The sequence below is a fragment of the Akebia trifoliata genome, chromosome 9, assembly GCF_017979445.1.
Source record: "Akebia trifoliata isolate Shusen 1 chromosome 9, ASM1797944v1, whole genome shotgun sequence".
Taxonomy (NCBI): domain Eukaryota; kingdom Viridiplantae; phylum Streptophyta; class Magnoliopsida; order Ranunculales; family Lardizabalaceae; genus Akebia; species Akebia trifoliata.
The window spans coordinates 19,637,905-19,782,083 of NC_141383.1; the positions used below are offsets into that span (position 1 = coordinate 19,637,905).

At 34.6% G+C, this 144,179-nt stretch overlaps 7 protein-coding genes and 1 pseudogene across 23 annotated transcripts; 4 read left to right on the forward strand and 4 right to left on the reverse strand.

Annotated features, from left to right (window-relative positions):
• The first annotated feature begins 6,523 nt into the window (after positions 1-6,523).
• On the forward strand, positions 6,524-19,523 carry GRF3 (general regulatory factor 3). The gene is made up of 5 exons (XM_086453090.1): positions 6,524-6,685; positions 7,327-7,829; positions 8,283-8,405; positions 19,051-19,167; positions 19,247-19,523. The coding sequence occupies exons 2-5, from the start codon at positions 7,344-7,346 to the stop codon at positions 19,289-19,291; spliced, it is 771 nt and encodes a 256-aa protein (XP_086309216.1). The 5' UTR covers positions 6,524-6,685; positions 7,327-7,343; the 3' UTR covers positions 19,292-19,523.
• Positions 19,524-23,468: 3,945 nt separating this feature from the next.
• LOC147394529 (protein ASPARTIC PROTEASE IN GUARD CELL 1 pseudogene) lies at positions 23,469-25,299 on the reverse strand (annotated as a pseudogene).
• A 22,380-nt stretch (positions 25,300-47,679) lies between these two features.
• On the forward strand, positions 47,680-53,656 carry LOC147394530 (uncharacterized). 17 transcript variants are annotated; one of them, XR_015181648.1, is made up of 10 exons: positions 47,687-48,642; positions 49,259-49,776; positions 50,789-50,832; positions 50,936-50,974; positions 51,709-51,760; positions 52,074-52,156; positions 52,244-52,360; positions 52,773-52,932; positions 53,021-53,190; positions 53,272-53,656. XR_015181648.1 is itself a non-coding variant. In XM_086454465.1 (8 exons), exons 2-5 carry the CDS (start codon positions 50,666-50,668, stop codon positions 52,280-52,282), a joined length of 351 nt encoding a protein of 116 aa, XP_086310591.1. In that variant the 5' UTR covers positions 47,680-48,642; positions 49,259-50,665; the 3' UTR covers positions 52,283-52,360; positions 52,773-52,932; positions 53,021-53,190; positions 53,272-53,656. The 17 variants fall into 17 exon arrangements, 4 of the variants coding, with proteins under 4 accessions (XP_086310591.1, XP_086310592.1, XP_086310593.1 ...); XR_015181646.1 differs by having other exon boundaries at positions 47,682-48,642; positions 49,259-50,832; XR_015181638.1 differs by having other exon boundaries at positions 47,683-48,642; positions 50,936-51,760.
• Positions 53,657-57,643: 3,987 nt separating this feature from the next.
• Positions 57,644-64,106, forward strand: LOC147394531 (GDT1-like protein 5). The gene is made up of 13 exons (XM_086454238.1): positions 57,644-57,818; positions 57,930-57,998; positions 59,826-59,885; positions 59,976-60,023; positions 60,539-60,627; positions 60,760-60,796; positions 60,886-60,933; positions 61,682-61,747; positions 61,837-61,881; positions 61,972-62,033; positions 62,978-63,050; positions 63,170-63,262; positions 63,942-64,106. The coding sequence occupies exons 1-12, from the start codon at positions 57,798-57,800 to the stop codon at positions 63,239-63,241; spliced, it is 690 nt and encodes a 229-aa protein (XP_086310364.1). The 5' UTR covers positions 57,644-57,797; the 3' UTR covers positions 63,242-63,262; positions 63,942-64,106.
• A 3,712-nt stretch (positions 64,107-67,818) lies between these two features.
• LOC147394532 (Ribosomal protein L12/ ATP-dependent Clp protease adaptor protein ClpS family protein) lies at positions 67,819-80,182 on the reverse strand. The gene is made up of 3 exons (XM_086453722.1): positions 80,024-80,182; positions 70,874-71,024; positions 67,819-68,353 (listed from the first exon to the last, which is right to left on the reverse strand). The coding sequence occupies exons 1-3, from the start codon at positions 80,085-80,087 to the stop codon at positions 68,092-68,094; spliced, it is 477 nt and encodes a 158-aa protein (XP_086309848.1). The 5' UTR covers positions 80,088-80,182; the 3' UTR covers positions 67,819-68,091.
• Positions 80,183-86,413: 6,231 nt separating this feature from the next.
• LOC147394533 (DNAse I-like superfamily protein) lies at positions 86,414-103,776 on the forward strand. The gene is given in 14 exon segments (XM_086453085.1): positions 86,414-86,683; positions 87,303-87,466; positions 87,567-87,632; positions 88,515-88,567; positions 88,679-88,760; positions 89,114-89,200; positions 91,822-91,914; positions 92,036-92,068; positions 92,226-92,338; positions 93,179-93,290; positions 93,395-93,480; positions 93,556-93,640; positions 103,337-103,381; positions 103,383-103,776. Coding segments are annotated over 14 exon segments (1,317 nt in total). The 5' UTR covers positions 86,414-86,463; the 3' UTR covers positions 103,461-103,776.
• A 1,803-nt stretch (positions 103,777-105,579) lies between these two features.
• LOC147394534 (Transmembrane amino acid transporter family protein) lies at positions 105,580-113,241 on the reverse strand. The gene is made up of 8 exons (XM_086453087.1): positions 113,084-113,241; positions 112,476-112,615; positions 111,558-111,941; positions 111,017-111,410; positions 108,874-108,979; positions 106,664-106,755; positions 106,486-106,554; positions 105,580-105,795 (listed from the first exon to the last, which is right to left on the reverse strand). The coding sequence occupies exons 1-8, from the start codon at positions 113,111-113,113 to the stop codon at positions 105,697-105,699; spliced, it is 1,314 nt and encodes a 437-aa protein (XP_086309213.1). The 5' UTR covers positions 113,114-113,241; the 3' UTR covers positions 105,580-105,696.
• A 4,218-nt stretch (positions 113,242-117,459) lies between these two features.
• On the reverse strand, positions 117,460-137,280 carry PFT1 (phytochrome and flowering time regulatory protein (PFT1)). Its single transcript, XM_086453084.1, has 15 exons — positions 137,027-137,280; positions 132,249-132,279; positions 130,371-130,434; positions 128,977-129,107; positions 128,685-128,885; positions 127,616-127,681; positions 126,374-126,584; positions 122,902-122,969; positions 121,921-122,763; positions 121,550-121,603; positions 121,359-121,387; positions 119,566-119,634; positions 119,312-119,396; positions 118,072-118,158; positions 117,460-117,980 (listed from the first exon to the last, which is right to left on the reverse strand). The coding sequence occupies exons 1-15, from the start codon at positions 137,122-137,124 to the stop codon at positions 117,702-117,704; spliced, it is 2,316 nt and encodes a 771-aa protein (XP_086309210.1). The 5' UTR covers positions 137,125-137,280; the 3' UTR covers positions 117,460-117,701.
• Between the last annotated feature and the right edge of the window lie 6,899 nt (positions 137,281-144,179).

Here is a 144,179-nt window from a genome sequence, read left to right on the forward strand (position 1 = left end):
GGTAGTTTGGTGAGATCTAACGTTGAGGTTAAAAAAAAAGGTTAAAATCTAATCACATTTGCAGTGTTATGTTCAATTTATTGTCAAGATCAACATTTTTTTTAGTTATTTTAGGAGTTTGATTTGGTATCAGAGTTTAGAATTGTATTGTCCTGCTTCAATTGGCCTGAATATTGTCACTTTTGGTTCTTAAGTGCATGGCAATCTTTTATTTCTTGTGATGATTTTCTTGCTGCATTTTGGCCATTTCTTTGATTTTCACTTTGAGTTTTTGAATTCCGCTCAAAGACTTTCTTCACTCGTCACCCTTTCTATTTTATACATTTTAGTTACATTTGGAGACGCTCCATTGGAGCGGTAACTTCGGTGGGTCAAACCCGAGCCTGGTGGGTTCAACCCGACCTTAGGGAAGGTTTGGGGGAAAAAAATTGGGACAATAACTACAAAATCCTATTTTTTTAAATATGTGCCAAACAGTACCTTTTGAAAAAAATATAGTTTAAAAAGGATATTTAAAGTTAAAATGTCATAATTACCCTTTCAACAATTTTTTAAGTGTAAAGAAAGGTGTTTATTTGAGAATATTTGTGGAACTCTTATGTTTTAAATTAATGATATGTCCGTTGACCATGGTCATCTTTTATAGATCAATGAAAAAAATTCCTTAGTAATCTTGGACCCACAGATGATACCACTGGCTACAACAATGATGAGGACCAGGATCATCTCTTATAGATCATTTTTCATTAACCTATAAGAGATGACCAAGGTCAAGGGGCATGTCATCTATTTTTGAATATAGGGGTACCTCTCAATCAAACTACTTTGAAAAGTTATTAAAAAAAAAAGGGTATTTCAGATATTTTTTATAAATTAAAAAAAAAAAAATCCCTTAATAGACTAATATTTTATTATATGGATTAAGTGGTCCTTATTTTTTATTAGGGGGCTATTCTCTATATATTCTCAATAAAGAGTCCTTCCAAGTCATTGTCCCAAAAACAATTGACCAAACTAAATTGGGTTGGATCCGGCATAGAAATCGGGTTGCCCATACACTATCTTAATATGATTATAATTTAAAAATATTTTTAAATATCTTTATTTATTTCTCATTCACAATTCACATTTCAAACTTTAATTAATCATCATCATTTTTTTTTCTCAGCATTTTCTTATAATTTCATGTATGTTAATTTTGAATTTTGCAATATCTTTTTAGGATAAATAACAGTAAATTATATCATTTTTTACATATAATTTTTCTCTATACAAGTCGTTTATCATTTTACTAATTATCTAATATTAATGAAGAACGAGCCAACCTAACCCAACCTAAGTTTGGTTGGGCTTGGGTTGAGCATATCATGTCCAAGATCAGATTTGGCACAGGCACGGGTTGGTGCTTGTCGAATGTGGATTGATCCCACACCCAACCAAACCGTGCCCGAGTTGCAGCCCTACGTTCCACATGCATGTGTGATACTAGGCATTGAATCAATTTGACATCAACTAGAAATCATGCTTGAACTCTGCACACTTACCTCCTGCTTTGTGGTGCATAATTTATAACTCGGATTTAAAATCTCGTCTGGAGACATTGTCTTGGTTAAGAATTAGGAGAGAAACCGAGACATTTGGAGTCAATCTGAAGCAATCCCGAAACATTAAATGTTTCATTTTGATCTTAGCCAAAACATTCTAAGATATGGTGCAAAACTTTAAACCTTCTAATGATAATGTGAATTTGGCTAGTGTTTCCACACACTTGAAGCATTGTACCATCTTCTCAAAATAGCTCCACATTTCTTAGAATCACATTTTTGGAGAGCGATTGTAAATGGGTTGTCTTTTTTGCTCATATTAATCATATTTTTTATGTTAAAAATTGGATTGATAAATGCTAGAAGAAGTAACAAACATTCAAATTCTCATAAAATGTTCCTTTCTATAACAAAGCCTCATATGAATGACTCTGAAGGATTCTTTATTGAGAACATTTATTGAATGGTCCCCTAATAAAGAATATGGACCATTTAAGTCTCACTTAATAAATTATTAGTCAAATATGAATATTTTGAAGAAGTTTTAAGAAAAATATCTGAAATACCCTTTTAACAACTTTACATAGATTTTTCCATAAAAATATATGGAGTCAAATAAAAAACTTAACCAACTTATTTAGTTATTAATATTTCTGTGAAAAATAAATATTTTATTTATTAAAAATTATTTATAAATTCAAAAAAATTTTATTTGACTCATTTGTATCAACTTGCTAATTTTTTTGTTGAATCAATTCGATGAACATTCAAGTTTGGTTCTGGTTAATAATGGAAAATCTCCGAAGACTCGTTAAAAGACAAAACTAAAAGAATTTAAAAGAAGGAATCAACCAAAAATATTTATTCAATTATCTTTGTATAGACTTGAATATTGTAATAATCATATTTGATACAAGAGTGAGAGTATTTTCAATAGGGATCATGTCAAAGTAATTTTGAGGCAATCCTGACTTTGATATTCTATTACATACAATATCCGAAAAAAGAATAAAATAAATACTAATTTGTAATGATTAGTACTTTTATATCCTCATTCGGATCTATGGGATCTATTTCCATAGAAATCTAATTGGTTGCTGTTGATAAGAAAAGAATTCCACACTAAAGGGTTTCAATTCATATTTTCAATGTTGTATCAGACTACTTGTCTCTTTGTAGTTGGATCTCCAAGTTTTTGGAATGTTCCAAATTCCACTTGAGCATCCAAATCTGGGTCAATACCAGCAAAAACATCTCTGAACAAGGTTCTAGCACCATGCCAAATGTGTCCGAAAAAGAAGAGCAAAGCAAACGAAGCATGCCCAAAAGTGAACCAACCCCTCTGAATGATTGTATCGGAGAATTCTATCATATTCTGTGCAGTGTTATTGTTGTTGATTCTGCAGAGCCCACCCAAAGGTTCAGGCTGGATTGTAGGAAGTGGGCGATACATTTTTGTATTTCTATGAGAAGTTACCATTTTGTGCATTCTCCAACCACCAGATAGATAGATAGATCGATGGAAGTATGGGATTGAACCAAGATCCCTCTATCCTACCTATAGATTGATTCGTCGGTTAACCCTACTAATATCCGCCTCCCTCATATAGAACTTTGAACTAGAGAACCAGGACAATGACTGGCTAGCATTACTCACTGGAGACTCTTTCATCTCGGACCAATCTTTTTTTTTTTTTTTTGTCTTGATTTACGACCACCCTCCTATCCTGAGGGAGTAACATCTAATAGTTTCATTTGCTTTCTCTTTTTAGGGTTATATCAAGAAAAGACACAAGGGAATGTATTATTTGCAATAAGCTAGCAATGATGGATTGCTTTGAATCAACATCCCTATTACTTTACAACTTCATCCTTGCTATAGGTACGAGCTTCTTGGTGTGTACTAAAATAAAGGGGAGTAAATGATGGGAACTAAAAACGATTTAAGGTGGCATTGTCCATGGAGAAACCACCCCAAAGTCAAGTAACTATGGTATCTCCTACTACAAGTATGGCGCTAACTAAGCTTGTAATTATTGTAACTCCCCAAAAGCTCATCTGATCCTATGCAAACTGTATGTACATCTGTTGGCATATTTTGCATAGTATCAAAAATGCCTATTTCGAGTATTACCCACCTGCTAGGGGAGTTTATAAACAAATAAAGATTCTTGATCTCATCTTTCATATTGAGATATATCAAGAGACCTATAAGTTGGTTCGCAATCTCGATATCAACTGCTTGGCCTAAAAAAAGTAATCTTTCTCAATAAAGTCATTAGATTAGGACAAAATTATTTCCTAAGATTCAAGAGGCCTGTAACGATCAACATAAAGAAAAATGAGCTGACTTGATATTTTGGCATTATCATCACAAAGAGGAGCTTCGGGTTTTTTGGTCCTTCGTATATTCAGCGAAGATGGAATCGGGGGACTAAGAAGTTTCAAACTTTCTATTACATATCCGTATATCCGTTGCAACCAGTATTTTGGTGTTTCCGCTTGAGCTGTACGAGATGAAATTCTCATATACAGTTCTCGGGGGGGGGGGGGGAGGGTTTACCTATCTCAATAAAGTATATGATTGGTTCGATCTTGATGTTCATTTACTAATCTTGAGGTGTGACAAATAATGAAGAACTTCAACTTTTCAACAAGGAAACATGTGATGACACCAACCAAACCTTAATTAAAACCTACCTCTAACGTGATTCAAGAAGTGCTATAACAATATCCATGTCCCATGACAACTACCTTGTCCTTGGGTTGGAAAAATAATAACAAAAGAAAAGGGCAGACTTGCCAAGGCCCAAAGTCAAGTCAGCTCAAAATTTGGCTGAGTTGAATTGACTTGGTAGAAATTCGGTTTGACTTGGTATAGAACTAAAAAAGATGATTTATCAAAATACCTTTCAAAAAAGATGATTTATCAAAGTTAATTTTAGTAATAGGCCCTACCAAATTGGCAATATTAAAGATGCCCCCTACAATCTTATGCTCTTTGTCCACAATACCCTCCCTAGACTAAAATTACTAAAATACCATTCAATTTAAAAGAAAAAAAATAGATAAAATAATTTTAAAATTGCTTTAGTTACGATTTTGTTCGGTACATCCGTTGAATTTTTTTTTATCAATTATGATTCTTCACTAAATCAAATCATCATTTAGGGTTTTTGTTAAATATTTCATTCTTATTTACATTTTTATTATCATTGTAACTTCATTAAAATCTGGAAGCGATCATGAAAATTTAAGCATAAATGCTATTATCTTGTGCAATGGATGTGGTATAAGTTTTTAGAAATATATAAATAGAGAAAGAGAGTGGATCAGGTTCAATATGAAAACAAAATTAGTACTACTTCCTCCTATAAATTTAACATTGATTTTATCCCCTCTTATGTTGTACAATTGAAAATTCTATATATTTTTTTTCTTATTTTTTTATTAGAAAATGAAAATTTAGAATTGAATGTATATATTCAAATGCATATAAAAGTTTTTATCACCATCAATTGCAAAAATATTTATTTTTAAGCCCAATTTTACAAAGGTAATTTCAAGACTTTATTGGAGGTACGTTAATGACAAAATGCAAGGAATATCTTAAAATATGATCTTATTCAGTGAAGAAGACAAGCTAATGAGCAAAATCTCGGTGTGATTGGATTGAGAGAAACGAAGAGAAAAAAAAAATTCATTAAGAGAAATCTAATTTCTCTCCACCTTGTTTAGTTTAACAGTAGAAAAAGATATGTTTAAAAGAGTTGTAATTTTAAATGTTATATTATTCATGAACTTTTCTTTTCTCTCCGATTAGGTGAGAAAAAAACGAGAAGAAAAATTGGTCCTTTTTTCTCTCCATTTCTTTCAAATTGTTTTTCTCTCTCCCCACTTAACAATCCAAACAAGAGAAATTAAAAGAAACTTACTTTTATCGTTGGCAGAGTATTTTGGGCATTAAGTAGAATACATATTACATCATTAATTTGTCATTGGTCAACAATGCTGACTTTTAGTCAAGGGAATAAAATGTTAAATTTTATCAATTTTAATTATAAAATTAATGGAATCAGAATTAAAACCATTAATTTTTTTAATCCAAAAACAATCGTGGTTTTCGATTCCAATCGATTTTAACAGATTTGGTTCTCTATAAGTTTGGCTCGAGACCCGATCCGAATCCATTCCAATGAAGGAAAAAAAAAAGACCTAAAAGGTTAGAGCTGTAATTGTTAGTTTCAGTTCCTAACCCAGTTATATGGGTACCCGTTGACACCCCACCTTATAGGATAGTAGGACATTGACACCCTATCTTACAGCCAGGGGTGCACATGGTTCAGATTGGTTCGGATTTTGGCAAAATTGGAACCGAACCAAACATGATCGGTTCTACAAATTTGAAATCGAACCAATCCAATTACCCTATAGAACCGAACCAATCCAATCCAATATTGGTTCGGATTGGTTCAGATCGATTCTCGGTTCTCATATTTATTGAAGATAGATACCTTCTTCCTCAACCCAAGCATTCTATCTCCTCCAATCTTCAAACCTTAAAAACAAGTAGGACTTTTTTTAAACGTGGGCTTTTGGGATAATAAAAAAGTTAAAAGGAAAAAGAAGAAAGAAATAAAAAACCGAAATTTTTATTTTTTAAATAATATATATATATATATATATATATATATATAATTGGTTCGATTTTCGGATTGGTTCGGTTCTATTATATCCTAATTCGGAACCGAACCAAATTAATCGAATTTTTTTTCTTCGATCCGTACCCGAACCGTGTGTGTGTTTAATCCGAACCAATCCAATCCAAAAGCTTCGGATTGGTTCGGATCTCGGATTTACCCAATCCAATGTGCACCCCTACTTACAGGGAACATGGTCATAAGATCCATAATTCAAGGGTGTTATTGTCATATTGTTAGTTTGACGGTCAACGCCAACGTGGCACCTTCATTTGAAGATCCCATTGTAAAGCTCCTTTAGCCTCCAATCATCGTTCACCAGACGATTATTTCAAGGGCTTCGCTGCTCATTGACGCTCTGCTCTGCGTTTTTTCCACTTAGAGAGAGAGAGAGAGAGAGAGAGAGAGAGAGAGATTTGAAGGATCAATTTTGTTCTTGAGGTAGATTTTGCAATTTCTAGTTCTATATTATTGATTTCTGATATTATTAGTGTAGTGTTCTAATTCGATCTCTTTTTTTTCTTAATTTCTGAATCTTTGTTAGTTTACGCTCTTTAATATCTGGATTTTGTTGTATTATATTGTTTATGTTTTAAATTATATTTTGATTTAGATGTGCGATTATGTTCATGAGATCTAACCTTAAATCGGTCTGGATTTGACCTAATTAGGGTTTTACCTTACAGATTTAGGTACTAAAAATGTCTCCGTTCGAATCATTTAGACATGCGATGATGTCCTGTAGGTGATACTGGTCTTGCGGATCTAACCTTAAATCGGTCTGAGTTTGACCTAATTAGGGTTTATCTGACAGATTTAGGTACTAAAAAATGTCTCTGTTCGAATCATTTGACATGCAAAATGTCATGTACATGAGAGTGGTCTTCATGTTACAATCTACTGAGATCTAATATTAAATCAGTCTGAATTTAACCTAATTAGGGTTTATTCTACTGATTTATGAGCTAAAAATTATCGTGAGTCGAATCATTTAGATAACTGAGGATGTCATTTAGGTGATAGTCCACAGATCTAACCTTAAATTGGTCTGAATTTGACCTGATTAGGGTTTTTTCATACAGATTTTTAGGTACTAAAAATGTCTCCGGTCGAATCATCTCGGGATGAAAATGTTTACATGGCCAAATTGGCCGAGCAGGCAGAGCGATATGAAGAAATGGTGGAGTTCATGGAGAAGGTAGCGAAGACAGTGGATGTCGAAGAGCTAACTGTAGAGGAACGGAATCTCCTCTCTGTTGCTTACAAGAATGTGATTGGAGCGAGGAGGGCATCTTGGAGGATCATCTCGTCCATTGAACAGAAGGAAGAGAGCCGAGGGAATGAAGATCATGTGGTGATTATCAAGGAGTATAGGGGAAAGATTGAAGAGGAGCTTAGCAAGATCTGTGATGGCATTCTAGGCCTTCTTGACTCACATCTCATCCCTTCATCCACTGCAGCCGAGTCCAAGGTGTTTTACCTTAAGATGAAAGGTGATTACCATAGGTATCTGGCTGAGTTTAAGACGGGGGCTGACAGGAAGGAAGCTGCCGAGAACACATTGTTGGCTTACAAGTCTGCTCAGGTTCCGTTGTGAACTATTTTCATGCTTATCTTCTGGGTTATTTAGAAATAACCCCTGTTAAATTGGTGACACTAGATTTACCCCCTTGCAAAATGCAAGATTAGGTTTATCCCCACTTGTTCGTAAGTCAACATTGCATTTTCTTGATGATTTAAAGGTGAGATTTTGATCTTTTTTCAGAATGTTCTTCAAAAACTTAAATTACTAAATCAAAATTTGAAAAACGTAAAAAATTCAACATTAAATCATCAAGAAAAAGTAACATTGATTTATGGTTAGGAGAGGGGGGAGGAGGGAGGGGTGGGGGGGGGGTGGTATACCTATGCTTGCATTTTGCAAGGGGGTGAACCTAATATCAGCAATTTAACATGGGGGTATTTTTAAGATACCCTTATCTTTTTACAGATGTTAGTGGCACGACAGTTTCATTGTTGTGTTCCTTTTACTATGTAGGATATCGCGTTGGCTGATTTGGCTCCTACACACCCAATAAGGCTGGGTCTTGCGCTCAACTTTTCGGTGTTCTATTACGAGATCCTAAATTCTCCAGATCGCGCCTGCAGTTTGGCAAAGCAGGTTTGTTTTGTTAAATGGAATTATTTGGATAACTGTTTGCTGGTTCTTCGAATGCTTCTTAATGCTTGTTTATTTGACTTTCACTAGCATCTGGTCCCCTTGGATGATTATGCTTTTAATTTGTGCATTTCAAGCATTAGTTGTTTGTGTTTATTATTATTTTTTAAATAATCAAGTGGGTCAAGACGGGATTGAATGTAGGTGTGTGGTATTATTACTAAGGTTTAGTTCAGTTTTGGTTTTTTCCAAAAAAATGAAATGGGTTTAAATTATTAAATGAATATGGAAATTTACCTTCTTAAGTGTTTATGTACCGATATGTTTCAACATATTTCGCAGAATAGTCTGAAACATACTAAAACATTCAAAAGTTTGTAATGTTTCATTCTGCAAAAAGTTGGAATGTTCTGCCGTTACATTCCAAAGCCACCCATGGGTATTTCTGCTGACCATTGTGTGTAAATGTCTTTTCAAGTTAGGGGAGCTGCTACTTGGTCTTGTATTCCATGGTCAAAATGTAGAGCAGGACAAATGCAAGTACTCCTACACTTCTGTGAGGAGTTAGCTTCCCATAACAAGATTTTATTGAGTTAGGAAATTTATTTTTAATCATAGTTTACGATTCTTTTGTGTTCTAGATTTTCTTTTGGAACATATCAAGAGTTTCCATATGTTCATGTGTGTGATATAAGGAAATGGTCACCTATTTGTTTTGCTTCTTTTTTTTGTGAACTTATATTTACCTGCCTACTTTGGGCGTATATAGTTTGTAACACTCTTTTGAACATTTATAGTTTGATTTTTTTTATTGGTTCATAAACAGTTAGATATTTATACTTCTTTTTTTTTTTCGTGTTAACACATTTTGCATATATATATATAGGGCTGGGTTCAAGAGCCAATAACATTTTTTTATCGGTTAAGAGCCAATAACATAACCAAAGTGTTTTGTCCTACATGGGCTAAAATTTTCCGAATGGGTATTTTTTGTGAGAATGATCTCTATGGTGAGGAGATCATCCTCACAAAAAATCAGCCCATTCTGAAACTTCTAATCCCAATGTACAAGTTGAAGAATCGTGGCCATCAATTTTTGCCTTTAAGTTGTAGATAATTTTTTATGGGGTTAGAAGCTTCGAAATGGGCTGATTTTTATGCGGATGATCTCCTCACCATAGAGATCATCCTCGAAAAAAATTTGCCCATTTCGAAACTTTTAGCCATATAGGACAAAACTTCGGCTCCCAACTGTGTGTGCGTGTATGCATTGCGTGTGTTTAATTTCAAAAGTCACTAAATGAGAACCATCTAAGATACTTGGGACTAGTAAAAAATATGTGCGAGATTTGAGAGCATATATACATCTGTAGAATTAGGGTTTCAAAAGTGAACAACTTTAGCATAGATGAAACAAGTTGGGCCTTAGGATCAGATTGTATTCCGATAGAAGTATGAAAATGGGTAGGAAGTGCTCGCATAGGAAAAACATCGTAGTATATATATATATATATATATATATATATATATATATATATATATATATATATGTGAGATGTTTAGAGTTTTGTACCAATTATCGTAATATTAAATTTATGAGCCACTCTATGAACCTATGGGAAATGGTAATTGAACAATTAAAACAAAATACAAATACATCAAAGAACCAATTTGGTGCCAAGTTGACCAATCGTTGAGGCAATATTTCTATTTAAACAATCTTCACCCTCCCTATTCTTTTACTTTTGTTTTAATATATATATTTCTATTTAGACAAATGATAGGAAAATATAAAGAAAAGAAGAAAAATCTTCATATGGTTTTTATTAATTTAGAGAAAGCTTACAACAAAGTACTAATTTGGTGGGTATTGGGAAAGAAGGGAGGTCCTAATGAATACATTGGCATAATTAAGGACATGTATGCGGGGCTATGACTAGTATGAGGGAAAATGGAGAGCTCCCTAGTTATAATTAGTCAGAAGTTACTTGCTCCCGAATCCAAAGATTGTTTACACAAAGATAGGTATTTAGAACCGAGATGTTTCAAAACGTGACATCGTGATTTTCGAGAAAGATATGACGTGACTAGTGACGTTTTTATGCGAAATGATAGCTTACTAGTTAAGGCACTTATTATCCTTCAATTTGATCACTCACTTGAAAAGATTAATACAAAATTAGGTTGATTTGGTATCTTATATACCTGTCTATCCTCAATGTATTATAACAAGAGACTTGGTCTCGTATGTAGAGGAGCTAGATATGCAATCAAAAAAAATATATTGAATTGGCGCAACGAGCCTCGAGACGTAGTTGGTGATTTTATGATGAATCATGTTATATTCTTTGTTATCTTCTTTCGCATTATTTTTATTTCTTTGTATTTGATTGTTTTTATCCGTTTATATGCCTTTCCTTTGACATTATCAAAATCTTGTCTAATATGTTATTGTATTCACTGAAAAATCCCATTTTGAAGTCTCACAAATTGTCGGATTTAGTTTGAAAACCCATAAGTTTGACCATTATTTGCTAGAAAACAACTTGATGTTCATGAAGCAATGTCCATGGTGAGGAAAATTGCTTTTACACCATGAAAGTGAGGGGTGCACATGATTTGATTTGGTTTGGGTTGGGGGCAAAATTGGAATCGAACGGAACTTGATCGGTTCTAGAAATTCAGAACCAAACCGACTACCCCCTAGAACCAAACCAACCCAAACCAACGTGTTGGATAGCTAAGTTGGTTATGGTGAGTTTTTCGAAGAATCGAACCAAATCGAACCAACCTTAGTTCGGTTTGGTTCAATTCTTCAAAAAACTCACCATAACCAACTCAGCTATCCAACACTACAGCCCTCTAAGTTGTGCTTCAAAAAACTTAGATCCAACAGCCCCCGAAATTGCGAGTTCTAATGGATTACCCATTAATTAAAGGGAAATTTGAAGAATCTAAAGGAAAAAAAAAAGAAATTGCTTACCTCACAACAAAGAAAGTTGCCAAGTAAGACTACAAACTCCCACACGTGCCTATTTTTGTTGGATTCTCCAATGGTTTTAGAAATCCTTTTCATTTTGGACTCTCAAGATGAAGAGAAAATTGTATCAAATCTGGACAACCTAGGCACTTTGGTTTTTATCTTTAAAAGTTTCTAAAAAAGGAAAGAGGAGAAAAGTCTACCGAACTTTCCTTGATGTTTCGCACAACTTTAACCCTCTTGGGAACTCTTTCCATGAGTGGTTCCAAGGTCAAAGAAAAAGAAAACTGAAAAAAAGAAAAAATTATGCGTGGGGAGTCTTTCTAATAGAGAAGATCAAGAGAATTGTTATAAAAGGGGGGGAGTCGTTCATCAAATTGATCATCGAAGGTTCTTAAAAAATTTGAAGTATGCCTCATCCTTTTAATCCATATTTTTCTCCAAAGCAACCACGTCCTTTTCCTCCTCAGTTCTTTGTTTTTATACAGCAGGGGTGCACACGGTTGGAGAGAGAGAGAGAGTACCTCTTCAATTTTTTGACAAGAATCCAATCTCTGGCTCTTTGCTAGTGAAGGGTGATGATGATGATTTGGCTAAGCTAGGGTTTCACACTTTCACTTGAAGAAGATGAAAGAGTTTCTTGCTTTTATTTATTTAAGTTTATTTGTTAAATATATGTATGTATATATTGGTTCTCGGTTTGGTTCAGTTCTAGGATACCCCTAAACCAAGAACTGAACCGAATCAATCGGTTTTTCAATTTAGCAACCCAAAACCAAATCAATGCATTATAAAACTAAAGCAAACCAAACCAAAATGCTTTGGTTTGGTTCGGTTCTTGGTTTGACTCGATCCAATGTGCACCCCCAATGATAGTGGTAGGTAAGTAAGTTCTAGTACTAAAAAAAAAGGTTGCAAGGGTGGAAATGAATAAGAAGATTCTGAAGATGTTGGATCCTTCATTTCAGGGGGAAAAACTTCCACTAATGGTGCCAATTTGTTGGAGAGTTCACCCTGCAAATTAAAATTTTAAACGGATAAGAATAATTGAATATAAAGACAAAGAAATTGAAAGAATGAAAGGAACACAAAATTTTAGAGGGTTTATCGCAAAATCGTTGATTACATCCTCAAGCTTGTTGAACCAATTCACTATATTCCCTTCAATTATATACCTAGTTAACGCTATGTATGAGAATCATTATCTTTTTATCATGTATGAGAATCATTCTCTTTTTATCATATATATTAAGGGTGTTTAGGTAGGTAAAACATCAAATCAACACTCTTTTTATAATATATTAAGGGTATTTAGATAGGTAAAAAATTAAATCGATACGCTTTTACATCATTCTTTTCAAGTAAATGATCAAATAAAAAGGTAATAAATGTATTTTGAGTTTTCATTTTGCCTAGTTATATATCACTAGTCATATCATATCTTTCTCGAAGATCATGATGTTGTATTTGGGTACATCTTGGCCTTAGGCATTCTTGTCTCTGCTTGAACAATCTTTGGACTTGGAAGTGAGTAATGTTCTATTAGAGATCGAATGCATGTGGACTTGAAACGAGTAGTCATCAGATTCAGGAGGTGTTATCTTCGAGTTTGGACCAAAGGTAGACTTGAGACTTGGGATTAGATACTTCAGTTTGGTATTATTTTGGGCGGGTTGAATTGTTCGATATTATGAATCCCAACGACAATAGAGTTGGTTTGGATCTTTTGTTACCGTAATTAGGTCAAGTTACATACTTTTACATATATCAAATTTTTACTTGTTCAATTTAGATTATGAGATTTTTTGTTGCTCTCACAATCTTCATCATAATGATAAAATCATGATTACGATGACAACGACGATGGAAACCATGATGAGGATAATTAATTGATTTTATTGGTTGAGAAGAGAGAGGTATGGGAAGTAAAGTCTAATTAATGATGATAGACGAGCCTGAGTCTAATTATTGAGATGAAATTGTAAAAAAGAATAATAGAATTGTGGGAGAAAAGTGACGAGGGTTGCTTTTAGGGAGTTAGCATAGTTTTGCATGGTTTAGTTGGTTGAAGATGGGAAGTGTTCTCCACCGTTGGATCTTTCCAACACCATCTTACACTGCGAAATATATTTCTTGAGAGGGAGATAATGATATGTTTTATAATATATATGCTGGATTTCGGCACGGGCATCCTCTTTGAGGTTAAGGTGGTAAACATAGAAAAATAATATAGATGGAGAGTTATTATTAAGAAATGGGGTAAAGGAGCACAAACATCCTCTTTGGGATTAAAGGGGTAAAAGAGGGCAGATAGTAAAGTTAGAGGGATATTATTCAAAAAGGGGGTAAAAAATGGAAGATAATAAAATTGGAGGGATATTATTGAAAAAAGGAAGAGGGAGGAGAGGAAAGATAATAAAGTTGAAGGAGTGAAAAGGAAAGGCAATAAAGTAAATAGGGTGACCTCACAAAATTGTAGTTGGATGGGATATTTGTCTTCCACATAACTATAATAAAGTGGATCCTACAATTGTGTTTTATTATATATTATAGATAATAAAACACAACGGTGGGTCCCATTAATGCAATAGTTTTGTAAGGGGATAAATGTCCCACTCAACTACAATTTTGTGGGGTCTATACTACCCTACTTTATTGCTTTTTCTCTTCACCCCTTCTACTTTATTACATTTCTTCTCCTCCCTTTTCAATAATATCCCTCCTAACTATCCCCTTTCATCTTCACTCCTTCAAATTTTACCATCTTTCATCTTTTACTCTCTTTTTCAATAATTCTCTAACTTTATCATCTTTCTTTTGCCCCTTTAACCTCAAAGAGGATGCTCATACTGTAGGCACGGGCAAACTCTAGTGTATTATATAAAACACATCTTTATCCCTCTATAAACATATTTCACGGTCTAAGTTGTTGGGAGGACCCAACAGTGGAGATCACTCTCCTCTAACACAATGAAAACAACTAACTCCCTAGAACCACCCCACCCGTCCATTTTTGAAGCCCAAAACTATTTCAAGAAATAGACACAAGAAAACTGTTGGAGGGAGGAAAGGATCCGCGAAGAGGTATTGCGTATTTTGATGAATTTTTTAAAATAACGTTTCTTTTATTCTTGAGGATTTATTCATTTTTCATTAGATCTGATAGAAAAAGCGTAGAAACGCCAAAGATGATTGCAAATAATGAGACCTATTTGCTAGAGAGCATTAAGGTTCTTCTTTGTGTTATGTTTCATGGGTTTTAAGTCTTTTAACTTTCTAACACATAAGAAAAACATGCGAAAGTGAATGACTCGTGCCGTAGGCATGGGCAAACACTAGCATATATGTATGGTTAATTTTGGTTCTTTATTTTTTGAGAAACATATGGAAATGGTCGACTTGTAGTTTTATACAAAATAATCATTTTGTGATACTTCTTTTCGATTTGCATTTTTTGTGCACTTAGATTTACCTTCGGACTTTGGGGGTATATGGTTTATATGCACTCTTTTGAACATTTGCAATTTGAATTCTTTATTAGTTCATACATATGGTTAGATGTTTAAACTCTTTTGTGTTAACACATTCTATGCATATGCATGTTTGAGTTTGTATTTTTTCTTAGGGTATTCTATTTTTAATTCACACATCAGCTATGAAGTGCCAACTTAACTAAGTGGTAAGACGTCTGGAGTGTTGTCCCCCCCCTTTATACCCAACATCATTTGCTAACCACTAAACCCTATACCTATCAAAATAAAAAATAAAAAAATCACCCCTCAGCTATTGTAAATTGGTTATTTGTATCATCATTGGTTACCACACTAACTTCACAAGCTAGGGTTCGCAGTTTGAATTTGGATTCGTTCGTTAAAAACTTCATGTATAGGAGTATCGCTAGTCATGTTTGGCTTCATCACGATTCTCCATTACTTTGTCTCCCAATGCACATTGTGGAAGACCAAAATGTTCTGTACAAATTTTTAGTTTTACTAATAAATGCTAGAAGTATTATTCAATACCATGTACTTCTCAGTTACTCATAAGAAACATAATCCGTAATTATAAAGACTAACCCAATCAAACAATGTCTTCCAACTCAGATACCATAATCTACTATTGTTGTGACACAAATACCATAACCGAGGAGAGATAATAGGAAGGAATAGGTTGTTTCATGTTTTTAGCATTTTTCTTGTTTTGAGCTGGGAATTTCTTTTATGCATTTGGGGATTCATTTTTACTAGAGAAGGCTTGGTACATGGGTCCACTTGCATGAGTTAATGCCTTTGGTTTTGTAAGTGTTGTGCTACGTGCGGCAATTATGATAAATAGTAAGAAAAGAGAAAAACTAGAAAGAAATAAGAACACACAGATTTAACGTGGTTCGGTGATGTGCCTACATCCACAAGAGCGAGGAGTTGAATTTTCACTATGTGTCAAATTAGGGTTACATCATATGAATTTATAGTAAACCCTCGTCGTACCGCTCCTTTCCGTTCGGTACGTTATGTGTTCCGAGTAGAACGAGGAACGCAATACTCCCCTCTCTCCACTCCGGCATCCGCCTGCTTTCTCTGTATACGTGTTCCACTTAATATGAGCCACATCCTACAACAGTAAGGCAATGTAAAAAATCTTGTTTTGATGCAATGTTTCAGCCAAGATTAAAACCTAAACATTCACTGTTCAACTGAAACATTCCAAAATGGCACAATATTTTGTAGGGACATGTTGGTGATATGTGTTTCTTTTGCTCATTATGTTTGACACGCTAGTAGCTACAAAACGTAAGCCTAATAATATGGACGATGTTTTCATGACCCTTTAGTCCTTGGATACTCAATGACCACACATCTCAACAATGTCATATGGCACTCTCCTATGATTTATTGGTTCAATCCTTGTTGGGTCTACATACCAAAAACCATCCCAATTACTGATTTTGAGCCAATGTTTCTGAGCGTTTTCATCATAGACTTGAAACCCAATGATGAAAAAGCCACATCCTATGGTTAGAAATCACCGATCAGACTGGTTTTTGGTTTGTGTGGATATTGGTATCCATTAGGCTATAGGTAACAGCAACATGGTAAACATTTTCGCAGCATTGAAATGTACTACATATACATGTCAATGTGCTTTGATGTGGGCCTGGATGCACTGCACTATAGTCACGTGAAACAATTTATTATTTGCTCTCTGTTTCCTAGAGTAATTCTACAAGAGTTTCCTAAATAAATAAAACAAAAGAGAAGGCTTCGAAAAAATTTAAAAAACAAGAGAATTAGGAGACAACGGATCAAAACATGCTTTATTCTGTAGATTGTTAAACCTAGAATAGAGTATCTGTTGCATCACAGTTACTTCATATTTTTGGTAATTTCTCTGATTTAAAATTAATGGTTGAAAGAGTTTGAGTGGTGCTTATGAAGTAGATTAGTTTTTGGTTAGTTGTTTTTGAATTTCAGTAGGTCTTACTTGTAGTATAAGTATTGCTTAGAAAATTTGATTTTTTTTTTTTTTTTTTTAAATGGCGTTGATGAGTTAGGACAGAGAAAGTTAGTAGGAGTGGGTTAATTAGTGCTTTTTTTAGAAGGTCCAACTTTGCGAGGGAAGTATATTTGAAAGGGGATATGAACAGTGGTATGAACACTATTTTTATTGAATTTCTCATTTCTAAGTTGGTGAAACAATTTCTATTTTATTTTCTCTTCTAAGTAGCTTGATTAATTATAGAATTGAGATTTCCTATTGCTTAATAATAGCATTGATCTTTTTCTTATTCAACTCTCTTATTGCTGATTGTTGTTTAGCGTATATTTATTAAAGTTAGTTTAGGGTTAATTTCATAATCCTATATTGCATATACAAAATTGTGGAAAAAGTTTTGCTATTTGGCTGATAGCAATGATTGGTAAGGTGGTGGGAGCTTATCAAGGGGAATTTGTGAAGGGAAGGCAGATTTTGAATGAGGTCTTCATAGCTAGCAAAAGCATAGACTCTAATGTGAGAGAAGGTAAGGGGTGGTGTGAAACATTGACATGGAGAAAGCATTCGATCATGTCAAGTGAAGTTTCCTTGCCTTGAACGTAATGATGGGTTGAATGGGCTTGGGTTTGAAGTGGAAACAGTGTAGAATGGGGTTCGTCTCTTCGGCTTCCTTCTCTGTCTGGTTGAATGGGGGATCCAGAATTCTATTTTAGTTCTAAGAGTCTGTGGTAAGGAGATCCTCTCTTCTTTTGCTTGTTAGCATTGTTGCCGAAGCATTTGTTGGCTTATTTGCAAAGTGGAAAGTGTGGGTGTGATTTCGGGGCACTGAGATTGGCACAGTAGGGTTGGTTGCATTTCATCTTTTGTTCAGTATGACACCCTAATCTTTTTGGATGCATATAAAGAAGAGACTATCAACTTAAGGAGGATATTAAGATGCTTAGAAGTGGCTTTTGGGGTACACATCAATTTGGTGTAGTTTGTTGGATTGAACAAGGATGACGGTGCAGTGTTGTGCGACTAGCATTTGTTATGGGCATATGTGGTATTGCCCAAAAATAATACTTTTTAAAATAAAAATAAAAAATTAGGAAAAAATTGCAATTGTTGCAATAGTAGCTCTAGAATTTTTTTTTTCAATTTTGTTAGAATTTATTATATTTGAATATTTAACCAGTTGTAAGCAATGTTTTGAAGTTCCTACGGCGTACTTGAGGCGTTTTGGGTTCTTGAGGCAAAAGGTGTATTGAGGTCTAAGCCTCACTTAATTTTATTATTATTTTTTTTTTAAATCTAAAAAAATATATAACAGTTATAATAAATTTATAAAATAATATAAAAATAAGTAAGCAACCATCAAGCATCAAATAAACATTAAACAATAAAAATGTAGGGAAGTAGCAATGTAATATAGTAGATTAGTAGCAATGTTTCGTCAGTCAAAGTATTAATCATCAAATAAACAATTAGTCTAGGCCTAGGAATGAAGTTTTAGACCCCATGCCTCCAAGTTCCAAGTCGGGTCTTTTCTGTTACTCCCACCTTTATTGCGTTCTTTACTATTTCCTCTAGGTATTTTCATCAACCACCATCATAAATAGGAAGAATAATACAAAAAACAAAATAATCAAACACAAAAACAAGGGAGAAATATGAGATTTTGAAAAAAAAAAAAAAAACTTAAAGAAACTGCACATAAAAACCACATACCTCAAAAACTTAGTAAATATTTGATTTTTTTTTCCTTCTATTTGACCACAATCGTCGTAAGGAAGTCGTGGGAAGCGACAGAATTGAAATCGGATGAGTATTGGAAGCTCTAGGAGGAATCTTGGTATGATGAGGCTGAACTATCTGGACTAAAGTGTGCTCTGTTTGTTGGACCATTGATCCCACAAGATGGGAGTGTAATGATCCGTTGAAACATAGATTATGGTAACCCTTGTACACTGTTAGCTTTCAGCTGATTGATATCCATAAGATTGTGAACCTGTCCACTGGATCAGTCCAATATACTTGTGTGTGGCCTCTAGTCCCACTTTTAGGCAAGGAGCACACAAGTGGATGATTGGTGATCCCTTTTGATCTATAAATAAATACGTTCTCCATCTGATTGTGACTTTGATTGCAGCAGATCTATTTCATACTTGTAACTCTGGAATTTGTATCTTACAGGCATTCGATGAGGCTATTTCTGAGCTGGATACTTTGGGTGAGGAATCATACAAGGATAGCACATTGATCATGCAACTTCTCCGAGACAATTTGACGCTGTGGACCACTGATATTACGGTCAGTCTCCCTCTCTCACTCACTCTAAAAATGGTTTGAAGTCGCTCTCGACTAATCTATTTGATGGGTTTGCTTTCAGGAGGATGCTGGGGATGATGTCAAGGAAGCTCCTAAGGCTGAATAAGGTGTGAAGGGCCACAGTGATAAATCCATCTGTAATGGACCATGTACTTGTTTCTTGACTTTATATTATATTATATTATTAGATGTCTTTTTAGCTTTGTTGTAGGAAGATTTCTTAATGAATTCTGAAAATCTGGGTCGGGTTGAAACATTTGTATGGATTACTGAACCGAAGAATTTGGCTTTGGTAATTGATTATTGTGCTAATTAGATTTATGCTCACATTTATATCATCCATTTTAACTGGTTTCAACTGAAAATTTTAATTGCAGTGATGGCTTTATCAGTTTTCCATCACAACATCCAGTTATCAAGACAGGTCCTTTGATTGTCTTCTTGTGTTGATGCATTATCTGATCTAGAGAATCAATCTTGTCCTTTGTAGTTACAAACTGCCTTCTTTATATATCGTCCTCATCCTCATCGTAGCCTAATAGCAGAATTTTTTGGTAGGTTGTTTTATTTAAGGGGATTTGTTTGGAATTGGAATGGGTAGATTGGAGGTGATGATAAGAGTCGTCAAGGGATTGGGTATGGATTGGATTGGTGATTTGGGGCCTATGTGATAAGAATACGAATGGATCTAATAATACTGATCTCTTACGCATTGAATTGGATCCTTGTTGAGTCGGGTCTTATTGAATTGGATCCAATTACGGTGTAATGATAGTGTGAATTGATTTGATCTATAGATCTAGTCCACTTTGACGTATAAAATTGAGGTCATCTATTAAGAAAGATTGATTGATGGTCCAACTGAATCATATGGGATAAAGTACCTGGGACTTATTAAAAAAAAAAAAAAAATCCCTTTCATGTCTGCCTCAATTTTCTGAAGAATTTAAACTCTCGAAGCCTCCAATACTTTGAAAATTCTATAAACGAAGAAGCAGAAGCATATAAACAAAGCATTTTGTAAAGGGGACGGATCATGGGACATGTAAAAACAATGTAATAATAATAAATAATAAAATTTCAAAATATGGGTTAGAAGTTTCAGATTGAATTGAATTTTTATGAGGATGATTTTTATGATGAGAAGATCATCTTTAAAAAAAAGTCAGTCAAAAATCTGAAACTCCCAACTCCAAAAGTGATTTAGAATGTGGATTGTCGATTTTTTATCAAGAATTTGTAAATCACTTTTGATGGACTTACAAGTTTCAGATTGAGCTGATCTTTTGTGAGGGTGATCTTCTCATCATAGAGATCATCTTCACAAAAAATCTGCTCAATCCAAAACCTCTAACCCATATTTTGAAAAACTATTGTTTTTACATGTCCCCATGATCCGCTCCCTTCTCTAAATTTCTCTATTCCGAAAAACAGCTCATCTGATTACCAAGATTTCTTCACACCAACCACTGCACTGACTCCTGACCCCCAAACCCTTTTTCTGTAAATTTTTCAGTCAGCCAAATTTTTTCTTGATAGCAAACCATGTGGGATAAAGGAATATCTTGGCACTTTTATATTATTCCACAAAATATTGACTGGCTCTCTCTAGAAATAGTATAAAATGCACTTTTGGAGCTGAAAATTCCAGGAGTCGATGGAGTCCAAATAAATTTATCTTTTAAAATTCTTTTTGGAACTCTTTGAGAAGTAACCAAATGTACAATTTTTCTTCCCCGTAACAATGCAGTTACTTGGATAGAAAATATAATAGATGGTTCATCATTTTACACTTCTTTGAGATGAAATCAAAATGTCAAAAAGGTGATTTAGATTTACCACCTGTGAATTCTCAATGCAAAATCGATGGAGTGGTGATTGCATGACAATCCCTTCTTGTTGTACTGCGAGCCCTACTTGGATTATTGGCACAAATAAATCCCGTTTTACGATATTCATTGTCCTCGTAGTTTTGAATTAACAACAAATCCTGGTGCAAATAGGGTCAAGGAAATTTTATCTCTTTTTACTCTTTAACCCATTTGATTGGTTTTCATCTTTTACCCTTTAATCTCAATTTTTTTTATAATACTTTTAAAAACAAAAAAATTTCACTTTTACCCACTTACCTGGAAGAGGATGCCTTTCACCCTCTCTAACTTTAAAATATTTTTTTATATTATAACTCCTTTAATCCATTTTAATATTTTCATCTTTTACTCCATTAACTTCAATTTCTTTTAGAACACCTCATCCAACTTCATTTTTTTTTCATTTGTAACCCCGTTAACCCCAAAGAGGATGCCTGTGCTGGAATTTAGATCTTATAATGCATGAGATGTGATTGTTAGACTCGAGGATCTTTGGAATTTGTTGTCGAAAAATCTCTTCGATTCCCTGTTTTTAAATATCTCTCGCAATCACAATGGGTGTCCTCCCGACAATCTTTGTGAAGTATTGCTCTCAGTCAAGGTTCTATTTAGAATACTGAACTAAATTTCTTGAAGTCTAGAGTGGTTATTGTAATACCCTAGATTTTTATATTTTGAATATATACATTGACCTAGATAAATATCAAAGGTCTGCATTTCACAACAAGTGCAAAAAATCATGGTATTCTAATCCATTTGGATTTTGAATTCACAGGAAAATCGAAAATTGGATAGTATTAGTTTAACAAAATTAAAATTCATTTTATTTGGTAATTCAAATAATAATGAATTTGAATCAAAACTTGAAAAATTATCTAGATTTTTATTTATTAAACACAAAGAAGAGATGGGAGAAAGCGACATAAAGAACTTCTACTTTCCTTCAAATGAAATCAATTTAACTCTGATACCATTGTTGGAATTTAGATCTTGTAACGTGTGAGATGTGGTTGTTAGACTTGAGAATCTCACAAAGATTTCCTAAGAAGAAATAGAGTGAATGACTCTAATGAATCATCTCATATTTGTGAGTATTGGAGGGATTCTAACATTTTCCAAAAGGTATAAACATTGGGGTGCTAATAGTATTAATGGGTGTCAATCTATTAACCGAACCATTGCTTTTCTATGGCCTTGAAATCGAACGGCACAGTTCGTTCGTGTAGGGACCCAATTCATGTCTTTTTCTAAACAAGGCAAGCGTATGGAATTAGTTATAACTACTAGGTAGTTATTCCATGAGTGAGAAGTAACTTAATAAGTTATTTCCAACCAATACTAAACCACTTCTTTATTCTCCTTATGTGGAAACCATCTCACCATTCGGCTCAGTTTGCAACTGCGTTGTAGACGTTTGAGTAAGTTTTAAATCAAACTTCTTCAAGATAAATAACAAAAAACTGTAAGTTCATTATTTTATTTTAATTTATTATTTAATAATAATAATTATCATATCTCTTGTGATATTTCATATGATCTTTTTTCAGAAATGTTTGAAAAATATTCCAATGACTATAATAAAATAGATAAAATGGATGACACTAATTTCTATATTTGGAAATAGAAAATTTATAATATCTTAATTCATGAGAAAACATATTACAAAATCACTGATCCTAAACTGGATGGACCCTAACCTAGAATTAAGAAATGAGGAGAGGATAATAACCTGGCAAGGACTACTCTCTTAATTAGTATGATAGACAATATAATTCCTCTATATGAAGATTATGAAACAACACGATTGGTCTATAGTAATGATACAACTTAAAGTGGTGAGATAATTTCCATACAAAGAGAATAAAAAAGTGATTTAGTATTGATTAGGGATAATTTATCAAGTTAGTCCACGCTTATGAAAGAACTACCGACTAGTTATGACTAAGTCCATAAGTTGCCTTGTCTAGAGAGAGACAAGAATTGGGGACTCAACATAAACACACTATGTTGTTCGATTTCAAAGTCATAGAGAAGCAATAGTTCGATCAATGGGTTGACACCCATTAATGTTATTGGCACCCCAATATTTATACCTCTTGAAAAACATTGGAACTCTTCCAAGACTTATAAATATGGCATAATCCATAAGGATCATTCGTTCTATTTTTTTCTTAAAAAAATCGTGTAAGATTCTCGTGTCTAATGACTACATTTCACGTGTTACAAAATCTAAATTCCAACGGCCCGTGACACTAGCGAACACTAATAATAATATTAATTGAATAATATATACCACGTGGCATACATGCAAGTGGAAACTATATTATATGACTTCCTCCCTAACTTTGGTATTATGTTAATTGGAATTAAGCACTTAGTCGTATATATATATATAACAACAAACAAAACAAATAAAGGCAGAAAACAATCCTCCTCATTCCCTACCAGTAATAACAATAACCCCTACAACTTCAAATAATTTACTATACATGCCACTAAAAGCAATAATGACAACCAACTACCCTTATCCTTACAATTATTAAAGGATCACACACTGGCAACTCACAATAAGTACTCTCACCAAATCTTCTTTACTATAATACCCTTATCGAAGGGTAAAATGGTAAAATCATTTACTCAGCAAGGGTAAACCCAGAAAAAAAAAAAACATACCAATTTTCAACTACTAGCACTTATTGGGAGAGAAACCAACAACCGAATTATCAAGATCGTAACTGACACGTGTCCCTTGCTGCTGTATGTTTCCAATTATCGACAAAGATGATGACGTGGGCGCAAACCCAAAACAATAAGTTCCCACCGAATCAACCGGTACCAAGTAATTCTTCGCTGGTAACGTTAACATTTTCCCGCCAGGGAAATGAAACGCAACGGTTGGAACTTCAACGCTAGACTTGGAAGAGAAATCGTAACACGTGTCAAACAACGATACGCCGTTAGTAGGCGTTAAGTCTTTCGTATCTTTAACGAACGCGTCACGGAGCGAGTTGTACACTTCAGTTGGTAACCGAGTCACAGATGTTCCCGAGTCAACTATAACTCCTCCGTGGCCACTCTCGTCCAGCTTGAACGATGACGGAGGGATAGATACCATTTCTCCACCAACACTTAACCCCGTTAAGTCCACGTAGAAGAACGTTTTGATTCTATTGTTACGGAGTAACGGAGAGGTAATGGCGTTTGTCGGTTCGGCTAATGAGCCGAACTGGAGAGTCGAAGCTGAGTTAGAGTCTCTGTCTACGAGACAATAAGAGAAAGAAGAAGCCTTGATTTGAGATGGGAAGGAGAGTGATCCGCCGCCGAGACCAAGCAAGCCGGCTGAGCCAACAAACAAACCCTCGTTATCATGACCGCAACCAACAGCGATGTTATTAACGGAAGCAGAGTTTCCAAACGTTAGGGTTTCGGTTACGAATTCGCCCATAGTGTAAGATCCGTCACCATAAGAAACCTGATAGAGACAATTTCCGTTACGACACGCTGACATGTCGAGCGATTCGCATTGATTCGTATTGCAAGAGAGAGGAGCGTAAGAAGAAGACGAAGAAGGTTCGAATATCGGATCGGATTGTTGGTAGCAGTCCGAACAGGGTTCGCATTGAACCCATGTAACATCACTACCAGTATCGAGAGCCAAGTAGAGGGGTTTAGGTGGGCTACCGATTCCTACTCGGGAGAAGTACTCACCGCTTCCTTGACTAATTCCCGAGATGATTGGACCTTCTATATCTACAGATTTCGTTTCGAAAACCTCTTGATTTGTGTCAATTGGTTTGAGATCTGATGTTTTAATGCCTTTGATTGCTAGATCTATCTTTATGTTGAGGGATTTGACTCGGATTGAGTCACGTTCGAGTCGGGCTTTGGTTAGAGTTTTGTAGTCTTTGTGTGGAGATTTGTGGAGAGCATCTCGAGAATGTAGTTGCAGAGTAAAGGATGAAGAAGAATAGGAAGAGTTAGAAATTAATGAAGATGAGACGATCTGTTCTTGTTGTTGGAGGGTTTTTGGGTCGAATGCGAGGACGTCTAGGGTTTTCTGAATCGAAGCAGAAATGTCGAGAATCGTTGTCTTGGGTTTATGTAGTATCCTTAGAGAGAGAACAGAAGAGAAGAAAAGAGAAACAAAGATGAAGAAGAAGAGAAAGTTAAGGCGAATCTTCGTTTCCGCCATTGTTGTTGCAGAGAGAGAGAGAGAGAGAGAGAGAGACTATTTGAGCTCACGAGAGTGAGGGTTTTATCATTTATGTAAAAAAGCATTTACGAAGGGTTATAATTTAGGTTTTAAACATACACCCCTATACGTTTTGATGAATATTTGAGACAGCCCTCTGTGTTTAGAAATCGATGATATGCCCCTTGACCTTAGTCTTCATATGTAAACTAGTACTAAATGACATAAATACCCTCATCTTCATCCCATTAATAAAGAAAACCTTGTGGTCTGTTTGATAGGGGCATGAAAATTTGGTGGAAAAATGAATTCCCTTGAAAATTTTAATTCTTAGGCCTTTGATTATGTATTTTTCATGAAATCCAATTTCTTGTCTAAAATGATTTTCCATTGGTGGGAGGGGGAATGAATTCCTATCCAATCCTTTGGGAAAATGATTTCCTCCCCTCAAATGTTATCCTCTCCAACTCAGATGTCTCGAGCCAAGTCACCAATTTGCAAGTTACTTGCAAGTTGAGTTGAAGGAGCGAGAAAATATATGAAATTTATAAATAATTAAAATAAATAAAATATTAATTACTTTTTGGAAAATGCCGAAGTAACATTGAAATTGACATTGTATAAGACATTACTGATGTGGATGTGTCTATAGAACCATATATGTTTTTCATTGATATACGAGTGAGAAGCATATATGGTTTTGTGCACACCACCCCAAACGATGTCAATTTCACTATTACCCTAACTTGGCTCTTATTTTTTTGTTTTTCGAAAAATTATTATGTAAACGTAAATAATTTAGTGGGTAAGGTTTCTAACCTAACATGATTCATTTTCAAGCTATCTTGATTGAGTTGACTTTGTGATTTGCCAAGTTGACTCAATGATTGGGTTCCATAGAATTTTGATGTTGGGTAATTTTGAAAACCAATTGAATGGATCGACTCGCCTGAGTCAACTTGAAGGAGTTCAAAAAATTGATTCAAGTTGACTCGATGAGTTTTAAACTACTCTAAAAGCCAGCACTCTTATTATAGTTCCTAAGGTGCATGTGACTGTGGGATTAGTCTAACCCTTCGATAAGTTTTTTTTTTTTTTTTGAAATTCAAATTTCCACATCAATCATTTTTTTAAGGATTTGAATTCCCTTAAAAATGAGCTTCCTAACAATCAAATAGACGATTAAGTTTTTCCCAAATTCCATCATGTTCAAGCTCTTAAACCTTCGTTGTAAATTTATTTTAATCGATTCGATCTTATCTTCAACCCATTTTTTCAACCTCACCTAAACTCTAGAAAATCTTGAATTTTTAAACCAAAATTTCATTGTTCTTACCTACCCAAAAATCCTATCTTTTCTTGGGATTTGACTGTTTGAATGTTAAATTAGATAGATTTGAAGACTGATTTTGAAATTTTATATAAATAATAATAATAATAATAATAATAATAATAATAATAAAAGATAATTAAAAAAATGGTTTTGACCTCAGGTTGAAGATGAGGATATTTGGGTCAATTGTCATTAGTCCATCTCAAAAGACAGACTTCAACAGACATGTATAATTCATCCGTTCAAAAAAAAAAAAAAAAAACCTATAGGGGTATCTCAAATATTATCCAAAATGTGGAGGGGTTTATCTAAAAAATCCATTCACAAATCACACAGGGTGGTTGGGCGAAATTAAATGTGATGGGCTATGAATCTAACATTACGGTTCAAAACTTTATGAGAAAAGCAGAGAACTTTTTCGGTTACATGTTTCTTTCTTCTACTTTGAACCCAATATTAAGGTTTTAAACCTAATAGAGGAAAGTTTTATGTTACATGTCTTCTTTCTTCTTTAACCAAAATTATCATCTTAATAACTTGTGGTTTCATTCTTTAGGCATGAATTCTTTAGTTTTAATTTGTTTGTTCATATACTTGTTTTAGGGTACAATTGCTAGATTGTTAGAAGAAAATGAGTTCTCAATCATTCTTGGAGATAGTATTACGGGGAGATAACTATCGGCAACCCCCAACAACCCACTTGAGATCCTCTCGAGCAAGAAATTAGAATGCTAATTGCTTGCACCTGAATAATCTATCGTTAATGGTGTGAGCGATAGTCTCACATCACTTAGGTATCATGACTTTGGGCTATATATAAAACTAGGGCAATCCTCATCTTTCAAGCTGGTTTTGTGAGAATGAATTAGGCCCATGGATTTCTACTAATGATGTAACATAATGACGCATACTTGAGAAGCTTGACAAATAGGAAATACCATTGAAGGATTTCGATACATATCTAGGCATGCATTAGACCGCTCTGATTGGGTCAAATCTCATAGGAGAACAATGAATGATTAGTATTCGATTAGAAAGAGTGATTCCAATCAGAAAAAAAAAAAAAAAAAAAAACAAGAGAGACTCAAAGATCCACCACTACTATATAAAGGATCAATCATTTCCAGAAGCAAAGGTACATAATCCTCTATCTCGAATCTCATTATTCGTTTGAAATAGACAACATACAATTGGATTATATTTGTCTTGTGTTTATCCTTTGAACTTCTTTGGGTCGTAGGAGTCTTCAAATTGTCCTAGTGTACAGTTGTGGGACTATCATGATAGAACCGATCAAGTTCTCAGTGTCAATAAGGAATTTATGATCATTCAACAGGTATAAACATCCATGAGAAGTGATCACTTCTCGAGACTACCTAAATTTGTGTAGGTCTAACATGAGATGAAGAGTTGTGAAGTGATTCTATCGTCTAGTCTCATTGTCAATAAGGAATTTTGAAGACCTTAGCAAAACGTTTGTTATCCAAATATTGCTGGAGGAGGCACACCTAAAGTAGTTTATTAGGAACCAAAATTCACTTGTGTGGCTTAAAATGGATATATGTCACCTAGAGATGAACAACTAAACTTAAGAGGTTAGGATGAGACATACCCAAGATCAAATTCATGCAAAGTCCACAAATATTCAGTGCCCATCAAAACTCAATTAACTAAAATAGAAGGGGACTAAGTAAAATCCTTGCAAATCACATAATTTACTACGTGAAATCAATGCCAAGTATAGACAAAAACTTGACCAAAATTCTCAGTGAGAACATTGAAAACATTTCGTACAAAATTAACTCTGTGAAGTTTATAAATAATAATGAGAGAAAGAGAGAGAGAGAGAGAGAGATAAATAAAAGAGTTTTGATAATCTAACTCGAAAAACCATACTCGATTGAAAGAGTTATGTTTTTTGAGTCATTTTATCATTAATCTAAACGAGAAAAAAGAAAAAAAAGAAAAAGAAAAACAGTAAGATAACTTCTTGACTTAAGAAGTTAGGCATTGATGCACAATTTGTATGAATCTCAGCAAAAAAAGACAACAAAGATAAGATTCCCAATATTTCTTGGCCCATATTTAAGGGTCTTAATAGGTTGGGCCAAAGCTTGGCTTTTATTTTTTTCGAATAAGCCAAGCTTCACATGTCTTCTTGTGGCACAATAACACCCCTTCATTTCTCAAAAGAGTCAAGATTGTATGCACCCAGGGTAAAGGATTGAAACCCTCATCCCACACCCCAATACACGTCACATAAGCCATAAGTTAAAGAGTTATCTCCTAAAATATCTCCTTCAAAAATTTCCTTGGATTACGGCTTACGTAGCGGCGTGTATTGGGGTGTGGGAGGAGGGCTTCAATCCTCTACCCTGGGTATATAAGATCCTCACTCTTCTCAAAATGTGAGAAATCCAAATATGAGAATATTTGGCTACGCTTAGGCATTAGGTGCTAGAAGAGATGAAGATCATTAAGCCACAATATTTTTACCACCACCCCCAAGTACTATAGGAAGAATGGGGTTTAGGCAATAGTTATTAAAGTGAGTGGTCTGTGATTCTAAATAATTCCAAACCATATAGATATCTTTAATTTCTTAAATTTTATTTTAAAAAATCCCAAAAATTTGGGTTAAAATCTAGAATAGAGATTTGTTGTTTATAAATTTATATGCTAAGCTGATGAACCAATGACATGACGTCATGTGCATTGAAAAAAAAAATTAAAATAAAGCACTTCTGTCTACTAACTAATCACTCTTACTCATTTAATACACATGGCATCATACCATTGGTTCAGAACTTAGTAGATAAAATTGGAATCGATTCACACATTATTGATGTGGAGGTGCACAGAGATCCATAATGCTTTTCACTTGCATCTTGATGAAAAGCTCATATGGCTCTGTACAGATATCAAAGTTAGTAATGTGTGAATCGATGTCATTTTTAATGTCACTTCAGCATTTCCCTTATTTTTATTTATACAAATTCAATCTCTTTAGTTGTGTTACTTTGTTGTCTAATTGTTTCACTCCACTCGATCTTTGTTATATTCGTATATTGTCATGATTTGACCTTGTTGTCCTCATGCATATTAGGAAACGTATGTCACAACAATGGTAAGTATCACACTTAAGGTGTGTTCCACTTTTGTTTGAATACTCTTTGGACACCAATCAAATAATCTATGGACTTGGGATAGGATAGTATTTTAAATTAGGGATTGAATTGTCTAGTTTTTATGAATTTTGATTGTTCATCATATCCAGCTCTCAATTAAATTGTTTCAAATCCTTTTGATGTTATGATCGAGTCAAGTCTCTTTGTCAAGTTTGACTCTTATATTAAAGTTTCATATATCTTATCAAGAGAGATTCTATTGCCAAACCAACTTTTACTAATAGCACATCAATTCACATGATATCATCAAAGAATTAGTACACATCTAGGTGTGCTCTTAGTAAAAGATGGTGTAGTAATAGAAGTTCTCTATATTATGATGACTCTTCTTGGAATTTCAAATGTGGGGTCTTTAAATTTTAAAGTCGTGCTGAAGTGACCTCAAAATCGAAAAGCATCTATGATTCCTACACACTTTCACGTCAGGATGTGCGATATGAGGTACGATCTTGAGGTCACTATAGCATTATTCTAAATTTTAATGAACCTATTTACTTTTCCATGTTTCCACTACCAATAGAACACTCCTTCAATGACAAGTTTGTTCCAAACTTACTAACATCGAACTTCGTTGGCCACTAGTAGTCCTACAGACGAATGAGATGTAAAAATGTTTTGTAGAGATTCTAATTTATAATCTCTAGGAAAATATATAATGATACTTAGAAATGTTGAATATTATCGCATGGACATGTTTAGCTTAAAAATTCCATAGGTTTATGGCAATGGAAAAAAAATAGTTTTGTTTTTTTTTAATACTCAAAATAGGACTATTTGCTACAATAACCCATGTTTTTGGATAGAAATGCCCTCACCTATAATTTCTCCAATAAACCCTTGAATATAATATTCTAAAGTGTAACTTCCTCCCTCCCAGCATTTTCTATCATTGAAATAGAGAGAGAGAGAGAGATCCATTCTCTGTGCCAAAAAGTCGTTGGAGTCCATCAAAGAGACTCTAGATTTGAGTGACAAACTCTCGTGTTTGACCCACGTTCTATTGAAGACTTCAACCAAAGATTATCAATCTCTCTTCTATTCTTTTATTTAGTTTTAAATTATTTTATATTCTTGCAATCTTGATATATTTCTTGTTCAAAGTTATATAAATGGAAAATGGCTGAAAAAAAAAAAATAATTTCAAGAAATTTTTACGGTTTTATTTAAAAAATTTATCCAATGTTGGACCTCAACGCTGGAATGTATTATAGTGTCGAGGTTCAATGGTACCTATTGTTGAGGTTTGACGTTGTGGACATTTTTCATTTACAGAAACTTCTATCAGGCAATTTCATCTAGGTTCGACAATAGGTACTATTGAGTCTCAATGATACATTCCCGCATCGAGGTCCGATGCTAGTAAATTTGATGAACAAAATCATACAAATTCCGTGAATTCAATTTTCTCTCTCTACCATTTTCCATTTATATAGAGAAATATATCAAGATTATAAGAATATATAAGCAATTTAAATAATAATATAAAAAAATGAATGAAATAGAGGAGAGATTGATAACCTTTGATTGAAATCCTTTATAAATCATAGATCGAACATGAGAGTGCGTAGCTACAAGGTTCACTATTGTCTTCAAATCTCGAGCCTCTTTGGTGAACTCCAATAACTTTTTAGTAGGTTTTGGTAGAGAGAATGGATCTCTCTCAATTTCAATGGTATAAAATATTGGGAGTAGGAAAGTTAAAATTTAAAATATTATTTTTCAAGGATTTATTAGAGAAATTATAGGTAAGGGCATTTCTAGTAAAAAAAACATAAGTTATTGTAGCAAATAGCCCTCTTGTGAGTACTAGAAAAAAAAAAAAAGCGACCCTTTTTTGCTAGTATCATAAACCTATGGAATTTTTATGCTAAATGTCCTTATTTCCTCTCAGTCATTCATTAGGTAATCATGTATTCAACATCGTTGCACTCTAGAAAATCCTTTTGTTTTGGAGTTAGAGCTGAAAGCAAACTCTTGCGAGACAAAGACTGTGAATCTAATTCTAACCCGTGACATTCATCTCTCTCTCTACAAAAATCTAGAGTTTCTCTCTGCAACTTAGTAAAGATGAGTGTAGAGGTGATTCTGGGTTACCTTTATCAACTCTGAAGACTCTAAGTCCATCCTTCATCTCGAGAAACGTTCTCACTTCTGAACAGGTGTCATTATTAGCACGCAACTCTTTAACTTTAATCATGTCATCCGTTATTTTATATATATTTTCACTAATGAGCCACAATTTCAAATTTTAGGCGGTTGAGATGAGACGAGTTGAATCACTACGTTACATGTGTTCCATTACGTACCTCATTAAACCCTAACCTAGGGTTACAACGGTTGGGTTTTCAGACGCGTGCCAAGGGATGTACATTCTCTCACCCCTTGAGCTAAAAATAGGGGACTTGACAAATTTTCAAAATTTTCTACCATCTTCCTCTTTGCACCTAAGCCTTCAATCCTCTGTTTCTAAAAATCTATGTGTTTGCAAAGCCTTGAACTACTCTCCTTTACTCTGAGGTAACTTTCCTCTCAAACCCTTCCAATGGCCATTAATGTAGCTAAGCTTCGCAAAACCTTCTTAATCCACCAATTCATGTCCATTAGGGTCTGTAATGACCTTGACAAAAGTTGCCAATGGGAGATCGTGATTTATGTAGGTCAAATGATCGAAAGCTTTTACCAATTAATCAAAAAGGTAGAGGAAATGGGGTTGACTCCCCGCAATTTCCTTTCTAGGTGTAACCTTAAAGACAACTCTTACCACCCAAGGCATTATTCTATGTCCTCCAAGTCTACAAGACAAGCCCCAATGCAAAACCTCCCTAACTTTGATAAAGACTAGTACAATGGCCCCCTTATCATATCTAGGAGTGGGAGTTTGGCCTATTGGATTGGATTGGTTGTTGATTTTGAACCAATATGATAAGAATAAGAATGGATCTAGTATTGATCTTTTACTTATTGGATCAAGTACTTATGGAAATGGATCCAAATATGGTACGATGATAGTTTGGTTTGGTCTGAATTAGATGGAATTTGATTTGATGTATAAAATTGAGTAGAACCATTGGATGAAGTACTTAGGAAATGACAATGGAAAGATTACATTTGCTCGTTGTTAAAACTAGGAATTTTATATGTAATGAGCCGAATGCCCTAGTACATGTACTTGTTTTTGGGGTTTTATACCTATTTTCAAGGATTTGTGATGGGGGTGAATCCTCTATAGTACATTTTCCCTCTAGCTCCCTATTGTGGAATTTGATGGTGGAGGAAGATTCACATCACGCCACAGATACATGAAACCCCATTCGTTAAAAAAATGGAGTTTAGGGACCAACCATTTTCAAAGTCTTTATCAGGCTTAAACTGTTGAAAATTAAGACTTTAAAATCAAGAGTAATTTAATGAAGGAAGAAAATAACTTCTAGGCTCAAATTTGATTGATCTATTTTAGACAAATATTTTTCCCTACTGGTTAGAACCACAATACATAAGGGGTCAAAGAACAAGTTCCTTCAAGATACAGAGAAGTCTACACTCAAGTTGCTAAATTGGATTATGTACGATTTGATTTAATCTATAACACTCAGGAACAATTAGAAACTGTGAATATTAAGTGCTTAAGTTTAGAAAAAGAAGAACACAAAAATTTTCAATAAAAAAATTTGATTTCTAATTGGTTTTTTATAGTTATTTTTGTGTTTGTTGACTAAAAGCCATGATTTTAATGTCTCTTGATTTAATAGTCGTTGGATTGTGTCTGATCTCAGATCTAATGATCTAGATCACATCTTATTGAAGGTATGTATCTCATGCTTTTTAATCAACACCTATTAATTGAATCAGCATGATCTAATGGCTCTGATCATATCCGATCAGTTATCACTTGATTTAACAGATCTGATCGTCCATAATCGAATACCAATCATGAATCAACACACATGATCGATTTTGATTGGGTACTAACTTAATCTAATGCATCAGATCATTCATGTATTATTTTGATGCATCGTAGGAATCGATCGGATACTAACGTGAATCACAATCGTTGAATGGTTTCGTATCTTGAAAACTTTAAGGCTCTCCAGCTTCTCATGACGATGCGAAGTGTAAAGTGTGCCTCAAAATGCCCAAAACACCTTTTCGCATGATGCACGTGTACGGGTAGTGTTTCGCACCACCTCGAAGCACTGAATCAAAGCTTTAAAAGTGTGACACGAATACAACTAACTATGTGACTACTACTTATAAGGTACACTACTTTCTCACTTGTGAGCAATGCGAGACTAAATCTTATATATACAAAAATCTTCAAAATCTAACTTAAGAAAAATCAAAAAATTAAATCACAAAAATCTATATTTTATTTTGAAAATATTCAACATAAACGTTGTCCTTTTTATAATAATAATAAAAATAAATAAATTTGATCAATGCCATGATTCTTACATGACTGAGGTGTAAGATTTTCGGATTTTCTTTTTAGCATGTCAAGCTCTACTACTTAAAAATTACTACATGGAAAATATATTATGGAGGATCAGCTCCCAGTTGTGATATAAGGAAATACCTATCATGTTTGAAATAATGTGAGAGTGGGGGTCAAAGGAGAAAGACTTGAAAGATCATGAGTGCTCATAATCTATGGTGAGACTTATAGGTGATGAGTAGGTTTTATACCTACGAATTAACCACTTTTAGATAATATTTTGTTAATTTTAGAGTCTTTTAGTTGTTTTTATTTAAGTTTAGCTAGTTTTATACTTTTTATGTGATTATATGTTTTTATTTGATTTTTATGCTTATTTTACAGATTAAGAACAATATGGAACATTGGGATAAGTGCATACGTTTAGGAGAAATTCTGACTCCAAATTGGTTCACTCTCGGAAGAAGGAAGCTAAGCATACAAGCTAAAAAGTCTTCAAGCCGCAGCATGATATATTGGGAGGCCACGGCAGGAATTCAAGAATGGCATAACAGAAATATAAAAGTACAAGCCGCGGCATGATATATTGGGAGGCCATGGCCTGCTTACGTTTCCAGCTTTACACGTTAATTAAACCCTAATGACTCTATATCTATAAATAGGAAAGTTTGACCCTTAGTTGGGGAGAGAAGTTTTGGGGTCTTTCTTGGAGGCACAAGATCGAGAAGGAGGACGAGAGCTGGAGATTCGACTTTTGAGTTTTATCTTTCTAAACTTTATCTCTTCTCTTGATATTTGTAATCTCTAAGAATGGCTGAATACTTTTGTGATTTTGTTTTCTTTTCAAGGATTAACTAATTTCTATTCTAGGGTTATAATGGAACCCATTCATGATATTTGATTAGTTTTATTTCTTTCTTCTCTGATTCCACATGTGATTGTTTATTCTATCTTATGTTTAATGCGATTTAATTAACTGACCATTGATTCGGTGAACCTTAATAATATCGACAGAGTTATTTTGTGTTCATGACCTAGATAGAGTAACATATGCTAATTTGAGATAGACATATACTCAAGTTGCATGTGCATCCCTTATGCGAGCTTATTCTTAATGAATTCTTCTTGATTTAATTCTTATAGACATATAGGGAGTTAGTTTAGAAGGGTATTTTTACATGACCATCGACAGAGGCTTGTAGAGAATTTAGTGTTCTTGGGTGACAATTATAGTGAATTAATTTATCATAGAAGGGAAGATAATCTAATTAAGTGGATTATTTGGGGGAAATTATAAACCTAGATTTCATCACTCATTGATTTTAATTTACAAATTTATTTTCTCCATTAGTTTTCTCGTTTAGTCTTAAATCCTATTTTTACTTTTGTTTGGATAAAATTAGATTGAGATAAATTGGTAATTAATAATAGATTGATATTTAGTCTCCGTGGGAACGATACTTTCTTATCACTTTATTACTTGTTTCTATACGTATACTTGCGTGCGTAAAATTAGACAACAATAGGAACTAAGGCTGCAACTTAGGTGGGTTGGAGGATATACCTAGGCTTATCTCAAGTGGCAGAACCCTCAACCCAAGCATTGAGTCTGAGTTCATTTACCCAAACTCAACCAGAGCTTGAGCATCTAAGCTTGGGTTAAGCTTGGCTTATAGCCCGAGTTTGGTAGTTTTGGGCAGGTTGGACTCATTTAACAAGCCTAATTTTTTTATTAACATAATTAATATAAAATATTTATATATAATATTATATAACCTCAGGTTTAAGTGGAGCTAGGTTTTTGAGTTATTCTTATGCACACTCAACTCATGTTCTACATAACTTGGCCTAAGGTCACCCATCAATTGAGTTGAGTTCGGGCTAGCCCGCCTAAATTGCAATCTTAGTAGGAACGATGATATCACGGTAATAAAATAAAAAAAAAAAAATCAAGAAAAGGGATCTTTGTGCATATATATGTATTGGAATTTTTTCTTAATTTTTTATGATCTAAAAGTATTACTATGAATTTGACTTGAGCATCAAAATTTCTTGTGTAAGTGCCATTACTTTTATAATTGTTCATCTCAAGGTGCATGTATGATGAAATTATACCTCACACTATGTAGTTTACTCATTCTAAGTACCAGAAGAAGTACTTTGGGATATGGAAAATTGCATGTGGATTGACCCTCAAAAACAGACTAGTCCATTAGGGCACCATTTTTTAATGATCTTGATCAAGATAAGTCAAAACTCTCAAGAGTTGGTTCAGAGGTAAAACTAGTGATAAGATTTTGTGCCTCAGGTCATTTGTTCAAAATTGGGTGGACTCCTAACTTTGTTGCATGTTGGAAAACTTTTTTAAGATCGTGGTTTATGACAATTAGGACTACATTCATCTCAAAAGGTGTGGGATATCCTCCTATATCAAATAATAGTAATAATAATAATGTGGGTGTATAATTACGTCCACTGACATGGCCTAATAAGACGTATCCAAGTGACCACAAAAACAAAGCGTGGGATATCCTCCTATATCAAATAATAATAATAATAATAATAATAATAATGTGGGTGTATAATTACGTCCAATGACATGGCCCAATAAGACATATCTAAGTAACCATGAAAACAAAGCAAGGAGTTAGGAGAGACATGTGTCTCAGCCTTGAAACAAGCAAGCTCACTAGACGATTTGTGTAGTTGAGATATCCACGCATTAACACAACCAACTCCTTGAGAGGATTCAACCTGAGTGATACATGACAGAACCCAGAGCCCGTTAATAAAAACTAAATAGTATAAAATTAATAAGAAATCAGAGCAAATGTAAAACATGAGATTTTCTAACATTACCATGATTTTATTTAGAGAAAATTGACCAGATCAAATTAGGAAGAGATCACTATAAGAAAGAATTGTGATTCTTTATGAGTTAAGGGGATAAGAAAAGAAAGATCCTACTTTAGGTTGGATACATATGTATTTGCAAAATCAACTAGAAGAAAGTTACATAGGGCTGACTCAATACATATTGAGGCCTAAGGCGAAAATTCTAAAGGATGCCTTTTTAATATTAATTAATAAATATCTATTTAATTTTGTTTTTTTCATTCTTTTAAGATGCAAATCATTTTCAATAAATAATAAAACTAATCCTCTTAAAAACTTGAAAAATCAAATTAAATCTAAAATAGGATTAAAAGAAAATCTTTTTTTAGAATTCAAAAATAGGCTAATAAAAAATAATTAACTAATTTATTATGTGAGATTTAAATGAGAATAAATAGATTAGAAACAACAATGAAGAGAGAAAATGATGATGAAGAGAGAAGTTCAATTCAATTCTTTTAATTAATTCAAATATTAAATTTACCTTAATTCCCCTGCTCATGCATTGATGCTCCAAACTTAATTGAATCTCTAGTTTACTCTTTAAGTTTTTTATAAAGAGTGATTATGTGTGTGTGTGTGTGTGTGTATGTGTGTGTGTGTGTGTGTGTGTGAGAGAGAGAGAGAGGATGAAGGGCATATGGTGAGAGAGGTGAGTTGAAAACTTGTGAAAGAAAAATTAGGTGAAAATAATGAAATTTATTTTGTTGGCCTCCAAGGTGGGATTTCATAGTTATTTTTTATTTTTTAATGTACAAGTGGTCTTAAAACATTAAAAATAAAATAAAATAAAGGGGAAATTATAAATAAATAAATAAATAAATAAATAAAATCTAATTAAATAATTATTTATCAAAAAATTACTAATTTTTGTAAAATTACAAAAAAGAACCTCAAGTGATGCAACCTTTTTTATTATTAAAAAAAAAAAACCCGACTCTTCAAGTGTGGCAAAGGTTTTTTTTTTTTTTTAATTTAAGAAATCCGGCACTTTAAGTGCCATAATCTTGAGCTATGAATTTAACTGCCATGACTAACTTGATAAGATTGCTAATCTTACTAAAGTCATTGGACCCACATGTATTATTAAATTAGCAATCCAACAATACAAACTTCTAGATTTCATAGATAAACTCATATTCGAAAGAAAAAATTTCAAAAAATAAATCGTTTTGAGCTTGATCGTAGATGTTGAAAATGGATGGCTATCGAACTCCTAAATTCAAAACTAAAAATTAACAGTGGTGAACTCAATGTTATAATGCAATAAGATATTTCAAAAAAAAAAAAAATTTTCAATTTTTTCAACTTCGATACTTAGTTAATCTTCTCAAAATATCCAAAAATATATCAATTATGATTGCAAATCAAAAATTACGATGTAATCATTAAAAAAAAAATAGAATCTCAACTTCGTTCTTAAATTTTTTATTATTATAAATCATCAAAATTAAAATAAAAAAGAAAAAAGAAAAAACCAACATCTAGATGCTCAAAATTAGGAGAATATCATTCTCCATTCGACATTCATGATCAAAGATCATAAAAAATGATGGCAATTGCCATTGGAAAACCTAACTAAGTGAAGAAAATGAGAAAAGGGTAATTTCGACATTTCACATTTCAAAAATGGTGAAAATGGACTTCAAGGACCATTTAGAAAGAACAAATTTACTAAATATCCTCTTTAGCTAATAGTGAAAATTTAGGGATTATTTAGAAAAAAAGTCCCTCTGCAAGGGTCCTTTAAGTAATTTTCCCAATAATAATTCACCCAAAATATGTAGTAGTATCTCAAATATTCTCCAAAGTGTGGGGGGTTTATCTTAAACACCCATTCACGGACCACATTGGGTAGTTGGGCGAAATTAAATGTGATGGACTATGAAACTAACAATACGGTTCAAAAATCAAAGCTTTATGAGAAAATGAGAGACAACTTTTTTTGGTTAGATGTTTCTTTCTTCTACTTTGAACCTAATATTAAGGTTCTAAACTTAATAAAGTGAAGTTTGTCTTCTTTCTTCTTTAACCAAAACTATTATCTTAATATCTTTTGGATTTATTCTTAGACATGAATCGTGTTGTTTTAATTTGTTTGTCCATGGCACTTGTCCTAGGGTACAATTGCTAGATTGTCACAATAGAATGGGTTCTTGATCTCTCTCGTAGATAGTAATACGAGAGATTACGGCAACCAACCCCCTGAGATCCTCTCGAGCATTAAATCAAAAAATCGGTATGCTAATTGCATGCGTCCTGAGTAATCTGCCATTAATAGTGTAAGATAGTGACGCATGCTTGAGAGCTTGAAGAATGGGAAATACCATTGAAGGATTCCGATACATATCAAGGCATGCACGAGACTGCTTTAATTGGGTCAAATCTCATAGTAGTGGTGGATATTTGATTATCATTTCTAGAAGCAAAGGTACATAATTCTTTATCTTGAATCTCATTATTCTTATGAAATTGACAACACGCAATTGAATTATATTTGTCTTGTTTTTATTGATTGAACTTCTTAAGATAGAAAGTGCCTTCAATTGTCCTAGGGTATAGTTGCGGTACTACTAGGATAGAAGGAGTTCTTAATGTCAATAATGAATTTATGATCTATGCAACAAATATAAACATCCACAAGAAGCCATCACTTCTTGAAAAATTCTCTCGAGTCTACCTAAATTTGTGTATGTCTAACTTGAGATGAAGCGTTACGATGTATTTCCATCATCTTGTCTCAGTGTCAATATAGAATTTCGAAGACCTTAGCAAGACATTTCTTATTGAGATGTTGCCCTAGGACTTACCAAGGACACCAAAAGTTGTCTTTTAGAAACCAAAATTTGATTGTGCTTAAAATGGACATATGTCACCTTGAGATGAACACTTACAATTAAGAGGTCAAGATAAGAGATGTCCGAGATTAAATTCATGCAAAAATCCACAAATATTCAATGTCAATTTAAACTCAAGTAACTAAAATAGAAGAAATAAATTAAAAATCACTCAACTCACATGATTTATTGCGTGAATGCCAAGAAAGTATAGACAAAAATGTGTCGTATAAATAATGATAATAACAAAGAGAACTATAAATAAAAGAAGAAGAAAAAAAGACAATTTATTGACTTAAGAAGCTGGTATTATCCCCCATGCTGCAAAGTCTTGTCCATGACTTGGCCATTGACGCGCAATTTGTATGAATCTCAATAAAGAGAAGGTCGAAAAAGACGATGAAGATAAGATTCCCAATTTCATGGTCCATATTTAAGGGTGTCAATAGGCTGGGCCAAGCTTGGCTTTTGATATTTTTTTAATAAGCCAAGCTTCACATGTCTTTTTGTTACAATTCAAAACCAACCTTGTAGAATAATGACAGCCCTATTCATATCTCAAAATGTGAGAAATCAAAATATGATGACAAAATTTGACTGTGCTAGGGCATTAGGTGCTAGAAGAGATGAAGATCATTAAGCCACAACGATTCTACTACCACTCCCAAGTACTATAAGAAGAATGGAGTTTAACCCTGAGGGGTTGGTTCAATAAAAATTTCGAACCGATAAGAGGTTAATGCTTGTAGGTCGTGGGTTTGATACCCAATGTGAGCATTAATTCCTTAGGAGTCACATGTGAGTGCACACCCTCACTTATATGGTGTGTGTGATGTGCAGGCGTTACACATGCCCTAGGACTAGTCTTTGGACAAGGCCATGGTCTATGGATTGGGTAAAGCTCAAATACAGACTTGGTCCACTATTTACAGGGATATTCAGTTATAAAAAAATGGGGTTAAGATAGTAAAATTTGAAGGTAAAATTTACATATTTTGAACACCTTTCGATAAGTTTAAAGACAAATTTAGTATGATGGTCGTGTGTGCTTGATTTATTTTATCATAAGATGCTCAATTTTATGAAGTGATTGGAATTTGGAGATTTAAGGGCATGCCCCAATTACTATTTTGGTCAATTACTATTGTTTGAGTCCATGCTCTTACATCCATCGCAACAATTAGTTTAATTGCTCACGAGGGATGCACATCAAAGATTAAAAGATATAACACAAAAAAAAAAAAAAAAATTTGATGATCGAATTGTGGACTACATTTGAGCCAATTTTAACATAGCATATTTTACAAGTTACATTTTATTATCTCTCTCATGTTTGATACCTTACAGTTATGAGTCGTGATAAATCAAGCGTTAAAGATACACGATCTGTATGTGGATGACATGGCAAGGGAAAAATATCTACGGTTAAGTGATCTTGCCATGTCATCCGAGTGCATACCACGTTTAGCGAGTCCATTTATCATTAGCCTACAGTTATTTATTGATCCTTTTAATCTCATTGGTTGTATCACTTTTTTGCCTGATTGTATTATTCCACTCGGTGTTGTCACATTTATAGGGAGTTACTATTGCCACACCAACTTTTACTAAGGCAACACCAGCAATTCGTAGGTGATTTACATAGGAATTGGTATGGAATTAGTAAAAGTTAGTGTGGCAATAGTAGGTCTCTACTTATATATCATATCTCGACCTTGTTTGACTTGCACAGGTGAGAAAACGTGTCTGAAAATATCTAATATGTATCACAGTTCGGATGTGTTTAACAACTTTATCTACCTCAGATTCTGTTTGGACACTCTTTGTACTATGGATTAAATAATCTTCCTAATGTAAGACTTGGAGATTAGTATTTCAATGAGAAACACTTCCCTTACTAACATAAGTAAGATCTTAAGCCTTACTAAAGGTCGGTTTGCTCAAACGGATTACCAAATCAGCAATCCAATACCACAGCCCGCTAAATTTCACAAAAAAACTTAGATTAAAAAAAAAAAAAACTTATTTTGAATTGGATCTAAGCTTTTGAAAATGGATAGCTCTCAAACTTTCACCTAACTCACAAATTTAAAATTAAATTTCAACCATAAAAAATAACTTTTTCAAAGTTCATAAAATTTTATCCTCTACAACCTTGAAGCATTGAATCACATTTTGGGATGTGTAGGTATCAAAAATTTTAAAAATACCTTACAACTCTCTAAATTATCAACAAAAAAAAAAATTCTTAAAATCAGACTTGGGCCTATACATTTTAATTAGGACCCATTGATCGAGACAGACCTCATATGGTTTGGGCTTCCACAGATAAAACTCGTGATCTAAACAAAATCAAGTAATCCACATATTAAGTGTTGGGCACTACACCCAAATAAATGAGTTTGGCCCATCAACAATCCATAGAATCCTTAAAATTGGATTTGGACAAGTTTAATATTTAAACAAACTAATCAAAGCTCTTTAAGTTGGGACATAATTGGAAAGTTAAATTATCTTTAAGTCTACAAATACAAAAGCCTCCTTCATTTGGAGGGGGGCGGGATCTGAATCTCTCTCTCTCTCAAAAGATAGAAGCTCTCCCTCTAGAGAAGAAGAAGCTCTCAAATTTTTCTCTAGAGACGAAGCAAAGTTCTTCAAGAGATTTAGATTTCGATTAAAGAGAAGATCAAACCTAAAGCCCCTTTTCCAGAAGTCAAGAAATATTTCCCATCCAATAAATCGTGAAGTCCGAATAGAAGAAAATCTATGAAAACCTCTACAGAAAATCAAACACAAACAAAATCACTATTAAAACAACATTTTCATCAGATAAAGTATGAAATCTGAAGAGAAAAAAGCTACACACGTCATCTTTGACTTTTAATCAGAAAAAAACACTGAGATCTATATCTCCATTTTCATCAAAATCAATTTAAATCATTCGTGATCTTGTTTCACGAATCTCAAGGTAGATTTGTAAAATTTGTTGTCTACAAATTTCTAGCACGCTCGATGGGAGTATTTCAGTATGTTATCTTTCAGTCAATTTAAAAAACACCAACAAAAACATCAATGGCATCTCGCAATGCTGACATTAACGCATCTGCTACAGATGAAAAATGTAAGAAATTTTTTTCCTCCAACCTCAAATCTTTTAAGGTTATTAGTCACGATCATATTGTAATGTGAAGAATGACGAAAACTAGTGGTTCCCAACTGGTTGAGCATCTCCAACATCACTCCAAGAAGCGTGCTACAAAAACAAAAATATTTACAATGAAGACATTGTCGGCAAGCGTTGTGAAAGACAACTCATTAGATTTTGGATCTGATACGAAATCAAGCAAGGGATCGTCTAGATCTCTATCAATCACTTCCTCATCGCAAACTCACACCTCTATCAGAGCAGTAATGACAACTGAAGCACTAATGATAGAACAACAAATAGCCTAAATGGTTGACACCATTAACAAGTTGACAAAAATAATGGAAAAAAATGGCATTCAAACTGGCATCCTAATTAGCCATTTGGAGCAAAAGGACAAAACAAATGAATCAAGCGCTGAACCCTTACATTCATCAGGTTTTACCCGTGAAGCATACACGACTCTGTGTGAAGATAAAAAACGAGGAGATCATACTGGCTCGAGAAATTCTATGCAAGACCTTCTGCATAAATCAGTCTCCTCACTTTCCGTCCAACAACTACCAGCAATGATCACTAACATCATCCGCGCTCAATATGGGAACATTTCATAGTCCCCGTTGGTCTATTCTAAACCCTATACTCAACACATTGAGCAAATACGTCTTCCGACAGGATATCAGCCTCCGAAATTTCAACAGTTTGAAGGAAAAGGAAATCTAAAACAGCACATTGCTTATTTCATCAAAACCTACAACAACGTCGGTATGTATGGGGACTTCATGATGAAAAAGTTCATTTGTTCCCTCCATGGTAATACATTCGATTGGTACACCGATTTGGAATCCAACTTGATAGAAAATTGAGATCAACTCAATAGAAAGTTTCTCATCCACTTTTAAAATACTAGAATGGTAGTAAGCATGGTTAAACTCGCCACCATCAAATAGATGAAGGATGAACCAGTGATTGAGTACATCGAGCGTTGGAGGAATCTATTACTTAACTTCATGGATTGTCTCTCAATCATCCTCCATCAAGATGTGCATCCATGGGATGTATTGAAGACTTATGTACATCTTAAAAATGATCGAGCCCCACACCTTCGAAGAGTTAGCCAGACAAGCCCATAATATGGAGCAAAGTATCGCTACACACGAAGATCTAAGATCAGACGCACCTAAAAAATCTGAGTTAAAAAAAAGAAATATCATCTCAAGAAGAAAATGTTATGTTTACCACATCCACAAAAACTTCAACAAAGAAAAGAAGCGAAAAGTCAAAAACGGACAAGTTCCAAGACACATGGACAACTTTATTAACCCTAAAAGATCTTAAGGTAAAGGGATATCCTTTCTATGAGTCTGATATCCCCAACATGTTCGACAACTTGTTAAAGTTAGATCTGATCGAATTATTTTCTTTTAACAGACAAAAAAAAAGAGGGCATAATGATTATCCAAGGTATTGTCGTTACCATCGAGTAATCAGTCACCCACTTGAAAAGAATTGCACTATGAAAGAAGAGATCATGGATTTGGTGCATCAAGAAAAAATTGAAATCAAATCTAAAAATAGTATAGCCGCCACACACATGATGACAATTACATTCGAGTTTAAGGATTCAACACCTTTGACGAGTTCGTGTGCATATTGGCTCCACTCCTTCAAGATAAATAGGTGTTGCCATTACTAAAACAACTTCCATTAAAATCTTCTAACATCAATGATCTTTGATCTGTATTGGAGGCATCATCAAACTGGGGACAAATTATTGTCTCTCTACTTCTATGACAACAACACACTTCAAATAGAAGATCATGTTCATCAACATTGCAGCCTACATATGCAATGTTACAATATAAACATCAACTGCTACAACAAGGTCACGTTAAAGATGAAGGTTGTATGATTGTCACATGTTAAAGAAAGGAAAATTCTCATCTTTCAACCTCGCATTCTTCAAGATCAACTTCTAATAAAAAGAAGACTATCCAAAACTAGGTCGAAAAAGAAGAAGAAGGAACTACATGTATTAGTTTACAATCAAATCAAAGAAATGATGGTGATGTGTCTAGTAACTATTCCAACTCCTTAAAACTCGATGAACAACAATTTGAAGAAGGAAGTATTATCTCAAAAGATACACCAATGAGATTGAGCATTTACGATGCATTTCAACCAATGAAGAAGGACTTGTCAATCTTTGCCTTTGATAGAGATTTTCAATCTAATCTCCATATGTAAGGCAACTAAAAAAAAATTGAACTACGTCTTAGCTTGATCCCACATTGGGTACGTAAGCAATTTGCAAACTTAAACCAGGTTATATCGAACTAAGCTTTGGCTTGATCCCACATTGGGTTCGTAGGCAGCCTACAAAGTTATACCAAGTTCCGCTATATTAAAAAAAACATTGAAGTACATTTGGACTTGATCCCATATTGGGTAGGTACGTAGGCAACCTGCAAAATATTTTGAATTACGTTGTGGCTTGATCTCACATTGGGTATATACGCAACATGCAAATTTACACTAGGTTCAACTACAACAAAAAAAATTATAAAAAACTTCAAACTATGCCTTGGCTTGATCCTATATTAGGCAGGTATGTAGGCAACCTACAAAATCACAATATGTTCAGCCACCGTAAAAAAAAAGTCTTCTTCAAATTTATTGTCCTAGAAAGTAATCCACGATGTTCTTTGGCACGAACCTAAATTGTCTACAACGCTCCTCAACACAAGTTTAAATTGTTTGATAATATTCGTTATTGTACGAGTTTAAATTACATGATACTCCTAACCCACATGAGTTAAAACTGTAAACGATTCAAAAAAAAAAAAAAGAATCGCTAGATTGAAAACCTGAAATGACGGTCTAGGCAAAAATTAGAGCGTTTTTCCTTTGAATTACATTATAATTTGATCTCCACTTAGGGTACGTAGGCAACCTGTAAAATTACTTCAGGTTCAATCACATCGACAAAAAAAATTATTTACACAAAAAATGTTATTTTTGATGTTCGATAATGCTTTAACACCAGTTGGCATTGTTCATTCTTGAGCATGACTAATATACAACTACTTTTGAGACTAGCTAACCAGCGTGTATATCTTTATTTTCATGTGGTACCTCTAATAAGTTGGCGTTGCCTGCCCCCGAGCACCACGGATATACAATTGCTTTGGAGACTAGCCAATTAGTGTGTACATATCTCTCTATCTCTCATCACACAACACTTCTAGCTAGTTGGCGTTGCCTTCCTTTGAGTACCATTGATATATAGTTGTTTTGGAGATTGGCCAATCAACGTGTACATCTTTCTCGTCACACAATACCTCTAATCAGTTGGTGTTGTCTACCCCCGAGCACCACTGATATACAACTATTTTGGAAACTGGCCAACCAACGTGTACATCTTTCTTGTCACGCGGCACATCTAACCGGTTGTCGTTGTCCATTCCCAAGCACCTTGATTTACAATTGCTTTTGAAACTGGTCAACCAGCGTAAACATGTCTTTAGTCATGTGATACCTCTAATAGTTATCGTTGTTTGCCCTGAGCAAGAATAATGTATGTTCGCTCCAAATTTTGGTCAATTGATGCTAATTTTCATGTTACGTGACGTACAATGTTCACCTCCTAGAGTTCCAAACGATATTGAAGATATTTATGTGCCTATCCAACAACCAACAACATCAAGTTAAGGCCAAATTTTCATAAAATGGTAAATAAAAGCCCAAGTGAGCATCCTACTTCTTATATCAAAAACTTGATTAACATGTCATCAATGAATGTGACTTTAAAATAGTTCATGTTGTTGGCCTTGCTTCAATGCCAACTAAAGATTAACATGCAACATGGGGTCACATGCACCTCATGAAACCCATTGTTGATAAGGTAAAATATGTAATCATCATGCTGACTCTTCTCCACTTTCAATCCAAACGAAAAAGTAACAATAAGCATCTTGAAAGTCTGGATAGGGTGAGGACTCTGAGACATCTTGCAACAATTATCTTCCATCTCTAGCAACAAATACATAGTTAATCACCAAATCAAATCGAATAGTTGTTGCCCCAACAAGCAAGATATCCTACATGATCATTTAAGTGGCCTCTGAATGCTATTACAATGGTCGATGCTGCAAAATGACATTTTGTTCTTCCTGAAATCCAGTCAAAGAGTAAAGGGGAACTTGGATGGAAAGGCTATTCTGCAACAAGTGCATTCGAGCCAAATGAACCTTGAAAGGTTCTTGAGATGGCATTTAGTACAACTAATAACCCTCTGATACTATTGGTAGTAGACAAAATTGCTTGAAGATGCCAGATGACCGAGTTCTTGAGAGAGAAAAAATAAGAGAGTGATAAAGAATCCATAAGAGTTCAACAATGGGATTGATGGAGTAAGAAATTGACTTGGACCATGTTGCTTGTGGTGTCTTTGGTGGTTGCGACCACTGGTTGAGGGTTGTAAATATTTTTGTGTTGCCATCTTGACAGGGCCTAGTGCTACTTATCTCTTTCAACAAGTTCATTCCCTTTGTCGATTTCTTCTTTTCCCAACCCCTAAGAAAATGTATAGGTTACACTACGTCATAAGGCGCAAAAAGCGACAGTAGTTTTGCGGAAAAAACGACTTCTTCAAGCCGTCGTTTTAAGCGACGGAATCCAGCAGTCGCAAAATCACTGTTTTTCCGCGACTCAACGCTACTTAACGCGACTCAATGCGATTCAACACGACTCAACTCTTGACTCTCACTGTTTCACGCACAAGCAGATTGTTCGACTGTCTCTCTCTCTCACTCTCACTCTCACTCTCAGATCGATTTTGAACGAAGAATCGAAATCAATCGACTCTCTCGACTCTATGTCTCTCGATCGATCGATCAATCGATTTTGAACGAAGAATCGAAATTAGTTGAATCTCTCTCTCTCTCTCTCTCTCTCTCTCTCTCGATCGGATTTTGAACAAAAATCTTCGATCCATCGCTCAACTCTCAATCTCAGATCTCGGATTTTGGCTCTTTCTCTCCATCTCGATCGGATTTTTAACAAAAACCTTCGATATTTGCTCGATCTCCCACTCACAAATCTCAGATTTTGACTCTTTCTCTCCATCTCGATCGGATTTTGAACAAAAATCGTCGATTCTTCGCTCGATCTCTCACTTATAAATCTCGGATTTTAAAGAAAGATTCTAGGGTTTTGAATCTGTGGTCAGACGCAATCAGATTTCGATTTGTGATTTTTAAGGTTGTTTCGATTTGGTCTGAACTCGAGAAGAAGATTAAAGTGATTTCGATTTGGTTTGAACTCAATTAATTCTGATTTTGATTTCGTTTGAACTCGATTTGGTCTGGACTGGAGAAGAAGATTAAAGTGATTTCCTTTTGGTCCAATTTTGATTTGGTCCGAATTGGAGAAGAAGATTAAAGTGATTTCGTGTTGCGAGTTTTAGGGCTTTGTTCGATCTCCCCCTTTCAAATCATTTTAACTTACCTTTGATCTCTCGAATTTGAAGCGAGTTTCTGCTGGGTTTGTAATCGAATATTCAGGTATGTTAAAGCTTTTGATCGAATCTCAGATTTTCCTTAATAATTTTAGAGTTTCATAGATTTTCTTTATTTCAGATATAAAGAAATTGTTGTGGTGTAATTAAGTGCTACTTTGATTCCAAATTCATGAAATTGTTTTTGAATTTAATTTACGAAACATTCTTTCAACCTCCAATATATAATTGAAGTATAATGAAGAAAGAACTCTGATAAGGATGATCAATATAATTGAGTGTAATCAACAGTGATGATTGTTTGTCAGTATGATTTTTAGAAGATAAGGCTGATCAACATCATTGAGTGTAATCATACAGAGGCTTGTTTGCTGCAACCCTGTGAAACACTCCACGTATGAACATATCTCCCAGGATATAAGATTACAAAAAAAGACTACACGGATGAGCTTTTTTTTTTACTTTGCATGAAAGAAAAGCAAGAAAGAAGAGTGATGGATGACAAGAGAAGAGCTATACCGTACTTTATTCTAACCATCACAGTTAATAAAGATACTCCATTATCCTAGGATTATGGTTGCAGTAGGGTTCATGCTATGATTTCCTTTAATTGCAAAAATAAATTTATTGCTAGATTTTGAGGACATCTTTTAATTGCATAGGGCATGATTTGGCAAGTAGCATGTATTGGAGAAATCCTATTGAAGCTTCAATGGTCTGAGGTGAAACTCTGTAGTCCAGTGACTCTGTTCTATCTTCCGAATGCTGGTCTTAGGTGAAACTCTTAAATAACTTGTGCTCAAGTTAAGAGTATGGCATGCAACTCTTTTAGGCTTTGGGAAGGTTGAATTTTGGGCATATGTGCACTTGCTCAAAATGAGCAAATGAATTGGCTCGAGGAGGAAGTAAGTATCCATTGTGTCGTGCGCCGATCGTATTTGTCTATTGGATTAGAGGTAACTGTCACAACAGGCTGTGGCGTAGCACCTTATCTAACCAAATAGGCGGCTCAACCTCGTCCGGGCTTGAGAAGATTGGGCTTGTTAGCCAAGAATCAATATTGTTAGCAACTACTATAAAAGGGAACATCGGGTTTGGTAAGGAGAATGCAACAGATGCCAAAATCAGGACTGCTATTGAGCTTGCCAATGCTGCAAAGTTCATCGACAAGTTACCAAAGGTGACATGAAACCATTTTTATTTATGAATTAAAGCTTTGTGCGAGGCTAACATGGTTGCATCTTTTAGTTCTGACTTGGATGAGTGCTAAAGACATTAAAGCTCCAGCCTATTACATGACCAAATAACATTTAAAATCTTGATTAAGCACGATGTTTAGTCAAAAAGATAAAATGATTTCCCTATACAATCAGTTTCTTTTTTTCACAACTTTGACTTTACGGATAAGATCCTATAGCATTATCATTTTCACCATCAAAATCTTATCTTAAGGGAATTTCATCGCATGATATCAGTCTGCACATGTAATGTACACAGTTTCTTTTGCATGAGCAAATAAATGTGTCCCTACACTATAGAATGTCTACGACATCATAATTATCAACACCAATATCACCAATCAAGCATAGCCAGGAATCCCATATAAGCCCTAGAAATGATTCAAAAATTAGATAAAGAGATAAACCTAGACCTACTAAGACTCACAAATTTGCACTTTTTTAGTCCTTTGAAATTGACCTAACCCCCCACCCACGAGTGATGAACAGCACCACCCAAAAAAAAGTGCAAAGCCACAAACCCCACATTGGGAGCAGTTTTCACTTACAAGAGGACAAGCCCTATGTGAGTTTAGTGCTTTTGAGCATAAAGACAAATGTTTTTGTTGAAAACATGTCTCCTAATTTTCTTTCAGATAGGAAGAAAAAAAAATTGAAACATATTTTGAATAATTAATGGGATAATTTCCTGCACTTCTTTCAACTAATTTAAAGTTGGAATCCAAGTCATGGTTCAACAACCAGATTTGTTGTTTCCCATTGTTTCACCACTTTGACTCAGTCAGAACCCACGAGGTTTTCTCCCCATAGAGCACCATTTTCTACTCTTCGATGATGCTATTCAGAAAAAGAACTTTAACTTTTTATATTTTATATAAAGGCACCACCATATCTGGAATATATACTTATATTTTTCTTTCCACGTGTCGCTTGACATACGGTGAGCTGCAACAGCTATCACTACAAGTCCATTGTGGGTTGTTAAGACCGGACTCCAGGTATGTTTGATGTTCTTATATTGTGCTTGATACTCTGGGATAAGGTTTCCGCGATGATGATGATGCTGATGATGTTGTACTTGATTGCAATTTTCTGTACTAGGTTGATTAAATTGTGAAGTTGCCTGCATGGAGCTATAAAGTTACTCTTTAGCTGTCCTTTGGTTTACTCGAAATTGTTTTATATCCTTGGTTTATTTTTCCCCATATTCTGAGATTAACCCATGACTAAACGCTCACAAAACTTCTCATTTGCATTTCTATTGAAGTCTATAGTGATGTTTACATGCTATTGTTTTCCTTTATCAATTAAGTAATTACATTTCTGAAAGAAGGCATACTTTTTTATATTGGATCTTCTTACTGATACTGATGTTGGAAGACCCAAGTCTCTAAAACGTGATTATAGAATAAAACTAATAATATCCATGGTTTGAATTTTTGTTCTGTTTCGGAATGTTTTAGCACTACAATCTTGTTTTTTACATAGCAGAACAAAGCATTGGAAAATTTTGGATGCATCTCAATGTTTCAAAATTTTGAATGTTTCAGAATGTTTTGGCCAAGACCGTCTTGGTTTTTCTCCTGACCGAAGCATTGTATCGAAACAGAATTTTAAGCATTTAGGATCCATATGTGAACTTGTGATCCATATTTACTTTTGCAAGCTAAATATTTTGCTTGTGTTGGCCAATACATTACATAATAATGAAACTTGGCCAAAACAAAAAACACTGCTGACTTACCAATTGAAAGACCCAATGCCACTATTCATTCCCAGTTATTGAGGATGTTAAATTATAAACCAAAACAAGCCCAACATATACTATTTGTTATTGATTTCAGGTCTTCATCTTTCTTGCTAGTGATTTTCAGGTGCCACGTCTCCATTGTTTAATACACAGGAAGCTTGCATCTTCTATCCCAGGTACATTTTTTTTTTTCTTTACCTCTGTAGTTTTGGTCCTGACCTTTGACATGTTATAGGCAGAAAAGTTTGAACTCATCTTTGGTCTATTAACAGTATACATATCTGATTTATCAAACTTAGATCCTAGGAAGTTCAAACTCAATCATTTGCTTGGAGTTTCTTTCATTTCGTTCTTGCTTATTATTTCTGTTTATTTTTACTTTTATCTTTTGATCATTCTTCTTCCCCAATGAGGTTTGCCAACTGTTACCGGATGTTTATCGAATTAGTTGAGTAAAATGCTTGGTTTGTTGTTTCATTTGCTGTATAGGTTGCAAATGCATGCTTGAGGGGGTTGAAGTTACTTCAATTGGACCACCAAAACCAATGTGTTTTGTTTGGACTTATTTGTTGGTATGTGAATACAAACCGTCCTTTACCAAACTCAGTTTTCTGGTCTAGTGATGACTAACTATATTTATGTTCTATTGTTGCTGTCAGCGTTGGTGGGGCCCTCATTTTTACAGTTCACAAACATGAACTCAATGAGAAACTTGTTCATTACGGGAATACATTGCCACTGCTTTTCATGGTCCCGCTCACACCGGAGCTGGATGGGTACGTGTTTTTCAACCTCACCTAAGCTTATAGCTATATCCATTCAAGTTCAGTTATGAATTGAGTTGGTTTGATGTTGTGTGGTGTAGTTCAATGATTTCCTTAACACCATCTTCGTTGAAATTAGTTCAATGACTAATTACGTAATTAGTCACCCCTTACTCCATTTTGAATTAATTAGAGTGTATTAAGGTATTTATCAACTCCAATTTTAGATCGGTCAATTAAGGTTTGCTATCTTTATTGGCAAACTTTGGTTTCATTAGTAGAGATAGAAATAGGTGTTTGTTATTTATGCGTTAGGTGAAGTTAATGCTAGTGGTATCATTTACATGGACCTCTATGCGATCTTTGATGTTTTGTTATTTTTCTGTTTATGAATTGTCTTGGCTAATGTCTACCGTTGCTTTAGGTTCTGTTAGTTGATCCCATTTACGAGGTTGCTATTCAAAACCTGAAATCACACAAAGAGAAGAACTTCATTGACATCAGCAAGGTGTTTGATAGCGACTTCAATGCTAAAGCAATTGGTGAAGCGGATTTGAATAAGTGTGAACCTTGGGATTTGCCATGTAAGTATCCTAAACAAAACTATATTTCTTCTTCTTTGATAATTATATCCTTATTTTTTAACATATATGTATATATTTTTGAATGAAGGGGGGGCAAAAATGGGTGGGAAACAATGGTATTTCTTCTGTGTTAGAGATAGAAAATACCCATGAGTTCAGATTAGAAGAGTTCCTAAAGGAGAAAAAACTAATTGGGTCACGCATGAGTTCAGATTAGAAGGAAAGTTCTCTCCTTACAACCTCCCCAAAACAACTAAGGTAGAGAGCTATATCTCTTTATTTTATCTTATTTTTTCCTATTTTTGTTTTATTTATTTATTTATTTATTTATTTTGGCAGAATGAGTGGGTGATTTGCAGAATATTTAACAAGAGTTCTAGTTGTAAGAAACCATATGTTTCAAGTCTTGTGAGAACCAAATTCTGCATTAATGCAAGATCAATCAATATTGAAGGTTTTATTGGAGAACCAAATGGAGTAGAGTCGTAAAGCAGAGAGGGAGATGATTAGTATCTCACAAGAAACAGGGTTGATTACAGATATGAACACTGATCTTGGAGAAGAATCATCTACTTTGGTTGGACCCGTTGATCTTGATTGTATTCGGAATTATTGAAAAATTCTATAAAAGTAAAAGAAGAAAATAAGAGCTTCAGTTACTATTAATGTCTAAAATAGATGGTGTGTATAATTTTTATGGATTGAAATAAGATCAAATTAAATATTTAATCTTACATCTCGAGGAAAAATCTATGGCCCACTGCCAAGTCAGCATATAATTGTGAGCAGTGTGGAACGAAGTCAGTTTAGAACAACTTTATTCTCAAATTATGAAATCACAATTTATTAATTATAAATTGATAAAAACGACTGCCATTAACAGTCGCTTTTTCCGACTGTCTAGAACCGTCGTATTTTTCAACGGCCTAAAGCCGTCTTTGTTTTCGACGGTCATGTTAACGGACTAAAGCCGTCGTTGTTTTCGACGGTCATTTTAACGGACTAAAGCCGTTGTTGTTTCCGACGGTCATTTTGACGGACGAAAGCCGTCGTTGTTTCCGACTTTCTTTGACAGTCGCTTTCTAATCGCGACTCCTTTTTAAACGACTGCGCAAACGACTGAAAGGGCAGTCGTTTTTGTCAAAAACGACTGTCCAAGACAGTCGTTTATCTCTCAATATGACGTAGTGTTACCGATCTAAAAGAAAGTTAGAGATCACATAGGTTGTTGGAAGCATCATGTTGTATGATGACAAAACCTATTGGTACATGCACACATGGTACAACACTATGATTGGAGACGTACACACAAACCATCATGTTGAATATAATGCCACCATCATACTGAAGATTAGTGTTCTTCGCTAGGCCCCGAAATGCAAAAGTTGTGTTACCTATTATTGGTGCCCCCAATGCCAATAGAGTGTGTTAATTGATGCGCCTAAGCTGTCTACAAATGAATTGTGCGCCCTCCTGCTTGCTATTGATGTGCTTACATGATTCAAAATTTTACCATAATCAAACAAAGAAGTGTTTCACACGTGATATGGTTTTTTTCTTATTTGTTTGAGTAAATGATCTTATTCTCTTCATTCTTTTGATTTTTCTCTTTCTTGGGCATGTGTTTCATGAAAGTTGTGGTCAATCAAAGAGCACTAGAAATTGAGTGTGGGTCTATTTCTAGTTCTCTAGCTTCTCTTGTTTCTCAAGATCAAAGAGGTTTCCTCTCCCTTAGGCTGTAACTGGTCGGGATCTGCCTTAACCCTGTTGACCATTAAAAACAAAAAACAAAACAAATAGTGGACCAATCGCCCATCATTATGCTACAACTTTGTGGAAAAGTCAACAAGCCTCCATGTTGTTGTGCTCATCTAATATGATTTGACTCAAAAAGCTCAGTCTGAATTAGATAAAACTACTTTGAAAAGATCAAAGCCCTAAGTTTGTCTACCTAAAGATCCATAATCTGCAGTTTTCTCATTGAACTTCGTCTTCAACTTGGGCGGGCCACACCTTTTGAAGAAATCCTTTAAGTCCACTATTCAAGGTCATCATCAACATCGTTCCAACTATTTGGGTCAAAACTCAAGCTTTCGGATGAATGGTTGGTACATGTGGTTTGAACGTTGAAGGTATATCGGCGTGAGTCTAGAAACCATCCAATAAAATGTTCTCCCAAGCCCACGCATTAAAAAACAAGAGGAGGTTGGATTGCATTTTACATCTTGACTTTTAAAGCTAAACGATGAGAAGTTGAACACGACAGCCAGGAGGAAAAGAATCGTGCAATTAAACACAATTCAACCTTTAAGACATTTTGGAAATACACGTGTGTTCTTACCAAGTAGTTCTAAAAAAAGTAGAAAGAAAGAAAGTCTAGAAAGTGTTGGGTCTTGTCTCTAGATTGGGTAAAATATGGAAAATTAAAATAAAAAAAAAGTGTTGAGGAATCCCGAAGAATTCGCTTTCTAAACCAAAGATACCACTAAAACTCTTGTAGGAAGAGTTGTGGATGAAATTAAACACATGTTGTATCTATTTCATGGATGAGAGAGAATAGAAGTTTTCAAGCACAAATTCTAATAGAACACAACTTTTCAAGCTTAATCTTATCCATTTGAGGAAAATGAATTTCAATAGGTTTTGATCCCATGGATCTTGGTACACCAAATTCTAAAGCATCATCCTATCCATATGAGGAAAATGAATTTCAAAATATTTTTGATCCCATGACACAACAGGCTCCAATAAGGCTTACTTGCTTTCAAGCCAACATGTTTGAGGTTAAACACACCCTTTTGTCTTCAATAATCATTTACCTAGGCCAAGCATCAAGTCCTTTTCAAACTAGGCTAATGGAGCCCATGCTTCCATGATTTGCCAAAGACCAACCCCACCATACAAGGATAAAGAAGGAATGCATTCACGCATTTGCCAAAGATCCAACGTGATCAAGTTAGCTTGTTGAGAGTCATGGCTCCCAAATCTAACTCCAAGAAGCAAACTCAAATATATCACACGTTAATGGTTTATATAGTAGGCTTGGAACTCAACTCCAAGGCCCACGGAGCAATAAAAGTTGTGGTGATGAAGGTTGCAAGATGAAATCACTTGGTCAATCCTTCTAAATTCAAGCATTTATATGTTTGCAAACAAGATCAAGGATACATCGCCTTCAGCTATGCTTCCGGCAATGCATCCTTGAGGGGGGATTTGTAGGCATAGATTTTTTTAAAAAGACCTTGCAACTCTTTAAATTATCAAAAAGTCCTTGAAATTAGACTTGAATCTACACATTTTAATTAGGATCCATTGATTGAGACGGACCTCATATAGTTTGAAATTGGATTTGGACAAATTTAATTTTTAAACAACCCAATCAAAGCTCTTTAAATTGGGGTATAGTTAGAAAGTTAAATTATCTTTAAGTTTATAAATACAAGAATCTCCTTGATTTGAAGGGGACCGGGATCTAGATCTCTTTCTCAGAAGATAAAAACTCTTTCTTTAGAAAAGAAGAAGCTCTCAAGCACTTCTTCAAAGATGAAGCAAAGTTCTTCAAGAAATTCGGACTCCGATTAAAGAGAAGATCAATCATAAAATCTTTTATCTGAAAGCCAATAAATCTTTCTCATCTGATAAAGTGTAAAATCTAAAGAGAAGAAAATCTATAGAAAATCAAACACGAACAAAACCACTATCAAAGCAATCTTTTCATCCTATAAAATGTGAAACCTAGAGAGAAGAAAGTTACACATGCCATCTTTATTTTTGTATTTAACTTTTAATTAGAGGAAAACACTGAGATCTGTATTTCCATTTTCATCAAAATCAATATAAATCATTTGTGATTTTATTTCACGAATTTCAACATAAATCTATGAAATTTGTTGTCGACCGGATGATACAAGGAAGTCCCAAGGACCCTTAGTAAGGTTAGTCGGAATCTATTTCAATTGGGGATTGGATTGTTTAGTTTCATGAACACTAATGCAGGGTAACATTGGATCTACTGCGATTCTCACATTTTTGACATGGAGGTGCACCACATGAACATAGATATTTTACTAGTATCTTGAGAAAATAAACTATGGTTATGTACACCCCAAGTCAGAAATGTGAGAATCTAACTAGATCCAATATCACCCCAACACGACTCATTAATAAATTATGATTGGTCGTACTTGTACCTCAACCAAATTGATTTAACCTTTTAATATTATGACCGGTTCGGGTGTCTTTGTCAAGTTTGACTTGTATATTAAATTTTCACACATTTGATTAAGATTTATTAATCACCAATCGATTAAGTGATATTCTATTGCTACACTAACTTTTACTAGTAGCACACCTATTCACATGATATCATCAAATAATTAGACCACATCTAGACGTGCTCTTAGTAAAACTTGGTGTGGCTATAGAAGCTCCCTTTATTAAGATCACACTTTTTCATCGAATTTCAGATGTGGGGTCTTTAAATATTTTCCACGTTACCACTACTAATAGAACACTCCTACAATGACGAGTCTGTAACAAACTTACTAAGATCCAACTTCGTTGGACACTTGTAGTCTTACGTACGTATGAGATGTAAAAATGTTTCCTAGAGATTTTACAATATAATAATCCTTAGAAATGTTGAATATTATATCATCTAATCTGTTCATTGGATACTCAGGTGTCCAACATCGTTGTACCCTAGAAAAGCCTTTTGTTTTTGCATGTTTTACAAGGCCGAGTCAGAGCTGAACGCAGACAGACGTTTGCGAGACAGAGACTCCGAATCTAATTCTAATATCTGACATTCATCTCTCTCCCTCTCTCTGCGAAAATCTAGGGTTTCTCTCAGCAACTCAGTAAAGATGAGTTTCACAGTGCTTCAGGTATGGACAAAAATCCAACACTGCAACTCATTAAGTCCTTGTTCTTCTTCTCTTCTGAATTTGGAGATAGAAAACCTTAAACTGTTGTTCTTGTTTGATTTTGTTGATTAGGGTTTCACCAAATCTCTTGCAATGACAGTTCTATCTGAGATTGGAGATAAAACCTTTTTTGCTGCTGCAGTGAGTAGATTTTTTGCTGTTATCCTGTATTATTGATGCTTAATTATTTAATTTAATTTACTTGTTTTTGTGTGTGTTGAATTTTGTTGTTTGTGGTGCTTCTAAATGATTTCTTAGACCATGTAACCTTATAGGAATTGAGACATTTTGAAGTTTGAATCAATTTTAAGCATCATGACTTGCTGATGAAATTATATAAATCTGTTGTGAGATAAGTATAGGGAATTACAACGAGGGAATTTGATATAAAAAAAAATAATGATTTTGCGATGAGGGCATTTGATGAGAAACAATGATTTTAGGCATGATTCAAAATATCAGTATCTATTGGTCGATATGTATCGTTATTAGATGAGACCCTGTGACATTGAATGTTTTGGGATTGTATTGGAATTTTTTGGTTGGTACAGTATCGGTTTTTCTATTGATCGAAACATTGCAACGATACTAAGATTTTAAACTGTGATTTTGGGTCTTATGTAATCTAAGATCATTAGTTTATTGAACACTAGAAGGTGGCATTTGCAAACGCACATGTATCAAAAGGGCTTATTTGTAATTTAAAATATTGATTAATGGATTTTTGGAAATTTATATGGTAAAAAGGATATTTTTGTAATTTTTGAAAACTAAACAATGTGGGGTTGGTTATGCAGGGCCCCCAAGGAGATTAGTCTGTCACGCTTACTTGAGAGTGTTGATGGGATACTCCCTCAGTAACAAAAAAACAAAAAACAAAAAATTACATGTAGAATAATTTACTATATTTACATTTAGGATTATGTGGAATGTCTGCTCAATAATACTGCACAGGGGATATGTTTCTTGTTCCATTTTTATTTATTTATTTGTTTTAATAAGTTTAACTTTAGCAGTTGGTTTCCGACTCTTCTAATTTGATGAACTGTTAGCAGGTTGTTTTGAACATTCACCTTTTTCTTTCCATTCAAACCACATGATATTACTTTTCTTTATTTGCAAAATCTTCTCAAATGTTGTCCCCCAAATCTCTCAGAAGGTACACCATTCACTTGGTCTTCAAAATATAAAACACCTAGAATTGTAGTTTCCATATTTGCTTCTATCAATGATTTAACACACATCACTCTAGTAACAATGTGCTCGGAGACTTTGTTTTTGAGCTTAGCTTACCTTTGAAGAAAACCAATTGTGGCTTTCTTATATATATGGGTAGCGTTCTTTTGACAAAATCCTAGACAACATTCTAGACAAAGTTTTGTCTTATATGACTAAAAAGTTTCGAAGTTGACTGATTTTTTTAAGGATGATCTCTATAGTCAGTAGATCATCCTCATAAAAAATCAGCCAATTCTGAAACTTCTAACCCCATGAAAAATGGTTATAAACTAATGGTAAAAATTGACGGTTCACGATTCTTCATCTTCTAAACTAGGGTTAGAAATTTCAGAATTTGCTGATTTTTTGTGAGGATGATTTTCTCATCATAGAGATCATCCTCACAAAAAATCTGCCCATTATGAAATTTTTAGCCCATATAAGACAGAATGCTTTGTCTAGAATGTTGTCTAGGATTTTGTCAAAAGAACGCCACCTTATGTATATAAAAACGTATTGTGGCTTTGTATTGATTTCTAATGTCATCCTTTGTTAGATTAAAGTGAAACGCAAGCATGAATCACAAAGTATTTGATTTTCCCATTGCCAGACCACTTTTCTCTGAATTGTTTATTTTTATCTCATCCTATGCATAACAGTTAGGAAATGCATTGTATTCTTCTTTACAAACACACCGTGAAAGCTAAATTTTTAATTTGTTTATGTGACATTGGGATGCATGTCTTTTAGATCTTGGCAATGCGTCATCCACGGAGGCTTGTCTTATCTGGTTGCCTGGGAGCTTTGATTGTAAGTGTTCTTATGCATATTTCCTCATGTTATTTTGAATTTTGATTTCTTTGGAGTCTCATGATTATATAAATTGTCATGAACTTGTAGGTAATGACTATTCTTTCTGCCCTTGTTGGGTGGGCTGCACCAAATTTGGTAAGAAGTTTGCTTATGACATATGGAAGTTCCATGATTAGTCATTCATATTAGTGCGGTATGGGATACAACCAATTGATGATAAATAGAAAATAAGAAACCTTTCATCAAATAAAAATTCTAAGTTGAGGCTTTTGAGGCACAAAAATGCTTTTGTTTTGTTTTTTTTTTTTTTTTGTGAGGAACCATAAAATCAAGAGATTTATGTTCACCCACATTTGTCAAGTGAGTGATCCTGTCCTACAAGACTACATGTGGATGGGTAAGATTCGATTTAAGTTGAAGAGAACAGAATGATGCATTAGAGATAGGAACATTAATTTGGTGGTGAAATTTTCATATAAAAGAATACATGACCTATATCATGTTCGCTTCTGCGCAAGCTATTGTCAGTACATATCAAAATACCATTCTCATTGTTGTTTTTACATACAGTGACTTGGTTGTCATTCCCATGGGCTTTCTATTTTGATCATATAACTCGTCGTAGTTTCCAACGTTGATATGTGTTTCAGATTCCTCGCAAATGGACTCATCACATAACCACCCTTTTATTCTTTGGATTTGGGCTTTGGAGTTTATGGGAGGGATTCACTGAAGAAGGGTATTCTTCTTGCTCATCTTCCATTCTTGTAATTTCTATCTTGGGCATGGGCTTGTTCATGGTCTTCATCTCTCAGTCAATTTCAACTCATGTTCTGCATGGGCACTGCATTAACTCTATTTAACCAAACAGGGAGGCCGAAGAATTGGCTGCAGTTGAAGCAAAATTGGTTGGTATTTTTTGGTGCTTTTCTCGCTTGCCCTAGTTTTACTTCCAAACTTCAACTTTTTTCTCACTCTGCTTTTATTGGTTGGTTAGGATGCTGATTTGAAGGCAAGTGCAAGAAAGGCCAAAGCCAGCTCCAAGGTGAGAGGTCAAGAATACAATATTTTATTTGAACTGTCTCTATCCCTGTGTTCCTTTAAAACATGATCAACACTTCTCTTGTTTCTTTCTATGAAACTTTTTTTGACCATTCCTCGTGTTTTACTTAATCTTGTTAGAACTTAATGATTTACTCATTCAATCATCTATTATGCTAATTGTTCAAAATCAACTATATATATCAAGAACCTATTACGTTTTGATCTGACCAAAATTAAATTGGGTACATACCTTGTTGTGCCATTGAGCTTAAAATCCAAACTCTGATAATAACCTGGCGGAGTGAATCGATTTTCCTTTTTTCACACGAACCAAGTTGATCCATGTTTCTTGAATCCTGGACTCACCTTCTCCTCTCTCTCTCTCTATTGATTGAATTGGCTAGGGTTTACTGTTGTTGATGGATAATGGCCAAATTGCTATAGTTTAGATGCCTCCAACGTTTTTAGTTGATGCTCTAATAAGGATGCCAATTCCTTCTTTTATAGATGAATAGTAGAGGGCCTAGAATTCCTTCCCATCAACGTTTCCTAATAAATCCTAATGATGATATATTTCCAATTCCAACGACTTAGGGTTTCCCAAAATATTGACATTCTTTTATTAAGAAATCCAATTTAATTAAAACTCTTAAAAATGTGTAGCTGTAAAGGCCATTACCAAACGTGGTCTAACATGACTCAGCCAAAATCTACTGGTCTATGTATCTAACCATTTTGTGTTCTTCCAGGCAGATGATTTGAAAAAGCAGAGAAAGCCATTACTCGCACACTTCTTCTCACCCATATTTTTGAAGGTAGTAATTCTTACAAATGATTTGGTACAAATGTACGTAATGCTAACATTTCGTTAATCAATTTTTTCATTCTCATTGTCATTCTGTAGGCATTTTCCATTACATTCTTTGGAGAGTGGGGTGACAAAAGCCAGGTAAGTAGCAAGGCAAGGATCTGCATGTATTTAGATCACTATCCATCTTGTCTTATCATCACTTCTGACTGAACATAACTGCTCTTTCAGTTAGCTACAATTGGTTTGGCCGCTGATGAGAACCCACTAGGCGTAGTTCTTGGTGGAATCATGTACGCTTTACTATTTTTTTATTCAAATATCTATGTTGAAAGGCTGCTCTGCATGCAATGCACTGGCTATATTTGGCATACTAGACACAAAATAATCAAAATTGTCCACCAATTTTGTCATTTGAACCAAATGATGCATTTATTGTCAAATTTTCTCTTTTTTTTTTCCTTTACTCTCCTAGTTTGCCTCCTATGCAACCACTATAAAGCTTTCGACTACAAAAGATATTTTCAGTGATGGAAAATGTTTGACAGATAAAGAGACCTCCTCCAGCTGTGGATTTTCACAGTGGTGTGGTGATAACCATAAACTGCAGAAGACAAGCAGTTGTAGTAGCGAGAGTACAGAATCATGCTGTAGAGCTTCTATGCCATGCATGGACTACCTCTCCTACACATATTTTGACATAGAATGTTGTGTGCCGCATAGATGGTCAAGAGTATACACTAATTAAATGTTAGGTCACCCCTTGTGTGGACCAATGTTCCGAAGTTCATACCACTTAGATGATCCTTTCCATCCACTTTGCAATTTTGCCCAATAAAATGGACAGTAGAGATGTTGCCCAAGTTAAAGCTTCTCTTGGATGGTAAGGAATGTCAATCAACATGAGTTTTGTTTGCTTCCAATCCAAGATCCCCTAATATTTTAATTTTTTTTTTGGAATCGAGATATCCAAGCCTCTTAGTGCACCACACGACTAATCCTTGGAGCACGTGCAATCATTTCCATTGGATAGTGAATTTTGGACTGTGGCCATATAAAGGGTGGTCTACTATTTCATTGCCGTAGATTAAACAATCTTTATGCCATTTACCATCTTTGCATTGTAGTAAAAAAGCCAACTTTACAGTGATAGAGATGCCTCCATTCTGAATTGTTCCCAAAGGCATCATATTTATGTGGACACTTATGATTGCCTTTTTTTCTGATTTTGATGTAGCGGACAAGCATTGTGCACTACTGCAGCTGTTATCGGTGGCAAGAGTTTGGCATCTCAGATATCTGAGAAAATGGTAACGGACTTTACTGGCATTGATTTTCAAGCATTCGTATTTTAAAATCATGGACTGATCTATATATCACTTTTTGTTTGTTTATTCATAAAGTTAAATTTATATTCCTTTGGATGCAGGTTGCACTCTCAGGTGGAGTTCTTTTTCTGGTTTTTGGTGTCCAATCCCTCCTTTTGACAGCCAATTCATGATGTCGGGGACTCTTTCTAACCGTGAGTATCTTGATTCAATGTTCCCTTCTTTCTTTTTTTATCGATAAACTATCAAACAAATTCAAGGTATGGAGGGTAACTTTATCCCAACCATCTGGGGTTGGTTACATGAATCATTTTATTCCACTGTAATGATATTTCCCTTAAACCCATCTGTCTTCATAACCTTCGTCTCTAAATTGATCCGTGTCTCCAGCCTTTGTCTGATCCTATTTATGCATATAGCACTTGACCATGGTTTTAAATCTCGTCCAATACCAAGATGACTCGCCTGAGTCATCTCGATCTCATTCAGTAACAATATGGATATACATTGTATCTCAACATTTGCATCATCTCGGGGAGATAAATGAGATGTCTCAGACAATATTTTGAAAATCTCGGCTGAGTCAACCAGGATTTTGATTAATTTTTTTTATAGAATTTATATATTTATTATATAATGAAATTTGATTTTATGCCTAAACATCTTCTAATTTCCTTGTTTTATTAAAAATTTATAATTATTTTAATTTAAATACATGTAAATCAATCATTATAAACCAAATCAACGGGTTTGTCTTGTCTAAGACAAGTTGACTTGTCCAAAACAACTCTGTCTCATGCATGGATAAGACGAGACATCAAACCGAGTTCTGAAACAATGCACTTGACTCTTCCTGTGATGTTATTTTTGCAGATGTACTCAAAGCTGCTGCGTCATTGCACGATAAAAGAATAGAGGTTATGGGAACTCTCTCATAATTGCCCATTAAAACTAGATTATGATCATTAAAACATTTGAAGAGCAATCATTTATCAAAAGATTAAAATATTTTAATATCAATTATGTGTTAGAGTTGAATGCTGTTCTGCCATTGTTGCCTTTGGCTTTGGGGTTTGTGTATTGCTTGTGCTGGCTATATTTTTTTTTGTTTGGATGACGGGTGTGTCCATACTTACATTCAAGTAGGGGGACCGGAAGAGCCAGTGCCAGAGCCAAGGCATATGGTTCCCTCCCCCAGGCATGTGCAACAGCCTCACGTCATACACTAGGTAAGTGAGGGTGCTCCCTCACGGGTGGCCCCTGAGGAAATACTGCTCATACTAGATATTGAACTCAAAACCTACAGACTCTCACCGCTTATTGGATCCGAAATTGCCATTGAACCACCCCCTCGGGGTTTGTGCTGGCTATTGTTTGTTATCCACATTTTAAAAAAAAGTTAGGGCGTGTTTGGAAGATGGAGTTGCAACTCCCACAACCTAACTCTACTCTCCAGGTATGAATGACCAACTCTTAGGAGCTATAACTTTAACTTAGACCTCATCTTTCCAATTTTTTTTTTTTTTTTTTATAGTTTTCTGTCTGTTTATAATTTTAGAAGCATAATTTTCATGATCTGGCTAGTACTAGTTTCAAGATTAATTGCTTGAATGCCTTATTTTGAACCATCTATAAAATACTTTCTGCTTGGTTGCTATTTTGTACGAGTTCATTGTGTTGCAATTACTTCGGTATTCCATTTTCATATTTATCTTGATGATGCAAATATATTTTTGGGCATAGCAATGTAAAAGGGTTATTTGTTATTCTATTTTCATATTTATCTTTGTCATTTTGTTTTTATTTATTTATCAAATTCTTCAAGGTATGCCAATTTTTTTTTTTTTTTAATTATTATAAAAAAAAATTAACTATAACTTGTGTTTAAAATGATAGACCATCATTTTTTTTTAATGGTTGATAACCCCTAAAACATATTTTAGGGCATAATTAGTGGACTTATAAGGTTAAAAACAATAATTGATACTTATAAAGGTATATTTTGATAGTTTCCAAACATAAAACTATATTAGAAGTACTTGTCAGATAGTTTCCAAACACTTAGTACTTTTCCAGCTCTTGCAGACGGTACGTTGTAAGTACTTCTAGCTGCCACATCCAAATAGATCCTTACAATTGAAACTTTGCAGAAGGCAATGATATATGAGAAAACTTTTCCTTACTAAGTAAGGTCTTAAGCCTTATTAAGGGTCGTTTGCTCAATGGATTATCACATCAGCAATCCAACACCACAACCCTCTAAGTTTCTTCGAAAAACTCAGTGTAATTTTTATTTTTACTTTTTAAAAAGCAATTTGATACAAGGTTTTGCAAATAGGCGGCTATCGAACTTCCACTTAACTCTCAAACTTAAAATTGAAATTCAATGGGTGGAAAAATACATGTTTTTTGAAATTTGTTTTTTCAAAGTTGATTGAATTTTGTCCTCTACAAGGTGAGCGCAAGGACCCGTTCGTGAGGGTGAAATCTTTACTAATTTAGTAAGGCTTCCCAGACTCATGATACATAGGAGAGTTTTACTTGCACCCACCGTTTATCCTCTCTGCACTCACTCTTTGCACCCCCTCCCTAAAATATCCACTAGTCTCAACACTCACCACCCCAATCAAACCTTGCGTCTTATTTGATCAGATCATCCCTATCGAATCTCATTTGTTGTTTTTGTTCTCTGCCCTCTTCCACATTCTCTCATTTGCATAAGATGTCAACGAAGATTTAATGATACAAAATGCAATACCCTTAGATCTTAAAAAGTAGACTATAAATAATCGTGAAAACCTCAACTCTTGATCCAAAAAGACTTCATTTAGTATCCTACCTACTATATCAGATTCAATATGATCCTACCGGATCCATTCAAATAGGATCCTACCGAGTCACAATGGAAAATTTCGATAATTTCCTATCGATCAAAAATGTTGAATTTTTTTTTAAAGTGGGTGCGGAGAGTTTTTGTTTAAGGTTAACTTAGTCATTTAAACCATTTTTTTTAAATTCTCTTTAAGTGGGTGCATGGCGCGCGCCTCTAATACATGTTCATGCATAAAACGGCTTAAATGTAGATTCTAAGGAAATTTTTCTTGAGTTCTTTTGAGTTGCTTCTGTCATCTGTGTAGGGCTGTCAGTGGGCCGGACTCGGGTTGGGTCAGAAATGGCCTGGTGGTAATCTGACCTACAAATCCTAGCCAAGCACCTAGGCCAGGCTAGGCCAAATAAAATTTCTTATTTAAAAGCTGGTTAGACCTTTTCTTATAGGGAAAATTATTTAGAGGACCTTGGCAGAGGGACTTTTTTCTAAATAGTCCTAAGTTTTGGGTGATTTCTTAATAGTCTATTTAGTAAATTTTTCTTTTGTTTATAGTCGATTGACCCCATCTCACGTGTATGAAGTCATTGAAATGCTCAAAGTGTCATTTTCTCATCTTCACTTAGTTAGGTTTTTCAATTGTGATTGTAATCATTTTCAACGATTTTTGATCATGAATGACAAATGATGAATGATATTCTCTTAATTTTGAACATTTAAATATATTTTTACTCATTTACTTTTATTATTTATATATAATAAAGAGTGAAGAACGGATTTGAGATTCTATTTTTATTTTATTTTATTTAAATTTTATGATTATATTGTAATTTTTTATTTGCAATTGTGATTTATGCATTTTGAGTAATTCGAGGAGATTTATCCAATATTTAAGTCAAAAAAATAAAAATGAAAAATGAAAAAAAATCTCGTTTACATTTGTTGAATTCACCATTTTCTATTATCTATTTCAACATTTTTATTTTCGAACTCACCACTTAGTGTTGAGTTCATTACTTTTTATTGTCTAGTTCAACATTTAATTACTGTTGAGTTCTACGATTTTTTTTTTTTTTTTTTAATGAAAATATTGTCGAACTCAATAGTAATTAAATGTTAAATTAGATAGTAAAAAGTGGTGAACCCGACACTATAATGTGAACTAAATTTTCATTTTTTCGACTTCGATACTTGATAAATCTCCTTGAAATACCCAAAATGCATATATCATAGTTACAAAGTAAAAATTACAATACAATCATAAAAAAAATTCGAATCTCAACTTCGTTCTTCATTTTTTTTTATAAAATATCAAAATTAAAATTGAAAAACAAAAAAAAAAGTTTAAATGTTCAAAATTAAGATAATATCATTCTCCATTCGTCATTCATGATAAAAAATAGTTGAAAAATGATCGAAATAACCATTAGAAAACCTAACTAAGTGAAGAAGATGTGAAAAAGGTAATTTGGGTATTTCGAAGACATAAAGGTGAGATGAGGCCAGGTGATTATTAAGAAAAGAAAAATTTATTAAATGGTCTACTATTAAGAAATCACCCAAAACTTGGGGATTACAAAGAAAAAAATCCCTCCACCAGGGTACCAACCCTGCACCGAGCTGGATTGGACCACCGAGACCTTAAACTAAATGAGCCTATTACCACAACTTTGGAAACTCTTTCAAGATTATTGAGTGAAACCTTGAGTGAAATTCTTCATAGCTAAAATTCTTCGAAACACATCACATCAGCAATATCCATCGAAGAATCAATTCGAAAATTGAATCACCAACTCAAATTCAACCATTGATATTATAGAAAATGATACAAAATGTCAACTTCATGGAAACATTTTCAACAGTGTAAGAAACACAGCAGAGAAAATCTTCGATGACGTCACGAAAGAACACAGACTGGGAAAATCCAGAAGAACAATCACAATATCCATAACTAAGCAACTTATATAGAGTGTACAATTACGTGACTTTGCTTTCAATTAGTTCCATTGATGACATATTGTCCATTTCCCTCATCTTAATTCAACGAAACATAGTGATCAAGATTCGTAGATGTAGAGATATTATCAAGTTTATGTACAAACATAGAATTTCTAATACTCGATGATGATGATGATGATGGGATAGACAGGTTGTATATACCAGTGGTGTGTTTTATTTTTTTTCCGAAAGGAGTCTTCAACATCCGCCACTTGCAGGCTCAATTGAACTTAGAAGACCATTCCCTCTCAGTTGCATACAATGTTGTTCTGCGTCGGCTTGAGCACAAATGATCACTACTGCCAGTCCATTGTAATGTGCTTCTTGCATGATGTTGACAGCATTGTCAACTGTCATCCCAGGGATGACCTTCATCAGAACTTGAACGACGTATTCCCGCTTATTGTAGTTGTCATTATGTAATAAAACACGATAGGGTGGTGACATTTTCCTTGATTTCCTGAAAAATAAATAAAGATAAATTTCAGAAGTAATAACCATTCTGCTCCTTTCCTTTCTTTTCTTTTCTTTTCTTTTTCTTTTTCTTTTTTTCCCATGGCACACAAAAAGTAAGATTATATTGCCACACCAACTTTTTATTACTACATACCGAACAAAGAAATTCATGTCTGGCATGTGGATAACCATTATTATATCATTTTAATGATCACGCCTCCTTTCCATTCTTCTTATTCTCTGAAATAACTCTTCAACTTGGGTTTCTACTCAAGTAAGGAAATCTATTTAAGCTCTACAGAGATTGATTGGTTATGATAATAGCCGCATTCCTGTAACCAGATATTGTTTGAGCAGGACCCAAGTGTTTTTTATGCCGAAACTCTAGGTGTTTTACAAGTATAGGTTCCCCAAGAGAATAAATTATCCCTTAACCTTGGAGTGGAGGAAAATTATGAATATTATGGTATCGGTTAAATTTCTTAGCATGAGCTTTTACTAATTTCTCGGGCAGAGAGAGGCTATGATTCCTTGCCATCACATTCTTGATATTATGATTGGTTTCTGGATATTAGTCCTAACAAAAATTGAACTTTACTTTAGGCTCTAATTCTGATCTGCATAATTATTATTACTTTTGGCAGCTTGCGCAATTAATGTCTCCTCATCTATTTATTTGTTTCTTTATAAATAAATAGGTGAAAATGTAGGAGCAGCCCTACATGGCTTTGAACAAAATTGAATGGATAGCAGGATTTGTTCAGCCGACGCCAAATTTTTGGAATAAGGCTTTGATGATTTCAATTTATCAATATAACAAAAAACAGCTGTAGGTCCCACACAACTACAGTTTTGTGGGATGATAACATCCCCTTCAGCTAAAGTTTCGTGGGCTCCACATTGCCCACTTTGTTGCCTTTCCTCTTCACACCTACAACTTTATAGTCTTTCTTCTCCTTCACCCCACCCCTTAATAATCTCTCTCCAATTTAACTATCTTCCTCTTTTAGCCCCCTTTTCAATGACCCGTCTAACCTTACTATTTTTGTTTTTGACAGGCAATGATAGAAATATATTGATAAACAGAAAATAGAGGACGAGATGACCACCCTTACAATGCAGACTCTATCCCACCTTATAGGAAACTCCTCGAAGAAAATTCCGCAAAGGTGCAATTATTCCTTTCCTTCCTTGTCCCGTTACGCAAACCCACATTATACAGAGACCAAACTGAGAAACACCCATCCTTGCCTCCATCCAGACTAGACTATCCTCTACCCCAGTCAGTCAAAGAGGGAGCTTCAATGCACGACAACAAGGTACACAAGAGCCCAACTCCCAAACATTAACCCTGGAACCCCAGATCCCAAGAAACCACATCCCCATCCCTTATCAAGCACGAAGATAGGGCTTGATCTTTTTTCAGCGACATCTCATACAACTCTGAAAATTTCCCTTTAAGGGGAGAATTGCCACACCACCAGTCCTTCCAGAACCAAACTTTGTTGCTCCTAACTTTGAACCTCACTTTTTTACTAATCAAAAGGGAGCCTTCTGAGAATACCCTTCCACAAACAACACCCACTGGAGCCTCTAGCATCCCCACTTTCCCAACCAAAGTTCTCCACTCCATACTTAGCAACCACAACCTTTCTCCACAAACTCTCCTCTTCCACCCCAAACCTCCACAACCACTTCCCCAAACACTGCCCTAAACCATCTCGCAAACTCTCAAGCCTTACCATCTTACCTTTTTTACCCCCTTTAACCAACTTTATTGTCTTTCCACCTCTCCAACTTTATTATTTTCCTCCTTTACCCCCTTAACCTCAAAGATTTTTAATAATACCCCTCCAACTTCATTATTTTTCTACTTTTACCCCCTTAACCCAAAAGAGGATGCCTGTGTCATAGGCACAAGTGAACTCTAGTCTATTAACAAATGATAAGTTGAATTGCGGATGAAGTGAAGAAAACAAAATTAAGGAGCATAAATTGTCTATGCGCACCTCTGTTAGCTAAAAGGCCCACCATTGAGTCTGTCATATCATTAGTGTCTATGTACACCTCATTCTATTTATTTATTTGAAAATTGGGTAAAAACATTATTTGACCTCAGATCGATAAGCATGAGGTACTATTCAAGTGTTCATAACTGAGAATGCATTTTCCATGTCTATTAACAAATGATAAGTTGAATTGCGGATGAAGTGAAGAAAACAAAATTAAGGAGCATAAATTGTCTATGCGCACCTCTGTTAGCTAAAAGGCCCACCATTGAGTCTGTCATATCATTAGTGTCTATGTACACCTCTTATTCTATTTATTTATTTGAAAATTGGGTAAAAACATTATTTGACAATGATAATATTTTGATGGGAACTGATGTTGTTCAGATCGATAAGCATGAGGTACTATTCAAGTGTTCATAACTGAGAATGCATTTTCCATGTTATAAGAACAAACAGGTACGTACAATTAACACTTTCATATGCAGAAAGAAACCTAAAGATCGTGTCCATACCTCAAGTCAAACTCAGATTCACGCCCAGGAGTGGTTTTCTCTATGACTGGCTTGTCCAACACCCCACCTCCTTTGCCTGGTCCAGTGGCTGATATCGTCACAAGATTACCTCGATTAGTGTACGGTCCTTTATGAAGAGAATGTTTTTCCCCTGTAGTAAACATTATCACCATCCATGAGAATCACTCCAGCACGTATATGTGAAGCAATCTACGAAGCATGTACAAGATGTGTTGGACATTGAATAGGGAACTTGCATAACTAATATATTTGTTTGAGCTCATGAGATATTTTTCATTCAAAAACCTGTAAATCAGTGGAGAATTTGGTTGAGTTTTTCGAAAAATTATTTGTGAATACCTATGTCAAGATGTTACTTTTAACATTTTTCTTGACAAAAAAATGAAATTTGACAAGGTTTACTCTTCATCATGGAGGCACCCAATCAAGAATTAAGCCCGATAAATGTTAGGACAAGACATGGAGCCTATAAATATTTCCAACTTCATGAATACCGTGCATGTCAGACATTGTTGTGGAGATGCACAAATATGATGACAATACCTTCATGTATAAAAAAAGTTTCTAGTGAGATTCCCTAGGGGACTTTGAGAAGTAGAAGAGAGCACCGGAGAGGAAGGGTAGGGAAATGAGAAGGAAAAAAGACCAAGTCAAGGGTTTCATTAAGAAATAGGGTGGATGCTTGAGGAAATTCGGTCTTTCCCATAGAAAGATCATCCCATATTATGTCCACCAAAATTTCTAGCATCAATGTCAAAAACTAGAGTCATTTTACTTTGAGGTCCAAATGGTTGAATAAGAAAAACTAAGTGTTAAGGGCTTCTAAAATTTTCCCATTGAGTTTGGTGTCCACTTTTTCAATAAAATGTAGATGAATTTAATCCAATTCAATAAGCTGAAAAGCATGCAAGCGTCTTTTCAATTCCTTTGCTTGCTTTTAACGTGTAAGCATTTTAATCCGAATCCATTAAAATCAATAAACTTTTATCTTATAACCACGTTGCACTTCTATAGTACAAAGATGTGGTTAGACAATATCAATAATTGTATTGCCAAGGAAAAAAAATTCTTGCTTGAGTAACTATTGGAAAGGACTCATGACGGTGAATTTGCAGCTTACACAATAGGACATGGTCACATAAGGACTTTCAAATGCATTAGAAAAATGACCTTATTGCCAAAATCAATTGGACTTATTGCAAGCAACACCAAATAAGTTAACTGCAAAGTAATAGAGAGGACTAGCAATAAGAAATGCTTTATCTTAAGCATTTAACTTCCACTGGTTCTTTTATATATAATAAAAAGGAGGAAGAGATCCAATGTACCAAAGCTAGCATTCAAGTCTAGAAGATAATGCAAGTTTTTTATTCGCATTTCTTGGATGCAATGTTGTTAAAAAATCCTGCAATTTATGATTTGAAACCTATAATTCGAATTAAATCTTAACCTAAACAACTAGAATCTTATATATGAATCCCTTTAGATAAAAATCCTACGAATACACACAACAATTTTGATTCACTTAGAATTTTAAAAAAAAAAGGTAAAAATATAGCACATGTAGTTTTTGCTCATTATAAACCTCCAAAAGCGGTCCACACATACCAGATGCCGCAAGGGCACAAAAATTCTCATATGAAAAAAAGAGATGGTCAAGATGACCAACTAGCTTGACATGTTGAAGCTACCTTAAGTGGCATCAACTAAATGCCCTACATACAAAAAACCCAATAAAATTGCTACCATAGGGGGGTTCAAGCAGGTATTAAGTTTGGCGTCATGGAACATAGCCCAATGGGTGCATGAGAAGTTGGTGGGGACTATATATCCAACTCACTGGAACATTGATGTTGAGCTACCCACCAATTTGGCGGACAAATAAAAATATTGTACCACCATTTTCCATGATTACCCCTGATGATATGCCAAACATGAACTGGCTTAACAAATGGTTTAGCCCGACATCAATGGTATGGCATTGCCTATGGGACGCCCTACCTACTATACTCAGCCAAATATATGGTCAAGCTTGGATGATCATTATGGGCATACCAATTCCATAAGTATGAAGCATGAAAAAAGGGAGAGCACTCCCTTACAATGAGGATCTTTTTCTTCTTCATCTACTTCTAGGCCTTCTTCTTTCTCGACTGACCACTCTATGTTTACACTCTCCCTACCCCCTCTCCAAACCTTTTACTCCCTCCTTTGCAATGGGTACTGAACAATCATTGACTTGATTTACACAGTAAACTGGGCCCCTTTTCATATTCAACATACTCTTCATACTTGGCATCCAAAGTTAGCAAAGTTACCTTTAAAACAAAAAATGATTATACCTTTCAAAAAAAAAAAAAGTTAGCAAACATCCTTGGGTTCAGGTAGTGAGAGTGGATATGAACACACATGGCTTCAATAAGAATTGAATGGCTGAACAACATTCATTCAATCAAGCTCCAATGTCTTTTTGGATGAGGCCTAGATGATAATAAAAGAAAAATCTTAACAAATCTTATGATCAAACAATTTGAATCTTAGATTAATTGGATCCTAATCATGATTTTATGAACCAATCTGATTTTGAAAACATTGATCAAATGAACCGCATGCACTTGAAAGCAACGGATTCCCCTTTGCTTGAGGGATGGGGAATCCGTTGATCATATCTTAATTCACTGCCCTTTTGCCCATAATATTTGGTCTATCTTCTTTGGTCTTTTTCGTATTAGTTGGGTCTTTCCTAGTAAATTCTCCTCTTTATTAACCGAATGGGTCAGCAATGATTTTCACCCCAGAAAAAGACTCCTGTGGACTATGCTTCCATCGGCGATTGCTTGGGGGGTGTGGAACGAGAGAAATAACAGGGTGTTCAACGGTAAGGTTAGAAGTTCTCATGCAGGCTATTTGGAGATCTTGGGTTCCTTATACCTTTGGTCAAAACAACATATAGAGTTTGCAAAGTTATCTTTTGATGATTTTGTTTTTAGATGGAACTCTGTTTGTAATCTTTGATTTTATTTCTCTTGTTTTTGTTATTTGCGAGGCTTCCTCAGCCTCCTTGTAATTTGTTTCCCCTTCTTTTTCAATATATTATACTTTTCAAAAAAAAAAGTGGTTGCAATAAATTTAGTTATATTCATAGTGCCCTAAAAACTCACTAAAACGAGGGAAATTCTCAAAGGAAAAAAAACCTCATGCACTTGATTAAATACTCAAGGTCGAGCGAGTAAAGCAGATTTAGGAATTAGTTTCCAAGCTCTTTCATTACTGATTAGCAACTTTCATGTGTATATATGCTCCTACTTGTAAGCCCATATGGATATCATATTAGACAATCCAACAAGATTGTGAATTGTCCATACCTTGGAGACCATTCTCACACAATTTCGAACCATTCTAACATATTGAAAGTCGACTTGAATTTCAAAAGTATGAATTATCCATCTAACAGCTTTTTATGTAGTTAGTACTTGATAGGATGGAATGATTTTTAGTGGCAATGATCCATCATTTTGAAAATGATAGTGTCTAGTTATATCGTTCCTAAATATCATCCATACAGGCCCCAAAAGCAGGAGTCAAATAGGGAGTAAAGGAAGCTATGAAAAATAAGCTCACTAACTAGAGGAAATATCACTAAAGGACTCTGGAAGATAAAGAGGTTATACATATCAATTGAGCGTAACCTCACTAACTTGCAATAATAGCACAAAATAAGGACAAAGAGAAGAAAATGGAAGAGGTATACTTTAGGGGGAAAAGCAGTGCGTCCCTTAAAAAAAACCTCAGTTGAGGCATACACCTTAGGTGTTTTTACACCTTTATTTCACATTTTAAAACATTTCAAGTACACCCTCAACCCTACAAAACCCATTGTTTGGTCAACTTTGAAGTTCGAAAAAATGTTTTAAGTGTACCCGAGGTTCATGACAAATGTAGTCCTTAGGTTCACATAGCTAAATCCTACATCCAACAGTTGTGGTCATTCTAATTTGATATTTGAAACACATCAAGAATCAACTATCTAATAATGCCAATCTGAATTTCCCATAGCACTCAAGTCTACATTAATATATCATTTTAATAGTTGTCCGAGTGAGTTCACATGTTGGGTTTCCTGAAGTTGTTCTATTGGAAATCGAAAGATGTACCAACACCCTTGCTGCATAGGTCTCATAACTCATCCGAAGTCTCAACTCTCAACATTCATCCAACTCAACATCCTCATGTCAACTACACTAGTTCTACACATTTTGTATTGGCCAACTTTTTTGCTTCATAAAGCATGGTTGGTCATATCGTCATTTTATAAAACTTTATCGTTAGTTTGATTGGTATGTGTCGGTCATGTAGCATTTCAAAAGCATGTTTTCATTTTTAAGCACAACTGCAACTAGAAGAAATACGCAAATTGAAGGATCTAAAACAACGAGAGAATGAAGAAAAAGTGGATTGAGGTAGTGAAAACGGATATGATCACACTTTCAGAAACAAAAGGCATGGCTCTGAACAAAATGGAATGGACTTGGATTCATTTAGCAGATACCAAATTTTAAGGAAATAAGGCTTAGATGAAAATGATTCTAATAGCAGGTGGCTCTTAAGAAGTCCACCCCAAGTACACAATACCCACATAATTGGACTTTAATATGAGAAAACTAGGCAGCAAATCCTTAAATTCAAAGTGTATCGAATTCCCATATGAGTGCTTTAAAATATAAATATAATAAGGAAGCAAGAACGTATAGGGCAAACCCACTTGAAGATCTCTCTCTATTTCTCTCCATTTTGTTCATAGGTTTCCTAGCATTAATGAATATTATGATATTTGCACACAAAAATAAAAAGATAGGCATAAATAAAATAAGCAAGATAAATTTCGCATTGGCTGTGGTAGACCAAATGATATGAGAGAGAGAGAGAGAGATCTTCAAATTCTTAGATTCAAAGTGTATCGATTTCCCATATGATATGAGAACCTTAAAACATAAATATAATAGGGAAGCAACTACGTATAGAGTAAATCCACTTGAAGATCTCTCCCTCTCTCTCTCATGGGTATTCTTGCATTAATGAATATTATGATATTTGCCAAAAAAAACAGGTAGGTGTAAATAAAATAAGCAAGATAAATTGCCCATTGGCTGTGGTAGACTAGATGCATGAGCATGGTGGAGGTACAATAGAGCACGACATCCATTTTTAATAATGATTTTGAATTACTATACTAATGAAAAATGACGATTGGAAAATGAAATGAGAAAGGTTAGGGCTTAAAAGGAGTTAGGTATGTCCATCCATATCTGAATTTTTTATCTGGACTCGGATCCAACTAGCTAAACCCATATCTGAACCATTTTGCTTTCATTAAATCCATATTCAGAACTGATCCGACCGAATTCATTGATTTGGGTCGGATCAGATAATTTCAAATCGTTGAAGATTATTTCCAAGAAAATTGCTAAAAGCGTGACCAAATGGTGACTTGAACTCAAGACCTCTTATTTTTTAAGAAAGGCCTTGACCACCACACCCAACAGTTGTTGGTGGATGAAAGATAGCTTGAAAAATATAAAAATAGAACTTACAAAGTAATATATCATTCAGATCTTGACGGATATAGAAATGGATCAATATCAGAACCAGATCCGACTTAGGTCAAAGAACATCAACCCATATTTTAATTCATATATACTTGAAGGAACCAAACCCGCTAGATTTGGATTCGAATCACTCGAATTTTGGATAAAATCCGACCCATTTTAAGCCCAAAGAAAGGTGGATAAACAAGACAACAAGACTTATTCTGACAAAATAAATTCATTGAAGCAAAGTAAAAATAAAAATAAAAAAGATTAGAAGGAAAGCATAATAAATTGGTCTATGAGTCTTACCCAATCAAAATAAAAAACATTGTTGACCCTAACATCAAAGGAAACTCAAAGTAGATTGAGTCTTGCAACAAGAAAAAAGATTTCCATTACCAAATCACAAATCAAATGTGGTGCATTAGTTTGCTCCTAGGGAAATTCCTTATCACTTACAATTCATTTCATTTGTATCACTCTTGTTTCACAAAATTTACCTCTCCCATATCATTTTCTACAAGTCTATTATTGTTGTTCACTGCTTCTCCCTAGCTTCACGATGTTTTCCCTTCATTTGTTCACTACCATTGTTTTTTGTCTGCTAGGTTAATAAACTTGATCTTACATGTAAAATGCCCTAACTCACAGAATATAACAATCATAAATGTGCATACCCACAAGTTTGACTAAAAGGATCACATCAAGTTGCAATCTAGGAATTTATCAAGACAAATTTCTTGTTCACTCTAAACTGGAAATTATCCACTCATAAATGGTATCTATCGTACTTATCAACAAAAATATGGTAGTTAACAACTTAAAATCAAATTAGTAAAATAAATAAAACAATTTAGATCTAATAAATTAAGGAATAGATGTAGTTGGTTGTCAACAGAATTGAACATGGATTTGGGCTGAAGCCTATGCATTGTAAAATGGACTAAGTGTCAAGGAGAATTTCTATTATTATGCTTAGCATATTGAACGCTTGGGTTTCCTTCAATGAACCCCCATCAATCTTCACTTCTACATGTTCCATTTTTTTGTTTCAATTAATCTCCATCCATTGTTAGGCTAGGGTTTCATCAACTTGATATAGAGCTCCATCTGGGTGTATTGCAACAATTTGTTCTCAGTGGAGATGCCGTTGAGAATAAGAAAGTAAATCAACACCATCGATTATGGATTTCCCGTTCACCTTCAAAAGCTTCATCTTAGAATGATCTTGACTCTTTGTCCAAGTGGATGTACCACCAAATCAGAGAACTTGTATTTGGTACAAAGGTGATTGACAATCCGTTACCAAGGAATTTGGCGAGACTTGGGGCATACTTTCTCCCCTCCCCTATTTATTCAAATGGAATCCTCTAAGAATGGTTAAATAGAAACAATGCATATGGTTCCAATGGAGGCAAATTTGCTGACTGTGATGCTATTAGAGACCATAATGGTGATGTCTTGTTGGGTATAATTCTTCAAAAGTCCCGATCTTTCTTCTTTACCATGAACTAGAAGCTATTGATTATGGACTTAAGCATGATTTGTCCAGAAACATATAATAAAGTGTAATTGAATCTGATTCTGCCCATGCTACCCATTTGGTGCTCAATCAAAATGACACTCCATGGCCCTCAAAAAAGATCCTCAGATTTATTTCCTTCCTTTCAATGAGTGTTTTTTTTTCCTCTCTACAGATGATTTTTCGAATGGTGTGTCTAGCAATCATTCAGATGATTCTAGAGGACGTGTTTAATGGTGTGTCAGTACATTTCAGACCCTCACAATATGAAGACCTGCATATTGACTTTGCCCAGATACATCAAATATCATCAAGTTGAATACCATGGTTGGTTTGAGCAAATTTCCTATCAAACCCAAGATTGGATGAACCAACAGTAGGTTGGAACATTTGTAGGGGGGAAGCCTAGTGAGACATTCAAAGTGAAAATGAAAACCCACCAACCTATCAACATGGAAACTGCAATAGCACATGCATAGTTGCAAGAGAAATGATTTGCCAACGAAGAATACACAATCCGAGAACTGAGAAGCCAATCAATTAGCCCACACATTGCGAGGTAGATCCTCCTAGATACAATCATCAAGCGTTCCCTGGTAACGCAACTAATGTATGCTAAGAAATGAACAAACACTCAATAATGAAACGAATGGAAATGGGGATGAAGGAAACAATAATCATGATCATCGACGTTCTATGTTATAGATTTTTCCTACTCCTAAACTAGAGGTCAAGAAATCTAAATATCTAACTATTTAAGGTTGTCTTATATTATAGATAGCATTTCTTTTTGGCAGACATAAGAAAATTCATTAATACTACTAGCGAAAAAAGAAAATATCTATATAATAAAACACAACAGTTGTCTTCCCCCAATGTTGTCAATTTCACCCCGCATCTCGAGGAACAATTTCAACTTTATTCCCTTTTGTTTCCTCCCCTTTCCAAGAATACCCCTTCAACTTTATTTTCTTTCCTCTTCTACCCTTATTCCAATAATACCCCCTCTAACTTTATTGCCTTTACTCTTCTACTCCTTTTCCAATAATACCCCTACAACTCTATTGTCTTTCCTCTTTTAACTCTGAAACTCCAAGGAGAATGACCGTGTTGTGAGCACAGGCAAACTCTATTGTGTATATATACAAATATATAAGCTGCTGTGGTCAAGAAGACCTACTGAAGTAAGATAATAATAAAAAATGAGAAAACTGAAAATCTATTGATATGAACTTACAATCACATCCAACTTAAATACAGGGCCCTCAAAGAAAACTCCCCTGCACTCTTTAAAAACTGATGACCAATTGTTAAAAAAAAAAAAAAAAAAACCTTTTTGAGGACAACATTTGGAAGATCCTCCTCTTCGCTTTCAAAAGCCCTTTGATTTCTTTCTTTTCAAATACATCCTCCAAAGATATTCGACATCTCAAGGTGGAAATTTACCAAACAATTATCATCAAATTAGGAATAATTGTAGCTGGTTTCAGGGATAAATTTATTTCAATTTCTAACAAATTATGGGAACAATTGTAGCAGGATCCAGGGATTATAAAAAAAAAAAAAAAAATAGTATCTAATAAATTAGGGGAATAATTGTAGTTAAATGTAGGGAGATTCAGATACGATTTTCAAACGCGATTTGAATTTTGAATAAATCCTATTTATATATCGTAAATTAAGATCAATGTTAAGGAGAAATACAGTGATCGTGATTATCACATTGGAAGATTGGGTTTTCTCGAATTAAACCTTAATTTCTTCTATATTTCCCCCCTTTTTTTTTCCTATAAATCCCTAATGATAAAACCAGAGTAGTATCAAACCTGGTTCTATCACAAATCCACACTACTTGTACTGAAGCTGATTCCAACAGAAGTTCCAGATATCAAAAGCAAGTTTAATTAAAATAGAATATTTGTAACCGAAATACCGAACAAAATAGAGATGGAGAAAGAGAGAGAGAGAGAGAGAGAGAGAGAGAGACAGAGACAGAGAGACAGAGAATAAGAAGAAAACCTGGTTTGGTGTTGAAGACGTGATTAGGAGAAAGAGAGAGTCTTCCACATATGGCTGTCTCCATGGCCTCTCTCTCTCTCTCTCTGTCTCTCCTTCACGAGCAGAGTAGAAATGGCTTTGTTTAAAGCCTTAAACAATCTCACTCTCTCTCTCTCTTTTTCGTCCATTTTAATTCATGACACGAGTGGTAGGATTTTGTTTTAGGAAGATAGTCTCTGTGAGTGACACGTACACAAATATTTGTGGCATTTATTTCAAGGTGATTTTAGACATACCCTCCACGTTTTACTATGTTCGATACACTCCTTGACCTTGACCTTGTTCTACTCTACAAGACTAACAAATAATGCCCTTGCTTTTTCACTCCAAACCCATCATCTTCATCTCCTAACTTCACCCTTTATATTTTATCTCAAAAATCATTTTCGAGTTGTCATTCAATATGGTGCCCCGTTCCTATAGCAAGATATGGCATCTACATGACATTTTGTAATTGGAGATGAAACACACGGATTGTGCGTTAGATGGCGACTTGTTTAAGAGCTTGATGTGTTTTAAACTCTAGCTCGAATGTGCATTGTAGACACCGTTCCTATCTTATAAGAGCGTAGCGTCTTACCAGATCCTGACTTTTTTTAATTTTATTTTTATAGGTAAGGTAGACTTGAATCCACCACCTTTAGAGTTGCTTTGCAATGCTATGAGTCTAAGCCTCCAATGTTAAGAAAATAGGTGTAATTGAACTAAGAAAATGAATTGAAAAATAAACAAAAAGTAAGATGAAATCACAAAAAGAAACATAGAGATTTTACATAGTTTCCTCAAGATTGAGGTACATCCATGGATCACATTGATTCTACTGTGAAGAGAAAACTCGTAATTACATATTATAACCTTTCACCAAAAAACAAGAAATATACCCCACGAAACCTAACTAGGGTTTTACATAATATTAATAAAATTTAGAAAATAACCTTGGAAAATTTTTTTGAGTGAACATGTGGCTTGATTTACAATACCTCATTGTTGATTAGCAAGTATCAGGCTCCACAAACCACAACACCCAAGTCATTGTGTGCAAGTTGCTAACAAATGCGCTATATAAAGTCAATGGCATTGCAACTACTCAAGTTGCTTAAGAAAAGTAAGTCTTATAGAAAAAGTTGTGTCGTGCTAACAACAAGCAACGACTAAAAAGCTATAAGAGTTATATGCATATTTGAAGTTGTTTGAACCATTTTGACCTGATATATATATATATATATATATATATATATATATATATATATATATATATATATATATATATTCGGCAGCAACTTAAATACCAGACGCTTTAGTAAACATTTTATAATTGTTGGACAAAACGCGTTCAGACGACACAAATTGAAAATTAGTCAAACGTGCATTTAAGTTACAAATTATCTATTATTTACAGCGTCATCCTTTATAATTTACATATTTAGTACTACCTCCCCTCAACGGAAAACCCAAATAACAGAATAGAGAGTTTTGTTCGACAGAAAACTCTTTTCCTATTTTCTCTCGCTCTCGCTAAAACATTGTTCGAACGGCTTTCAACTCGATCTCTTCTCTCTTCGTGATTTTGCTCTGTGAACCCTAAGAAAAGCTCAACAACAGGTAAGCTCTCTTGTCACTCTCATGATTTTCTTTCTTCTATCTCCTTCTCTTTTTTGGCTCAAACCTATCTCAGATTTCTAGATCTCAGACGAAGCCCAATACGAAACTCACGACTTCATCTTCCCTCTCTCAAACGAAGAATCAATAACCCTAATCTTATTTTCATTTGGTGATGATTATAATAAAAAATTGTTTAAACCCTAAATAAATACAGATTTTTCCATTTCAAATCAAAGCGTGCTTGCAATTGTAAAATATTAAAGCCCTATTTTGCTTTGAGGCTCCTTATATTTGTAATCTGTAAAATGGAAACCAAATCGAAAAAAAAAAAAAAACATTCCATGCAAGAAAACTGGATACTAGTAATTATTAAAGTCTTATTTTGTTTCGAGTATCCCAAAATTAATATAAAGAGAGTGATGGGAGGAGAGAGAGAGAGAGAGAATACATATCTTCATCGATTACAGAGAGAATTGCAGCAAGAGAGAGAGAGAGAAAGAGAGGGGGGGAGGGAGTTGCAACGAAAGATAGGGAAGGAGTTGCAGCGAGAGCATTAGGGTTCTTTTTGCAGCGAAAGACAAAGAGGGAAGGCGAACAGAACGAGAGCGAAAGAGAATAGGGAGAGAGTTTTCTATCGAATAGAATTCTCTATTCTATTATTTGGATTTTAAGTTGAAAGGAAGTAGCACTAAATACATAAATCGTAAATGATGGCGCTGTAAATAATAGATAATTTGTAACTTAAACGCATGTTCGGCTAACTTTCAATCTGTGTCGTCCGAACGCATCTTATCCAATGGCATCATACATTAGAAAGAATGTCCCTATGCACCACGAGTAGTAGAAAGGAAAATAAGTACTTTTCGTTCATCTAATTATCTTGCTTCAATTGCATGTACCTAAGTACTTAATGATGGGCTGAAGTGGTTACGAGTGCAATATATATCATCAATAGATCTACATTCAATGCCTTAATGGGAAAGACCCTATGGACGATTATGAATGGAGGGTGCAAATGGTTGTTGCCTAAACTCGTTCAAAAACCAATTATCTCCAATTTTTTGTGAAGTCAAAGATGATGGAATTTTAGATTGAAATATCAAGAATTTTCTACAAAAGGTTGAAGGCTAGTTTTGATAGTTGTGGAACAAGGAGAAAGGTGGGCCCAGTAGAAAGAGAATTGTATCATGAGAGAACTTTAAATATACCACATGGATTTTGGTAAAGCAATGTAGTTCGACCCTCATGTCAACCCGAATAAATTAAGAGACATTTATGAAAACGTGACCAACTTTTGACAAATTTATGATTCCGACTCACTGTTCATTTTAATTATCAAACATGAATGATAACATTATCAGAGGTTTTTAAGTGACTATCTCGCAAGTTTCGCTACTTTTAGCGAGATCATCATTATACAAACAAACAAGATTATCACTTTGGGAAAAGAGGGGGAGGGGGTGGGGGGGCACTTTGTCACTTTAAATGTGCGATCTCATCACTTGGAAAACCTGTGATTTCACAATTCAAGTTTTGTGAATTAAAATGAACAGTTAGCCATAACAAGTAACAAATTTTTTCTTGGTACGACATATATATCTATTACTATGAAATCCATAAATGAAGTAATTAATGATGGGCTATCATTCTCTTTTTGGTAGTGACTTATATTTTATTCTAGAGGTTAAAGAGCTTGAATTTCCGTATCTTTTGTAAGAAAGTAGGTTTTGGGCTAGATGTTGAAGAAGTTAGCATTTTAGACCATTTTTTATCAGTCTTCTGATGTAGACCAAGGTCAAGGGGTGTATATCATCACTTTGAAAAGATAGGATGTCTAGAAAATATTAAGCAAAATGTGGAGGGTATGTCTAAATCACTAAGTTTATAGTTGTATACTACAGATGAGCCTATTTGAGCCAATCAATTGGTAGGGTCACCATTTTGGCAGTATATATGTGATATTAATTTATTGGTATCTTTCCCCAAAAGAGGAATATTATATATTTCTAATACAAGAAGATATTCCCTTGAGAAATGGATACCTAGGAATCTTATTCTGATTTTTAGGAAACTTGATTTCTAGTCGTTGGATTTTGAGATTATCATTAAAGCCTTAAACCAAAATCATGGGATCATGGTTTAAATTGACGATTTCTAACCGTTGGATTTTGGGTATAATTTTCGCCAAGACCAATCATCATCGACATAACATAATGACGAAATATGTGGCGATGCTTCTAATTGATGATTTTAGTTTGTTGGGTGAAAAAAACAAAAACAAAAAAAAAACCTATACCTGTATTGAGGATCACAAAAATTATAACAAAAAATTTAAAATAGATAAAATTAGGAATAAATATTAAACCAAAAAAAAAACAGTTTGATTATAAACAAAGAGAAAATTGACGGATAATTTGGTCATTGGCAATGTAGAAGAATTACAACCCCAAATAGAAATAGCGCGTGAGAGAGATATCAAATTAATAAGTTACATCAAAGAAGATAGAACTTTAGATAAAATTGAGTGGTGGAACGTGAAGGACTAATTTTTCATATTTAAAATTGCTTAAATCCAATATTTGTGCCTTAGCCACATATATAGGAAGAACAAAGAGTAATGAAGAAGACAAGAATTGAAGTGAGATGGAAAGCATCTATGGTTCTTACGCACTTTCATGTCAAGAAAGTGTGATATGCGACATGAAAGTGCGATATGAGGTACAATCTTGAGGTCACCCCAACATGACTCTATAATTGGAGATTAAACACATTGGACTGCGTGCAATTGTAGAAAATGGCTTGTTTAAAAGTCAAGTGTGTTATAAAATCTAACCAAAACTTATCACGAAGACACTGTTCCTATTCTATAGGAATGGGACACCTTACCTGATTTTGAGACTTAAATAAATAAGTAAATAAAGTGATAAGGAAATTGAAAATGATAACTACAAAATATAGGGTTGTCTACAAACAAGCAAGCATATCGCGTGAACGTAAAAAATAGATATCTCATCCCTCAATCCATGCAAAGTACCTTGTCCTTAAGGTTTGAAGTCAATAAATCAAGGAAGAAAGACTCGCTCAAGTTTCCCACTTAGCGTCTTATGGAGATGAGTTGGCCCAATGAACCAAGATCAAGGTATCGTGACACTTGACCATCCAACTTTTGAGAATAACTAGCAATTCCACATGTATAACGCCATCATTTGGGATGGATGATAGATCTAGCACATGAACAACAAGATGAGAATTGTGTTCTAATTGTAGGTCTGATATAAAGAGCTCCCTCATTTATTGGTGTTAACTTGGTTGACCTCTTATGATGGTTGGTTTGATTTTGATTTAACGATCTTCCTTTTTTGTTGGCATCGACTTGGTAGACTTATTATGATATTAGGCTTGATCTCGATTTTACAAACTTTTTTTTTCATTGACAATGGTTGATCTTCATTCTTTCATCACTTCCTGATTGATAGAATGAAATAATGAGAAGAGGATGAGGTCCAGTGTAATGCCTACCAAAGATGCTCTGATAGTCAAATTAGTACTTGGATAAAAAAAAAGATGAATGAAGAAGAAGATGAATAATGTTTAGATATAGAGATCAGAACTCAACCACTTCTCATTTTTAATTTTGAGAGTATACTTATAGACAAGCCTTGGAGACAGGTGTCACGACATTACTTATCTAGGTGTATGATGAGTTGAGTATTGAGATGCATTTGAGTACTTTGAAGGGCACTTAAGTATGATGTGTAAGTGTTGCAAATCTTTAATGCAAAGTAGAAAAATGAAAAATTCTAACATGTGATGTCCCATCAATTTGATATGATTTTGTATGCATTTCATTTAATGTGAAAAGATATGTTTGAATTTAGATACTTGCTAAGGTTATATATGTACTAGGGACCTAGTTAGACACAAGCTAAGAATTAGATCATTTACAAGCTATGGATCATGTATGAGATTGGGTATGAGTTAGGGATCAAAACAGAAATGAGGTAGATATCAAATATGAGCTCGGGATTAGATCCCTATATGATATCACTTAGATGTGAATTACTTTAACATATTGATTTTGAAGTTATATATCACAATTTTAAGGTGGGACAAAAATGGTTCTCATAAAAGACAGGATAAATCTTAGATGAAGGAGGCAAAATTTCATACGTCAGTGGATCCAAATTAATTTGTAACATGGCATTTTGACGGTCAATCATTACAATTTCATCGTTGTTCCTGAATCCACATATCAATAAGGAGAGTACCTTTGACGGGCCAAAGATCCCTCCGTTCTTTTAAAAATCAAACCAAATCGATAATCTAACAAGGTTCAATAGGATTATGAAACAAAATCGATTCGATAAAAGCATAGGTTTTGATAAATGATAGTTTTCTATTTAAAAAAAATGAAGGTAATTTACAAAAGAGAGATTCTATTGCCACACCAACTTTTACTAAGAGTGCCCCAATATGTGTGCTAATTTTTTGTTAATATCATATGAATGGGGTGCTCTTATTAAAAGTTGGTGTGGCAATAAATCTCTCTAAACAAAAATTTTGCATTTTTTTTTTCCAATAAATATAAATCGGTTCAACCAAATCAAAGCAAGACCCAACTACGGTCCGACCAACTTGATAAAATTTCGGTTCGATTTTTTTAGAACACTGGATAGCTCTAAATATGCCACGTGTACATAGTCAGGCTATCTACTAACTATAACTACCTCTATCGTTTCGGTTTATCTCCACTCTTCACTCTCACTCTTCTCTCAGTCTCTCTATCTCACTCCTCTGTTATGGGTTGCGACGCTTTCTCTCTCTTCCCGCGCGTGCTCTTCCCCAAAACCTTCCCTCACTCATTCAAACGCCAACGATTCTCCAAAACAACTCTTTCTTTCCGCGTCAACAATCAGATAGATGGCTGGTACAATCCCGAGAAGCAGAAAACATTTGATCGGCCAGAGATCATCCGCAATTGGATCGAATCTGATTCTCTCACGCCGTCGAATTCCAAAGGTGATCCATTTTTTAAAATTTTTCTGCAATTTTGACCAATTCTCACTTAAAATTGCACAATTATTAGTTTTTTTTAGTTGAATTACTAGTCTTATTGATCTAGGGTTGAATTACTAGTTTTTTTTTAGTTGGATAAATTTGGAAAAGTTTTGAAAAAAATTGGGAAAATTTTCTGGACTATGGAAATGGTATTTCTGGATTTCTTCCCAAAACCCCATCATCTTCAACCTCCCTAAAAACCATATCTTGTTCTCGAGGTTTGAAGGTCAAGGAAGATAAAATATTGAGGTTGAAGGGTAAAAATATTACCCTGTTCGGGCAATTAATTGGAAAATCGCCATTTAATTTGTTGATTTAATCACTGGTCCCTTAATTGGTTAATTTCTTGGAATTTTGTAAATTTTGGAGAATTTTTTGACAGTGATTTTAATGTATGTAATTCATTTTCACTAGTGGGATATAACAATTTTAGCCATACCCAATCTCCAATTCTACAATCTTCGACAAATGGCCACTTGAAATTGCACAATTATTAGTTGTAGTTGAATTACTAATCTTACTTTTCTAGGGCTATTAAACATTTTTTAAGTGTGGAATGTATTGAATTCGTTTTCTCCAGAGAGATTTATGGTTGTATCGTATAATATATTGGGAGATCGAAACGCTTCAAAACATACAGATCTATACCCAAATGTACCTTCTCAATATATGAAATGGGATCGGCGTAAGAGGCTTATATGTGAGGAGCTTATGGGATTGAACCCTGATATAATATGTTTGCAAGTAAGTTTATTGTGCCGTTATACTTTGTAAATATTGTGAGTTCATACTGAAATTTGAGCTTTTGTTTAAAATTATGAATGTTGGCTTGATTTTGTTTTAGGAAGTGGACAAGTATTATGATCTTTTACGCATTATGGAGAAAGAAGGCTATGTTGGTACATATAAGGTGAATATCCCTTGAAGTCTATATTTTGGTCACAAACATGGACAACACTGAGTTGTCGTGGAGGAGCCATCTCGGTCAAGGACAAGAAAACCGAAATTCAGTCCCCAAAAATCCTATCTTGTTGTTGAAGTTTGAAGGAGATAGAATCTTTGGTTGAAAACCAAGAAGCAAAAGCTGTAGATGGGTTTGGGTGGAGAAAAACCATCACCTTTTACTGCCCAAAAATCCTATATTATTCTTAATTTTTGAAGGTGGAAGGAGATAAAATCTCAAAATTAGAATTGAAAACCAGTGAAGGACTCAGTTTAGGGAGAAAATCAAGGGCTTTGAATAGGGATTGATGACGAATGGGGCATGTCTATCAGTTTGAAAATGCCAGGAATATCTTTAATAACCAGTGAAAGACTGGGTTGGGGGAGAAAATCAAGGGCATTGGATAGGGGTTGAAGACGAGGAGGGCATGTCTATCAGTTTGAAAACAAGGGTATCTTTAATATTAGTCAAAACGTGGAGGTCTTTGTTTAAATCACCTTTTTTCTTCCAAAAATTTTAGCACTTTTTAGTGCATACCTGGTATCCCAGTTATCTCATCCAAGTCAAAATATCATCCAAGATATCATGGTTATCCAATGATTCAATGTGAAGGTCATATCACATTGAAAAATCCGTCTCGGTCTTGGACTACATTTAAAACCATGGTCACAAAAGTGAACAAATTATTAATTGGGTCAAATAGTACAGATCGAAATGCAGATAATCAGGTTGGGGAATGTCTAAAAGTTGATACCCATTGTTAACTATATCTAATATAAGCTTGGATTCGTTCTTTCAGATTGCTTATTTACATAATGACCTCAATCAAATCACTTATCATGATTGTAGAGACGCACCGGAGAGTTTGTAGACGGTTGTGCTATGTTTTGGAAAGCAGATGCGTAAGAATTTTCTGATATTATTTGTTTCTTTCTCTGTTAATTTATTCTATTGTTCACAACATAATAAAAATTTAATTCTGAATGAGTAAACATTGTACTTCGCTTCACTAGATTTCGGTTATTGGAGGAGGAGAGCATCAAATTCAAGGAATTTGGTCTTCGTGATAATCTTGCTCAAATTTCTGCTTTTGAGGTAGCAATTTATATATAAGTACTCTTCAATTTCCTTGGCTTTTGAAAAGTCGCTTAGTCATGCTCTAAATGTCACCTAGTCTCTTTAGAAATGTTTTCCCCATCAAAACTCCGCCGTTGCATTGATATCTGGAACGTTTTTACTACTGTTGAACTGTTAATGTTCATTGTTGCTACTTCTTTGGCAATTGGATTTTATTTTCAGTAGGCAGCTAGTAGTAGTTAGATTACCGTGGTTCTATATGCAAATTTAGTGATTTGGTAGACAATTAAACTAATGGTTTTCTTTGTTGTGTAAATTATAACATCATACTGCCTGTCTTTTCTGTATCTAACTTTGTTTGATGCAGGCAGATGTGTAAAGCTGATTCAAGACGAGTAGTGGTTGGGAATATCCACGTGCTTTATTACCCAAGCCGAGGGGATACTAAATTAGGTCAAGTAAGTTCTTGGACTGTTCTAGCTAATTTGGTCTGCATGAATAGACTGTAACTGTTTATGTTAAGCTATTCTAACCAAGTCTTATTGAGATGATTTAAATTTACTTCATATACTGATATTTTCTTAGAAATATTAATATTTTTGAAAATGTTTCAGAAATTTCACAACATTTTCTTGGAACTTGTTTCTGAGATTTAGAAGACATTAATCTCTCATCAGAACTTGTTTCTTGGAAAAAGTTCATGAATGTACCATGAGCTTTTCAAGACATTAGACGTGCACAATTCAAATTGTTCTTTGAAAATTTCCTTCATTCCCTAGTTGAATTGCAAACTTGGCTCTGGACAGAGTGGAATGGAGGAACATGATTCATTCAGTTTTTTCAACAGATTAGATGTGCACAATTCAAATTGTTCTTTGAAAATTTCCTTCATTCCCTAGTTGGATCAAAGACTTGGCTCTGGACAGAGTGGTATGGAGGAACATGATTCATTCAGTTTTTTCAACAGATTAGATGTGCACAATTCAAATTGATCTTTGAGAATTTCCTTCATTCCCTAGTTGAATAGAAGAAGACTTGGCTCTGGACAGAATGAAATGAAGGAACATGATTCATTCGGATAAGGCTTTGTTCTTGTGGGATCAAGGAGAAACTGGCAGCTAATCTGAGATTAGTGAGGTGTGCACAAACTTAACAGGGCCTACAGCCGAGCCTAGATAAGATATTTGGTTGTTGCTGTATCCCATAATATATTTCAAACTGTTTCCAGGGGATAGCCTCCAACCCAAGGTTTGAACATCAAGTGCGCATCCTATCAAGTTATACCTGTCACACTATAACTTTTGCTGGGTTGGGTTCCAGAACTGACCAAAGTAATGGCTAATAGGGACAACATATATCTTACGATGGTCCAACCTATGATATAAGCACTCTTCGATTCACAAACACTTTTATGCTAATGTATGCTATCAACAATGATGAATTTCGCAATTTGTTCCTTCATTGTCACAGGGTCATTTAAGACAGTTTCTGTTATTTGTAATGGAATCTTGTGAAAAGTTCATCCCAGAAAAACAAAAAGAAAATCTAAATCGTGGATTCTAAAACAATTTCACCAGCAATTATTAGTGAAAATCATAGTGACCAAGTTCAAATTCAGCAAGAGGTAAGTTTGGTTTAATTTATATAAATGCAGGAAAGTTTCGGAAAATCAATTTTGGAAAATTCTGGGGATTAGATAAATGTGGCTTTTGGGTTTCTTCCCAAAAACCCATCTTCAACCTCTGTGAAGACCCTATGTTGTTCTTGAGATTTGAAGGGTTAAATTTTTTCCCTAGAGGTTGAAGATGATGGGTTTTAGGGAGAAAAAAGGTTCTTATTTTGGAAGTGGAAAAAAAAGTTTAATAACATTTTGGAAGAAGAAGAAGAAGAATGAAAGTTGAAGTGAAGACAATGAATTTTTGGGGAAAACCCAAGGTTGCAAATACGAATAAACATTAAAATGAAAAATAAAAACAAGATATGGTAGATAGATAAAGGCAGAATTTGGAGTTGGGAGGTTTTGGAAAATCTCACTCCCCCCCTCCTAGAAAAAAAAGAAGAGAAGAAAAGAAAAAAAATTGAAGCCTTTATGAGGGGATGATTCGGCAATTAATCAATGAAGTGTGCCGATTCATTTGGCGAGCTGGTCCCTTATTCGGTAAAAAATATCTCCGAATTTCATGGGAGTGGTGGGAATAAATATTTCCATAACAATATCAAATTTTATCTGGCTGGTGTATGTTATGTATGGGACACATAACAGACAGCTAAGTTCGTAAAGGTGTGTGGAGAGTTGATCCCACGACCAAGGTTCAAACCCCATTGAACCCATTTTCATGTTGACAACTAACCAAGAAAATGTATGGGACACATCATATTCAGCTTGTACCACAAAACTTGTTTCAGTTATCTTTATTTGTGTTTTTTTTTGGATAATTGTGTTTAAGATGGGGACAATTTTTTAAAAACTTCAACTTGGATGGAAAAGGTGTCCTATAGAAGGTTATTATAAAAAGGAAAACAAGGAGGGATCACAGCCAGTAGACTCCCACCTAAAAACAATATCATCAAAACCAAGATATCAGCCTTTACAATTTTGCACTACTTCACAGATCTGTATGTTTTTAGACTCAGAAAAATTGGCAGTTATTTTACTAATTTTATTGTTAGTTTTGGGGTAACCTAGTTGAATAAGGTGCAAAGTGCATTTCATGCACAAAAGAATCTGTACTTCTGTTCTTCTCTCTTTTCAAGTTTTCACAATGTTTCCCATGTGCCCCACACAGAAAATACAGATTTTTTTTATTGTTTTTACCTGAATGTTGATGTGAGAATCACAGTAGTCAATGGAAATTGGTTGAGATCATGTGATGAACTGTTTATTGCTTTCAGAACTGCATGTTAGTGTTTTTTTGGTAATATTTAGTACTGTATTTGTGTATATTCCTCTAGAAGAGATGAAACATAATAAGAAACTCTTAAAAATATCTTCTTTTCTCATCAAACCATGCCTGGAAATCATAGATATTTGCCTTCCATTTTTATTTTTATTTTAATATTGAAAAGTTTCATTTTTCAGATGCGTTTGCTCATATTGAGGGCTCGTGCCCTCTCAGAAAAATGGGGTAATGTCCCTGTTGTGCTTGCTGGTGATTTCAACATCACTCCTCAGGTATAGTACCTTATAGCTGGTTGTTGCATCAATTAACCAACATTGCCTAGGAATTAAGATAAACTACATTCTCTTTTGTCATCCAATGGCATTAAGCACTTTCTTCTTTTTTCTTATGCAGAGTGCACTGTACAAGTTCTTGTCATCGTCAAAGGTGAGTGTTCATCTTCTTGTTTGTAATGTGAATTGTTAACATTATCTCAGTTACCACTACCCATTCTATATAGTATTAATGATGATAGTAAACCTTCATGGGTTGGTTCATCTTCTAAAGCTTAGTTTATAAGATTCCCGTGTTTTCTCATTTGCAGCTGAATATTACTTTGTATGATAGAAGAGATATATCTGGTCAAAAGAGTTGTCAACCTACTCAATTTGGTGGCATCGAAAGACAAATGAAGGGACCATTTATTTTGATGGACAAGTAAGTTCTTGATCATCAGTTTGATGATATTGTATGTGCAACTCATGTAACCGAGGATAAAAAAAGAGAGCTTCTATTGTCACACCAACTCTTTTACTAACGACACTCCAAGTGGGTGCAAATTCTTTGGTGATTAATAAATGAATTGGGGTGGCTTTAGCAAAATTTGGCATGGCAATATAATCTCTCTAAAAAAAACAGTTTGGGTATTCGATGCAACCAAATTGAAGTGAGTGGGTGCTGACTTGGTCAAGTTTCTGCTACATTTTTGTTAAGCTTTACGATGACTCAGGCTCATATGAACTAATGGGCACTGTAGGAAATTGTATCGTTGCCCTATTCTCTCTGCCTTTTGAATGTTGGACATGAATTAGCTGAATTTTAGATCCTACACATACTTCTGACTTTCTTGGAGGGGCTGTTGGATGCTTTATATACAAAAAATGAATTATTTAATGACCTTAGCATTTAATTTAGAGAGTTGCTATCGGCACCCCAACTTTTACTTATTACACCCCAATTTCTTAAATTATTTGTTACACCCCAATTAAAGATTAAAACGCTCTTCGAACTTTACACAGGTTTGGCTCAAATTATAATCTCAACATTACAAAACATTATGACACGGGTCCAACAATTTCAGTAGTTGTTTACAATTATGATTAGGTTCATATAAAATCCTAAACCTAAAAAATAGAAATCTAGCAAAAAAAATAAAAATATATTGAGAGAGCTTATATTAGGTTATTCTCAACCATTCACTTATTTTCTTTATTTTTAATTAGGGTGTAATAAGTAGGGATCTTCAATTTTCCATGTAACAAGTGCTCATTATTTCAGAATCTTGAAGTATAGCTGGACTGATGAAGAGATAAAAACTGCAACCGGCAGTTCCGAATGCACCTTAGTTCGGCATCCTTTGAAGCTAAATAGTTCCTATGCCACTCTGAAGGTTTCTGTGCTAGCTGTTTCTATCTGAGTTTCTTATGTTTTTTTACCAACTTTTCTCTAAAATTGATGTAAGAATTCTTTAGTTAAGATATTTATTTTGGCCAGGGTTCTACAACGACTAGAGATTCCTGTGGTGAACCATTGGCTACTTCTTATCATGCAAAATTTCTTGGAACCACTGACTATCTATGGTAAAATAGTTTTTCACGAAAGTTTTTAGTTATAGCAGGTATGTAAAATAGTAGACTCACTTGTACCTTGTACAGGTACTCAGATGACCTTGTCCCTGCTAGAGTTCTTGATACTCTACCAATTGATGTTCTAAGAAGTACACGTGGCCTCCCATGCAAGGTATGTATACTTCTGATTTAAGTGTGGGATTTTAATGGATTTTCAATAGACACTTGTGTAAAGTAGTAGACACTAAAAGAGCTTGTTGTGATGCAACTCGGAGTTCTCTCTGTCTTTGAGTTGTGTCAACTTTAATTTGATATTCCATGTTTGCGCCTCCTAATTCATGCCTTCCGCACAGAGGCCCAAAAATGGAATTAGTGCAAATTTAGGGAGTTGTTTTTCCCCATTGATTTCTTTGCCCCATTTCAATTTGCTTTATTTAATCTTGTATTTGTCTGAACATGCTATTATATTGGATGCATGAAATTGCTTGCCAGAAAGGTAGTGTTTAGCTGAAAATAAGTGTCACTTGTACCAAACCAGGGGACATGTTTTCCGCTTGCGAAAGTTGGTGGAAATGGATTGGTGTAAATGTCTAGGGTCTTTCTGGAACTCGACAAATTTTCCTCAAATTCACTCCTGTAATTCCATCAAGATGTTTATTTCGTCGAGAATTTAGAGTGTACTTCTAGATTGTCAAGAAGTGGAATCTGGTCCTTTATTGAAAAAGAGGTGTTGATACGCATTTTGATCCTGTGCTAGCGCTAATCCCAATGACACCAGTAGGGCACTACGGATGTTGACGTGGCACCTTATGTCAATGCCAGCAGGCCTTGGATCACTGAATTGGCATCTTAGTCTATATCCATGCCACTTTGCTAGTGGAGCAGCAACATGTTATCCATGCTGACGGTTTGGTCTCCTCTTACAAATGGCATCTTCAGTGCTAGATCCAAAGGACCCTGTGATTTAGGCTAAATCAAAGGGGGGAGCACCTACGAGACCAGAGATTGGTCGGGCCCTATCAGAGATCTGAGGATGACAGGTAGGCAGTCCAGCCTTGTAAGGCTTAAACCTCGTATTGGGTGTGTTGGGAGTGTCAGCATCAATAACAGTAATGTTAGCAGAATCCTAGGTTGACATCCATGCTTACAGAAGACAGGTAACATGTGAACACAGGGAAAGTTAGACTAGAACAGTGACCTTTCTTACCCTCCCATCTATTACCTCGGATGGGACCCCTTTGTCTCAGACAAAGTGGAGAAAGAGGTCCCCTTATAAAAGCCAATGTGGACCCTTGAAATGGGATAGGCATTAGACCCAAAAGATACCTTCTTCTTCTTCTTCTTTCTCTCTCTCTCGCGCTCTCTCTCTCTCTCTCTCTCTCTATATATATATATATATATATATATATATATATATATATATATATATAGGGAATGCTAACGTCCAATACTTTATGGCGACGTTAGCATTATCCAATACTTTTTTTTTCCAATAACACCCCTCTTGATTTTTTTTTATAGTGAAAAGACAAGGGTGTATTGGTCTTTTATACAATAAATGCTTGTTTGTATAATAAATTGTAGGAGAATTAGGAAGTCTGATCTCATAGAATCAGGAAAATAAGATATTCTTCTTGATTATTCTTGATCACTCTTGACTTTCTAGAATATTCCTGTAATCTTCTACAATAGGATAGTTGGTTGATTATTCTAGATTATTCTTGAATTTTTAGATTATTCTTGTAATAGGATAGTTGGTCTATAAATACCACTATTGGGGCATTTGTAATTATCATCGAATAATTCTCAATAAATTCAGTTTTTCTACATGGTATCAGAATACTAGGTTCTAATCTAATGATTACCTATGACGGGCCAAAATCCGTGGAAGACGGCTTTAACTGGTGCGATCAGTAAGGACTCAGCGGCATCAGGGGAAAGCACCGCAAGTTTGAACCTGACTCTATCTCATTCAGTGGTTCGGAAGGGTCCACGAATTCGTTCCAATTGAATATCCACTGTCTAAATGGAAAAAACTACACGGAATGGTCGCAAATCGTTCGTTTGATTTTGGAAGGCAAGGGGAAGCTTGGATATCTGACAGGAAAAGTGACAAAACCTGCAGATGTAGATTCGACTCTCAAGACCTGGAAATCAGAAAATTGTTTGATTATTGCGTGGTTGGTGAACTCAATGGAACCCGCAATTGGCAAGCCCTTCATGTTCCTGCCGACGGCCAAAGATGTTTGGGAAGCAGTCAGGGATACGTATTTTGATCTAGAAAATTCTTCGCAGATTTTTGGTTTAAAATCCAAATTTTGGCACGCGAAACAGGGTGACCGAGATGTAACCTCCTACTACAACGAGTTGATAACATTGTAGCAGGAGTTAGACTTCTGTTATGATGATGTCTGGGAGTGTACGAATGATAGTGTCTGGTTCATGAAACGACAGGAGAATGATCGTGTATTTATCTCCTTGGCAGGATTTAACAAAGAGTTAGACGAGGTGCGGGGCCGAATTTTAGGGAAAACTCCTCTGCCAACAATTTGTGAGGCCTTCTCAGATGTTCGGAGAGAAGAAGCACGGCAGAGTGTGATGCTTAACAACAAATCGATTCTTAATACTAGTAACTTGGAAGTAGAAAGTTCTGCCCTTGTAACTCAGGATTTTCAAGAGGAGGTGAAGAAGGATGGTAAGCGTTCTGAACGGCCGTGGTGCGATCACTGCAAACGTCTGTGGCACACACGAGAAACCTGCTGGAAAATTCATGGCAAGTCTCAAAATTGGAAGAAGAAGCCTGGTGGAGAGGGGCGTGCACTTCAGGCTAGTGTCTCGGATCGAGAGCAGCAGTCTTCTTCAAGTTCGTTTCCTTTCACCATGGAGCAGATAGACCAACTGTACAAATTTATCGAGTCTCAAAAAAATCCTTCTTGTTTTTTGGCTCAAAAAGGTAATTACCTGAAAGCAGCTCTTATTGGTGTCAACCTTGATCGCACCTGGATCATCGATTCAGGTGCAACCGATCATATGACAGGGTTGTCAAATCTTTTTTCTTCGTATAATCCTTGTGCAGGTAATCAGAAAATTAAGATTCCAGATGGCTCTCTTTCAGCCATTACAGGAAAATGTTCTATTATAGTATCTCCATCACTCACTCTTCATGATGTTCTTCACATTCCCAAACTTTCCTGTAATCTTTTGTCTGTCAGTAAGCTAGCCCGTGATTAAAATTGTCAAACTAATTTTTTCCCAACTCATTGTGTGTTCCAAGATTTGACCTCGGGGAGGATAATTGGCAGTGCTAAACAGAGTGGAGGACTCTACTTCCTTGATGATGGATCTGAATCGAGGCGACAATCTCAACAAATAAGTTCCTGCTTTGAATCTATTTCTGTTTCCAATAATAATATTATGTTATGGCATTTAAGATTAGGTCATCCAAGTTTCAAATATTTAAAACATTTGTTTCCTAAGTTGTTTGGCAATAAAGATCCATCTATGTTTTATTGTGAAATATGTGAATTTGCAAAACACCACCGTACATCTTTTCCTTCACAACCATATAAACCATCAAAACCTTTCATTATTATTCACAGTGATGTTTGGGGTCCTAATAAGAGAAGTACACCTTCTAACAAGAGATGGTTCATCACATTTATGGATGATTATACTCGACTCTGCTTGGTGTATTTATTGAAAGAAAAATCAGAGGCCGAACGCGTTTTTAAAGATTTTTTCAATATAGTGCAAACTCAATTTCAAACTAACATACAAGTTTTCAGGAGTGATAATGGGAAAGAGTATTTTAACATGACCTTGGAATTTTTTTTTCTTGAAAAAGGAATAATTCATCACAGTTCTTGCATCGACACACCCTAACAGAATGGTGTTGCAGAAAGAAAAAATAAACATCTGTTGGAGGTGGCTCACGCCTTACTTTTTGCAACTAAAGTTCCCAAGTATCTGTGGGGAAAGGCTGTTTTAACTGCTGCATACTTAATAAATAGAATGCCCTCCAAAGTTTTACAATTTCGAACTCCTTTCCAAGTTTTCACAAATTATTTTCCAACTGCTAGACTTTCTGCTGATTTACTTCTAAAAATATTTGGTTGTACGGTTTTTGTTCATGAACATCGAAAAATTGGAAAACTTGAGCCCAAAGCTATAAAATGTGTCTTCATTGGTTACTCCCCAACTCAGAAAGGCTATGAATGTTTTGACCCAATATCGAAAAAATGTTTTGTCACAATGGATGTTACATTTTTTGAAAAACAACCATATTTTAAGGATATTCATCTTCAGGGGGAGATTTTTAAGGAAGACTCATTTAACTCGGGCAATGTTTTTCTCTCAGATGATGTGTTTCTCTCGCAAGAGTCTGAGTCTAGTATCTCTGCACCTACAGTAAATGGCCAAGATTCGTTCCTTGAAAATCCTCCTACTATGAGTGATGTTTCCCCTGAGTCTAGGCCTACATTTGAAAAACAATCTAAAAATCAGAATTCTGAACAACAATTTTTGGAAACCGAAAATAAGGAACAGCCTACTATAATGTCACAACATGATAATAGATTCAAGGAAGATGACCGAACTTAGAAAGGGATTGTTTACTTGAAGAAGAATCATAAGAAAAGGAAAGACGAATTGACTCTACAGCACAGCCATGATTCTGAACCAATGACGAATCAACAATCTGAGTCTGTTACAGGTAATTCTCTTTCTCTTCCCAACAATCAGTCTAAGTCTTCTGATTTAGACATTCCTATAGCTCTTCGTAAAGGTATTAGATCCTATACTAGTCATCCACTGTCTAAATTTGTGTCATACTCAAAATTGTCTTCATCTTTTGCTGCTTTTACCTCTCAATTGTCCAATGTGAAAATTCCTAACAGTGTACAGGAGGCTCTAGAGGTTCCAAAATGGAAGGAAGTAGTACTTGAAGAGATGAGAGCTCTTGAGAAGAACAATACTTGGAGTGTTGAGGCATTGCCAGTTGGGAAGACCACTGTGGGTTGTAAATGTGTCTTCACTGTGAAGTACAATTCTGATGGTTCAGTGGAAAGATACAAGGCTAGGTTGGTGGCAAAGGGATTCACCCAGACATATGGCATTGATTATTCTGAGACTTTTGCTCCTGTTACAAAATTAAACATGGTGAGAGTACTTTTATCTATTGCTGCTAATCTGGACTGACGCTTGCAACAACTAGATGTGAAGAATGCCTTCCTCAATGGTGACTTGGAGGCAGAAGTGTACATGGATAATCCGCCGGGCTTTGAGGAGAAGTTTGGCTCAAGAGTATGCAAACTAAAAAAGTCCCTATATGGTCTCAAACAATCTCCAAGGGCTTGGTTTGAGAAGTTCACAAAGTCTGTCAGAAAACAAGGATATTCTCAAAGACAAGCTGATCATACCTTGTTTTTCAAGTTCTCTCATGAAGGAAAGGTTGCTGTGCTAATAGTTTATGTTGATGATATTATTCTCACAGGTGATGATGTGATCGAAATAGAGAGACTGAAGAAGAGCCTTGCATTAGAATTCGAGATCAAGGATTTAGGAGTGCTAAGATATTTCCTTGGCATGAAAGTTGCTCGTTCAAGGAAAGGAATCGTTGTCTCTCAACGAAAGTATGTTCTTGATCTTTTGAAGGAAACCAGGTTGAGTGGTTGCAGACCGGCTGAAACTCCCATGGATCCCAATGTAAAGCTTTGGGAAAAGGGAAGTGTTCCTGTTGATACTGGTAGATACCGGAGATTGGTTGGAAAACTAATCTATTTATCTCATACTCGACCGGATATTGCCTTCTCTGTCAGTATTGTTAGTCAATTTATGCACGCACCTTATGAAGAACACCTCGAGGCAGTCTATCGAATTTTGAGATATTTAAAGTCTACTCCTGGAAAAGGTCTATTTTTTAAAAAAACAAATCAAAGGAGTGTTGAGGTATTTACTGATGCAGATTGGGCAGGTTCGGTGAATGACAGGAGATCTACTTCAGGGTATTGCACCTTTGTGTGGGGAAACTTGGTTACCTGGCAAAGCAAGAAGCAAAATGTTGTTGCCAAAAGTAGCGCAGAGGCTGAGTTTAGATCAATGACTCAAGGGATCTGTGAGGTATTGTGGATATATAGAATCCCCGAAGAACTCAAGATGACTGTGGAACTTCCTCTGAAGCTATACTGCGACAGCAAGGCTGCAATAAGTATTGCTCACAATCCTGTCCAGCATGGTAGGACGAAATACATTGAGATTGATCGACATTTCATTAAGGAAAAAATTGAAGTTGGAACTGTTTGCTTGCCGTTTGTGCCTTCTAGTCAGCAAACAACCGACATCTTGACTAAAGGACTTGCTAGACCTAACTTTGAACATCTGATAAGCAAGTTGGGCATGATTGACATCTATGCACCAACTTGAGGGGGAGTATAGGAGAATCAAGAAATCTGATCTCATAGAATCAGGAAAATAGGATATTCTTCTTGATTATTCTTGATCAATCTTGACTTTCTAAAATATTCCTATAATCTTCTACAATAGGATAGTTGGTTGATTATTCTAAATTATTTTTGAATTTCTAGATTATTCTTGTAATAGGATAGTTGGTTTATAAATACTACCATTGGGACATTTGTAATTATCATCGAAGAATTCTCAATAAATTCAATTTTTCTACATAAATGGTATGAGCACTAAAGTATTTTAAATTAATTTTTTTTTTTTTAGTAAATGCTTTGGTAATCGGTGTCTATAAGAAATGCATTTATTAATGGCATAATAAATGTATTTACTGTGTAAAAGACTAACATGTCATTGTCTTTTTCACTAAAAGACAAAAAGAGGAGGGGTATTATTGGAAAAAAAGTGGTGGACAATACTAACATTCCCATAAGGGGCTTAGAAGTTAGCATTCCCCTCCTCATTTTGTCTTTTAGTGATAAAGACAAGACCATGTTAGTCTTTTACATAATAAATACATTTCTTATGCCATTAATAAATGCATTTCTTATGTTGGCATTGATTGTCAAAGCATTTACTACAAAAAAAAAAAAAAACATTTAAATCAAAATACTTAAATGCCTTTAGCATTTATTATGTAAAAAACCAATATACCCTTGTCTTTTTCACTAAAAGACAAAATGGAAAGGGGTATTATTGGAAAAATAAAAGTGATGGACAATACTAACGTCTCCATGAAGTATTGGACATTAGCATTCCCCATATATATATATAGGGTCCCATTCGGCAGCCAATGCTTTGTCCTATATGGGTTAGAAGTTTTGGAATGGGCTGAATTTTTTTGTGAGGATGACCTCTATGGTGAGGAGATCATCCTCACAAAAACTCAGCACAGCCTGAAACTTCTAACCCCATTAAAAGTGATTTACAAATGAATAGTAAAAATCGACGGTCCACAATTATTTAACTTGTAAACGACCTTTGATGGGGTTAGAAGTTTTGGAATGGGCTGATTTTTGTGGGGATGATCTCCTCACCATAGATATCATCCTCACAACCAATCTAAAACTTCTAACCCATATAGGACAAAATGTTGGCTCCTTAAGCGTTGGCTGCCAAGCGCTACTCACTCTCTCTGGTTCAAATCACATCAGTCCTACTTATTCTCTTCCCAAACTCAAAAGGTGTGACCATACGGCCACTTGGCTGGTTTAGGTGGATAGCAGATCGTAGTCACCCTGCGATTTATCTACGTGTACAAGTCCTTGTCCTCATTTTTGTCACAACTGTCCTATGAATTGCCCTGCTTGACACTTTATATGATTTCTGTGCACAATTTTAGTCTGTTCATTTGCTTGAGAAGCCTAGACATCGAGCTCAGGCACCATCGCTTATACACTGTTTTGCAGCGTTCAATGTAATGTTTAATTCGACTGTCCTATGAATTGCCCTGCTTGACAGTATATATGATTTCTGTGCACAATTTTAGTCTGTTCATTTGCTTGAGAAGCCTAGACATCGAGCTCAGGCACCATCGCTTATACACTGTTTTGCAGCGTTCAATGTAATGTTTAATTCGATTGTGCTTAAAGCTTTTTCCAAATTTCTTTGATTTCCTTTCGAAACCGATTTAGAAGTTTTTTTATACGCCACATGTTTTCCATCTAAATGGGTTGTGTGAAACCGACACCCTGTAGGAACTGAATCTGAAGCTCATCATCATCGGACCTTTATCCCAAAGATTTAGATTATATTGTTGGGTCCGGTTTGTTGTCAATTGGTAGTTTGCTACTTGGCTGTCGTTATGATGTGTGCAGATTCTGTACTTATGTTACCCTTTGATGGGCCTACACACCAAACATCAATTTGATTGGTGATTTCCAGCAATTGGATTTCAGAAGGTTTAGCATGGACTTTATAAACAAGCTTATGCATCAGTTCCAAGCCCATGATGAGAAATACTCAATTGAATGGATGGCTATAAGTTAGCAATCAGATTGATCTTTATTGTGTAGGTCCTCAAAACAGAGGGCAACACATTCATTGTTCACTGGGCTGGAGAGGTGCCATCAGAAACTTAAAAACACCGGTCACCAAGTTGTCATCTAGAGCACTAGATCACCAAATTTTCTGCACATTTATTTGTAAATATAAATAATATATATATATGGGTAGCGTTCAATGGCCAACTTTTTGGCAAAACTTTTTTCAAAACATGAGTTAGAAGTTTTGGAATGGACTGATTTTTGGTGAGGATGATCTCTACGGTGAGGAGATCATCCTCACCAAAAATCAGCCCATTCCAAAACTTCTAACCCATGTTTACAAGTTGAAAAATCGTGGACCGTCCATTTTTTGTAAACTGTTTTTGATGGGGTTAGAAGTTTTGGAATGGGCTGATTTTTGGTGATGATGATCTCCTCACCGTAGAGATCATCCTCACCAAAAATCAGTCCATTCCAAAACTTCTAACTCATGTTTTGAAAAATGTTTTGCCAAAAAGTTTGCTAAAAAGTTTGCCATTGAACGTGACCCTATATATATATATATATATATAGGGTTGGGTTCGTAGACACATAAAGCTACTCATAAATCTACAACGTTTTTGTCTTATATGGTTAAAAGTATTCGGAATAGGCTGATTTTTTGTGAGGATGATCTCTTTGGTGAGGGGATCATCCTTGCAAAAAATCATCCCATTCCAAAACTTCTAACCCCATCAAAAGTGATTTACAAAAATTGAACGGTCTAAAATTTTTCAACTTGTAAACATGGGGCTAGAAATTTCATAATAGGCTGATTTTTGGCAAGGATGATCTCCTCACCATAGAGATCATCCTCACAAAAAATCAGCCCATTCCAAATATTTTTGCCCATATAAGACAAAACACATTGTAGCTATACGGATCCTAATCCATATATATATATATATATATATATATATATATATATATATGGGTCAGGTTCAAAGGACAACCATTTCTACACACATATAGACAACGTGTTTTGTCTTATATGGGCAAAAATGTTTGGAATGGACTGATTTTTTGTGAGGATGATCTCTGTGATGAGGGGATCATCCTGGCAAAAAATCATCCCATTCCAAAACTTGTAACCCCATCAAAATTGATTTACAAAAATTGGACGGTCTATAATTTTTCAACAAAAATTGGACGGTCTAGAAGTTTCATAATGAGCTGATTTTTGGCAAGGAGGATCTCCTCATCACAGAGATCATCCTCACAAAAAATCAGTCCATTCCAAACATTTTTGCCCATATAAGACAAAACACGTTGTCTATATGTGTGTAGAAATGGTTGTCCTTTGAACCTGACCCTATATATATATATATATAGATATATATTTTACTCATGTCACTGGTTTCTCTATATATACTTGATCCATGCAGAAATTGGGGAGCGATCACTTGGCCTTAGTTTCCGAGTTTGCCTTCAACACATTGCAGCCAAGAATATGAATGTAACACCAAACAGACTACAATTACACAAGATTCTGAACGAGGTGGAGCTTAAATGAGATTACAGTTTATCATTTGCAGGTAAAACACTTTGGTAAATTATATCTACATTCAAACACAAACATGAATAAAAATGATTTCTTAGATTTCAGCCGAAGCGCTCTTCTTCGTGGGTTCGTGACCCATGTTGCCCTACGTGACCCCGAGGTTGCAGTAGCCTGACCTGTATTTGCTGGTGTAATTAAGACAGCTGGCATGCAATTGCCCCTTATATATTGATATGGTCATTGTCGAGGTTTTAGATGATGTCATTGGGAAGTTTACAGCTATTCTTTTTTACAAATTGAAAGAATTATAAGATTTACGTAACATTTTAATGGCTATAATTTTCAAACATAACTATCATTATGAATTGTAAGATCCAACAGCTAAAGATCATTACTGTTTAAAATATGGAACATGTTCTGTGCGTTACATGATTATTTATCGTTATGGAACGTTATCTAGAACGATGGTCAGTTCTTAAAATTATGATAAATTCCCTAGATATTTGCAAGAGCCCCATGTTGATCATCACAAACATCAATATATAACTGATTGATCAATTCCCACCTAAATATGTGCTCACTCACACACTTATACTTTAGATTATAATGTAAGAATCATGAAGATTATACATTAATGTTTTGAGACTCTTCATTCCCTAATATTCCACATTCTCTCGCAATATTATCTCCTAAGTTCCTTCATTAAGTTCCTATCACAAAGACCTCACTCAGTTTCAGTTCATGTTCAATTTCACCACATCGTCATTTGTTAGGTATGTACAATTGTCGCATGAAATTAGCCGTCTTTTTAGTATTTCTGCCATTTATGAAATCCAGTCATCTTAAAGTAATCATGTAAATTGAGCTTAAATTTACTCATTTGTGCAATGGATGATGATGAAAGCACTTAGTTGAGTTCCTAGACATTCTCAATTCAAAACCTCCATTTCTTAACAAAAATGAGAAAATATAAGATAGGGTTTTCGATTATGCACCGGAGGTAATATTTACAAGTCGAGGGTAGGGGTTTCTAAGCTTGTTTTCTTATCATGTTTTGATAGTTACACTAACAAGAAAACAAAATTAGTATTACCCCCCACCTGTAAATGTTAAAATTAGTGCTAATCCCCCCCTTGTGTAGAACTGCAAATACCAACATTTATTTTAAGCTTGATTTCATGTGATTACCTTAAGAGGGACCATGGATGTTGTAGTCGGTGGAAATGCAAAGAAGAGTGAAAGGATGGGAGACTAATGGATAGGGCCATTAATAACGAGAACGAGTAAGAACAAGGAATGAAAAGAAGCTGTAAAGGACGGAGACTTACGGATGGGGCGATTCATAAAGTAAGAACAATGAATGAGCACAGTTCGATACAATCGACCGAAGAAAACCCTAAATAATGAAATTATGTAGTGAATAGGAAGAAGTCAACAAATCGATCTAATTAGGCAATGTAGATTAACTCAATTTTAACTTCATTTCTTTCTTTTGAAGAAGTAAGTTTAATGAAGGTTTACAAATTTTATCCTTTAGAGGCAGTTTGAGCTATTCAAATAAAATTTGAAGTTCTAGGTTATCTCGATGCCATCTAAATGACACTTAGGTAAAACATTAGCTTGCAATTCACATGGAATTTCCTCATTTTCACAGGATGATAAATATAAAGTTCTTTTATATTAATCATCTTTTTTCCTTAGGGGCAAGATCAAGAGCCAACTAAATGGCCAATATGTTTTGTCCAAATATGAGTTAGAAGTTTTGTAATGGGCTGATTTTTTTGTAAGCATGAACTTATCTCCATAGTGAGGAGAGTTTCTTCACCCTAATTTACAAGTTGTAGAATTGTGGGCCGTTAATTTTTTTGTAATTCAGATTAGAAGTTTCAGAATGGATTGATTTTTGTGAGGATGATCTTCTCACAATACAGATATTCGTAAATAAATAAAAAATCAGCCCATTTCAAAACTTTTAACTCATATAGGACGAAACATATTGGTTATTTAGTTGGCTCTATATTATCGATTTGAAGCCTAGATAAAACATGTTGGTTATTTAGTTGGCAAATTTTTTAACCTAAACAATAGAATTCTCAATATTAAAAATGGGAGAGAGAGGGGTGATCTAATATTTTTCTAAAAGAGAAATTTCATTACTTTTGCACTATTAGAATCATCATGAAGAACATGTGTATAATTAAACTTATTATATAATTCTACTATAATAACATGGATTACTGAGATTCATGAGTAGAAGCTATATGTGGATGAGTCCTTGATGATATTCCGCAACCCTCCAATGGTTGAAGCAAACATGATGAATGTGCCGATGAATATACATACCTGAAAATTGGGTGTATACATATTATTAGAATAAAGAAAGGGGTTTTATGAAAACGCAACTATTTTGCAAAAATTACTGAACCGGTCTTTTTTTTTTTTTTCATGTAAGTGGTCATATACCCAATTTGGTAAATATTTTTTTTTTATCTGAACTGTTATATTATTGTATGGTCACATCTTTTGTTTACTTATTTAATTCATCAAATTGTTCATACGTCAACCGTACATTAGATAACCATTTTCATTTTTAAAAATTACAAAATTTGATTTATATACTTTTTTGTAAATATCGAAAAACATGAATGGTTCTTTAATTTTGGCAAAATACATAGATGTTTTCATAATTTTTTTATAAAGAAAAGATGAGAGCTGCTATTGCTACACCAACTTTTACTAATGCCACACCAATTCCTATGTAAATCACCAAAGAATTGCACACAGTTGGTGTGGTGTTAGTAAAAGTTGTGTGGCAATGGTAACTCTCTAAAATATTATAGTGGCTACTTGGATCACCACTTTCCTATGAGATTAGTGTGTATGTGTGTGTGAAACACCTATAAAATATAAACTATAAAATATATTTTTTCTTTTTTGGTAAAATAGCAATCCAAACAAAAAAAATAAATAAATAAAGAAGCTTAATGAAAGAAGAAAGACTAAAAGAGAAGAGATATAGTTTCTTGTTTTTACCCAATTAACAAACCATGACCCACTGAACCTCCTTGGCTTCTTAATTGCTAGCCACATTATACATGGGAGCTGCACCATATATCACCACAAAAATTAATTAGTTTTTATATTTTATTATTATTAGTGTAAATTTAATAAAACCATTAAAGAAGAAAAAAAAAATGTATGATTAACTTACAAAATATGTAGTGGGAGCAAAACCAAATCCTCCAAAAAAGCCAAGAAGATCTCCAAAGAATGGGAAGGTGACACCAACAAACAGTGTTAAAGCTGCAAATAAAATTGACTTCTTACATTTTGATTCAATTCAATTGTTATCAATAGGAGTTTAAATGATGCAAGTCTTGTTTCAATTTGAGTCAATAATTATTGGATTTACTAAGGAGTGATTCATAAATAAAGTTTTAAAATTCAACGAGTTATCTCCAAACTCACTAAGTCAACTTGCCTAGATTGAATTTCAATGTTACTTTGTGCAAACTCAAAGAAGATCAATATCGTGATTACGTAAAGGACTTTGGTGGAGGGATCTTTTTTCTAATAGTCACTAAGTTTTGGATGGTCTCTTAATAGTCAATTTAGTAATTTTTTCTTTTCTTAACGGTCCCTGGATCATCTTCCATAGTTCTCGCGATTGCATGTCCCAACCATTCATCATTTTCATCTAAAAAATTGGATTTTTGACATTTCAATTGAGTTTCAGAGATCCCATTCCATCATAAATAATTCAAGAAGGAAGAAGTCATTTTCAAACATTTGAAGATGTATATAAAAAATTAGGATTTTTTTCACTTTTTTTTTATTTAAGCTTTTAAAAGAAAATTGATCAAGAATGGTTCTTTTGGGTTGAAATCATCTAAATAAGTTATCTCAAGTTTTTAGTAGATATTTCCAAGTATTTTACTCGAAAAACTTGAAAATGGGTGGATTCTACCAGTGTCGAGTCCACCACTTTTTAGACCGTAAATAAAAAGTGTTGAGTTCGACAATAAATAAAAATTGAACTCGACAATAAAAATTGTGAACTCGGCACTAAATAAAAAAGCATCTAGTTCGATAATAAATAAAAAGTGGTGAACTCAACAATACATAATAAAGTGGTGAGTTCGCCAATAATGAGGGACCATTAAGAAATAAAAGTTTACTAAATGTCCTATCAAGTACCGTGCAAAACTCAGGGACTATCTAGACATAAATCCCTCCGCCAGGACCCTTTACGTAATTTTCTCTAATTTTAACCAACAAATAAACACTTCCTATCATAATATAGAATTTCTATTGCCACACCAATTTTTTATTATTACAATTAATTATATAATAAAATTAATATTTAACAGAAGTAGATAACATTTTTTTTTCTTCTTCAAATACAAAACTAGTGAGGCCGAGACCATAAAGAAAAGAGTTTTTTTTTTTCAAATAAAAGTTCTTATAGGAGGATAAAATAGGTTCTAATGATTATTAGAAAAAGAAGAGGGGAAGGTCTTGAAGAAGATTTTATCTTTAAAAAAAATTGGATTCTAAAATTTCCAAAGAGAAGAAAGAGATGTAATTTGTTCAACAAGTGGATTAAAGTGTTTATTTCAGTAAGATTTTGAACTCTAATCTGACTAAATACCATCTTCTATTTTTTTTTCTTTTGATTAATGGTGGAATGAGCTTAGCTGGGGACACACGGGAGACATCTTAATGTGGTGGCGCGTATGTTCGTAGATGCATTTTACTCGTATCTCAGAGAAAATGCAACTATGGCCATGCACACTGGCCCACCATGTCAAGATGTCCCCGTTGAGGTCACTCTAGCGCCACTCTTTTTTTTTTCCAAAGAAAATCCTAGAGGAGAGAGATATTTGATGTTCATCTATTTTTATTTTGTCTGTTATATTTAAATTTATTAATTAAAAGAGATTTTATTGGCACACCAACTTTTTCTTACAACATACAAATTCTATTAAAACTAAACAACACAAAGATTTGTGCGTCATCAGTAAAAGTTGGTCTGTTAATAGATCTGTTAAATAAATTAATAGAGAAATTTAACATAACATGATCAACTTTTGACGAAATTCCGATTCCGGCTCACTGTTCATTTTAATTCCCAAAACATGAATGGTGACGATCTCAGAGGTTTTTAAAGTGACAATCTCGCGGGTATTAAGTGACTATCTTGTAGATTCACTAAGGTCGTCACTGTATAAATCAGTGAGATTGTCACTTTAAACTTGCAATCTCATCACTTGAAAAATCTGCCATCTCGCAAGCTCACGTTTTGAGAATTAAAATGAACAGTTGGCCAGAATGGGAATTTTGTCTTATTGGGTTGGGCTCATGAAATGATAATTCACCCTGAGGCATTGAGTTGACTCGGATAATTTTATTTGCTCTTACCAACGTAAATAGTACGAGTGACAAGGCGAAGTAGAATCCCTCGTGGAAGGTTGAAACGTTTCACCATTAAATTCTCGAGATTGTCAAACACCGGCATGGCATATACCTGCACACTTTTCTTCATTAATTACTGCTTCAATTAATCACTACCCTTCATTAATACCTTAATTTATATATATCTAAGTCTTGCAATTTCATAAAACGACTTGCAACCACGGTCAGGTTCAACAACCAAATTCCTAGCCAAAGTTTTTTCTTATATGTGCTAAAAGTGTCGGAATAGGCTGGTTTATTGTGAGGGTGATCTCTATGGTGAGGAAATCATCCTCACAAAAAATAGCCCATTCCAAAACTTTTAACCCCATCAAAAATGGTATATAAACTAATGGTAAAAATAAACGGTTCACAATTCTTCAATGTATAAACTAGGGTTAGAAGTTCCATAATTTGTGAGGATGATCTCTTCACCATAGAGATCATCCTCACAAAAAATCAACCTATTCCGAAACTTTTAGACCATATAAGACTAAACACTTTGGCTAGGAATTTGGCAACCAACACTACTACCCTATAACCACATATTAAACTAACATGTGAGATCAAGGATCATGAAACATAGATTAATATATTCTATTTAGGATTATTGTAAATTAAAACTTTGATTAAACAAACATGGATTTAGGGTCCAATTCCAAAATAAAACGAAACCACCAAAAAACACGAGTACTATTGGTTTTTGTTCTCAAGAATCAAACGAGAAAAGAGTGACTTAATTATAATTTGTTATACTAAAGATATAAATTAATGACTTTTTTTAAAAAATAAAAATTAATGTTATTTAAAAGTAATAAATTTTTAGAAGATATATCTCATTTTAAGCTCCAATTGAAGAACTTTATATAACATGTATTAATTTTAAAATAAAATGATACCTTAAATCATCTATAGTATAAAAAGAAATGTCAAAATAAATCTGTTTTGGGTACTCATTAGATAGAACCTAACGAGACTAGATAATGTGCTCAAGTTATCTCTGTATCATTCATGAATGAGACAATGTGACAACCAAGATGTTCATTTCTTATTCTTCTTGGTTTACAAATTTGTAAAAGAAGCCTAAAAAATCTTTTGAGATACCAAGATGACTCGTTCATGAACAAGAAAAATGCGAAATCAAGAGGAATTTTGACGAAAGACCCACACTCAAGTTCCATAGCTTTGGGTCCATTATTCCGATCATGATTTTCTTGTCCCTCTATGTAAAGGAAAGGTAAAAGGGACCTCCCCTTTTGGACCAATTGTGGGGGAGGAGAGATTTGAAACCCCGACATCACGGGACGTAGCAAGATGCTCTAATCCTCTGAGCTACAGGACCCACCCTATCTCCATAGGTTTATTCGCAAGAGTATACTTGCCAAAAAAATAACACTTTCCCCTTCTCTCAACCATTTCAAGTTAAGATGTGAAAGCATGTTTCTTCTATAAGAAGAGTATTGTCCCCACATGGGAGCAACTAAGTATAGAAAAAAAAAAATTGTAGGGGCAACTAAGGGCTTGGGGAATTTTGTGGGGACAATAATGATGGATTTATCCGCCCCTATTATTTATTGCAATAGCTTAAAATTTTTTATAGAGGTTAAAAATTCTTGTGAGGACAAATTCCCCCCGTTGCCCCAACCCTAAATCCCACCCTATTCTAAGGTACTATATGGATAAAACAAGATAATAATATTGACATAGTACTTAGACTCTTAGTCAATTACCAAATTACCCCATCACAATGTGAAAAAATCCCTAATTTGATTGCCAGTCAAATTTCATAAAATTCGACGCACAAAGAGGTCGAATTGGCGTCGAATTTTTCATTGTCAAATTTATTTTTTTAAACGGGCCAAAACTGTATTAACGAAGGATGAGAGAAATTTGACAGCTCTAAGCCATCAAATCTGGGAACATCAAGAATTTCGACGGTCCTAAATAGTCATAATTCAGTTTCTAAAATTCGTCAGTCTTGACCCGTCAATTTTTTCTGTCGAATTTTCTAGTTTTCACGTAGTGCGCTCTAAGCCATAATATTTTTTTCTCTCCCCATATATGACTAATTTGATTAAAAAAATAAACTAAGACGGATGAAAGAACATACCTGGTAACTTCCAATCACATGGATGACCACCATCAAGTTAGCTGAAGCAATCAACCATTCAGGCCTCTTAAGAGCCATCAGAAGATTATCATCAACATTTTGTCCGAATGCCCAATATCCGATCATCGCCACTGGGAAGTAACAAATCGCCGTAATGAAATAGGCTATAACTGCACCTTTCCACATTAGATTCTTCGAAGGCTTATCAGGAGTTGAAGGAATTGTAGCTTGGATTTCAAGAACTACTCCATGGCCTGCGAACGCGAAAGATATCTGTCCCAATGCATTAAACACACGGAACATGTAATCTGCAGCGCTGGTGCTCTTGTATGCGTAGCTAACATTGTCGACTCGTCCTCTATTTAGGCAACCCGCCCAAGATATCGTCGAATAACTGAAATTAAAAGAAATCCTTGGTGAGTATATAGTTAAAGAGATAACTTTATTGCAATCAATCATATTTATCTACACGTCCCATCTTTCTTCTTTTAAAAAATAATTTCATTATTTAAATATGAAACGCAAGATGAAATAAAAGTACCTGAGTGACATGATAGCTGCGGCTAAGGAAACTCCCGCAACAGAATTGAAGTTAGGGAGCTGAGACAAGAAGAAATGGATGGAACCAAAGATGCAAATCCAGTAGGATTGTCGAATTCTGGTACAATTGGTGCAAGCCAACTCCATGAACTTCTTGAGACACTTTCCTCCAGTGACCATGTACACTATGTCGCACCCAACTTGGACTATAAGTTGCTGTGGGAGCACAATCCATGGCCCGAGCTTTGGACCAAAGGCGTGTTGACCAAGTTGATAATAGCGATCGAAGCGAGTCCCAGGAACACATTCATGGAGTTGTATCATTTGCCATATTGTGAATAAGGTGATGCACCAAGATAACATTAGAACCATTGTTCCAGGGCCCCTACATATGTGAGAGAGAAGATTATGGATTCAGTTCTCTTTTCATTTCTACAAGAATCATGATTTCAACATTAATTAATGTTTGGTGAGTGTTTAGAGAAGTGCTTTTTGGTGTCTAGAAGCGCCTTTAAAAGCTGTGGGAGTGGTTGGTGGAACACTAAAAGAGGTTTTTTAACCACTAACTTCAAAATTATGATCATTTTCATCTAAATAAACTCTTTTTTTTTTCACTGTATACAAATTCCCGCCACAAAAAAAAAAAAAACGATTTCTAAGTTGCTTTTAGTTCTGATTTTTGTGGGAATGTGACAAACAGCTTTCTGTAGACATTTTTGTCATTGACTCATTTTTTTATGTAAATTTCCACGACTGCTTTTGAAATTTGATTTTTGTGGGAATTTGAAAGCTGAACCTTAATTAATTTTCAAACTAAAAGTGGTTCTCGGGAGCAGAAGCTGAAGTACTAGCTCGGGGTGAAGTGACGTTTAAAAGAAAGAAATTAAAGAGAGGAGAGAGAGAGAGTGTGTGTGTGTACCATCCTAAGTAGGCCATGGCATAAGGCAAGCTGAGAACACCAGCACCAACCATGGCTGTAACAATATGGAATGCAGAGTACCACCATTTGGCTTCACGATGTGGGCCTTCTGTGTTCCATTTTTCATCTGTACTAATTTCCTACAAAACCATCAAAAATCACTACATAATAGGTACAACTAAGACAAACATTCACAAAGGAAACAAAAACAAATCTCTCTCTCTCTCTCTCTCTCTCACGGCTTTTAAAGAAACAAAGTACAAAGTTCTCTCTCTCTCTCTCTCTCTCACACACACACACACACATGCATGGGTTTTTTAATGAAACAAAGCAAAGCTCTCTTACACACACATTTCATCAGAACCAAACATCCTCCTAAACCACCAAAACAAGAAAAACTTCACATGGGTTGCAAGGAATCAATCTCTCTCTCTACCACCAAAACAAGAGAAACTTCAAATGGGTTGCAAGGAATCAATCTCTCTCTCTCTCTCTCTCTCTACCACCAAAACAAGAGAAACTTCACATGGGTTGCAAGGAATCAACCTCTCTCTCTCTCTCCACACACACACAAACACACACACATACACATACACATACACACACACCTTTGAAGGTGTGGGAGATCCAGAGACCATGGCTGCACCAAAACAAAGAGACTTCAAAAGTGGGACAGAGGGACAGTGGGAGAGTAAAGAGAGAGATCATATACATTTGTACTTTATAGTTTTAGTGGTTGATGACTCAGATGCCTCATCTTCAAATCAATAAATCATTATAAAGGACAAATAAGGTGGACTTCAGATGAGTTGATGGTGATGTAATTTACGCACTATCCAAATTGCACTCAATACGAACATGATTAAAAAAAAGGAAAAATCAGATTATATACTCTAGGGAGTTGTGTAGCTATCTAACTCCGTGACCACATCAAGGTGTGGCTTGGCTCATGAGTTAGGTTTTTAAACTCATGTTGAAAACAAACTAGTTCAAATCATGGCAAGAAATCACAATCAACAATTAATGAATTTTCTATCTGTAGGCCTAACTAAAGATTTTGCCATGTAGCATGGCAAAGAAAGCCTGGATTTTGTTAACTACCCAACTCCTTGGAGTACAATATCAACATTTTTGTAATAACCTCAGCTGATATGTAAAATCAATAGGTAGTGTATGTCATTGTCTACTGTAGAGATACACCTCTAAATAGGATATTTTCCTTTGAGGACAAAGTGAGTACTTTTGTAAAAGAATACTATTAAAAAGAAAAAGAGATTGAGAACTAATGATGGGAAGTGTTGGTGGTAGTTGGTGCTTATTGGAATCTTTAATAAATGGTTTCCACTGTTGAATTATTGTTGAAATGTAATAATCGTTGGTGCTTTTGAAGGTTTTGTGGGGTTCCTTCAACCATCTTTGAATGAAAAAAAAAAAAAAAAAAGTTGAGCAGGAGCCATCATATGAAGATGCCACTTTTTCTTCCATTGCCCAAGTACCATCACATGTACGCCATGCTGATCATTGATGCCTTTAGACACAACACTCCTTAATTAAAATGAAAGATGTTGCAAAATTTAATCCCATTTTTTTTAAATTTCTTTGATATCTTTTTTTCATTTGTTATAACCAGGTATCTCTCGAGACAACAGACCAACTCATATTTGGACTTTACCTAGTCCATAGATCATGATCTTATCCAAGGATTAGTCCTGAGGTACATACAACGTCCGCACATCACACGCACTAGGTAAGTAAGGGTGTGGTTTCGTAGGTGGCCCCTAAGGAATTAATGCTCATACTAAGTGTCGAGCTTACGACCTATGGGCATTAATCTCTTAAATTTCTTTGAAACCTATGACCATGTTTTGGTGGGATTAGCTAATGATCATTTATTAATTATATTGTTAATTCGACATCTTTGATGTTGATTTATTTAGATACAACAACAACAAAGTCAAATCTCAAAGATTTTGGCTTTAGCCTAACAAATCACATTCCTCCATCCTAGAAATTATCTAGTGTGGAGAGGGTAACTGCTCATGTTCTAAGGATTAGTTAAGTGCCTTAAGAGGGTCAAATACTTCAATTTTTTTTTTAAATCAAGTTTTTTTAAAACTATTTTCTTGTATTAGTGAGAGTGAATTCAAATATGCTTTCACTACCTCTATCCTTGTTCATTTGGGTCTTATTCTCCTTTTTTTTACAATCTTCAATTAGAATATTCTTTTTAATTGGGATTATAATCGACCTTTGTTGAACATACTCAAATCATCTCAATTGACTTTTACGTTATTTGTCATCTATTGGAACATTTCTACATTTTTCCTATACTTCTATGTCAACATTCTCATCTATGTTATGCCCAATTTATTAGCATAACATCCAACATTCAGTTTCATAAAGTATTGTTGGTCTTACTACCGTCCTATATATATATCTATAATACATGTAGGGTCAGGATCCTGTGCACATATATCTACTCATATAACTACAACGTGTTTTGTCCTATGTGAGCTAAAAGTTTCGAATTGAACTGATTTTTTGTGAAGATGATCTCTAATTGAGCTGATTTTTGGTGAGGATGATCTCTTTGATGAGAAGATCATCCTCATAAAAAATCAGCTCAATCTGAAACTTTTAATTTTGTCAAAAGTGGTTTACAAAAAATATACGATCCACATAGGACAAAACATGTTGTAGGTATATGATTAGGCTCCCGTTCACCACCCTACGCTTTACCCTACACTTTACCAAACGTGTTTTGTCCTATATGGGTTAGAAGTTTTGGAATAGGCTGATTTTTGGTGAGGAGATCATCCTCACCAAAAATCAGCCCATTCCAAAACTTCTAACCCCATAAAAAATGATTTACAAAAAATGGACGGTCCACGATTTTTCAACTTGTAAACATAGGGCTAGAAATTTCGAAATGGGCTGATTTTTAGTGAGGAGGATTTTCTAATTGTAGAGATCATCATCACCAAAAATCAGCCCATTCCAAAACTTCTAACCTATGTAGGACAAAACACGTTTGGTAAAGCGTAGGGTAAAGTGTAGGGTGTTGAATATTTCCCATATGAGTATATATATAGGGTCACGTTCAATGGCAAACTTTTTGGCAAAACATTTTTCAAAACATGAGTTAGAAGTTTTGGAATGGGCTGATTTTTGGTGAGGATGATCTCTATGGTGAGGAGATCATCCTCACCAAAAATCAGCCCATTCCAAAACTTCTAACTCATGTTTTGAAAAATGTTTTGCCAAAAAGTTAGCCATTGAACGCTACCCATATATATATATAGGGAAATGTTCAGCAACAAACATTTTGGCAAAACATTTTTCAAAACATGGGTTAAAGATTTTGGAATGGGCTAATTTTTGGTAAGGATGATCTCTACGGTGAGGAAATCATCATCACCAGAAATCAGCCCATTCCAAAACTTCTAACCCCGTCAAAAATGATTTACAAAAAATGGGCGATCCATAATTTTTCAACTTGCAAACTTGGGCTAGAAGTTTTGGAATGGACTGATTTTTGGTGAGGATGATCTCCTCACCGTAGAGATCATCCTCACCAAAAATCAGCCCATTCCAAAACCTCTAATCCATGTTTTGAAAATTGTTTTGCCAAAATATTTGTTGTTGAACGGGACCCTTATATATATATATCAAGGGAAATGTTCAGCACCGAACATTTTGGCAATACATTTTTCAAAACTTCTAACCCCATCAAAAATTATTTATGAAAAATGGACGGTCTGAGATTTTTCAACTTGTAAACATGGGGCTAAAAGTTTTGGAATGGGCTGATTTTTGGTGAGGATGATCTCCTCAACGTAGAGATTATCCTCTCCAAAAATCAGCCCATTCCGAAACTTCTTAACCCATGTAGGACAAAAATGATTGGCTAAAATGTTTGGTGCTGAACAGACCCATGTATCAATTAGATTGTATTGTCCATCACATAATAAAAGGAGAATAAAAAATTGTCCTAGAATATCTTTTCATAAAAGTGATATCCTTTTGCTTGAATATCTTTTGAGTATCTATCCATACATTTTAAAGATTGTGCTTTTAGATACGAAATAATTGCTACTCTTTCTTTTAGATCTTTACTGTTCTTATGGCGTGCAACCATTTATTTGCACATTTCTTTTAAATCATTGGTGAATATTAGGTACCTAGAAGCATATATTTCAGCAGATCCTTTGCTTGTTTTTTCTGGTAGCTTTTGTTCAACAATCCATAAAATCTCACAAACAACAACTTATTTCTTTTTTTCTCTAATCAATTAGTGTTTGAAAAAGGATGGTTGGTCTTCTTGCACTCATGGTTTAGATCAAATAAAAAAACATATACTTTTTTTTCTCAAATCAATTAGTGTTTGAAAAAGGATGGTCACTGAACTCCTATATTTAAACGAATAGATGTAACTGTCTTGATGATGTAGCACATTCTCAACTGTCGAAAATAGCTACAGAGAACTACATGAAAAAAGGACTAAGCGGATCTGTTTCCCAACTATTTATGGTGACTTCTAGAAACCAATGGGAAGTGGTTCGGATCTGTAGACTTGTGAAAATGAACTCATGTGTTCTCACACAATCTCAATCGTGGTAAAATACAAAATTCATCGGTTGAAATATATCTCAAAAATCTATATGTATTCTTGAGAAACTTCTGTTATCCATATCATTGGAATTTGCATTTACATGGTCGGGTGGGTCTCCCTTCTATTCTGGTGAGACTAATCCCATGGTCACACACACCATTCCCCTCAGAAGGTTCTACACTCGGCAGGTTGAGTCAAGGATCAACTGGATCGTGGAGGGTGGCCCCAAGATATTCATAGCTTCATCGGTTTCAAACACTTGACCTACTCTTCCTGTTGAGCTTATCAAGGCTAGGCTAGCCACCAGGCCAAACCCTTAGGGTTCAAAATAAATACTATATATATTTATAAAAAGAAAACAGACAACAATCATGGTTTTAAAACTCAGTTTCATGTCTCTTCCATGCCAAATACCGTGTCGTCTCAGACAAGTTTTCCGATATGTTTGAGACGTCTTGTTCAAAAAAACGAAAAATGGACATGGGGTTCTGATTATTATTATATTTTATCAAGCACTAATGGACAAGATTTACAATGTTAGAAGTGATGAAAATACCCCTTATGTTGTCCATCAGCCGATAAATGAGTCCTCAGCGCTCACCACTAGTTAAAAATTATGATAAAAATCCGCCTCCAGGCATGTTTGATGGGCCTTGTGACGACACTTGACCTTGAGACATTAACTGTGACCTGCTTGGTCCTTGAATATAAGCTTGACCTAGTCCTGCACCCACCATTTGCTGCTGTTGCTGTTGCTGCTGCTGTTGCTGGGACTGTTGTTGAAGTTGTGGATGTTGTTGCATCTGCTGCTGTTGTTGCATTTGCTGTTGTTGCTGCATTTGTTGTTGTTGTTGTTGTTGACTAGGTATTTGGGGTTTGAATACAACCATATCCTGGTTTCACAAACCCATTTATCTAATTAGTTGGAATGTACGTGTGATGAGAAGAAGATTGTATGATTACACAAGGGGTCCAACATCTCACCCCAGGGAAAAGCATTCCAATTAAACGGCTGGCCTTGTCGGAAACTGAAAGTAACAATGTCTGAGAAGGTAGTTGGATGACTGCACACTGAATAAATAGGAAAAAAAAACCGTGTTTGACATTAGAATGTCGTAAGCAGACTACGAAAATGAAACTACATTAATATCTCAATTCTATAATCGATATTGTGATTGCACGGGTGTCAAAAAACCATGTAGTTTGACCGTTCATTTAATAGGAAAAAAAGATATTTGAGTCAAAGAAATCTCTCTACTCATCATTCGGAAGTCGAACAACATGAACTATATCGAACACAAAAATTTAGCACCACTTAGTTTTTCTGATTGGGTCCAACATCACTACTAGCATATACTAAGCAATACTCGGACAACAAAGAAGGCACGATAAAGACGCAATACAGCAAAAAAAAGTAGTTTATTTGAAGAGTTGCGATCCAGAGCGGTGTCCCATTCCTATAACAACATACGGTGTCTACGTGGCACGTTTTAGTTGGAGATTAAACAAATCGGGGGCTGCATGTAATGTAGAAAATGGCTTGGTTAAGAGCCAGATGTGCTTTAAACTCCTACTAGAACACACCACGTAGACACCGTTACTATTCTATAGGAACAGGAGACCATACTTGATCCTGATTATTGTTTGAATGTGAAGTGCGGGTATCAATTAGATTAGTGGACATAGTGTAGGGTCAGTAAGGACAAGAACTGTCATTTTTTCTTTCCCATTTTGAACGGCAAAGATAGGTTTGGTTCAATGTATTAAAGCATTATAAAGCAATATATGAACCTCTTCTTTTGTTCAAATGAGTTAAAGCAATCTCTAATAAGTACACATTCCTATTGTATCATCACCTTGCTCATCCAAGGGTCTTGCATAATGTTTTTATTATCAACCTAATTGGATCAAACTACAAATGTTGATTAGAATTCACCTCCAATCTTTGACCAAAGGGAATGATGCAGATGGTGTGCATTCACACCCTAACTCTTATCATCCTTTATCTGCATTTACATTTCTTATAACAAAGTTTCCAGAATGTATATGTCAGCATAAGCTGATGTACTTCTATTTGAGATTCCGTATTTCAAGCACATTATATCAGTAAAGTGAATGATGGAAGCAAAAGAAAAGGAAGAGAAGCTGTGTAAGATTTCAACATTCAAGTGGAAAAGGAGCAAAATTAATATGAGAAAAACAGAAAAACCTGGAAATGACTCACAAGTTTCTTTTCTTGTAGCTGTCCTAGAAACCCATGCTGATTCAACGCTCGAAAAACTAGGAAGTCTGCCTTACCAACATATTGCCTAAAATTAAATAGAAAAATAAAATAAAAAATCAGAGTAACATAGCTTGTGCAGGTATATAATTAAAGAAGAGAATAAGAAAAAATAAAAAATAAAAACAACAAAGTAGATTGTTCATACTTCATATTGCCAATAATAAAATAGACAAGAAAAGCTTTCAGAAAATTACTTGTTATTCATGTGGTCCTGAGATATAAGCCGAACTATTTGCATCATTTGAGGCCAGTCTGCTGCAAGTCTGAAAGTAACAGAGAAAAACTTATTCAAGGTATAATTTATGCAGAATTTTATATATGAACACTATTTATAATCTATATAGCATTTGATATCCACAATAGAAGCCAAGCAAACTCAAAATTTAAAAGGAAAAAAAAAAATAAACAACTTCAATTCAATAAAACTTTGTTTACTAGTATCAATTCAGTAAAAACTCAATCAACTATTCACAGCTACAAATAACGTAGGAGGAACTAACCTAAGGATAAAATGTGTATTTCTCAACCATGTAAAACCCATCTAAAATCTGTTGCTACTTCAAAAATTTAGCCTACCATGCATTTATGGTTAAAAAAAATAGAATAATCATTTATATTCTAATTAGTTTAAAGTATTAGTATTTTATTAATAAAAAAATAATCAAAATAGATCCAAATGGGTGAAATTAATAGTATATGATGCATAATGTGTCCAAAATAAGTGGAATTACAAATGCAAAGACTAAAAGACAAGAATAGATCACATGTGGTTTCTCACCCCAAATTTTACCTAGATAACTCTAATCTACCGACATTGATGTTCTACCCTAAACCTCCATAACCATTTGCGCAGAAAGGCAACATTCTTTTTTCTTTTTTTTCTTTTTTTAACTTACAACTACCCAAAACTCATTGTTGTTTGCTGCTATATATTGCGTTCCATTTAACCAAGTGGAACTTGCACTAGCCCAGACTTATCGCACCAAAGAAAGCCTGATCAACTTATCCAATCTCATCTTTTGTACTCATAGGCAATTGCGTATACAGATAGAATGCAGATTCGAATGTAAGCAAAAATTACATTTTATTAAGGTCACATTATCCCCTTTGGAAACTTACCTTCCTTTTCAAGAGCTAATTTACCAACTCATTTGGAAAAAAAAATTGGCTGAAGACATGAGCCAAAATAATAATAATAATAATAAAAACAGGTAGAGAGATAAACTACAATCACCAATTGTTTCAAAATAATCAACTTCTAAAAATAGTCGCCGACTCTTAGAAATAATTGGTGATTTTTTCAACTCATCTAACTAATGCTGATTTTTTGGCTAACCCCCTTTATGACAATATTTCCAAAATTTGGCAAATTTTGTGATAGAACTTGCATCTCTCCACAATCTTGATGCTGCCATGGCTTGCCATTTTTTTCCTAACCATTTCGTCTTTTGGGGCTTCTACAACTTTCACCGATAGCTGTGCCAACCAGGAAGCTTCTTCAAGGTAGAACATCATTGTCCCCTCCCACCTCTTTAATTGGACTTCTTTCTATACATTTATCTGTATATTTAATTATTTCTCTATCTTAAAAGGAATGATTGTGAGGCCTACACCTCAAGGCTTTGGCTAGTGAAACACCTCACCCCATGTTTCAGTGTTTACACACATTGTTGATGGATTCCTCATACTAGTGATAGTTCCTTGCACACGAAGAAACTATTACTGGTGAGGTAGTAGATCAGAAGTCCACTTAGACATAAGTGAGACAAAGCAGAATGTTTAGCATCTGGAAACTACGATTCCCCACTAATCCATCTCTTCCCCATCTCATCATATGCAATCCCCATTAAGGTTCTCACCATAAATCTACAAGAATGCATTGTTTTTAATTTTTCTAAAAACAATCCAAAACCTGATGGATTAAAAGAGGAAAGATGCATAAATTTGATAAGAAAATTCAAAATGGATAATAACTCCCTAAACTTACGTCTCTGATGCTGATGCGCTCCTATAGCCCTGCCACATAAAAGGATAATAATAAGTATCCTTATGTACTGTAACTTTCCATAACAAACATGTATCAATAGGAACCATATGTTCCTCTCAAAAGAAAGAGAACGATAATGTCAGATATATAACCCATAAATAAAAACCCTTTGATCATGTATGAAAACATACTTCTAGTTTAGTGATAAAAACAGGTTGTCCTTGTCTCTGTCCAGATAAGGCTCCCTGCATGCATGGAAAATCGTTAATCATAGCTTCAACCATATTATCTTCAAAGACTGTTTAAATGACAAATTACTCTTATGCCAACGTGTCAAAGTCTACCCGAAAGTGACTTAATAAAGCTGATGCATTTGCAAACATAACAACTACCAATAGAAAAAATCACAAAAGTCAGTCAGATCCATAAGTGAATCGGACACATCACCACTAATACTTGTTAGGTTAAATATGAGAAACAAGCCAACTTTCCAATAAAATCAAGATATAATGAAAATTTCCAAAAGTCATCAAAACCAAGAAGTGAACAAAAGATTTATTACCTCCCAGACTCTCACATATTTGGCTGGTGCAGTGGATTGCAGAGCACTTGACGTCTGTTGTGGCAATGACATGTTACCATTGGGACCATTGTTTACTCCAATGGATTGCATTCCTCCTTGTACCTGCTGAGACATTCCAGGAGTAGGAATCATCGTGCCAGCCCCAGAAGAGATACTTGACGGCCCAAGGCCATTCATCATGTTTTGGTTCATGCCCATTCCATTTTGTCCTATTTGTGCTCCTGAAAGATTTCCTTGGCTCATGCCAGACACTGATTGACCCATACTTACAGTTGCTTGAAGATTACCCAATGGTTGTGACATGCCAAGGTTTGAGTTTCCAGAAATATTAGAAGTTGTAGAAGGAAATGAACCAAGGCCTGTGTTTTGTGCCACTTGTGCTGTCCCAACTAATGGCCCTGATCCTGCTATTGACGTAATACCCGACTGCCCAGATGAGAACACATTTTGGGCAGCAGGCAAAGAGGATGACACCATTCCACTGGATATCATATTTGACACATGCATTGCCATGTGAGTTCCACCCATTGTCTGAAGACCCATAGAACTCGCTCCAGTTAGAGATGCAGAGTTCATCACTTGTCGTGCTTGAGAGAGGTTGTTTAAAATGTTCACATTTGCTGCAGCAGGACCTACAGGACGTATGGGTTGTGACATACCATTCACCACAGGTTTGAATTCCTGAACACTGTCACTGTTGGTGATCATCTCTTGAGAAGTTGACGATGGTGAAGAAGTTTGCAAGTTTGAGACACCTTGAGAAACAGATGGAAGGTGTGGAAAAGTAGATCCTGGTACCATGGAAGTTATAGTGCTTGGCTCCTGCAGAAAAATAGTATGAGTTCATGACTATTTACAAAAAAATATCTATCAGAAGAACAGCGATTTAAGAAACGACAACTGTGCCTTAGGCCTCTAGCAACAACTCAATCAAAGCAAAATGGAGGATATGAGACTTACCACTTTTACCGTTGCAGTAGGAATGTTACCACCGGGAACTGATTGACGATTCATCAATGATCCATTCACTGAGATTGTAGGAACAAAGCATGAGAATTCCACTAAGCACAGTATTGGATATGTGTTACCGATAACATGACATGGTTTCTGATAAAAAACAAATGCATCGATCGACTTCTAATGTGGAACGCAAATCAAGTCAAAGGTTAAAAATTCCGATGAAAATTTGTAATTATTTAGATTTTCACTTAATTGAGTCTATATTTATCGTTTTATCATTCAAGATTATTTTAGATTAGTGTCTTTTTTTTTTTTTTTAGAGTTGTTTTAGTGCTTTATCTTTTCTTTTTTTTTTAGGTTTATTTTCATATTTTATTGACGTATGATCTTAGTATAATATTTAGGGACAGTTTAGTAACTTTAGTTTATCTTTTATTTAAGTTTATTAAGGTTGAAAAATTAGGAGAGAGAAAGTTACGAAAATTAAGTTATTTTATTTGGTATTTTAGTTTTATTAGGCCTCTTGATTGATTTTCTTTATTTATAGATTGTATTGGGGTTTATTGATAGAGAAAATGAATGGAATAAACAGAATTAAAGAAGTCTTTGTTTTCTTTTGAATGTTGATTCATTCAATGTGGTTGATGCCATGGAAATTATTGAGGTCATTCCAAAGTACATTCAATTTTTTTCTTTAACCTTCTTCAATCCACCTTTTTTGCATTTGTTTTTGTTTCTTTTTTAGAGATCAAGAAACCATCAAGAACCATCTAATTCTTTCAAGAAACCACCAACAAAATCTGTTTTCTTGATTTTTTTTTCCAAAAATTAGTGATTCTTGAATTTTTTTCAAGAATTCTTGATTCTTAATTTTTTTTTTTTTTTTTCTTGAATGCTTGATTCTTGAAACCTACAAACCTCAACTCTTAATCTTTTTCTCCATTTTCTTAACCTTTAATCCTATTCTATAAACCTTAACCTGTAACTCTTTCCTCTCCTACAATAATTGCATCAACAAAAAAAATTTTCATTTTACCTTTTTGGTTTACCCTAAACGTTTGAAGTAACCCTAATGCCACCCAAATCTTTAACCCAATTCCCAATCACCCAAATCAAATTCCTTAAATCCTCTATTTTTCTCTTCTTCCCTCACTTCCCTGCATCAAATTGGTATTAAAGCCTAGGTTCAAGCGACACACATTAGCAAATCGCGTTGAGGGGAAATGGTAGTGGAAGTCAAACCTAGATTTGTTTTAACTTCCAGAAAGTCATTCAAGGTATTGTGTAGTGATGATTAAGAAGAGAACCTAATTTTAACAAGTTTCGTTGAGAAGATCTTACAAAATGCTGAAGATAAGCAATGTTGTGGATATTATGATGGAGATTTCACTATTCAATTTTGTCAAGGAAATTTCATCAAAAGTGTCGCGTAAAGTGGTAACTTTAAAGGAATGTCATATCATGCTGGGACGCAATTAGATCTCATGTGAACGGGTTACTTTTGATATGGAGTAAGGTATTCTACGTGTTGCTTCATACAAACGATATCTACTTAAGATATCGCCATGGAAGTCAACTCCTACGGTACCATCAATCCAAGAGCAAATTGAAAAAAAAAAGACAAATTAGACATTGGCTTAAAAAGATGGTGTGCCTACAACAATAGAATCGACGCAGGAACAAGATCATGAAGTGGAAAATACGTCAAAAAAGTCTTAAGGAAGATCTTTTGGAGACATCTACAGTTTTTGCTCATGATGCAACTATTCCATCACTACCTCAAACCATCTCAGACAGGTATAATGAAGACTTTGTCATGATAGAAGATCACAATTTGATGTTAATGGTTCAAAACAACATCAAGACACGAGGACGAATCTTCGCCAAAAGAAATTAACCACAAATTTTCATGATCATTCTCGAGCGTTTTAAAATTCGATGACAAGTTTTCTCCAACTAGAGGAGACTAATGTGGAATACAAATCAAGTCAACGATCAAGGGTTCCAATGAAAAATCTGTAATTATTTAGGTTTTCACTTAATTGGGTCTAAATTTATCGTTTTATCATTCAGGATTATTTTAGATTAGTTATTTTTTTTTTTACTTTGAGTTATTTTAGGACTCTATATTTATGTTTTTGGGCTTATTTCCATGTTTTATAACCCATGGTCTTCGTATAATATTTAGGGATAGTTTAGTAACATTAGTTTATCTTTTATTTAAGTTTATTAGAGTTCAAAAATTAGAAGAGAAAATTACGAAAATTAAGTTTATTTGGTATTTTAGTTTTATTAGGACTCTTAGTTGATTTTCCTTATTTATAAATTATATTATGGTTTATTGACAGAGAGAATGAATGGAATAAACTAAATTACAGAAGTCTTTGTTTTCTTTTGAATGTTGGTGCATTCAATGTGATTGATGCCATGAAAATCATTTAGGTAATTCCAAGGTAAATATAATTTTTTTTCTTTAATCTTCTTTTTCAATCCATCTTTTTTACATTTTTTTGTTTATTTTTTAGAGATCAATAAACCATCAAGAACTCTCTAATTCTTTCAAGAAACAGCCTATAAAATCTGTTTTCTTGATTTTTTTTTTTTTTTTTTTAATTTCTTGAAATCTTGAATTTTAAATTCTTAATTCTTGATTTTTTATTCTTAATTCTTGATACCTACAAACCTCAACCCTTAATCCTTTCTCCATATCCTACAATACTTGGCAAAAAAAAAAAAAAAAATCATTTTACTTTTTGGGTTTACCCTAAACGTTTAAAGTAACCCTATTGCCACCCAATTCAAAATCCACCCAAATCAGATTCCTTAAATCCCCTATTTTCCTCTTCTTCCCTCACCATCCTGCATCACCTTTTGTTACCATTAAGAAGCTTATTCAATCAGACTTGGATTGTGTAATTACGACATGTTTTGAATGAGATATGGCGTAATACGAACAAGGTGCAAAGGACAAAACCATAGTGAGATTTGAGTTTGGTTTGTTTATTTTTGCTACAGTTGCAAAATAAGAGTTTTGATAAGCCTTTGGTCATAGATTAGTTCAGGAAAGTATGTTTGTTTTTACAGTCTACAAGGTTTTGAAAATTTCGTTAGAAGCTTAGTTTTAGTAGGTCATTATTTAGTAGCTGGAAAGAACCAAGGTTAGAATGAAGCTTACAAATTCTACCAAATTAATTGCTTTTTCAGAGGAACTGTTTACCTGTGATTTTCTTTCTTTTTTGCTATTGAGAGATTCTATTGCTGCACCAACTTTCGCTAACACCGCCCCAATTCAGCAAAAGTTGGTGTAGCAATAGAAGCAGAAGCTCTCTTTGACATGCAAAAAATCAGTGTCACATCCAAGTGATGAAAATAAAAGAACTCAACAATTGTAAAAGACGAAGATCAATAGTGTCCTGTGTAGGAAAAGAGCAAAGAAACAGAAGAAAGAGTCATCAAATTGCACACAACTAACCTGAAGGAATCAAAGTTGGAGAAGGCCCAGAAACTGAAGGAACTGGAGTTGTATCCATCTTTAGTGGACTTTGATTTGATGCTATATTTGATATTCCAGAGCGGGTTAGAGCAGCACGAGCTTCCACAAAATTCTCCGAGAGTAGGACAAGAAACTGAAGGTTCTTAACATTATCGACAGATGGATCTGCAGCTCGGGGATTACGTTTTCCCTATATGATAGAATGACAAAGTCAGAATCATGGCCTATGTTCATCTTGTTTGTGACGTAATTGTGCAGTAATGTATTGATAATGTGAAGGATGCACACAAAATTAGTGAAGAGAACTGCTTATAAATGAAAAGTATCTATTTATTTTACACCAGTTATGGCCATGGTTTTAAGTAGTGTTCTAACAGTCTAAGTGACAAAAATTGGTGATTTTTTTAAAAATTGCAATCAAATCACAATTTTAATAATTGCCAACTAAATCACAATTTATTTTAAAATGGCCAAGTTTTTTTTTTTTAAATAGCTGATTTTTCAATATCATGATTTAATCAATGATCTTTTGAAGAAAAAAAAAATTCACCAATAATTTTTATTTATATCATTTTTTAAGTGTTATTTACCATTGAATATATAAATACGTATTTTTTACATTTTATACTCAATTTTTTTTTTTAATTTATGCAATGTTTTCTCGACTTTTCCAATTTTTGCCAACTTTTTGCAAAGCTTTCCCATGCCGAATTATTCATGAACCCCGACTTTGACACTATACTAGTAACAGTAAATAACGGTCATTATATCAGAAGCACCAAATCCCATTCTATTTTTTTAAACAACAGCATCTAATTCAATATTGAATTGGTTTACCGTACATAACAACCATTACAGCATTATGCAATGGTTTTATTTAAGCATTTCAATTTTGGCCAAAATGGTATTCAAACTTAGAAAACGGCAATCACTTACTGTAATTTTGTAAAATAGTGTCCATTATTAATGTTCAAGATTCAATTTTCATTTTGAAACATGTTTTTAGTAACATTTTTTAATATTATCTGTGGGTGTAAGAATTACCTAACATCATTTCACCACTATTTGTGTGAAGCCTATAGTTGAACAACCCAATAACAATATTTAAAGCTCAGATATAATGAAAGAGACAACAATGCCATTTGTAACTTTAAAGGCCTTAAAAAACACAAGACAAGATAAATGAAAATGTGCAAAAACTCAAATGAAACTGATACATACCGCATTATATATGGCTTTAAGTTTTGGGAGCTGTTTCGGAGAAATAACTGAGAGAGAAATAGAACACTGATTGCAGAAACATGAATAAGAAGCAGTGAGGCATATCAGTAAAAGGAATTGATGGCAAACATGAAGAAGAAGCCTCAAGCATAAATAAGCTGAGTAAGGTAATAACAATGATTTAAATTTTGAACAATAAGCCTCCAAACCGGTGCATCTATTGAGGGCTTTAAATTGTATCCCCTTGTAAATTTAATTCCAAAGGTCACCATATTTTGTTACATGTATCAATTGACATTGTAGGTATCAATAGATATTTTAGAGAGCTTCTATTGCCATGCCAACTTTTATTAACAGCACCCCAACTTGTATTTTCATTCAATGGTGATTTACATATGAATTGGGGTGCTGTTAGCAAAAGTTGGTATTGCAATAGAATCCCTCTATTTTTAATTTCTTAAATTAACATTCAAGTTATACCATATCCACCATTGACAAATATCACCACAAATCAGCAATGAAAACCAAGGTCTAAAATCTCGTCTCAAGAAAAATATTTTGGTCATGAGAAACCAAGACGTTCCCAACCGAAATCTTCCGAGAAAATAAAAAACATTGAACATTTGGGGTCTGTTTCATTTCACTTGCGGCCTAAACACTCTGATGGAACCAAACTTAGAACCATGGTAACAAAAATGTTATCTGGATAAAGATATCCTTGGGTAATCCTTCCTTTTGCCATCTGTTGGTGCCTTTGGAAAGAGAGGAATAAAAGGGTGTTCAAGGGATAAGAAAGTCCTCCCCAACCGGAGCTCCTGGAGATTATGGGCCTTCTTTATTTCTAGACTAAATTAAGCAAAGATTTTGAAGGACAAGGATTTTTTTTTAAGTGGGATTTCTAGTGTGCTTCGTAGTGGTTCGGGGGGGGGATTGTGTTTAGTGGCCTTGGGCCTTTTCTTTTCTTTTGCTTTGTTTTCTTTCTCTTGTTTTGGGGACTATCTCGGCGGCCTCCTGTTATTTTTTCCTTGTCTTAACAAAAAATTTATGCTGATAAAAATAAAAAAGCTACCTGAGGAAATGATTTAGCAACTGTTTCAGCATCAGATAAGCAACTTTCTGTCGATAGTTCGACACTTTCACTCTGATCCAAATTAGGGTTCTTTGGCCTGTAAACCGGTGTGGGCAGCGGGTAGGGGTTACTGGCAGCTACAAGAATACAATGCTTATGCGCGTCCACATTTTGGCTTCCATTAGGAGGTAAAGAGAACATCTGAATAATAAAGCAGGGAAACAATTAAATTTTGTGTATATGAGGAACAACATACATTAAAGACTTAAATATAAAGTAAAATATTGCACACCATCAATGCTTCACTAAGCCCTTCGCCAATAGCAGCCTCGCTAAAACCACCACCGGTAAAGGGTATGGCTGAGAGCCATTGTAGAAAAACGTCCACATCTCTTGTCCAGCCACTACGTTGTACTAAGCAAGCTGTGTGCAAAGCAGAAGAAGAAGATCAAAGAGATCATAAAAAGGTTTTCTTGACCATATATTAAGTTCATAAATGCTATCAAGGCTTCAGAACATTCTAGAATATGGATTTATTAATGATGAATAACAATTTTGCAGGGACTGCTTCCTCTACTAATATTCAAATAAATACATACACGTGTATGTAGTAACACCTTAGATTTGGGATTAACATATAGAGAATATCATAAAAATGCTATTTTCTACAAATTGCCTCATAAATATTATGTACATAACCTCATTTTCCCATGTAGCCTTAAGAGCATGGTCAAGCCAGTTTTAACTAACAATGCTATGATATCATATGCCTCAACATTGCTAATTACAGACCCAAAAGAACATTATATCTAAAGTAAAAGTGAGATCCGAAGTGGTGCATGTGACTGTGGGATTAGTCTCACCTGAAGGGTGGGGATACCCACGATAAACAAAAAAAAAAATCCACCAAAGTTGACAGAAATTAATACATATCCAAAGCATCTATCTGTGATATAGAACCATCAGAATATGATGCCTTTTATCCTGGAAGCATAAAAGCTACCAAATAAATCAAGTCCTGGTATCTTTTGATTAGGAGTAACGTGCGCATAAACATTATGCTGCCTCAATATCATGGTCAAGCCAGTTTGTACTACATAAAGATTTCACAAGGCTCAAAATTGGTAATAGCACACCCAGTGAGGAAATTTGCATCCTCAGCATTTGTAACACATGGTACATCTAAAGTAGAAGCTAAATCCACTAAAGTTGAGCAGAAATTATTACATTTACCCTAAGCATCTATTCAAGATAAACAACCATCTGAATATGATGGAGTTTATTCTGGAAGATTACGAGCTACAAAAAAGAAATCAGTGAGCATGAATATAGCTATCTACAGTGAAGGAAAGGTGAAAAGTGATAAAGTGTGACATCTTTTGATTATGCTCATAGATTTGCCGGTTAGAGGCACCCAGAAACACCTTGACTAAAGAAGCATGGCATGACAAATATGCCTCTGTGGACAACCACCAGATAAGTTCATCTCTTGGGAATAAAAAATATGTTAGGAGGGTAGGGGGGATGGGGTCACTTATTAGTAGCATATACGAACGGCATCCTTCTATAGCATCAAGTGTAAAAGAAGAAAATCAAATTGGATGCTTAAAAGTGCAGCTAAACTATAAATCAAGAAAAGTACGTCATAAACATAGGTAGAGAAGAACGAGAAAAAAAATTACATACCACTACAAGATCCATGAGCATTAAAAAGGACCAGGGAGAGCTCACAACTTGCAACGGAAAGCTTCTGTAATTCAAAAATGAAAAAAAGATAAGTATACAATACAAGTTCTACAAAGGTTCAGAAAGCCAACAATCGGTCAAAACTCAACAATAGTTGCCACAAAATGATGATAAGCCAATACCAACATCGAAAGGCAAGAAAATGCCAGAGATGGAACCACATAATATTGCAAAATAATTATCTCTCAATATACTTTCAAACCCAACTCCTTGGAAGAGAAGTTTTAAGTTTGCTAGCAATTACAGGGAATATAAGGAAAAAATTAACTAGATTTTCTTTAAATATATTTGATATTTGAAACAGGGATTGTGTCTAAGTTTAGAAGAAACAGAAGTGGATCCAAAGATTCTTGATTTAAGTAAGAATCTATTAGGTAAATGCAAGAGGAGAAATGGTACAGAACCACACTGCCTTCTGTAATTGTAGGGGCCATATAAGGGCCTCAAAGGCAAGAACTTAACTGTGCAGCTATCATCGTACAAGAACAGTTATGCCCAATTTAGCCAATTATTAGGATAGAAAAGCTTACTGGAATTAATACTAGTATCCATTTATTACTCCAGTTATTGATATATGGATCACATCTTCTTGTACGATTATAGATGAGCAAATTTTTTCTGGTGCGATCATATTAGAATTCTTCACAAATTTTGAGAAGCTATGTCAATAGGTCAATATCCTAGTAAAGGAGATTTAGTATTAGACGATGCTTTTAGCAGATGAGGAGCTCGACTGGCCAACACCTTGAGGAGTAACCTTTGTGTCCATGGAATTTTTAAATAATTAATTAACTTATACAAAATAATCAATATTTTATTAAAAAACAAAGGTAGCCACCACACATTCCAAATTTTCAACATTCATATCCACATAATCAAATTCAAAGTTTTAGCTTCTACTTCCATTATTAAAGATTTATTATTATTTATATTTTAGCAAGAAAGAAAAATTTATATTGTAAACAATTGAAAGATACTACAGTAAATAACTATTTGATATTTATGGCAAAAAAATAATTGAATATTGTTTCCAATAAATTTCTATGCATAATACTAATTCAAAACTTTATTTACGACTATTTTATAATCAAATTTATTTTTAAATGCTCCTTGCATGCTACAGCAACAACAAAGAATTAGAATGAGAGAAGAAAATAATAATAATAATAATAATAATAATAATACAGAAAATATAAAAATATGATTAAGGAAAAGAAAACGAAAAATACGATTAATATACAGTTTTAAAAAGCAGAAAAATATAAAAATTAAAGTGCGGTATACATCTCGACCAAAAGGCGTATGTTTCAGTCATGCATCACATTGAGGCATGTGCCCTTTAGATGCCTCTTATTTGGAGGGATACGACCCAAGTAATTTTACATCTTTTTTCTTTGCGCCTCAGGGCATTTTCATGAACGCTGCACACCTTTAAAAATTTGGTATCAGGCATATCAGGTTACCTCAATTAGGTCACAAAGCATTCCTTTGTGCAGCTAGCTTGCCTGCACACTAGAAGCTTGTGACCTTTAAAGACTATGCATTGTTAGAGACATCTCTACAGACCTATAGTTAGACGGTAAGGATGTAGTGGCTCGGCCATAGGCCCAAGAAATTCTTATTTGGGGTTATGTCACATGCAAATCAAGGGTCGGCAGGAAGGCATGTACCAAGGGAAAAATATTGTAAAAGGCCTTCAATCAAGGTATACCCACTTGTGAAAATGAAAGAGCAATATAGAACATGAACCAAGTTTGTACATCGTCATGAAAAAAAATAGTTCTAGTTTGAATCACATCAATTTGAAAAGAAAAATACCTGCCCTGTCAACTCACTACCACAAAAGAACCTGCACCAATACCACACAAAGTTGGAAGGAGTAAGAGATTAGATGTTCTAGATAGTCATTAGAACTAACCATAAACATAGAATATAAAAATTAAACAAATATGCAAGCTCAGTCTATTATTTGCATCATGTAGAATTGCAATAACTTCCTATCCAAAAGAACAAAAAAGAACTGCAATAACTAATTATGAGTTGGGTTCAGCAAAGGTCTATTATTTGCATTGTGTAGAATTGCAGTAACTACCTATCCAAAAAAGAAAAAAGAAATACAATAACTAATTATGAATTTGGTTGGGTTCAGCAACGGCATTCAGTACATTGGATTTAGACCATGTCAAGTTAGAACTTGTGGCAACGAAAACCGCCCCACCTCTCCCTAGAGAACCAGAAATGGAGAAGAAGATGATCAAGAGACTCTTTGTTACACACACACACACAGAAAAGCCCGAAATAATATAGACTAGGAAAGGAAAAAAAAGAAAGTTTAATGTTGAAATTGGTCAAAAAAAGTATTAAATGTTGAAGATTGATATAGATGTTGTGGCCCCTCTCATTGAGTAAGTTGAAATACAGCCTATGTCCTTTCTATTTTTTATGCTAGGATTTAGAAAAGAAGACTCTTTACTTCTTTTCTTTTCTTTTTTTATCTATCGAAAAAAAAAAAGTAATAGTCTTCTTTTCTAAATCCTACTTTGAAATCATTGCAAACTTTTTTTCCTTTCCCTTAGATGTTTCTTTTCTAGTATATTAAGAACTAGATGAACCTCCAATATCAAAGCCACATCTCCTCAAATATGAATACCATAAAATGGATGATGAATGGACTAATCACCTTCGCATCACTGTGAAGTGTTTATCGAGGGTTTGACAACAGTCACTCAATCTTACGGAGCCCTCTTAGATGTTCCATTCCTTTCTCTTTTTTATGGGTAAGCTGGACTTGAACCCACAACCTCAAAGTTGCTTTACAATGTGTCAAACCAACTGAGCTATGGGTCTAAGCCCATATGATAGCCTAATGGAACATAGCTATGCAAACCTTCTAAGAGCATTGAATGTGTTTTAACAAGCTCCTTACATACCATCTTGTGTGGGAAATTGGTAGAAAATGAAGAAATTTAATGAATATTTCTCAAGTCGTCGAATAAATCACGGTGATGGATCCTTATTAGACGCAAGGATAGAGAGAACTATAAGGTAACCTTCAATAGAATGGTCAAAAAGGTTGGGTTAAAGAAGTTTTTGAAAGAAATCGCTAAAAGGTACGCTTGGAACCACTACTTTTAATTATTTGAAATAAATTCTTGCCTTCCGAGTTCGATTAGAGAAGTTTTTAGTGAAAGGCTCCAGTTAGGGTTGAGCTTCCGTAATTCAGAAAGGTTGATTCGGAGTTTTAACCCCTTTTGCAATTTTGTGGAGTATTTGGAAAGAAAGAAATGCCCGATTTTTTTAAGGGAAGACTCAATCAATCTAAGAGTAAGTTTTATCGGTTCTTGGGTTATTCTTTTTCTGGTGTAAGATCTTCAAAGAGTTCAAAGGGATGTTTTTTAAGGCCTTTGTTGTTTGTTGGGATAGTATTTGTAATATTTCAGAGTAGTTGCCCTTTGTTTTTCTTTGTATTTTCCTTTCTTGGTATGGTCATCTCGGCCTTCCCTTTCTTTTTATATTTTCCTTTCCATTATCTATCAAAAAAAAAAAATGGTGGTCAAGCATTAATATTGAGGATTTGAAAAGGCTGAAGAGTTTATAAACAATTGGAAAGTTTCGCCTCCTATGTACAATTTGTAGTACATTAATCAGGTCATCTTGGTTACTTTCAATATATATAAAAAATGTCATGATATTTTGAAAGGCTTACCCAGAAAACAAAAAGAGAAAAATGAGGGTTAAAGAATGTTAGCTTGATCCTCTCCTTCGTCCACGGCATTCATGGATTGTGAATATTTACAAGAAAGGATGAAATCAAGCACAACTTCAACGGTTTTTTTTTAGACAATTAGGTCCCTGCTGATAATGATGAACTACTTAGGCATTTAAGGGAGATCGCTCAAAGTTAGCTAAAAGGTTAAACTTAAACAAAATGATCCTTTAAGGGGATTCTAGTATTGTTATTTGTTGAGATTTTGGAAAGAAAAAGTGTTTGTTGGAGAATTTTTTTTTTTTTTTTTTTCAGATTAGATCTTAGAGAATCTTCTTTACCTACTAAAAGATCCTAAGGGAGATCACTCAAAGTTAGCTAAAAGGTTGAGCTTAAACAAGATGATCCTTTAAGGGGATTCTAGTAATGTTATTTGTTGAGTTTTTAGAAAGAAAAAGTATTGTTGGGGATTTTAACTACTAAGAGATCCAATGTTTGACTTCTTCATGTGCACCCCATTCTATTTTATGTCAAAGTCAACAAGTGACAAGACAGATCTCCTAGACAAGGAAGGGGTTCACAGGGTGGTTCTGATGTAATTGTGTCCTTGTAAATTGTACTTTTCTCTGCTGCTTTCCCATGCTTTCTTTTTTAATAAATTTAAAATTGCAAAGTTAATACATTATTTTAAAAAAATCAAAAAAAATCAAAAAATCAAAAAAAAAGGAGAGAAGAAGAAGAACAAAGACAAAAGCTTCAAAGACATCTTGTCCTTTAAAACCTCTTTTGGTTCCCCAACAAGACGTTTGATCATTCAAACATTTTATACTTGCACTCCTAGCAAGTAGCAATAGAACCAAGGCAACGATCTTCATTTTTCATTCCCTCTTTCAACCACTTAAGTCAGGATCCAATTCAACCTCTTCCCTCCTAGTAACTACAATAATACCTGTATTAATTCCTCACTTATACTCCAATATTTAATTAAACCATTTTCTGTAAAAGCTTACATGGCTCTTCTAGTGGTGAGTAGTGACCAAGTCATATGAGTTTTCAGGTAAAACCTTTGGAGGTCCCCAGTTAACATGGTTGGTAATTAGAAATAGCTTCCATTTTGATAGACACGGCATGAAAGCGGTACCTTGGAACCACCAATACTCATTACATTCTGAACATGGACACTCCATCCAAGATGGAGTGTTTGGGTAACATTTGACACGAGCTTTAGTTGCATAGAGCCTTCGATGACAAACGGGGTTAGACAGGGATTTATTAGTAATACCATCTGTTGGACACACAATTCATACAAAGATTCAAGGATATAAATTTTAGATTCAATGGCAAGAATAACTTCTCTTTTCTGTCTATAACATTAGAAAACCTTTGCTATTCATCTTTACTAATTGCAAGGAAGTCTTAATTATAACCTTGAAAGTACATTTTGAATATCTGGTCAAAATTTCAGCACCCCTAAGGTTTTTATTTACCACTAACTCGAAATTGAACACTTGTCAAGGAAATTTTTATATTTGGATCTTTTAGTGAAATTTAAAACCAAACAACAACTGTTACCAACTCAAACTCGACAGGGTATTATCAAGAATAGCCACTTGGAATGTTCATAAGCGTCAAACTTGCGGGAATGTGATCAAAGAACAGCATAAATTATAAAAACTTTTGCATCACAGCAAAAGAAGACTAGAGAGAAAAAATTAAAATAATAACACACCAATCAACCACATTTCAATGAGATCACAATATAAACATCAGAATAAGATCCTAAATGTAACAAAAACAAGACCTGGCATTGTCAGCAGGCTCTTTCAATGATTTGGATCAGAATTAAACTACATGTAACCTAAAAGTTTCTCTTTTTACCCAAACAACTATCAGAAAAAGGTTATTCAAACTCTAGGACACAAAAATATCAACAGAACTCTAATCAATTTAACATGAGTAACAAAAAAATTGATCCTTCCTCTCTTAATTACATCAAACAAGTGTTCAAAACTTCAGATTGCTAATCACATAAATCAAACCAACTGAATAATAAATTTAGTTTCAATTTTCACCTGCGTAACTATCAGAAAAGGTGATTCGAACTCTAGAATACAAAATATCAACAAAACTCTGATCAATTTAACGCGAGTAACAAAAAAATCGATCCTTTCTCTCTTAATTACATCAAATAAGGGTTCAGATTACTAATCACATAAATCGAACCAACTGAATAATAAATTTAGTTTCAATTTTCACACGAATAACTTTCGGAAAAAGGTGATTTAAACCCTAAAATACAAAAATATCAACGAAACTCCAATCAATTTAACATGGTGGCAAAAAAAATTTGATCTTTTCTCTTTATTTACATGAAACAAGGGTTCATAACTTCTGATTGCTAATCACATAAATAAAACCAACTGAATAATAAATTTAGTTTCAATTTTCACCCGAACATCTATAATAAAAAGGTGATTCAAACCATGAAACACAAAAATATCAACGAAACTCAATCAATTTAACATGGGTAGCAAAAAAAAAAATTTGATATTTTCTCTCTATATTACACAAAACAAGGGTTTAGAACTTCACATTGCTAATCACATAAATCAAACCAACTGAATAATACATTCAGTTTCAATTTCAACCAGAACAACCATCAGAAAAAGGTGATTCAAACCCTAAAACAAGAAAATATCAACGAAACTCAAATCAATTTAACATGGCCAGCAAAAAAAATCAATATTTTCTCTCTTAAGTACACAAAACAAGGGTTCAGAACTTCAGATTGCTAATCACATAAATCAAACCAACTTAATAACAAATCCAGACAGATAATTAAATATTTCAATACGAAAAATAAGTAAAAAGTCATAGAAGATTAACAGACCTGATGATCTTTTCGAGATAATCAGAAACAACAGTTTGCCAGTAAGGACCCATTGCTGCGGTTCCTTCAACGGCTACGATTAACTGTTTTTCCGTCATTTTTTTTAATTTTTTTCTCTTTTTTCTTCGGATCTGTTGGTGCGAAAGAGAATGAGGCGACGAATCCACGAAATTTAATTTCAGGTCAGACGAAACAGATTCGCTGGTTTGTTGTTTGGTCTCTCGAAGTCTCTCAAATTGTGTTTTTTCTTGTTTTTATCTTTTACCACTTTTAACATATTTATTGTGGAAAAAATAGTGATCTTGTACGTCTGAATGTTTTATAAGTATCCAACTACGGAGTTATTTTGTGCCACGTGGAATATTATTCCTTTTATGTTTATTTGAAGGGTGATTTAGACATACCCCCTATATTTTCCAGAATATTAGAGATACCCCTATATTTTGAAACTGATGACATGCATCTCTTGACCTCAGTCTTCTAAATAGACTAATGGTAAAAGACTCAAATGCCCTCATCTTTAATCACTAGCTAAAAACCCAAATTTTTCTTCTCCAAAACCAATCATCTTCAAGTTCTTCAACCTCCAAGACAACTTTAATCTATTCAACCTTATTTCCATCCATCATTTTCTATCTTGCTTCATTTTGTAAAACATCATTGATTTTTATATCCAAAATTTCATCAATTTATACTTTCTCAAAATTTGTATCATGCCTTAATATTTGAATGTTGAAGACTTGGAGTAGATACAATCTTAAAATAAATGATGAGAGTTACAAAATTTATCCAAAAGAGGTTGAAGATGACTAATTAGGAGAAGAAAAATCTAGATATTTTTTTCTAGAGATTAAAAATGGGGGCATGTGAATCTTTTCCCCTTAATTTATTAAATGACTAAGGTCAAGGGATGCATGTCTTCAGTTTTAAAACATAAGAGGGTATCTCTAATATTCAAGAAAACATAGGGGGATATGTCCAAATCACCCTTATTTGAATTATTATTCCACTTAATGATTATTTAATAAAAGAATATATTGATATTTACTAACTTGATCTTGTGGACCTGGGTAACAAACGTGCATGAACCATTTCATGAAGTATGTGTTTGAGAATTCGACTTTCAATGAATTTGTTAAGAATTTCGTTTGTGAAAATTATTACGTTGAAAAGATTCTCAAAATTAGTTTCAGAATTTAGAATCAAAATGTTGTTTATTTGATCTTTTGATTAAAATATTATATATGTAAGTGCAAAAATATCATTCTACCACACAAAAAGAATGAAAAACGTGAGGAAATTTATTATAACGGATTATTGATTGTGGTTATGTCAGATCATGTTCATAATTCACAAAATCTAATTTCAAAATATAGGCATAAATTAGATTTTAGTATTTTTATAAGAGAAAGTCGGCATGGTTTGGTCATGTTCAACAAAATCAATATAGGGAGCCGATTAAAATTAACTTAAAAGTTAAAGATTGTAAAAGAGAGAAATGAAAATTGGGGTGTGATATAATAAACCCTTGATTAACCATGACTATGCTCCCAAACTTTTAATATATTAAGTTATTGACTATATCCTATCATAAAATCATACCATAAGTGAGATTATTGTTTTTAAAGCTCTTATGACCATACTATTTATTTAAGAGTGGGCTAATTTTGAAGAACTCAGCCGGTTTGGGTGAAAATTAGATGTACCCCTATGTATTCAAATTGTTGTCATGCCATTGACTTTCATATTTTAAAATATAAATGCAAAATGATTGAAATGCCCTCATCTTATAACCTTTGCACCCAACAAAAAAAAAAAAAATCATCATCTTCGACTCAAAGTTTCTCTTCCTGGTTAAAGATGATAAGTTTCAAGAAGAAAAACTAAAGTTTTTTTTCTATGACACTGAAGTCAAGGTTGAAAGACAAATTTCAATAGATTAAGTAATATTATCATGGATACTCTAAGTCAAGCCCTAAACTATGTTGTCTCTATGAGATGGTAGAGATTAGAAAATAGAGAAGAAAATCATAATTATTTAGGTATATTTATATATAAAATATGAAATGACAATTTTATCCTCAAATAAATGGGTAATCAAGTATGATATAACATATATTCATACCCAACCTAACAAATTTTTTGGGTGAATGGATAGCAGGTAGTATTACTCGAATTCTTATTCAGGTAGAAAAACCTTGCCCATATGCAATTTTTTTCGGGTTGAATAAGTGGGTATTATCTAAGAGTTGAATATTAAAGTAGTAATATATATAACAATCCTAAAATTTTATGAGAATATGGATATTGTAACACCCCGAGTTTTTAATTTATATCTCAAGGAAATCTAATTGTGAATTTCGATAAAATTCTAAAAGAATGACTTAGGGTAAAATACTCGAATTTTAGTCTGTTCATTTTTAATGAATTTTGACTTTTCCATTAGGTTTGAAATGATAAAAATATGTATTTTAGCCTGTGAGAACGTTTAAATTCGAGTTCGGATGAGGAAGCTATAAAATCCTCGAATTCCGCATTAAGTGGGACCCAAAATAGTAAATGTTTGATAGAGGAAGAATCAAGGAAATTTAACTATACCATGAGGTCCGCAACGAAAAATTATTCGAAATGGAGTACTCATATGTCAATTTCCGAGTTCGAATGGTCAAGATTTTGTCGAAAATAGACATGAAAGAAAAGTACAAAAATGCCCTCAGCTTTTAATATAAAAAGAACTAACTTATTCTTTTAGTCATTTTCTCCTCTCCAATTCACAAAGAATCAGCCCATTCTCCAACCCTAGGGTTTCAACCTTTTCCATCAAGATCTATCGCAAGCGAGTCCGAGTTGATCATCGGCGAAGGAGAGAAAGTTGTCGGCATCGACGAACTCCACGCCTTCAACCCGTTTAACCTTCATTTTCCTATCTTTCTTTGGTTCTCTCACAAAAAAAAATCAGCAAGTAAGTTCATCTATACCCACTTAGAGTCTCATCAAAACCAAGGGAGAGTTGTCCATCATCAAAAAAGGGGTGGAACACCTTCAAAGAGGGTTTTGGAATCAACTCGACCATTTACACCCAAGCTCAACCACTATCGGAACTTCGAATCGTCGAACATTGACCATTTGTGTTGGTTCATCGCCATTGGCAACCACAAACCAGGTAGGGGACTTTCAACTCTTACTAATAACCGTAGATTTCGAAAAATTGCATTTAGGGATCTTTCGAAACTTTTGTATGCTTCAAATTTATAGAATGTCGCTTAATTTACTTCAAATTCATGCTAGAAATAGTGATGTTTGATGTGTTTTATCGTCGTTTAAATGTTTAATTCGTGGGTGGGTTAGTAGAATCGAAAATGAGTGAAAAACTTGAAGAAACGAAGAAGAAAAATCGAAAAATTCGTAAAAATGAAGTTTCTGTCGGTTCTACCGTGAATAGTCACGGTGCTACCGTGAGCCGCCGTGCTCCAGGCACGGTGCTACCGTGAAAACTAAAAAGTGTCCGAAAAATGTTTCTGATATTTTTTTTGGATTCCTCATACTTTTAACATGCCAAAATGACTACTTATGGCCCCCGTAACTCCATCAAACGAAGTGGGAACAAATTAAACAAATTTTCATCACGATGGGAATGTTTTAAGTATTCACGTGATATCTTTTGCCTTTCTTTGAATTAGGTTACAAAATTACATACATTTTCTTATATTATCGAGGACCTTCATTTACAAAAATCCATTTTTAATTTTGACAACTTTGAAAAATCGAGTTTCCGACACTTAACCAAATTTTCACTGATTTTTCCAATTTTGGCAGTTTGCCTTCGCATGTCTAGTGGGACCCTATTTTAATAAAAAAAATTGGATAGTTTTTCGATCGAATGATCAAAGTGTATTTGTAAGCTTGAGAAAGAAATAATTGATTTGAAAAGTCGAGAAGTAAGAACACGGTAGAATGGGAAAGGGATAAATCGGTAAAATGTCAGAGTCACACCCGAGGGGTGATGCCTGCATTTTACGTTGTATGTTGTATGTAGGTTGGTGAAAGGATATCCAGGTTATTAATGAAAGGGTTGCATGTTTATTTAAATTTATGTTGGCGCAGAGGCTCCGAGTATTGTTGTTTATTTTAGGCCGGGTAGCCACAGTTGCATGGTAGGAACTGGATATCCATTCTCCACCCTGTTCTGTTAATTTCTCTTTTGTTTTAAATAATAAAAAATATAGTGCGTCACATCATCCGGAGGGATGTACTATCCTGGGATGTACGGTAAGGACCACCAAGCTCATACGTGGTATGGGACGCGTATGAGAATGGAGTTACAACTGGAATCCAGGTCCATTCCTTTCTTATCTTTACCAGTGAACGTGTATTGTAAAGGTGGTCGTATCCGAATAGAGTGTTTATTTTGGGAATCACATGCACGCCTGATAGGCATAGACGAATATGATTGGTCAGTGATCACTAACAATCTAGTAGTAGTCGAACGTTCTGACACATCGAAAAGAGACCCATTGCTTACGGTCACGTCAAACTGCCCGCCTGAGCCGGATAAATGGTCACCAGTGTGGTAAGAGCAGCGACCGGCCACAAAATCAGGAACTAAAAGCCAGATTTATGTTGTAACATCATGTCCCGACTGGGAGCGATCCAGTCGTGAATCCCAACTCTCTGATTCCACTACTCCACCAACTTGTATTATGTATCTGTTGTTATATTTTGAATTATAAACTGCAAAGCATGTTTGTTATTTCAATGTGATAAATCGTAGTTGTATAACAAAATGAAAATGCATAGTGAGTATCGATGATTGATGTGATGTAAACTTTTAAATTATATAGTTGCTCATCCCTGGCTATACGTACCAGTTAACCGTAGTTTCAATAGAAAAACTTGCATGTATTGAAATGTTTCAGTATGCTTACTCGGACATATTAGGTGAGATTATTAGTAGGGGCTGTTTGTGGACTTACTGGGTAACCATTGTTACTCACCATTTCCTTCCTGTTTTTTTTTAGTTTCAGAGCCTGCAGCCGGAGAGGCAGTCGTAAAGCCATCTAGCGAGGACTACCTGGTGGGTCATATTGACGACCAGAGTCCGTTACCCGGTGAGCACCATGACTACTTCTACTAGGAGTTCGTTCGTCGTAGGAGTAGTATATGTTTTTTCTTTTTTTGGGACCGAGTGCTAGGTCTATGTTAGAGTGAGGAAATTTTTGTAATCCTGTATATTTCCTTCTTTTTGCGCAACTCTGAATCAAATCCTGCGTTATTCGCAGTTTACTGTCTTTCATACTTTGTATATTTTGGTTCATTGTCATATACAGGATCTGTTGGTTATCGGTTTCCTTTGTTTTGAGTTCCGCAGAACGCTAACATAAACGGAGGAAACTGTCCAAGCTTCAAGGTTCGACCTTGGGATTTGTGTTAGCGTTTGGCGGGGCGTCACAGATGGTATCAGAGCTCATTAGTAGTTCCGTATTGGGATTTCAAGCTCTTCCGTGTCTAGAGTCCATAGAACCCAGTAAGACTAAGATAGGATTTTAGGTTCGTTCTATTAGTAATGAAAATGGTGTTCATTACTAAATTCCTATTCGAGATATTCATTAATTCCTTCATAAGAATGACTTTAGCATGATGATAATGAATGCATTGCTATTGATGAACAGAAACGAGATGAACGGACGAGGCAGAGGCAGAGGTAGAGGCCGAAGGAGAGGCCGAGACACAGTAGAGATGGGACAGTCATCGGATCAGACTCCTGATCCGCTAGCACAGCTAATGTCGTTTATGGGACAGATGGCTGAGTCCCAGAACAAGTTTAGGGAGGAGATGCTTGAGTCACAGGCTAGACTAGCCGAGGAAGTGGCTGAGTTGAGGGAGCGCCAGGCTTCTTCACAGGAAGCTGACCCTACTCCACCTCAGGAGCCACCACCGGAGCCACGGCCACCGGTTGTACCACTGAGAGCCACGAGGACTCCCCCACCCCAAACTCAGACAGATTCGGGGATGTGGTTACAGAACTTCCAACGATTACGCCCACCCAGGTCTACCCAGTCCCAATTCGATGAAAAATCAAATTTCCAACAAAAAAATTTGATCTAATTCCAATATGTTAAACAATAACCCCAAAGTCCAAACTAGTGATCAAATTGAATTTTGGTCGGCCTGATCGAGTTCATTGACATTACTAGTGAGAGGGAATATAAAAATATTTTAATAATTATTGTACTTCCCAATGTTTGAAGAAACTAGGTGTTTAGTAATTGATGAAAGCATACTCCATATATATAAAATAAAAATAACATTTTAACTTGAATGGGGATGGATGAGAACTAATAAAATAAAATTATATTATTATAATAAAAATTACATGACTTTTATAAATAATTTAGTCTCAAATGAGAAAGATTAATCTTCCTCTATGGATAAGAAAGATTAATTTGTTCTATGTACAATCTTAGTAATTTATTAAAATAATTTAATCATAAATTAAATTAGATAATTACTCATTTGAGGTATCAAATTTCCAATATCCTCAAATATTCTCAATTTCATCAAATATTTTTAATATAGCAAAGATCTTGTAAATTAGTATTAGAGTCAAGTCTCAAAAGTTACCCTAAAGAGTGCAATTATTTTAAAAGTTCAAAGGAAGGTATATTTTATTTACAAATTTTTTATAAAGGGATAGATTAGGAAAGAATGAAGGTTTTGATGAAGGAAGAAATGAGAGGTGAAAGATGAAGGATGAAGGATAGAGAGGTAGAAAAATATGATATTTTTTTTTTCTGTGTCATTTCTCAAAAGTGGTTTGGTTTATTTATAGAAGATTTGGGTTAAGATAATTGAAAAATGTTTGAGGTCCGAAAGACTTTGGAATTTCAAAAAAAATTAATTATTTTGAAATCCGAAAAATTTACAAATGTTTGTCAATAATTAACGTTATTATTTGTTAATAGTAACTGACGCATGAGTGAATAGTAAATACTATTCATCACGTGGCTTTTGTGACTTATAGCACGTGAGTTGTGGCGTCCCGCCGAACGCTAACACAATTCCCCATGTCAGATCTCAAGGTAGTAGGTGGCACATCGAAATTTCGGCATGGTCTCCTCTGTTTATGTTAGCATTCCAAGGCGTTCAACCTGCA

Bases quoted from the DNA above. Each gene is read 5' to 3' on its own strand.
- GRF3 (XM_086453090.1), top strand. From the start codon at position 7,344: ATGTCTCCGGTCGAATCATCTCGGGATGAAAATGTTTACATGGCCAAA. The intron at 8,406-19,050 runs GTTTGTTTTGTT...TGTATCTTACAG, and splicing joins CCTGCAGTTTGGCAAAGCAG to GCATTCGATGAGGCTATTTC. The intron at 19,168-19,246 runs GTCAGTCTCCCT...GTTTGCTTTCAG, and splicing joins TGTGGACCACTGATATTACG to GAGGATGCTGGGGATGATGT.
- PFT1 (XM_086453084.1), bottom strand. From the start codon at position 137,124: ATGACGGAAAAACAGTTAATCGTAGCCGTTGAAGGAACCGCAGCAATG. The intron at 122,764-122,901 runs GTAAGTCTCATA...ATTTTTCTGCAG, and splicing joins CTACTGCAACGGTAAAAGTG to GAGCCAAGCACTATAACTTC. The intron at 121,604-121,920 runs GTAATAAATCTT...CCATGCATGCAG, and splicing joins AATATGTGAGAGTCTGGGAG to GGAGCCTTATCTGGACAGAG.
- LOC147394534 (XM_086453087.1), bottom strand. From the start codon at position 113,113: ATGGTCTCTGGATCTCCCACACCTTCAAAG. The intron at 111,411-111,557 runs GTACTTTTATTT...TTTTAATTTCAG, and splicing joins GCAGCTATCATGTCACTCAG to TTATTCGACGATATCTTGGG. The intron at 108,980-111,016 runs GTATGTTCTTTC...AAAAGTGTGCAG, and splicing joins ATGTGATTGGAAGTTACCAG to GTATATGCCATGCCGGTGTT.
- LOC147394531 (XM_086454238.1), top strand. From the start codon at position 57,798: ATGAGTTTCACAGTGCTTCAG. The intron at 59,886-59,975 runs GTAAGTGTTCTT...ATGAACTTGTAG, and splicing joins GTTGCCTGGGAGCTTTGATT to GTAATGACTATTCTTTCTGC. The intron at 61,882-61,971 runs GTAAGTAGCAAG...CTGCTCTTTCAG, and splicing joins AGTGGGGTGACAAAAGCCAG to TTAGCTACAATTGGTTTGGC.
- LOC147394530 (XM_086454465.1), top strand. From the start codon at position 50,666: ATGATGCTATTCAGAAAAAGAACTTTAACTTTTTATATTTTATATAAA. The intron at 50,833-51,698 runs GTATGTTTGATG...CTTTCTTGCTAG, and splicing joins TTGTTAAGACCGGACTCCAG to TGATTTTCAGGTGCCACGTC. The intron at 52,157-52,243 runs GTATGTGAATAC...TGTTGCTGTCAG, and splicing joins TTGTTTGGACTTATTTGTTG to CGTTGGTGGGGCCCTCATTT.
- LOC147394532 (XM_086453722.1), bottom strand. From the start codon at position 80,087: ATGGAGACAGCCATATGTGGAAGACTCTCTCTTTCTCCTAATCACGTC. The intron at 71,025-80,023 runs GTTTTCTTCTTA...TGTTTACTACAG, and splicing joins CGTCTTCAACACCAAACCAG to GGGAAAAACATTCTCTTCAT. The intron at 68,354-70,873 runs GTATGGACACGA...TTTATTTTTCAG, and splicing joins GAATCTGAGTTTGACTTGAG to GAAATCAAGGAAAATGTCAC.